At 41.4% G+C, this 144,179-nt stretch overlaps 4 protein-coding genes across 5 annotated transcripts; 3 read left to right on the forward strand and 1 right to left on the reverse strand.

Moving 5' to 3' along the window:
- The first annotated feature begins 5,458 nt into the window (after positions 1 to 5,458).
- Positions 5,459 to 10,307, forward strand: LOC142078278 (putative G-protein coupled receptor 141). 2 transcript variants are annotated; one of them, XM_075140735.1, is made up of 3 exons: positions 5,459 to 5,535; positions 5,985 to 6,080; positions 8,924 to 10,307. In XM_075140735.1, exons 2-3 carry the CDS (start codon positions 6,063 to 6,065, stop codon positions 9,797 to 9,799), a joined length of 894 nt encoding a protein of 297 aa, XP_074996836.1. In that variant the 5' UTR covers positions 5,459 to 5,535; positions 5,985 to 6,062; the 3' UTR covers positions 9,800 to 10,307. The 2 variants fall into 2 exon arrangements, with proteins under 2 accessions (XP_074996836.1, XP_074996837.1); XM_075140736.1 differs by lacking the exons at positions 5,459 to 5,535; positions 5,985 to 6,080 and adding an exon at positions 7,389 to 7,491 and having other exon boundaries at positions 8,909 to 10,307.
- A 35,229-nt stretch (positions 10,308 to 45,536) lies between these two features.
- Positions 45,537 to 63,422, forward strand: NME8 (NME/NM23 family member 8). The gene is made up of 15 exons (XM_075140737.1): positions 45,537 to 45,569; positions 45,662 to 45,719; positions 46,638 to 46,747; positions 47,806 to 47,877; positions 48,924 to 49,040; positions 49,650 to 49,716; positions 51,577 to 51,656; positions 53,320 to 53,412; positions 55,897 to 56,054; positions 57,399 to 57,574; positions 58,677 to 58,821; positions 60,195 to 60,302; positions 61,250 to 61,401; positions 62,416 to 62,560; positions 63,200 to 63,422. Exons 1-15 carry the CDS (start codon positions 45,537 to 45,539, stop codon positions 63,420 to 63,422), a joined length of 1,737 nt encoding a protein of 578 aa, XP_074996838.1.
- A 7,307-nt stretch (positions 63,423 to 70,729) lies between these two features.
- Positions 70,730 to 81,404, reverse strand: SFRP4 (secreted frizzled related protein 4). The gene is made up of 6 exons (XM_075143092.1): positions 80,828 to 81,404; positions 80,575 to 80,655; positions 80,419 to 80,484; positions 77,598 to 77,796; positions 74,427 to 74,490; positions 70,730 to 71,914 (listed from the first exon to the last, which is right to left on the reverse strand). Exons 1-6 carry the CDS (start codon positions 81,267 to 81,269, stop codon positions 71,726 to 71,728), a joined length of 1,041 nt encoding a protein of 346 aa, XP_074999193.1. The 5' UTR covers positions 81,270 to 81,404; the 3' UTR covers positions 70,730 to 71,725.
- Positions 81,405 to 83,083: 1,679 nt separating this feature from the next.
- Positions 83,084 to 114,286, forward strand: EPDR1 (ependymin related 1). The gene is made up of 3 exons (XM_075143094.1): positions 83,084 to 83,340; positions 108,761 to 108,969; positions 111,872 to 114,286. The coding sequence occupies exons 1-3, from the start codon at positions 83,084 to 83,086 to the stop codon at positions 112,060 to 112,062; spliced, it is 657 nt and encodes a 218-aa protein (XP_074999195.1). The 3' UTR covers positions 112,063 to 114,286.
- Positions 114,287 to 144,179: the final 29,893 nt, after the last annotated feature.

The following is a 144,179-nucleotide window of genomic DNA, read 5'->3' on the forward strand; positions in this document are numbered from 1 at the left end:
CCCTTTTCTAGGCCTTGTCCCTGGGGCTGAGCATTGCCCTTAATTGCTAAACATCTTGGGGGTCTGATTCCTCCTGTTGGGCTCAAGATCTACGGTGCTTTCGGCAGTCTGTCCTCTTCATCCACGAGCCTCAGTCTTTCCGTCTGCTCTTTGGGAAAGGAGTGCATCACTAGCAAGCGTTATATTTGTGCGGGATTGCATGGCTTTAAGGCGCTTCCTGGATCTGGGGATGTTCCCCTACTGAATTTTTGGATGAAGAGCAGCAGGTTCTTAATCCCTGCTCCACCATAGTTGCTCAGAGACTTTCAAGCCAGAAGCAGAGACAGGAGAGGCTTGTTGGAGCTCAGGAACACTGGCCGTGCAGTAACCCTTACACGCTCCCATGGGAAGTGGAGAAAAAGCACCAGAAGAAGAGCCGCCTCTACCCCCAAAGGGAGGTAACAGCTGAATCTTAAAGACCCCCTTCTGCTTTTAAAGGTAGCCCTCTCCTATCTCTCTGAAGCCAAGACTGATTGCCTACAGTGCGATAATAAATATTAGAAATGGAGGGATTTGGCCATTGCTCTTGACTCTCTCCATGCCTCTCTTCAGTTGGCAACTGATGCATTAAAACATTCAGGTTTCAAGCTTGTGACATTTTGTACTCATTTGAGTTTCAGTCATTCAAAAATGATTGGTAGTTGAGTACAAGATTTTATAAAATAACCTCGTGTTGCACATACAGAAATAATTTCCTCCCCGTGTTTTCTGTATTAACAAAGGCTTCTCCCATCTTCTTCTTCTAAGAATTGCTGGTGGTTGAAAGAAAACCAGTTAAGTTAATCACTTCATTTTAAATGTTCTCCTCCATCCCATTGTCTTGTTCCGCAATTTATTTTTGTTACAATGGAAAGATAAGTCCAACAGGACTCCGCTAAACAGTTCATTTGAAACCTATCACATATTTCATTTTCATAGAGTTAGCTTAAAGTATGTTAATTAGCTGCATGGCCCATCTATGCTTTAGGGTAGAAATGTTCTTACAATTACAGTAATTGCTCAAATTCTTGAACTGAGAAAACAAAGAAAGAGTGAAAGCTATTGAATGAATTGATGTAGACAGTTTCATGATCATTTTAGTACGAGAGCATTTTGATTGGTCGTACATATTCTTTTTGCCATGTGTTGAGAGTATGAGGTAGAAACAGACAAACGGCATGGCATTCATTTTATTTCATTCCTGCAAACAACATGTATAATGGAAGCACAGAGATATCTCAATTAGCAAAAAGGCAGCAGAAATGACATTATTTTTTCTTTCAATGCTGAATGTGGCTGAATTATTTAGTAATATGTGCAATATATATAACTTTAAAGATATTATCCGATATAGTGAGCAAAAAGCCTTTCTGAGTTGCTTTGGGACATGCTCTCAAGTAATGGTTCCTCACATTTCAGCAAATAGCAAACCTGGGTAAGATCTACATAAACACAGGGTCTCCTTTATTGATTTAATTGTCTTTCCTCTTAAAGGCCATTTTTTGTTTCCTGTAAAGAAATATCCTTCTGTAAGGAAGATGTGGTCACTACTTATCATTATCATAGCACTAGAAGGAGCAGAACTGCCAGCCTGGATGTAAGTCAGAGCAGCTGGGCTAATCACTGTTGTCATTTGAGAGGTCTGCAACCTCCTCCTGAAAAGAGGAAGAACTGGGTGCTTTGGACCCAAAAGAAACCCGAGGCCTAGAGAGAGACCCCAGTAGAGATGCTATTTTTTTGATAACTTCGGTAGTCTTTTATTAAACCATTGAGTTTCCAGATCTGATGATGCCAGTGATATTTGTGATTAGAATATAAAATGACAACTCTGCCCGGAGAAATGTACGGGTCTGCTGGAACTGCTGGTCTTACCATGGGTGATGGACTGGCCACCACGTAGGTTCATTCCTTGCTACTGGCGTCTCTGAAGAAGTCAACCTTTTCCAAGACAGGGCAGAGAGGAGGTATACTTTAAATACACGACAAGCATTTCTTTTTAAATCCCTTCGGATTATTCTTGTCTGCACAACACTTGGCTTCCTAAGCCACTTCTATCGCTGAGTGTTGCAGAACTGCTTTTTTATCTGTTGTATTTTCTTTTGCAAATGGTGGCCATGCTATGGACAAGGCACTCTGAGGGTGAGAGAGTCAGTTTTTGTAAATACAGGACTTAGTCCTGCACAAATGGTCTCAGCTTTGGAGTTTCCTCTGCCTGTGGATTTGCCCCACTGCAGGTTTTCCAAACCTTGGCCCTATCTTCTCTTCCAGGGACTCAAAGGAAGCAGATTTTGTGGTGGCATCCACTAGCAGAAATATTCAGATTTCAAACTCACTCTTGCTTCTCTAGGCGTCTTTGGAAACCTCACAGGAAATTAAACTGGAAAAGGCTGGTAGCCTGCAGCATAGAGTTTGTATTCAAATCTCTATTTAGTGATAGGAACTAAAAAATCTTCTAGTGTCAGAACCAGTCCAGTTTCCACCACTGAGAACAGCATGAAATATTACCACTATATATTGGAAATGCTGTAGGTCTTTTGTTTCATACTGATATTTAATTTCTTTTATATCTTAGAATTCACACTATTGATATTGACTCTCACCCCCGCACTTCCCAGTAAGGATAAATGCTAACCCATTTTTTTCTGATTTGGTCATGTGTTTGGGTTCTAGAGAGCTGATATCTGATATTTCAAGTTCTCAATAGTTCAAAATCCTCTTTTGTCATTGTTTTTCTAGTAGATGTGCTTTTGGGGATGTGTGTTTTCAAGAAACTGGGTGACAGGCCTCCAGACACCAGAATCATCAAATTATAAACTAATTTCCTGACAAATGCAAACATTTTTTATTTTCAGAGTCCTAGTCACTTGTCTTCTAGTGCTCTCTCTGCAACTCCATCCAGAACATGAGCACTTGCCTTTCTTTCAGAAAAATGGGAAACTTTCCTCAGTAAAGGTAAGGCTCATTTTTGTGGGAGATGGTCACAAACAGACAGTTGCAAGATCTCTGGGAGTTTGAGATCAATGGGAATTTGGAAAAACAACCCAAAACAAAAAAACACAACCCCAAAACCAATCTCTCCACCCCACTTTGAAAGCACCACCTCTGTGTTTTGGGCACCCTCCATGCTTCCTGTAACTCGTTGAAAACGGCTATCAGTGCAATGAGGAGCTTCTGCTTCGGTTTATGTGTTTTCTTTCTGATTGCTTTTTAGTTTAATGTTGTGGTTTAACCTGGCAGCAGCCAAATACCACGCAGCCGCTCACTCACTCCCCCCACCCCCAGCGGGACGGGGAGAGAATCGGAAGGGTAAGAGTGAGAAAAACTCGTGGGTTGAGATAAAGACAGTTTAATAGGGAAAGAAAAGCTGCGCACGCAAGCAAAGCAAAACAAGGAATTCATTCACCACTTCCCATCGGCAGGCAGGTGCTCAGCCATCGCCAGGAAAGCAGGGCTCCATCACGCGTAACGGTTACTTGGGAAGACAAACGCCATCATTCCGAACGCCCCCCCTCCTTCTTCTTCACCCAGCCTTATATGCTGAGCATGACGTCATATGGTATGGAATAGCCTATTGGCCAGCTGGGCCAGCCGCCCTGGCCACACTCCCTCCCAGCCCCCTGCACACCTGGCAGGGCATGGGAAGATGAAAAGTCCTTGACTAGCGTAAACACTACCTAGCAACAACCAAAACATCAGCGTGTCATCAACATTATTCTCACACTACATCCAAAACACAGCACTATACCAGTTAATAGGAAGAAAATCAACTCCATCCCAGCCAAAACCAGGACAGCATTTGGGACCAGGAAAAGGTTTTGCTGTCAGTGCCAGATTCTTGGCTCACGTGGTTCTCTGCAGCTGTTCTGAGTACAACGGCGCTTTAAAGCCAGCATTATCAATTTTCTGGAATAACCTAAAGCAGCAACAACTTTAATTGCCTCTACAGGTGTTGGAGGGCAACTAAACCAAATACTAGGACATAACTATTTCATAAATCTTCTAACTTACTACTAAACTGGTATGTACCAGTACAGGAGAATAATGACAAGTTCCTGAACTTGTAATAATAAATCTCATCTCCTTGCACCAAACCCAAGAAATAACAATTTTGTTTCAAAAGGTAAGTCATAGTCTGCCTGAGATATACTCTGCCAAATTCCTCCACAGAAATCCATAATATATGACTTCTACTTAAATAAAGCATAATGTCTATTTTTGAGTCATATAAAGTAGATATGACTGAGGCAAATACATATTTTTATTTCTAATAAACAGAGAAGCCAGATAGCCTCTTCCATCCTGACAAACAAAGCCTGAGAAACCTCTCAGCAAATCTGCAACCAAATAAGTAGAAGATTAGTCCAAGAATTTCAAATCTCCTGCTAACCTTGTTGACCATTTACTGGTTGAAGATATTAAATTCTTCATGCTGCATGGGTGGGTGGGATCGGCAAGTTAAAGGGATTATCCCGCAAGTTCACTAACCGTGGAGTGTGATTTGCTCACTTTCCAGTACGTGTGACTCATGTCTAGCAGAGTGGGAGTGAGACAGCAAGAACTGTGATTGCATCTGCAAACAGGAAAAAGCAGTACGTTAAAACATAACACAGGTATTCCCTATATTACTGTTATTATGACTCTGACCTATATGTACCTCAGTTCTTATAAGTAATTAGCAATAGAGGGTTTAATATTAATAAATAATTGAAAATTATCAGCAATTATCACCCTAGGTAGGAAGTAGCTAAAATTGAAAACCTATCCAGTAAGACAAAATAGCGCAGTTTTATGGTTATTCCTAGACAGAAAGGAGCTCTCAAGCTCGTATGTGAAACTTTGTACTGACCAGTAAACATAACATTTTCTTACAAAGTGACACAGAAAGCAGAGGAAATCATGCAGAAATGAAATGAAATCAAGAACTTAGAGTTCTACTGCGGATCTAGCCCCTGCTTAAAGGAACTCTGCTACACCCATGCATAGGCAGTCAGTGACACTTCCACAGAGACTCATCCCGCCTCTGAACATCCAACGGGCCTTGTTCCTCTTCTCTCAACTGTTGCTTCTTCTTCTGTTTCATTTTCTCTTCTTAATAATTAAAACCTTCACCTTTCTTCTTTGTCTTCTGTTTCCCCCAATGTTGAACGAGACACGCCCAGTTCTTTCCTTCCTTAAACTCTGTTTGTGATGCTAGTCTTGACTTGTATCTCTGATATATATATATGCATTTCTCTTTCAATCTTTAGTCTCATCACTGGTCAAGGCAAACTATGTGCGGATGAAGTAAGAAGCAAAAGCAAGATCTGAAATTTCATTTGAACAGGCTGACGTGACTCAATTTCCTTTTGTACTCAAATGAGAAACTAACCTAAAACTTAAGACCTAGATTACAGAGCTGAGTTGAGTGATTTCTTTTTTTTTTAACAGAAGAACGTGAAGATGAGAGGTTAACACACTGAACAGCTTCAACATACAACCTTCAAGGAACATTTTGAAGAAAGACAAAGCAACTCAGAGGTATGAAACATCAGTTGAGAAGTTGGTTTTGACCTCCAGTAGTTTTGCTGTCAGCCAATGGTGCTCTCCCCAAGGTGACAAGAGCATTATCTATGCAACACCTTTGCAGGGTTTTTGCATCACTTTATATCCAAAGAGCTCAGACTGGACTCAACAAGGTAATAGCGTGCACAAAGCTCTTGAACTTATAGCCTGATTCAGCTCTGTCTGGAGTGCTGGCTGTTACATAGCAGCCATTTTAGGAATGCAATTTCTTCATATCTCTTCTGCATTATTATTTGGTGGCTCAAGCTTTGTGGATCACTTCAGGTCCTGTGGAGAGAGCACAAGGCTGCAGGCATTTCCCTGCTTTACCCAGAGGCTGTGGGTGTAGTTTCATGATCACTCTAACCCATCAAAACCATCGGTGTCTGACACCCAGGCTGTTCCCTACCTGTGCGTTTCTGCAGAACCAGCTGATCATTTTGCCATCCAAACACCATTGCTACCGTGTCAGGCAGGAGCCTGTCCTTATGTGGGACTAAGTGATGCTGGAACCACACCTGGTGAGTACCATTATTTACGTAGCTGTTTTCCTTCAGTGCTCTGTCTGCTGGAGCAATTGCACGTTTCTCTTAACCCAAGCCCATGAGTCTATGCAGTCTCCAAAATGGGCATCCCTCCTGTTCTGAATCCCGCTCTAGATGAGATGGTAACTGCTCCCTCAAAGCTTTCAGAGTTTATCCTGAGAATGTCTCGCAGACTGCTGTCTCCACATTCTTGCTCACCCTCACAACCCTTTCTGTTTCTCTCCCTGACTTGTAGCGCCCTTGGTTTTTGAGTCTTTGTATTTATTTACTTCTAATAGTTCTCTTTCACATCTTGTTCTTCCTAATGACTGTACTTAATAACAGGAGAGAAGCCTCTCGGAGGGAACCACTCACATCCACAGCAGAGGATGACTGCATGATGGCCAGAGCAATGCTAGTTCAGCCCTGCTGGAATATTGTTTTTATGTTATTGCCCACAAAACCTGGTGTGTTGTCCTTTCGTGTTTGAGTACTGATGACTCTGACTGCGATCTAGAACTCTAATTGAAAAATAAACTGGGCTAACATTTTTCTGTTTAATTTTTAGTCAAGAAACTGCTTTTTAATGTCTCTGGAAGATCCCTGACTCAATGCTTTCCTCTTTCTAGTGAGCTACATTATACTAATGATATGGTTTGGGGTCAGCATTCATGAGTGCAGGTCAGGCATAATCTTCAAGCGCCACTGGCCTCTGCATGTCTTTTTTTAACAGCAGGAACTCTTAAGTCACTTTTCATATATGTCTGAAGCTTACTTTACTTATAATATTTAAACAGTGAGCAATCTCCTCTGAATCCTTGAAGATCTAATAGCATGTTAGAGTGAAATCTTTTGTTAACTCTGCTAAAGACTTTGTTATTCTGGCATATTTAGCTTAATTATTAAACATAAAACAAGTTCAAGGGAAAAGTGCATTTATAATGAAAAATCCTCTGCTCAGCTGCATATTTCTTCACTTGATCAGTGGCACTTTTTACTTGCTTAGTAGCAAAACCCAATAACTTTTAGTAGTTATACAGCTCAGGGAATCACTGTCCATCTGAGCTTTAAGGCTGACCAAATTGTGGGCAAAAGTATTCCTGACAGGTGGGTCTGTCCTACATGTCTGAGCACAATGATGGTCTCTGACAGCTCAGCAGCTTCTCAGCAGTTCTCTCTGCATGAACAAAATAGTATTAGATGTTGAACGTATGTGATTGCTATCGCAGTGAAGCAAGAAAAAAGGCTTGTGCCTTCCTGTATGTGGGCTGAGAAAACCCTCAACCGTTCTGGGTCAAACAGTAACACCAAAGGCTCTTTTTTTCACGCTAGCTATATATGCCATATGCTACGGATGAGTGAAGTTGTAAAGAAGATAGTGGAAGTCACAGAAATAAGAGATTATAAGGTACAATTTAAGTATTTTATTTCTATAAATAGTGAAAAAACATAATCTATTTCTGAGTAATATAAAATGTTGGCATCTAGCCTGTAAATATGCTATTTATAACAACAAAAAGATTGTACCTTCTTAAAGCCAGTTTGAAATATTAATAATATACACTGGAAAATGAATTTGTGTCAAGAGCAGAAAGACATCTTCTTAAAGCTCGTAAAACTTTTTGTATACCAAAGTTTCTGGGAAAGCAAATTTCTCATGCCGGCCTCAGGAATATTAGGCGGGTATATAATTTTAACCATTTAAATGCTTCTAAGATCATGCATTTTAAAAGGGAGTGAACAGAAAGTCTTGGACACAACACTGCAATGGCCTTCTAAAGATGCTTTACCTGATGCTTCATAAGTAAGGAGTTTCTCTGAAAATGTTTTGCAGTTGCAGTCTATCATTTTACAGATGAGTGCAACAGAATTAAGAATTGCCAATTAAAGCAAGTTTACTGATTTCAAACTTCAAAGGAATCAGAGAGAGAAGATGCTGCTTTTTTAAGAGACCATTTTTCAGCTCTTACTTTGTTCTTTTGAAGCTCTTTGTAAGGTAAGGACAGATTTCATTAGCAAAGTATGCATGTATCCTGCATGCTATCCCCATATACTTGTACAGAAATCTGTATGCAAGCCCAAACAACTGAACAGTCCACATCTTGCCTTAAGTCTAACAAGAATGCAGCTGTATGTGGCTATGTTCAACAAGTGCCAATAGGATTATATGGTTCAGAAGATTGTTCCTAAATTAATTCTTAGCTTTTCTTCACTTTTTGTAGTAGAGTAGCTCAGGTGAAATTCTGTAGCAAAAAGACTTGGAGCTGAAGCAAGAAGAAATTGAATTTTCATCTGCAGATCTTTATTTTCAGTGTACTCTATGCATCTAGAAACTGAACCTGTTGCTGCCTTATGGGTGTCCTGCACCCGTCCAGCAAGATGCTAAAAAGATGAGTCAAGTGTCTTCATAAAGTATTCAGAAATTATAGGTACAACCTCTTCACATTTCAGTATTTTTCCCACCTTCAATTTTAGCTTTATAACATGAGTGCAGATTAAACTTGTATAAATTATAGACAGTGTCTTGGCTATTTCAAATGGCTGAATCCAGAGGCAAATAATTGAAAAAAAATCCTAGAATGCAGGTTAGTAAATTAAAAACTCATTCATAATTACATAAAATGTGGTTTTAACACTGAGAGGCTTATTGCTGTCATATACAGCATGACCACAGTTATAAGGTTGTATACTACATGGGATAACACCATTTCAAACACAATTCAGTAAAATGTCCCTTCGTGAATCTGTGATATTCCGCAGTTAACAATAAAGGAAGCAACAAAGAAAATATGTCTATTTTAAAAATTCCCATTTTTCACTTTCAGTAACCTTCGAAAGAGGAGCTTAGGAAGATGCCTAACAGCAGCGTAACCCAGCAGAACCATTCCTCCAACGAGACGCTGCCAGAAACCTCAGAGAGGCTCCGCAACATTCTCATAGCCCTGTACATCATCGATCTGGCTGGTGGCACTCTCGGGGTCATCATGATGTCCCATCGGTTGTTTCAAAGGAGATCGCAATCTGTGATGACCATTATCATCATCAGCCTCCTGGTGCTGCACGCCTTTATGCTACTCAGCATCCCCTTCCGCCTCAGCTATTACATTTTACAGGAATGGAAATTTGGGAGGTTCGCCTGCAAGCTAGCAAGCGCCATCATCTACCTCCACATGTACACCACCTTTGCGTTTTACGTGGCTATCATCCTAATACGCCTCTTCCGACTCGAGTTTAGGACGTGCTACACGACAACCTGGGTGGCTGCTGTCTGGCTGGTGGGAGCGCTGGTGATCACACCCGTTCTTCTCTCGTACTATGGCACCTCTAAGACGTACCACTCCTCCGAATGCTTTCAGTTCCACAAGGAGATACAAGAGGAGCCCATGGTGATTATAAACTACTGTTTGGCTGGGATTTTGGTGGCAGTTTGTGCTGTGCTCACTGTAATCCAGTTGTCTGTGATCTGTAGGCTGGCTGTGAAATACTGGCCTGACATCAACTCCCATGTGGAATTCAGGGCTCAGGCAAAGAGTTTCTTCTTCATCTTGGTAACATTAGTGTGCTTTATGCCTCATCACGTATTCAGAGTATATTACATCCAAAACTGCCACCTGGATAAAGACCATAAACTACTCCCATACAACGAAATTTTTTTAGCTTTAACAACAATGTGCTGCTTGGATATGCTGTGCTTCATAGCAGGAATAGTCCACTGAACTGTGAACTACCAGGAAATCCAGCTGCAGTGTGTCAATACCGGCTTTTCGCAGAAATAAAACTGTGTTGGGATTTTGCTGAGCTAGTGAGACTGCTGAGTTTTTGGCATGGCTGTATAGGTCTGTAGCGTTGTTTGGCTTTGCAGACCAGTAAGATCCATCTTTCAGAAGCTACTGGTTTTTATCCTCTCTTTTGAAGACACGAGTCTTACACTAGTCTTTGACCTAAGAGTCATGCCCTGAAGCTTCATTAAGATTTTCCTTAGCTGTCCCTCTCTAACAATTACAGCACGAGTATCCATTCCTTTCTATTTTTTCCTCAGTGTCTCAGTAACAACAACCTAATGTGGCCAATAAGTTGTCCACTCTGAAGGTCTAACAACTTCTTCTGGCAACTGTGATACTGAAGGGAAGAGAGGGAAGAAAGAAATTCCTTTACAGGATTTTCGTACTAGTGATTTTAGATAGCAAAGACATAAACTCTATTCAAATAAAAGGAATTCAAGTCATGAAAAGGGTATGAATGAAACATTGTAGTAGCATATTTCAGCAGAATCCTTCTTTTCTTCACTTATACAAAGTGTATATGAAATTAAATTATATGAAAACACTTATCATTCTCACAACTTCGCCTTTACTTGCTTCATTCCAAAACCACAAGCAGCTCACTGAATCGTGGTAATTACATATTTAGAGTGAGTGAGAGCGGAACAGGCCACAGATTTCAAAACTTCTGCCTTATGGCACTCTCCCATCAAGACTGGATCTGTGGCTGTTATCCCTTAGGTCCATTGTAGCCAAAGAAATACAAGTTAGTGTGGTCCCATAACTGGATCTGGAATTCGAATCGAGGGGTCTGGTCCTTTATTGAAGGATCAGCCACTTTCTAGGAGAGGGAAATATTTTATCAGCCTTCAGAAAACCTTTGATGTCTGGTAACTTTCAGTTGCCTGTTGATTTATTATCAGATGCCATATTTTTTCCATTTACACATATAACAAAGCAGAACTAGAATAAACTAACTGAACTGTGTTTAATCAGTTCAACATATGCTTATGTATATGTATACAAACTTGTGCTGGAGTATATATTTTCTCCATTAGATGGATTATATTCTTTGGGAACCACATCCGTTCTGGGAATCTCTGTTTTATCTTCATTATGTAAAAGTTTTTTTCATGATTGCATTCTGCCTGTTCTGTTCAGTGCGGAAGGTCTCTAACCGTTCTGCTGAAGGCCCCACTGTCATTTGCTGCATCCCAACAGCTTGAGGCCAGATTTCTCCCACCCCAGACTCCCAGGAGTCACACAAGGGTAAGCTTCCTCCTTCATAGCCGCATAAGTTGCCATAATTTTTAGTCAGGCAATCTTTGCTACAGAAGTGCTATGATCCCTGAATTCAAACAGGTCAAAAGTTGATTTGGGAGGGTTAAAAAGTTACACCTATAAAGTAGTGCTAGTGATGCCTCAGATTGATGGCATTTCTTTGAAAGAAAGAGTTTACACCTACTTTGTCAATCCTGAATAAATGTTTTTGCCTTTACTTTTCCATAAAAAAACTTTGTTGAAAACTCCCGACAGTTCCAGGATCCTTTCTGCCTCTTTGAAAAAGTGGGAGGTGTCCAGGGGACCAGCAACAAATCCTGAAATCTTCTGAAAATCCTGCTCTTACGGCTTCCTCTAGTGTTACCAGGTCCACTCTGTTCATACAATACAGTCTGCCCAGCCCATGATTTTCAAAGACGGCAGCTAGAGATATAACACAATATAACAGAGATGAAATGCAAAGGGACAGATTCTAAAATAGGTGAATAGCTCCCAAACCAGCAGCTTTTCAAATCCTTCTCCAGACAGGACGTAGCATATGTAACTGATAAGAGAGCCAGGGCCCCTCAAGGTGAAAAAGCTTAAATCAAGCTCAGGTACTTCAGGAGAGTTTTGAGGAAAATAAGGCAAGAGACAGGGCCTGCAGAGAAGCCATTTGCACCTCTGCCACCAGAAAGAGTTGGGGTAAGTTGGATCTACCGAAATCTTTCAGAAAACTGGCAAAGCTCCAGGTGGGGCAAAAAGTACCTTGTTTTTCCCTTCCGGTTACTGGACTCCTGTGGTTAAATAAAAAATCTGTTACTTGAAGAAGTGTCCTGTGTCACTGCCTATTCTCACTGACCAGTGTTTCCAAGATGACTTACGTGGTAAAGATCAGAGTCATCTGGTGTTGCTTGTGAGTCTGTTGATAATCTAGCAGTCCAGCATAATGGTGTGCGAGTTTGGGAGAGGAGAAGGAAAATTACGTCCATGTCCTTAGCTATGGTAGAAAATCGTGCCTTGGTGGCTTTGCCCTTGGCTTTTGCCTGACTTTTTTTACCTGTGCCTGGCTGTGTGCCTTGCTGAAATAACCCTGACCCACTGAATTGACTTCTTGGAGTGATGCTGAAGCTGTGTTGCCCTTCACAGTTATCTGGTAACCACTGACTACTGGCTGTCACTGGACCTGCTCTGCTTGCCTTGCTTGGGTACCATGTGTGCTGATTTTGGCTGGGATAGAGTTAATTTTCTTCATAGTAGCTGGTATGGGGCTATGATTTGGATTTGTGCTGTAAACAGTGTTGATAACACAGGGATGTTTTAGTTCCTGCTGAGCAGTGCTTACACAGAGCCAAGGCCTTTGCTGCTTCTCACCCCACCCCACAAGCGGGTAGGCTGGGGGTGCACAAGAAGCTGGAAGGGGACACAGCCGGGAGAGTTGACCCCAACTGATCAAAGGGATATCCCATACCATATGATGTCATGCTCAGCTTATAAAGCTGGGGGAAGAAGGAAGAGGGGGACGTTTGGAGCGATGGCGTTTGTCTTCCCAAGTAACCGTTATGCGTGATGGAGCCCTGCTTTCCTGGGGATGGCTGAACACCTGCCTGCCGATGGGAAGTAGTGAATGAATTCCTTGTTTTGCTTTGCTTGTGCACACGGCTTTTGCTTTCCCTATTAAACTGTTTTTATCTCAACCCACGAGTTTTCTCACTTTTACTCTTCTGATTCTCTCCCCCTGGGGAGGAGTGAGCGAGCAGCTGTGTGGTGCTTAGTTGCCAGCTGGGGTTAAACCACCGCTCCATGGGATTGCACGCTACACTGGGTCTGATTGGGATGGAGTGAACTTTCTTCATAGCAGCCCATACAGTGCTGTGTTCTGGATTTGTGGCTAAAACAGTGCTAATAACACACAGTGTTTTGACTACTGCTTGATGCTTGCACAACATCAAGGCTTTCTCTCTTTCTCACTCTGCCCTGCAGTGAATCGGCTGGGGGTGGGCAAGACTTTGGGAGGGGACACAGGCGGCCAAAGGGATATTCCATACCATAAGATGTTGTGCTCAGCAATGCAAACTGAGGTAGAAGAAGAAGAAGGGAGGGCATTGACTTCTTTGGTGGCAGTTGCTCAGAGACTGGCTGGACATCGATCTACTTGTGGGAGATGATAAGTAATTTCCTGCTTGTTTTTTGCTTTTTTCTCTTTCCTTCACCTACTAAACTGTCTATGTCTCAACTTATGAATTTTGCTTTTGTTCTTCCTATTCTCTGCCCCGTTCAGCTGGGGGTGGAGGGACTGAGAGACCAGTTGTGTGAGTGCTTAGCTGCTGGCCGGGGTCAGCCCACCACACACCCCTTGTCAGTGAGACCCCTGCCCCCCGTTGCCAGAAAATTGCAGGTAGCTGAAATTTGCGTCTGTGGTGTTTCTTCCTTGCAACCACAGCCAAACAACCTGCAATGATGGAAAGTATGGAAAGTGAAGTGCAGCTTATGCTTCACCTTCTTCTCACAGTTATTAAAAACTACAACAGTTTTTGCACCAAGGCTTCAGGTAGAACTTCATTCTAGTGCTTGCTGTATCATTCAGGTCGTACCTCATCCCCATTCCTTCTTCCACCCAACAGTCACTTTCTTTAACCCTACCCATGAACCACACTCCTCTCTGCTTCTTGGCCTTCACCACTCATCTATCTTTCCTGCATTTTATTCTAAGCTTCTTTTTCTTATGCTTGACCATTTTCTCTGTACCTTCTCTCACTGACTAGGGCTCAGTCATGTGAGGTCAAACCATTCACTGGTCTCAGTATGGTCCTCTTAATTCAGAGGATAATGGATTGAGGGTTGATCCCAGTGGTGTTACATCTAAGACTCACATTAAAGTGATAGAGATAAGCTGTATTCAATACTGTTGTGGTTTAATCTGGCAGGCAGCCAAATACCACGCAGCCGCTCGCTCACTCCCCTCGCCCCCACAGTGGGACGGGGAGAGAATCGGAAGGGTAGGAGTGAGAAAAACTCGTGGGTTGAGATAAAGACAGTTTAATAGAACAGAAGAGGGAAAATAATAATAATAATAATGATAGAATATACAAAATGAGTGATACACAATGCAATTGCTCACCACCCACGCTGACCGATAACCGAGTAGCGATCGGTACTTCCTGGATCACGCCTACCGTTCATATACTGAGCATGACGTCACATGGTATGGAATACCCCATTAGCCAGCTGGGCTGGCTGTCCTGATTATGTTCCCTCCCATCTCGTGTACCTAGCTCAGTCAGTAGGCATGGGAGCTGTCCTTGGACTAGGAGGGCACTTAGCAACAACTGAAAACATCAGTGTGTTATCAACATTCTCCTCATACTAAATCCAAAACACAGCACTAGGAAGAGATTTAACCCTATCCCAGCCAAAACCAGGACAAATACCCAGTCCCCTGCTAAAATCTGGACGCACTCTAAAAACTGGTTAAAATAGAAAGTTATCACTCTCCAGGAGGATAATCTGAGAAGCAAATTCTGAAAGGGCAATGATATTGAGCTCAGATTGTAGGATACTATTCTTACTATGAATTATGTAATGACACATCCCCTGGAAAAGAGTTCAAAATGGTTGGTTTGAATGCCATCTGCATGATCCAAGTAATTCTGGAGATAATTATACACATTAGTAATTGCTTTCATGTTAACTGAATATATAAAATTGTAAACCATTTAGTTATCCCATTCATTTTTAATGCCATCAAGTGAACACTGGAAAAATCCCCAGACATTCTGAGGGAAAGAATATCACACTGCTAAATGTATCTTTCGTTGTTGTTCTCTGCATGAAGTTCTACATAAAAAGAGCAGGCAAACAAACCAAAACCAAAATCCCATTTGTACTCCTGACTTCCTAAGCTAGTTTGATAACAGAAAGCTATAGGTGGAGCAAGAGGATTCTTACCGTCAAAAACTGGAGTGCTCACTGCTGTCACAACTACGGTGCTGCTATAGATGGTCTGTTTCTACCTAACTCAGGCATATCCTTTTCAATAGTGCTGAGGGTGATGTGAGCCCACTCACAGGCAAACTGCACAAGGGGCATATCTTTTTTAATTCATATCGTCTAGTATCCAGAACGGCAATGCTTAAATGGAAAAAAGTCTGCATTTCCTTCTGATGCATCTGTTCCTTCCGCCTGCTTATAGAGAAAGGTCATATTGATGATGCTGTCAGATGGGCATGCCCCTCACTGTAAGCAAGCAGAAGGAACAGATGCGTTAGGAGGAAACAAAGGCACACTCCCCCTCCCTTTTTTTTTCTTCTCCATTCAAGCACTGGCATTCTGAGCACTAACAGGTTTTGGTGGGGAAAAAGAAAGGGTGATCAAGTAATGCTATTTGCCTCAGATGGCTAAGCTGCCCAACCCATACATAGCAGGAAGCTCATTACAATTTACAGTCCCCATTCTCCTGTATGCAATAGCTGAAGATAATTTCCTCTGCAGTTACAGAAGTATGAACTAAAGAAAGTGATCTGTAAGGGGAGAATGGTGTGGGGATGGCACACCTGCAGAGTGTGCATGGGATACAGACAGATCAACTTTGTCTCCATGAATAATGAAATTGTTCACTTCACATACTTTGCCCAGAATTCAGGGTTAAAGCTGTAATGTGTCTCGTATTTTCACTGTTTGAGCCTGAATCCCTTGTCCTGGCTATCCAGATACCCTAAGTTTCAGGGTGGCTCTTTGTTACGAAGGGGTCAGTCCCCAAGCCTAGGATACACATGCATCAGGGTGTCCTTGTTGTGAACAGCAGTTTTCACGACTCTCTATTTTTTCCATTGCAATCCTAAACATAAAAACACACTACAGTTCCTGCCTTTTATCACATACACTCCAGTTTGGGGTTTTGAGTGCCACCATGAGCCACGGAGCAGCTATTTGGCATACAGAGCAGAACCACATGTGGGTAAACTTACAAAAGGAGTTTTGTGTTGAAATTACTTTATCCGTAAGCGCAAGGATGAAAAAATTGCAGAAAAGCTACAGGAGGGCAGCGTTTATAGCAATGATTGTTACACAGAGAATAAATATCAGACAAAACTAAACCCACAGAAACATGAAAAAAGAATTTAAAAAAAACCAACAAAGATACAAATGGCCAGCAAAACCCACAATTTCTTCATGTCTTTTTTACTACATTGTTTTCAGCTGTTGGTGAGGAGCCGCATACTAAATCCATGGTAAGTCATGACCATCTGTTGTCACACAAACGGTGTGACATAAATTGTACAGAGATATTTTGTTCATCAGCTGACAACTTTGTGACCAGACTGACACTCAAAGGGCAGGAACCATAGCTCAGGAGGAAGATGCTGACGTTGTACAAGATGAAAGAGCTGCATCACAGAAACCATACAATGTAATGGCAAGTTAATAGCAAAAAATGTAATTTCTAAATGCTGTCACTGATGAGTGCAATTGCTCATGGTCATCTACTCCCTGTCATTATCTTAACAGAATGACAGGCAAGACAAGGAGCTGCCAATGAACTGCTTCATCTATTCCTCAGTTCTAAGAAGATTTCTTGTGTTGAACAGACAGAGAATACAAACTCTTGGGAGTTCTAGGGAAGAAAGAGAAAAAGCCTGACAGCACAAAATCAGGTGCACTGAGCAACCCCATTTCTGAATCCTTAGACTCCACAGCTTCTACCTGGACTCTTGAAAGGGTTCATATTTTCATCCATCCAGTATGCTTCCAACCAGTCTCAGGAACATCTCTCCAAAAGGATGTGAAGTCTTCAGCAAATACATTCATTGTGCACTCAGTGAAACCAGCTCCTTGGTAGCCTTGTTCTTCTTCTTTGTGCTTCTTAGCTGTCTCTCCCCACTTTAGACACTCAGGCGCACCCCTCAGGTCCCAGTTTCTGACCCACTTTGGACTGAGAGGGCATCCCTGCCTGCAGAGGCTCTCCTGCTTCAAGTAGATGTATCTGATCATTTATGGAAAACCACACAGGAGCACTGAGGTACATGTAGAATCCTACAAGCCTGTGAATGTCGCTTGTGAAGCACCAGACTTGCACAAAGCAGAAGAGGGGAAAGTTGGGCTCCAGACGAAGTAATTTTCTCTCTGCCAAGGAAAGATGTGATGGCGGTTCTCCGTGTTCTGCCTTAGTGCTAACAAGAAAGTAGCTGCCTGCTTTTAGGTCCTGGCAAGCGAGGAGGGAAGTGATGAATGTTTCAGAGGAAAAAAGGCTGCAGGAGACAGACTAGAAAACATTTGCCTTGCATGCCGGTTCTTTCATTCATGATTTCTCTTGAATACTTGGGAAGGCTGATCTGTGTAACCCAAGGCATGCTATCGTCACATAAAACACAGTGTAAGTTGTAAGACTCCATGGCAATAAATTGCATTAATCTATCAAACAAGAAAATAAAAAACCACTATGATAAGGTAAAGCCTTTATATGATATTAAACAACAGCATAAAAATACATGCTGCTTTCATTTCATGCTCTGCTTGGCAGAAGTATCATACGCTAAGTAAATCCAGTGACACATCTGTCAGTACGCCACTAATGTTTACTCAAAGATGTGATAAACAATCCTTCAGCCATATTTTTTAATAAAACCTCTTCCTATAGCAATTCTTCCTCTTTCATCTTCATATCCTCTCTCTGTGGAAACCCCCTCTAAAATTTTGCAATCTGAAAACCAGCAGATTCTTGTGAAAAGGCTACCCACTGGAAAAAAACTTCCTCCCCCCAAAATTATAAAAGCAAATGGAAATAAAGGGGAATCTTCACAAGCTCCATGCTTTATTTTCTCCCTGGCATTGTCATACCACCCTCTTTTCCCAAAGCTTAACCTAACCAGGTGACTGCCTGTGTATTGTGGAAGGAGCAAATGAAGAAACGAATTCAGGAAGAGACTTTTCCGCAATGAGGAACACCAAGATGACTCATCTGCTGCTCCTGGTGTCTCTCTCACTGTCCTCTGGCTCTGCTGTGGAAGCACAAAATGTCAGTGCACAGGCTGGTGGAGCCTGTCCCATAAACAGGCTGTGCAACATCAGTCACCAGGCACTCTCCTGCTTTAGCTCTGCTGCTACCCTCTACAGTTACCCTAAAACGTTTCTATCTGTAAAAAGGCACTTTTCCTGATTACTAACAATCTTTCTTCCTAACTCCTAGAACTCTTCAAAGGAGAAATACATTTTCTGGCTCTTGAAAACTGCCAGTCTTTTTTATCTCAAACTTCCCCTTTCCCTTGAAATTTTACCCTCTAACTCTCCCTGAGAAGAGTAACATCAGCTACTGGATTAGTTACAACTTTCTAAAATTTAGGCAACACATAAGCTGGTGAACAAAATATCTCTGTACAATTTATGTCACCTCTTTTGCATGACAGCAGGTGGTCACAACTTATGACTTACCACGGATTTAGTGCATGGCTCCTCAGCAATAGCTGAATGAAGAGCTCTTCGCCAGTAGCTCTTACTCCCCTTTAAGAAAGGAGCAGTTTGGTATTATATGGCACGCGGTTCATCTCCTCATTGTCTGTTTTCATCTGTTTAGTGAAATACCTTTTTTATGTTTGTGGATGGGAAAACTAACTCACTGAGCATCAGAAAGTTCAGTGTAATTTTTCCAGGTTTCTAGACTTGAGCTAGTCTGTTATTGATGACCCTAACGCTTGACTTATTTGACTTGTTGCCAGACAAGTTCTGGCACGATGAATCTAGAGAAGTAAGGTTTGAGAACCACTGACTTAAACCAAAGTTATGCTGTGATCACAGTCACTTTCCAGAAGATTTAAACAGCTTCAAACCTTATTTAGGTAACAAAAACTCATACAAAGCTGGTGTCTGCCCACAGATGGGGCATCTGCAGTTCAAGAAGGTTCCCACCATGCAATCACTTCACCTCGATAGCCTTGTTCTAAGACCCATATCATATACATGGCATGGACACAGCCTTCTGATTCACAAGACAGTCTTTGTGCCGAAGCAGGGACTTTTTGTTGAAATATCTGAGCAGTGTTGATGGCGGCTTCCTCTGACAGCACACTCTATATAAATATGAGAATCATTTACGAAATAATCTCACAACAGCAGTATCTGCGTGTGAAGCATTAGAGCAAGATTAGAACCATGTAAAGGAAATGAAGGAACTCTGAGAAGTCTGCAAAACTGAGACAGCAACAGCAAAATCTTAGGTTTTATAAAAGAAACAGCTCAATTGCAAAACTCAGGCCATTATAAGTCAAGACAAAACAATGCAAGGGAGAATGGGAGAGGAAGGAAATGTGTAACTCATAATGATTTGCTTATTTATTATTTAAAATGACAAAGAAGTTAAAGGAGTGTAAGAGAGAGAGATAAAATACAAAGAAACAAAAGAGGCAGCTCAAAAAGATGTCTCTGAAGTAAGCTAACAAAATTTGATGGGTCAAAGAAAAGCAACCATTGCTGGCTGATAAAGAGAGGTGGCTGAAATAAGCAGGAACACAGAGTAGTGGTGAGGATGAAATGCTAGGGAAAAATGAAAAGCATTTTTAGGAGAGTCTTAGTAGACCAAAATCATGGATTGCACTCGCAGAAGTTGAATTGCTCTCTGAATCAGAATATCTCTATTATTAAGTATAAGAATACCTAATTCCATTCATTTTCTTCTAGAATTATTCTTTTACTACTGCTTACAGAGCTTGAAAAGGAATTCAGTTAAAAAGAAGTGCTCTTTTGTTGTTATCAGATGGAATAAAATCTGTTTAATCAGATCCTGTCTGATCAGACAGAATAATAATCTAACAAGAAAGCAATACATCCTCTACACTTATTTCTGCGGTGGCTAGCTCCTCAGGAAATAGCTCCTGGGAAAAAGCTCTCAGCTCACCTCTGTTCCTCAGGAAATAGCTCCTGGGAAAAAGCTCTCAGCTCACCTCTGTTCCTGCACACCCACACTGCATGAGCCAGCGGGAGTCTGGTCAAAGCATCCTGGCTTTTCTGCCAGCAGGTAACAGGCTGTCAGCCGCTGGACTGTCTCCTCATGCCAAGGTTTCCTGGGCTGCTGCCATCAGAGAAGGCTACAGCTGAAGTGTCATGGAGGCAGTTCCACCCCAGCGGCGTCACTTTGTAATCCAGCTACAGAGCGCAGCGATGTGCCTGGGATACCTCTGCCTGGGGGTCATGGTACAGGACAACGCAAGGAGCCAGGGAGGGGTAAGGGCCTTGGATGTCGTCTGACCAAAACAAGAGTCATTTAATACATGCAGGTTCTGCCAGTCACCAGGCTGTAAAGCCACAATCTTTGGACTTTAGAAACACTCTTCTAGCACATAGCTAGGTAAGCTAGAGCTTGGTGTTTTCTGCTGTGTTTATAAGTTAGAAGAGAGTCCACAGGGTTTCCCACCTATAAAATCTGCACAAAACTGCAATCCAGCAATTTTGGATCATCAACTTTTCCTTCTCCTGCAAAACCAAAGAGATTATCCACCATTCCTTCCTGCTAAGGGTAAACCCCAGCTTTTGTTTTCTGGTGAGTAATGTCCTTGCGGTAGGAGCATTTCACGAAATGCTGCCAGCTGGCCCATGGAACATGGCTGGGCACTTGTTCCTGGGAAGGAGGACAGTGGGAATATGAGTTTATAAGCAGCTAGCAGAACCAACAAAACACACTTTCAGAGAGTTAAATGAGACGGATGTTAGCCAATCAGAAAAATAATTATGTAAATACATATAAAAAAAATATGATAAGATTTCAAGCAGACAAAATATGCCATTAATCCATCTGGTGACCTAAGAAACCCTTTCTACACAGATTTAGAAGAGGCACTGGTGGAATATCTCAAACAGACCTGACAATGACGCAAGGACCCAGTTTTGCAATCATTAAACAACCGTGTTAGTTGCTCTGGGGTATGCCTCTCAAAACCTGTGTAAGCTTTCAGAGAAAAGAACTCATAAACCTCTGAACTAAGGTGTAATTGTGCCACATCACAATACCATGAGAATGTCCTGTCACTCTGTGATTCATTACTCTTAAATGGAGTATGCTACTACATGTCCTCAGATAAACCAGTGGGCGTCATGGAAATGCACATAAAAAACAATCTTCAGGACACTCAATGGAATTAACAGTGTGGACTTCTTTACAGGATTAACACCACTTGTCCCCATCCATCAGAGCTGTAGAGAACTTCCCCTCTTCTCTTGCCAAACTCTCCTGTGTTGTGTATCAGCATTATGGTAGTAGTTTGATTCTAAATGATATTGAGGAAAACTGATATTATTAGGCATGAATATTACTGACACATGTGCAGTACTAGTATCACACTGTTCTGCCTTGCATAGCTCAGCACTGCCTCAGTATGAACCAAAGCCTGAGCAGTTCTAGCTGCATGATCATTCTGTTCCAGCAACGGGATGAAGGGACCAGTAATTATCCATGTCCTATTCTAATGCTCTTAAGTTTTCCTCTCTAATGCTTAGAGCTCCTCTTCCTGCCCATCAAAATGTCAGGACCCAGTAGAGATCCTCTACTTGCGAAGTAGGTGGGTCTCAGAAAGGAGACCTATGTCTTGAAAGAAGAAAGGCAGAATATGCCAGTAAGTTACTTTGCTAGTACCTGTTCTGAGGTGGAGAAGTTTTACCCATGGTGTTCCAATGCACATACCTCTCCCCATTGATTGTTCAGGGAAGGTAGACATTTTGCAAGACTGTTTCACTACGTCTAAAACACAGGCGCAAGCTGGGTGGACTGGATCTCATGCCCTTTACGTCAGGAAGGAAGCGATCAGCAGGTCTACCTGGTAAGTGTGCTGGTGTCAGCAAAGAGTAAATGGCACAAAGTATTAACAGCGCGTGTCTCACTGACTCCCAAGACACTGCTATAGTTATTGGCAAGAACAAAATCCCAATTTTCGTTGTGGAGAAAGAATGATTTCAGAACTTTCTAAGAGCTACAGAGAAAACAAATACCTACCAGCAAATTCTCACTGGGAATTGAAACCCCAGTTTCACACAGCAACCCTATCAGTCTTTGGCTTTAGTTTCTTTTTATGCTTTCATGTATAGCGGCCAGCAGACTTAGACCTACTTGTGGCAGTGACTGTTGTTTACTTACTTGTTACAGGGAAAGAAGTGATGCTGTTCAGGATGTGTGGAACTGCTGTGCATCCCAGGCAGCATTCTTGAACCTCCTGAACTGGTGTAGATTACATGAGCAGACCACCTCCAAAAGCACATAGAAAGTTTTTTTTTTAGCAGAGTTTTGGGGCCATCTGTAGGTGAACCTCTTGCTTTGGACTGATAGTGTTTCATATTGTAATCTCTTCATGTGCGAGTCAAAACAGGACTTACATCAGCGCCAGGTGACTGTGTATTGGAACAGTTGGCAGAGGTGAGTGCAAGGCATGTGGAGACTATCAAGGCTGTTGGTTAATATTGATCCACTGAGACTGAAAAAAGCAAGAGGTCCTCACAGTTCTGTCAGATGTGGCTGGTGACAGCAGCAGAGAGAACATCACAAGGCCTTCTGTGCTGTGGGGGTCTGTGCTGTGGAAGTGGTCTGGTCTGGTCTGTGCTCGACTGTACTACGAGCTTCTCAGATGTGTGCTCACTTTACACAACAAATGAAATGTGCTGTTGCAAGGGTCAAAATCAGAAACAGAAAGCTGCACTATGTCTCTAACAGGAACATAGCTTGTCGCTGGCTCTAAAACTACCAATATCATGATGGTATGTCAGAATCTGACTTTGCATGTCCTTTGAAGGAAGTTCAGACAACTAAATTAAAAAACGCATCCAACCAACTTTGGCTGAAGATTGGTCGAATCATCCAGATGCTGAAACAAATGAAATTTTTCTAAGGAAAATATGGGCAGTTTCGTAATATTGCTGGAAATTAGAAGCTCACAGATATGTTTTAAAACATTTAATTTCTGTCAATATGAACTCAGCTGGAAGTAATGCAGAAGTGGTGCAAGCACTACTTCGTTCACTGATGAGGAGGAAAGCTAGCAACAAACTCTCCCCCACCACAATAATTTCAGTAACGAAGAAATATCTGCTGCCCTGCAGCAAATCTCCAGCAGGTAGTGTGTGACATTTCTGGATTTAGCTGTAGTCCAGCATGCAGCTGTCTTTCTCTCAAGCACCTGATGACACCTGTTCTTTCATTAAAAAGGTAGTTAGGTTGAGCACAACCACTGTAGCAACTGGAAACCCAGCCACATAATCGCTTCTTTCTTTTGACTTGACTTCTGTTTTATCAAGTAGCTTTTCCTGTAATGTCACGAGAAAAAAAGTCTTCAGCGTTGTCACTCTAAGTGGAACATTAGTTTTATTGTGCTGAATGTTGTATGTGCATAGGCAATAGCTGTGACAGCATGAAGAGCACCACATTATGAAGCTTTCATAACAATGCAATTATTAACTCAAGTCATTCAGACATGTTTTCCAATAACCGCTCTGTATGTTTGATACTGTAATCATTTACGTTAAATGACTCAAAATGTGCCACCATTAGAAGCCTTTTTGACATAATTCTTTTCAAATCTGTTTAACAGAACTGTGGTACTTGGTAGTATCATGACATTTTTTGTTGGTTTAGTGCCATGAAAGACTCAAGTGGGATTCAAGTGGGATTACTCATCAGCACTGTCTTCCCTTCCTTCTTCACCATGCTCAGATGCGTCTGCCCACTTGTCAGCTTCTCAGAAAGCCTCTTACACACTGTCATATGTGTTTTCTCCTCAGCAGTAGCCTAGCCACCAAGCGACATTCTCGAACTTGTCTGGGTAGTTTTTGTGCTGCCTACATTTTAGTTCCTCTTCAAGAGCACCCAGGTCTGTCAAGTTCTTCACCATGAGCTGAGCTGGCCTCTGAACAGATTGCCTCTCGCTACCCCTCACAGATACCTGTCCGTTTCCTCAGACAAACGTGCCACTAAAAAACACCTGGAATTGAGAATATCCCTCATACCAGTGGAGCTACCGTAAACCAATTATGTCAGGTAATCTACTATTTGAAAAGCACACACTGAAAAAGAGTAGCAGTGCATAACATTTAACAGAGTGTTTTTAAAAATGATTAGAGAAGGTTACAAATTTTTTTTCCATTTGGCTGTAATGAATCACTCTGTGGTTGGTGTTACCTCTCCTTGTCTTTCCACTGCTTAAACTTCCCATTCTTCACCAAGTCACTCACTGCTGCTGTGGCCACCCAAAAGATATCTGTATAGTTTAAGCCAATCATCTTGAAGAGATGAGGGTACTTTCACCAGCAATCCATCCCTTTCAAAAATAGGTGTTTCAGATTAATAGGAGAATTAACAGATGAACTCACCAATCTGTCTTTATCACTACTCAGAGAGTCCAGATATCTGCCTTATTCTGTCTAGCTTCTGGAACCCAGTATGAGGAAAATACATGTACCTCTGGCAATACAAGGGAAATATTTTGCCCACCTAATCTCCATCCATACTTGGCTCTAACAACCAAACTGATAGGTCACCCCTCTGATGCTCCCAGATCAAACACCCAAGCTTTCTGCACTTCCCATTACACATGTTATTGTAAAGTGCCTAACTGATCTAATTTCCAGTGCTTTACAATTTAGTTTTCATGGCCTCATTAGACCTTCTTATATTATTTTGGAAATATTTACAGTAAGTGAGCCACACTGGGTAGTACAACGCTGATTAATTTGTGGGGAATGATCTGAGTTACCCGAGCTCTTTGAAAGGAGCTATGCAGAATTCATAACTGATATTAATCACATAACAGTGAAGCTGGTGGAGAGATGTAATTTAGTCTCAGGTTCCCCAATATTAATCACTAATGACAACACACAACAAGTTGCATAGCAGGTAGAGGCTGGGTATGCTTGAAACCATGCTAGTGACATCACTATATTTAAAAATAAAAGCAAACACCAAACCCAGGAAGATTAGAATCTGAGGTGGGTTGTAATTGAGCTGCTTCGTTGAGCTGCTTCAAGAACTTATTTCTTCCTTGCCCCATCTCTCCTTCAAAATGATAAGTTAATCATCTAGAAAAGTGCACAGCGAATTCTCATGTCTGCATCAGTCTTTCTGTCCTTCCTCATAGAAAGCTAGTCTCCCATTCATAATTTTAGATTAGTAAGCGATGTGTTTAGAATAGTAATCTTCACTTTACATAATCCTCTCTTTATATACTTTTGCTTTCAATTGGGAGCAAAAGCCAAGTTGATCATGCACAAGATACATACATAAATGTCAACTAACTCGGCTGTCTTCTTCCTCCACTTTTCAGTATTGCTGCAATAGACGATGTTTAAGTGCATCAGTGCTGACACTTATCCTATTAAAGCTCTGAGAATGCACATCAGTGGTACTGCAATATTATCGTTCTTTACATTTTTCCCTTCTGGCTGAACAGGCAATATGATTGATGACAGAAAGCCTGGTTATGCAGAAAGTAGTTACTAGTAAAAGAAGCATTTCAGTCACTCATGAATAAAAATTTAAATGAAAACCAGAACCTATAGTTAAAAACAGGCTATAGATCAATTTTCTTTAAAAAGCAAAACCTTCCTTTCAGTTATAACTTATCCTTTGACTTGAAACAAAACTTCAGAAGACAAGAAGTACGCATACATGAACTACAACTACCCAGCTTGAAATGCAGTGAGGCAGCATGGTTTCTAGAACCTGAAAGATATGAAAGGATGATAAAAATACAATCCAAACTCAAAAGAGAAAGAGAATCAAGAAGTGAGAAAAGCAAAATTTGACATACACACAGACTGAAAGAAAAAAAGACAGAAAGGGAGAAGAAATGTTTCCTCCACAAAAACAAAAGAGTGCCACTTTGTGGCATCTTTTTAAACAACATTTGAAAATAAGTTTCTTCTGTGACAGAAAAAGGAAGGGTGAGAAATGTATGGGTTTACACGGTAGCCACACTTTGTTATTTTATTTTGGTTTTATAGTTATTATTGAAATTACTGTGTTATCATTTGAAAGATTAATATATAGATTTCCCTAGCACACAGGAAAAAAAAAAAAAGATGATTATGAATTTCCTCAAGTCTTACTATTAAGACTATTTACTTTTTGACCTCAGCTGTCTTTTGTTTAAAGGGTAATTTCAATCTGGCCGTAGAAGGGAGTGACATCCACGAAGCAGGTATCAAACCGCTGTTGCATTGTCACGCACGACCTATAAATTTATGAGAGAGACCCGTTGCCAGTTCCTAGAGCTGCTGCCTGTGAGGTCTCCCGCTCCGACAGTCTCTCCCGATGCAGTCAATGCCACCTGCTGGCTCCCTGCTTCCAGTACAGGTTTCCATACTGCACTCGGCTCTGGGGAATAAGCTCAGGACATCCCACTCGGTTCAATAAATCCGGAAGTTAAGATTAGGATAAAACTGAAGCTCCAAAGAACCATTACTTTAAGGTAAAATTCGCCAATTCTGGCAATAGAGAGCCTGGCAGTAAAGATCAACACCACGGTGTAGTGGCAACTTGCAGGCGGGCTGGTTTTGCATTAAACCACTCTAACCAGTTGCACAAGCATTGTCTTAAACGTCCTAGTACAAAATTCATACTTTTGTAGGAAAATATGAGTACGACAGAAGGAAGCATCACAGAACACAAAAATCCAAGAGAAAGTCCCATTGCGGAGATTATTCCAAAGTATGTGTTAATTATATACCAAGTAATAAAGATTTTTAACAAAATGCCTGAGATGTATCTGAAGAATCCACCTAGATGGTGCAAACTGAAAAGAAAAAACCAGTTTATTCCTCCCTTTTTCCAGCTGGTTCTTATTTTAAGGACAAAACATCTCTAAAGAAAGAATCTGAGTGACTGCAAGAAAGGAGAAGCAGTGATAACTGCACCACTGCTCGGCTGTTTATATGATATCACGTCTGTCACTTCAGAACAGTAGGAGAAAGTAAGTGTGAAGTTTTAGTACAAACTCGTTACTGTTCTGTCAGCTGTCACCATTTCCTCTCTCCACTCCTCCACCATTCATATTTCTCTTCAGGATCCAGTTCTGCTGAGGTACTAAGATAATTTACAAGCAGCTCAGGATAGACTGTATCAATTTTTTAAAACTTCTGGAATGATTCATAACCACAAGACTTTGTTATTAACCACATCACGTAACTCCCTGGTCTTACTGTTTCCTACTTTTACGATAACAAAAAAAAGAGTACAAACACTGGGCAGGATGAACTGGGGCAGCAATAGGCCAAATATTTCATTTTATCCTATGATTTTTAAAAAATTTATTATATTTTTGTTTAGAAATTTTCATTATTCTGGATGGCATACATAGAAAAAATCTCCTCACCTTCCTTCCCACGGAAGAAGAACTCACAAAGCCAGGGTGTCCGATGCTGGGGAAGGACTCACTAGACTGTAAGTCACCATTTTGGTGAGATAGCGGTGGAAAGTTCACAGGTGCTGTTCCTGTCAGGGAATTGTGTTGAGATGTTTATGGGAGCCCTACATTAATTCATTTTCACAAATCAGTTTTTTCCAAAGGAAAAATAAAATCAGGAAAGAAGCTTCATACAATGGTCATCATACAAGTAGGTTTTGAACAGCAGGGGGAGAGGCAGATAAGAGGAGCAGCAACTATTTTATTTCTTCTTGTCAGACCCAGGCTTGTGTCTCCACTATCACGTAATTTTGAGGTGCACCATCCATATTCCACTCATGAGTGCTCATTTAAAGGACCTGGAACTGCCCCAAGACCACTGGGTTACCACGCAGAAGTGGCTCGGGATCAACAGAGCCTATCTGACTACACCCCCTTGCGTGGTCAAAATCAATTTTGGCACAAGAGGAACTTTTTTATATAATATGGTATTTAAAAACTCACCACATTGAGTTTTATGGAACATCAGGTAAACTTTCCTGCTTGTATAGTGGGACCTTTTGGGTGTACAATTTATTGTTAAATCTGAGAGCTTAACGCATGAGAACATGTGTACAGTATGAGTGTAAACATGAAGCCTCCCAGCATGATACAAGGATAATCACACAGAACTAAGAGAAGTAATTAGTAGTTGAAAACACAAAGATATTGAAATTTCTGAAAACAGTCAAGTATCAGTCCATGTAAAACAAACTTGGTAAAGCACTCTCATTCTTGCTATGCGGTAAATGAAGGCAGTGGAACTGATGAAAGGACTTTTTAACTGGAAAATCAACAGGAGTAAATTTGTCTTTCTGCCCTTCTATAATTTTCTGCTTTATTTCTTTACTGAGAATATATTCTTGTCTTCCTATTTATTCTCCATACTGGAAAAGTCTTACCTCCCATGCTAATGCCACAGGGAGGCCAACATTGGGCACATGTGAAGAGCATGGAAGCTGATCATCCTTGGCAGGATCTTCAAGAGATCCCTAACTCAAAGGGAATTATTGTCTTACCCCAGATTCTGGATGACAAATCAGTCTTACTACTTTTGAGCTGGTGCAGTGTCCCTACGAAAATCACGGTGAGAAGCATATTATGGCACAGTAATGGAGTCTGCTTCAGTGCTGTACTCCATTGCAGCTGAGAACTAATTCCCAGAGTTGCAAAAGCATCTTGAAACAGTGTTCAAACAGTGAATAAAATCTCAGATTGGCTTGAAACTATTTTGAGGAGCTCAGGCAGGTCTGAATATATACCAGAGACAAAAATTTACCATTTAAAGGATAAGAATATTGGGCAACATATCTCTAGGTGCAAAAGCTTTCTTGCTGTGATTGACACAACTCTCTTTGCTTAGCCCATCCACTGCTTAATCAATCTGATGCTTGTGAAACACTTCTAGGATATCTGCGTGACATTTCAGCACCAAGAAAAAGAGATGTTTTCCAAGCATGCCTTTAAGGGGTTTTAATGGTGATACGGCAGAACTTTGTGATGAACTTGCAGTGCTAATAAGCGCCATACCCATAAAGCTGCTCTCAAAAGACACCTTTACACCTTTGAAATGGACCTATGATTCACACATTGTGCAGCTGAATTGCTGCACGATGCTCCAGGCATCTCTAGCAATTCCGGCAACTATTGTGGCAGCAGATAATCAAAACATATCCACCTTCATTCTAAGACATAACAGGCTCATTTAATTGGTTTAGTTGCTTCATCTGTTAAAAATGACATTGATGAAAATCTCAATTACCCAAAAATGATTGATGGATAAAAATACAGAGAAAGCTTGCAAGTGGCACTAATCATAATGAATGTAATGGAATGCAAATGATTCTATTTCATTTATATAATAGGGTGTTCAAGATAATTACTTTTGACATATGATATGCATATACTTTGAAACGTGAACACATGTTTTCCGGGATGTTTGTTCTTAAAAGTATATGTATATTGACCCTACATTATGAAATTACAAATTATGCCTTTTCGGGATTTGTTAGCATTTGTTAGCAAGTTTATCCATTTTGTTTGCAAGAGACAATGTTGTGGCAGCTATTTTAAACTGTATACATTTGACTTCTCTAACCATTTCAAAGAACACACTTGTGAAACCTGCAGGATAAATGATTTCACTAAAGCAGTAATTTGTATTTCAACTCCAGCAAAGGACAAGGTGGAGGGAATGAAACAGATTCCTGCTTCCAAAATAAATTAAGTACAGATAACTTTCTTAATTCACCAATCTGGGAGTTTCAATGTTTGTGATATTCAATTCTATGTATTTTTAGAAGAGAACCCATTATTCATAAGTAACTTTAAAACCAAAAGCACACAGCAAGTTTACCTCGGGAATGTCTCAAAAGACCATTTAACAATTGCAACAACTGGTTATGCATCATTTTTTCCACAGCTTGCTGCCCAAAGTGTCAGCTTTTACCTTAATTTCTGAATTTGCAAACTCAACAAAAATGTCTCCATTTGGAAAAAAAAATTCCACAATGGCATTTTTTAAAAAAAGAAAATTAATGAAACAAAAGCATACTTTTATGTGATTTTGAAAAACAAATACCTAAGCCAAGACATGTAGTAAATCACAAACTAAAAATATAATGTACCCTTGAGTTACATGAGTTTATAACCATGTACATTTTTAAAATTCATCAAAAACAAACGAACAAACAAACAAACCATTTGTAAAAAATTATCCTGATCAATTTAATATGATGGAAAGCAGACCTCAAGACAAGAAATGAGTACTTCTGTTGTAATCTGTCCTCTGTCTACTCAAGAGATACAAATGACGTCCTTTGGATTGTTTTGAACAGTCAGATGAATCATCAGATTCTTTTTCAAGACATGTAGTTGATGCAATAAGTAAGCCTCCACCGGGCATGAAGAAAGTTAGTCCCTAAAGCAAACTGGAACCCATCAGTGACTTCTACAGATGGTGCACCCTGACTGTGACTGTCAGATTTTTATACAATACTGCAAAAAACTGCTCAAACCCCTTATTTTTTGCAAGGAAGATTACACAATTAACACACATGAATTAATAATAAATTGCTAATTAACAACTAAGAATTACAAAACCGATCAACAACAGGTTTGAAAGAATTAGTAGTATGTGCAGAGGAAGTCAAATTTCCAAAATACTGTTCCAAATTTCTACAGAAATGGTGGGGATTTTTGTGCCAGCTGATTAGATAAGCTGCTCTGCTGCAGTTGCTAAGGTCTCTATTGAATGACAGCACTGTTAAGATATGTTTCTTGCACACTGGTGAATCAGACAGTGAATGACTGATTTGGAGTTACCTCCTGTTTCTGGTCATGGATGGAAGTAAAAGATTGGCATTACCCCAAGCTCTACATTTAGTTTGTACATCCTATCTACCTTTCAGAAGCCAAGATTTTTCCCTGAAAAAGATTCAGGGAATACACAAACCTTTTTGATATCATGTCAAAATCCAGCTGACTGACAGAAAAAAAGGTGAAATTGTTGGTTACCAGATGAATAAGAAACCCAGAAAAGTGGGGGGAGAGGGGAGAAGAGGCAAAGGCTTCAAGATAAGCAATGGTGTTCCAGGAATGGTTTTTCTTTCAGTCACTGAAATTATTTCATGCCTAAATCTAGCTGCTTAACAGACTTCCTGGCTTTCTGAAACTGAGTGCAGATGAAGATGACTTATGCAGTGAGTTCTGTGTTTGTTCCACCAGCTAGAAGGGAAGAAAACAATCTGATTGATGGTAGGTGGTTTATTTTTCTCATGGCAGATGCCGTTTCCAGTATCTTGCAGATCATTCTCTTAGGTGCTTTTGTGCCATGTGGTAATGCATTTGTTGAGTAAATTTTCAATTTAGTGGGACTTTTTTTTCACTGGTAAAATAAATAATTTTGCTTTTGGATTGACAAAAGTGAGCTCTATGTAAAATGCAAACTTAGCTGTTCCTGCCAGTAATTCCACACTGACCTCCACATGTGGGGTCAGCTTTGGGGCCCCATGCAAAGATTTGGCACCGATCACTGCATGCCAAAGAACCACCTTCTGGGACCTCATCCTGGTGGAAAACAGCGCTGTGATAACTTGATGGCCCCTTGCTACCCCTGGTTCTTATTGGTCAGTGTGCAACTTGTTAGCGGACAATTCCAATAGACCACGCTGTCAAGGCTGACCAGTCTTTTGCTCATTGTAGCCTCTCCAACTGTGCAGTGTAATTCCTGTTTCCTTTTGGTGGTCTCTGCAAGGAGTCTGTCAAACTTTAACTGCAAGCCTCAGGGGCCATCAGGGAAGATTCATGGACACTGTCAGCAGCTATACGAACCATTCTGCTGCTGCCAGAGTAAAACACTCTCCAAAGGCATCCTCCTCTCACCCACAAACGTCTGTTTGTATGAGGTCTGAGTGCCACTTTATAGCAGATGCTGCTTACCCACTGTGATCCTGTGCCACATGGTCATTTGGCAGAAAGCAGAGACGACATGCTACTTCAGCTCATAGTATGCAGATATCCAGTGTCTCAGAGGAATACACATTTGGGCAAATAACTGGTACGACTGAACATAGGTATATCATTTAGGGAATTAGAGAATTCTGTGGTACGAATCCTTAGAATATTGATAAATGGGACCAGTTTTAAACTTTTTTCTTATTCCAAGCTTAGACTGTACATCATAACATGGGACATTTGGTACCTAACTCTGGTTCACACCACAAATTTTCATAACTTTGATAGCAAATCTAACAGACCAGGACTGGAGCCTTGTATGGTTAGCATAAGGCATACTAACACCTCTTTCTAGTGATTGCAGTAGAATTTTTTATGGGCCACTGGGTACAGAAATGCTTATATGTTATTACCAATTATGTTATATTAGTTTGCCTATATTTGAGTTCAAAACAAGCTATTGTTAATTAAATCCAGCTTCATGTGATTCCACTTTCATGGGTGCAGAAAGCCACTGCTTTGGCTACGTAACTGTGAAGGGATAAGCTCTGAGGCACAGGTTGGACAACAGTGTGGTGAACACCGTGTGTACTATCACAACCCTTCTAGCAAAATGACGTGGAGAACCTGGGACCTCCAACACCTGGATAGCCCTCCCAGGCCTACTGGCCTCCCAAGACCTAATGACAGAAAAGGAAATGAGGCCATCTGGTGCACTTAGTTCAGGCCTAGGTCTAGTTCACCACAGCACTCAAATAAATCACTGCACCAAACCATCAAAGCCTTATAGCCATCCTGCTCACATTTTTTAAAATTATTAGATTTGTCTTTCACCCTTGGCAGACCTTGTACATATAGCCTTTCTCAATGTGTAGACCTTTACCTGCACCTTCACTACCTGTGAACTGTTCTTAAGCGCTGCATGTGACAGATGGGCATTCCCTACGCAACCAGGCTTGTCTCTACAAATGAAGCCAGGCTGTTTTCCTTATTTTGTTATGTCTTGGTCTGTTTATGCCTTTTCCTCTGTGTCACTGAGGATGTGGTCTATTGTGGGTGCCAGAGTGTGGCAGAGCTTTGGAAGCCCCCTATGCAAAGGAAGGAGGAACAGGCTATGAAAGTTGTTGCCTCTGGGGTAGCATGGACCCACGCACAGTCTATGTGCCTGCCAAAGTCAATCATCTCAGCTGGCAGCTGTAACCACTTTATCATGCTTGCCACCCTGGTGCCAAGCATGATAGGGAGCCGAGGTCCCAGAGGGGACCACGTCTGGCTGCCAGCAGGCAAGCTCTGGCTGATGCTTTTTCATCTGCTGCCGTTGCCATAGGAGACTCTCAGTTGAGGAGGAGCTGTTGACTTTCCTCCCTTCCACCCTCCTGTCTGCTACAGCACATTCCCTGCCTCTGCATGTATTGGCTGACATCTACAGGCATCTGTCTCTAAACCTCCTCAGTATTAAGCCCTGCTCTCTCCCATGAGAAAAATTAAGGCATAAACCTCATTTTTCCTATTTCAGAGAAAACCTCAGGCCAGATCCTATTGTTGAGCAGGATGGTCTAGCAGGATGTCAGCATGTAAGAGAAGATCCCCTCACCTGGGTTGTTCTTGGAGGTTGGCACGATGCTTCTGGAGAATGGCACACAGCTGAAAGGGGAGCTGGAGACTGTGTACTAGGGATCCCCTCCTCCTGACCCAGGCCTCGGACCTGAAGACCTGCTGCAGACCAACACAGTGACTTTATATATGCCAAGCTGCAGTTGACGGAGATTTCAGCCCTGTGCTTTCCTGAACATCACGATTGTTTTCTTCAGTGTCTTGAGAAAACAGGACATGATACTCAGAACCCCTACTCCTGTGGTCCCCGAGGGGTCCCAGCTGGAGCTGAACTCCTCTCACTCTTCCCTCAGACCCTCTTTTGCTAGGAGAAAGGCAGCCATGCTCCCAGCCCCGCACCCTTCTTCAACTCAAGTTAAAAAAAGAAAGGAAAGGGTATTATATAGCATGTCATTGGGTATTATATAGCATGTCATTAGTACATCCAGTAGAACCTAGAGCATGGACTGAGGCTTGTTGAGACATTGCCAGAGTACCACGTCAAAGCGAGCACAGCCATGTCCATAATAGTAAACAGTAGTGGTCCCTAGCACCCCCTCACTCTCACACCGTGTGCAGGAGATGTTTAGGGAAAGTGCTGGCTGTCAGGGATAAATGGTTTCCTGAGACCATTCATCAAATTTACACATGATTCTAAGAGTTTAGAGGTTTATTAAGAAAGCCCGATGCCAGGGAATAATCATGCACGTGGTTCAATTTAGTAGTAAAAATGCAACAAAAGTATGATGATATAGAACTGATGCTGAACAGACATTACAAGGAAAACAAGAAAATCTGAGAGCTTTCCCTTGGCTTGAACTGACGTCTGTGTGTGTTTTCGTTCAGTGTGACTGTAACTTGCTGCCATGGCTGTGTTTTACTGCCAGGTTTCCTCCACACATACAGACAAAACATTTTAAAACTTGTATGGAACATTTCAGTTTAGCTACATGGCCAAGTCACTGGGAAGCCTTCAACAAAGAGAAATTTCTGCAATTCAGATTCTTCTTCAGGCAGCTGTTTTTAATATCAAATATTCTCTTTTGAGCAACCTTCCAAGATTAAGGTGTTGAACTCATCTGGTCACTGCCACCACTCCCATCTGATGTGGATCATACAAGTGAAGCAAAACAAGTGAAGCTGAGTGATGTGATAGGACAGTAGGCCTGGAGATGAAGTTATACATGATTACTATTTTGTAATTTATATTTAAACCTGGAACCATTTATATTTAAACCTGGAAATTGTAAATGAGTTTGAGACACAGAGGAAAAAATGTTCTGGATCCAGAAAGCGTGTTCCTTAAAATTCTAGGTATGTTGATGGCTCTGTTGTGCTATATACACCACTTGACTTGCATTAAAAAGGAAAAGCTATCAGAATTCTTATACAAGAGACAAATGTACTTCTGCCATCTGTAACCGAAGTACCTCTCTGCTTCTCTGTGTGTTTCAGATGTTGAAGCTTTGGGCAAAGTGGTAGATTCATATGGAAAAGTTTTGAAGTTTTGAGCTTGAGTTAATGAAAACTTATAAAGTAGTTATGAGATATATTAACCGAATAGTTGGAGGTAATTGAGAACATTTAACAAATTTAGGTGAAAAATGTGTGCAATGAGATTTTAAAACTTGTGTGTGCTCAAAATTGAACGTAAAACTAGATTTATAGCTGCTTGTATAAAATAAATAGGCCTGTTCTGTTTAACATGTAGTTATAAAATACTGAATTTAGATACACATGTACAGTATAACACTACTGTACTCTTTTACAGACAAAAAGCTGAAACTAATATATCATCTTGGGAACACCTGGAAGGTCATTTACTTATTCTTAATAGGATTACCATTTTTATAGACTGTTTCATCATTTAAATAAAGCTAGAACCTCTCTCATTTAAGGATCAAATAACTGCCTGCAGCATGATAGAGATTTTATAAGCATAGAAGAGGAGAGGGAATAATTTAAAAGAAATTATCAGCAAAACTCTCGCAGATAGGTATGATGACCATATAATTGCATTTATATCAATGTATACTGATATATAAATATATCAGTATATATATATACTGTGTTATCAGTAACACAGGGAACTCTAGAACTAAAATGTGTGTTAAAAGAGAAAAGGTTATAAACTTTCAATTGGGCTTCAGATTGAAGTTCATCAACCTTAGTCATCGAACTTGAGTAGTAAGGATAACTCATTGGGATCAGCAGCTGACTTTGTTAAAAAAAAAGAAAAAAAGAGGACTGGTAAGTAGAAACTACAATGCTAAAAAAAACCAGGAAGCACTTTAAATAAGCTTTCCTCAATATATCTGAAATATAAATCCCTGGTTCCCTAATGGATCTCCAATTACTTTATTTCACTGTTGGACCATCTTCCACCAGGAAATCTTTTTTCAGGAAAAAATTGTTAGGCCATGTTACCATTTGTACTAGGAACAGAGTATGGGATGGCATAGCTGCTAGCAATCTGCGAACAAGGAATTTTCACGTACTGAATTTGCAGCATATATATGAATGCATACATACATGTTTCCTATCTGTCTTTATGTTCAAGACCAGTGCTGGGGAAACAAGTTTGTTACCTCTCCAACCTCTGTGCTGAGTCCATGGGGCTGGCAGGGTGTTTGACGCTCGGGCTGTGTGCAATAGCGATCTTTATGACTGGGAGCACATCCTATGCACATGAAGTATACGCATGCACTGTGTACAGCTGGAGCACAGGAAGGAAACCATGACAGCAGAGGCAAATCTGGTTTTGAGATGACTCAGATGTGATTTCTTATCCTCTAGCACATGCTATATGGAAACCCTGGGAGAAACCCAAGCTGCAGCTCACAAATAAGATGAGTCATCCAGCCATGGGCTTGCACCGTGTCACCCTTTTCCAGCAGGACCTTTCATCTATAGATAAAAATACATTGCCAGCCACATAAGAACTTCCTGTTTCTGCTAACAAGTGACTATTACTCTCTCTTCCAATGACCACCCTGTTTGATGATCACTCACTACATGATCAAATCCCAGATTTCCTTTTCCCATCCACAGGAACATATGACAGAAATGATCAATTGTGGTTTTTCACATGCCTCTGTCATATACTGGGGAGGCATATGGCATTTATCCCTCAAAGTCCTTAGTGAAAAAAGTGTGGCCTATGCTAGGTGAAAGCTTGGCTACTGCTGGCCTCGGCTGTACTTCTATATGCAGATACATGCTGCATACAAGCCAGGACTTGACATCCATTAAACAAGTTGAACCAGCTTAACGCCTTGAATGTTAAAGTGACATCTGAAACAGGATCTACCATTTAAAATGTTTCTGAATGTGACACCGGCATTCACCATTTCTAACCAGCAGTCTTCTAAGGACTGGGTATGTTTTTGAAAGCTACGGTTGGCTAAACATCGTGATGACTGCAGACATTGTATCAAGACCTGTTTTCTGTTCCTAATAATTTTATTACCTTATAACAGATATACAGCAAATTGTTTAGAAATATATAGTCTTTTTTACTTGCATGAATTGGATCAGAGTCTGAAAGAGTCAATCATCAAGAGAATAACTCAGCGTAATTTGTTTCCTACATAAGCTCGAATGAGTACAGCTTGAAAAAGTTTCAACTCCTTTGGCATATTCTTTAGAGTCAGAACAAGTTAATAAAATTTTGTTTAGATTTAGCCTTCTCAATGTGATCTGTTCAACTGCCTCTGCCTTGTGTGCTCTTCCTGTTTATAAACTACCCATTATCTTACTTTTTCTTTTAAATGACCACATAGTGCCAATTAGTAGGGAATTTAAATACAAAACGAAACCAAACTCTTACAGCAGCCAAATTGTGCTCCAACTGCTTGACTATTTTATTCATTATGCCCATAAAAACATACCTCAATTAGTCTCTGGCAAAGTTTTTAGTGGCTATTTTACTGTGCTGTTTAATTTCCGCTCCTATCTTAGCAAGGAACAGTACTTCATACACTACAAAATTTTCTACCCAATACAGCTGTGCAGATACTAGCCTGTTCCACAACTGGAATGTAACAGCATATTCTGCTTGGACTATATCACAATTCAAGTATTCATGTAATTTTCCATCATATTTTCAGGTCTGGTATTCTCTAAAATCCTAAACCTTTCCTCAAGCATATTTTGGTGCTCACCTTAATGTATCAAGATGATGCGATTGTCTGATCCCCTATTTTTAGTGCCCTGCTGGGATTTACTATCATGAATATGCTAAAGCTTTTCACATATACCTGTTCAGATTGCCTCTGCAGGTGAAGATCTCCCAGTCAAAACAGGAATACGCAACAAAGTTTTACTAGTTGGAGTTCCATAAAGTATGGAGTCTGAGTTCAGTCTGAGTTCAGTCCAACCATGTTAACTATTCTGGATGTCCTTAAACTAAGGCTCTGAAGATCTTTAGATTTGATAAACTAGAAACCACCTCTGTATCTTTACCAGTTAACTTTTTGATTTAAAATACTTATGTGAACTTCAGTTACAATCTATCTTTGTTATCTGATACCACAGGTTTTGTTCTTCAATATACAGGAAGCTGCTTCAAGTCAATGTATCTTCACTTGCCTACCCTTTCCAGATCCTGTTGCAAAGACCTGTCTTCTCTATCTCTCTTTTAGTAAGGGGCCTAACCAGGGCACATGAGTAATGGAAAACTGTACATGGATCTGGTGAATCAGTGTATTTGAGACTGCCAGAGAGCAAACTATTAGTCTGTTTTCAGCTGGCCTAGATATGATCCAGGTCAGAGTTACCAGTTTCTTTGATGAGGACTACGTGAGCTGTTGAGGTAGTGGCACTCTTGTGTTCATGGGTGGGCACATATTATTACTACAAAGGATGAACCCAACGTTACACTCCAGTATTCTATAATAATCAGTATGTAAGATGTTGGATATGTTTCACACACCCAAAAGACAAACTGATATATGGACAAGGAATGACAAATACATATAAATATTTGTACACAAATTACCAAACAAAAATAAAACTTTAACAAAGGCAGAAATTTAAAAATATATTGTCATGTGTACTACATCCACAACTGTTAACCTTGCTGTCATTCACATCATTTTGAGATTCTAGGGTAAGGTAGAATAAAACATCCCTGATTTTTCTTGCTCTAGGGCACCAAGTCCCAGAGGTGATAGCCACGTTATTTGAAAGGATTAATGCCCATATTTATCAAGACTTCTAAAACATTACATTCTCTCAGTTCCTTTTCATCTGCACATTTTCTATATATTCCATGCTAGCATTCATGAACCTCTCTCTTGTGGTACAAAGTGTGCAAAATTTTATATATTAGTAACATCCTTTAGGGTTATCATTCATGTTGTCTTCAGGGCAAATTAGGGGGATGTACTGACAGAGTCAGTACATTCTCTGAAAGCAAGCTGTCAATTCCATTATGTTAGTTACCATTTATGGGCAAAATTAATACTAATTACCCCTCAAACCTCCACAACTGTAACCTCTACTAGTCTTGGACTGCCACCTAGAAGCTAACTGCCTGTTTTTGGAGTCTTACGGTCTTTCACCTTGAAAGCACACATGCTGGTGTGTCACAGTAAGTCCTTACGGAAAATTTCTTAGCTTGCTAATTTATTTTATGATGTTTCTTTGTTTATCAATATAGTTCTACCACACAGAACTATTGCACCAGCAACTGTCTGTGCCATGGAGACCTGCACTTGCAGCAGCAAGCATCACATTCTTCAGTTTTGCAACTTTCTGAATCATAACAGCTATTTTTGTTTTCAAGAAATGAAAATGTCCACCATTTCACTTTCTTTCTGTTTTCCACAAAAATACAAGAAAGCAGAAATGGTCTACTCATGGCTAATGCAGAGAAAGCCAGTACATACATACAGAGCTTTCAAGTTACGCAGACTGCTACACTGCCAGGCTAAGAACAGGTCTGCAGAAGAGCTGGGAAGGTCAGACGTTCTCTCATCCTGAGCAATCCTAGAATGAATCCAGGCAGAGAGGCAGGAGGAACACCAGGACACATCCAGGAAATCTAGCAAGCAAAAGGCACAGATTGAATAAGCTACAGCACCGGCATGGACTATACAGCTACAGAAGAGATCACAAGAGATTATAAATTAAGGTGATTAAGGTCTCCAGTGTGTTTACTAACAGGCAGTCATCGCAGCTACATAGGCACTGGTATCTGAGCATGTACTAGGGCACATAGAAAGACTGACTTGCAGGGAAAACCCATCTCTAGTTCTGTCTCAAGGGTTACAAGTCTCAGCAATGTCTACAACTGGTTTTCATTACTTTGTAAAAGAATGTTGGTCATTTGAAACTAAGTCACTCTGAGTATTAACAACTCATGACAAAGAGCAGACCTGAAATCAAGTGGTATGTACAAAATGGAGTGAAATAGTTTTAAAGTTACTCAGAAAAATTACGTAGTCATTCATCATGAACCCATTTTGGTTTATCCATTGCATATTTTCAGTATACTTACAGAATCGTTTTGATTCAGAAAAAAAAAGACAGTAAACTCCTAACCCCTTTTCTCTGATGCCTTTTATAATGACCATTGAATGTTCTGGCCTGGATAAACTAAGTATGTCATCATTAAATTCATTAAGAATTTTACAGAACTATATGCTCTTACCTAAAGAAACATCTTTTTATTATACTTGTTCCACTGAAAGTGCAGACTTGCAGAGCTTTTTGATAGGGTTTATTATTGAAGAGCATCATATAAAATCAACAAGCTGCACTGAAACTGCCTAAATTGGCAGCTAAACCACTCTGACAGAAGAAAGTCCTTTGTTTGGGGGAAAAAAAAGTGTCATGGAAATCAGGTACAACCTCCAATCAAGGTCTTGCTTTCATGTCTCTGTAGATATGATGTTTCAAACATCATCCCAGGGACCAAGAGAAGAAACAGTAATTGACTTTTATTCCCCAAATAAATTCACACTAGTACACTGTGATCAAGTATATAGAAAGGAAGAGGTTAAAGATAAAAAGCCGGAGAAAATATTTTTCCTTATTCAAGGCCCTTGCTATTTAATCTCCCTCCCTTCCTACCACCCCCTATCAGGTATATACCTTTATCCAACAATTACAGTAACATGTAGACCTAATTCTTCACTGAAATGTTGTCGATTAGAAAAAAAAATGAGGGAGGCACAGCATGAGACCCAAGAAAAAGAGGTTCAGCTGCTGATTAGGAAACAGATGACACAACTCTCATCATAGAATCATTAAAGTTGGAAAAGACCTCTAATATCATCGACTTCAACCATCAACTCAACACCACCATGCCTACTAAACCATGTCCCTAAGCACCACATCTACACGTCTTTTAAATACTTCCAGGGATGGTGACTCAACCACTTCCCTGGGCAGCCTGTTCCAAGGCTTGACCACTCTTTCAGTAAAGAAATTTTTCCTAATGTCCAATCTAAACCTCCCTTGGCTGCCAACTGGATTTAGCTCTGTTCACCACAACTCTCTGGGCTTGACCGTCCAGCCAGTTTTTGACACAGCGAAGAGTGTACCTGTCTAAGCCATGAGCCACCAGCTTCTCTAGGAGAATGCCGTGGAAGACAGTGTCAAAGGCTTTACTGAAGTCCAGGTAGACCACATCCATAGCGTTTCCCTCATCCACTAGGTGGGTCACCTGGTCATAGAAGGAGATCAGGTTGGTCAAGCAGGACCTGCCTTTCATGAACCCGTTCTGGCTGGGCCTGATCCCCTGGTTGTCCCACACATGCTTTGTGAGCGCCCTCAAAACGAACTGCTCCATAATCTTCCCCGGCACCGAGGTCAGGATGACCAGCCTGTAGTTCCCCGGATCCTCCTTCCGGCCCTTCTTGTAGATGGGCATCACATTGGCGAGCCTCCAGTCGTCTGGGACCTCCCCAGTTAACCAGGACTGCTGGTAAAAGATGGAGAGTGGCTCGGCAAGCTCCTCCGCCAGCTCCCTCAGTACCCTCGGGTGGATCCCATCTGGCCCCATAAGCTTGTGAGCTTCCAGGTGGTGTAGCAGGTCGTTAACTGCTTCCTCTTGGATTATGGGGGGTTTATCCTGCTCCCCGTCCCTGTCTTCCAGCTCAGGGGGCTGAGTACCCTGAGGATAACTGCTCTGACTATTAAAGACTGAGGCAAAGAAGGCGTTAAGTACCTCAGCCTTATCCTCGTCCTCGGTGGCAATGTTCCCCCACGCATCCAATAAAGGGTGGAGATTCTCCTTGGCTCTCTTTTTGTCATTAATATACTTGTAAAAACATTTTGTGTTGTCTCTCACGACAGTGGCCAGGTTGAGTTCTAGCTGGGCTTTTGCCTTTCTAATTTCCACTCTGCACGACATAACGAGATCCCTGTACTCTTCTTGAGTTGCCTGCCCCTTCTTCCACAAGTGATAAACTCTCCTTTTTTTCCTGAGTCCCAGCAAGAGCTCCCCATTCAGCCAGGCCGGTCATCTTCCCCACTTGTTCTTCTTGGAGCACATGGGGACAGCCTGCTTCTGCGCCTTTAAGACTTCCTTCTTGAAGAACGTCCAGCCTTCCTGGACCCCTTTGCCCTTCAGGACTGTCTCCCAAGGGACCCTCTCGACCAGTGTCCTGAGCAGGCCAAAGTCCACTCTCCGGAAGTCCATGGTAGCGGTTTTGCTGCCCCCCCTCCTGCAATCTTCATTTGCTTCTAAATTTTGCAGATGTGTTGATGGGGATGGGTGCAGTGAAAATCAACCTCTTCTTTAAAGTCAAATATTTTAAAATACCAAATTTATGAATGAGATCCCTTTACATTAAATATTTTGTGATATCCAAAGCATACATATAATTCATTCTAGCAGAGCGGTTAAAGAACAGGCTGCGTCAGCCTTTTAACATTTGGCGCATGAGCATTACCTCATTCTAGTGTTTCTCTTCAAAACTTTTTTTTCCTAATATATAAAAAAGTGGGTGTTCATGAAGAAAGTGGTCTGGATAAAGAAGTTACCAGTTTGCAAAGGAAACCTCAAAAGCATAACCTATATTTTGGGGCTTTAACTTCCACATGGTGGGTGGGTTAAATATCTCATCTTTTGTAGTTCTTTCTAATTTTGTAAGCCTATTAAGGTTTTGAAAGTTGTTTTCCTATTTCATGTGGGAAAAGAAAGATTATTCCTCTACTTCCAAACAGGCCAATGCAGAGTTTATACTAGTTCCAAAGCTAGAGTCTTCCAGTAAAAATTTGTAAGAAGTGATTTAGCGTTGGCTATATAAATGCATTATTTCTTATCTGAATGCGAAGTTTGTCTTGCCACCTAATAGATCTAATCCAAGCTGTTGGGGCATAACACAATCTCAACATTGAAAACTTCTGTAGCTCTGTGGAAATGTTGCATCATTCACGCTGCTGCAGAACGAACATCCGTCAACTTGGGATGATTTAACAGTGAGAAAGAACATCTATTCTATCTCCTTTAAGTGCTGTTACCCTACTTTTTTCTTCATATTAGTTTCAGGAAATAAAATTAACTCTTCAGTAGGGGCTTTGCAAGTCATGTTTTGGTGAGCAGTCTCAGAAAGCTTAAGAAAAGTGACAAGAAAGTCACTGAAACTATATTTTCTTAAGATGCAGTAGATACACATAACAGCACTTATTGTGCCTGGGCAGGGCTTCAGAAGTAAATTTGAAGTACGGGCGATTTATAGATCAGGAACAACACGCGTATGTGAATTGTGAACAGTTTAGAGACATCTACATTTGATTTGCAATCGTTCTTAAACCTATACCTCCACAAAGAAATTCTCACCAGCTGGGATGCCTTTAAGAGTTTATGTATATATGAAAATAGCCACACCGTATGCTGGACCAGTTGTGCTTTCTACCTGTATAAATGAACTTCACCTTTATCTCCTGTGAATTTTTGGGGCTGCTGAGATGCAAGCTTACATCTGAAAAATGATACTCTGTTCTGAACCGGTGCGGTCACAGACCTGCATTAGTAGCGGGTGAGCATGAGCAGTCACCGTTATTTGGCTCTCAAGACCCTCCTTTGGTCACTGTGACTTCCACAAAAAATTTCCTCTTTTCGTCCCCATCATCTCACAGTTTGCAAGTAACACAGAGTGAAGGTGGATTGCTGATTAGGTTCCAAGGCTAATTTTCTCACATTTTAAAGGCTAAGATTCGATTCTGCTTAGGGGGAGAGAAACAGAGGAGAAACACTGCAGGAAATGGCGCCGCTTCCTCTGACCCCTGCTCCCCCCAGCTCCCTCCCCATTCCCCTCTCTGCATGCCCGCAGCTCGGCTCCCCGTGCCCTGTCAGCCCCAGACTGGCAAAAGAGGGGAATGGGGGAAAAATGACCTTTGGAGACTGAGCAGCGAGGGGGCCTGGGGCGGGGTAACGGCCCGGGGAGGCGGTTAGAGCCGTTGGGGGGTGACAGGTGGGTGGCCGCAGGGCGTCCCCAGGCGAGTGGCTGGTCCAGGACAGGGGCCAGGTGTGTTCGCGGGCGTGGGGTTGGGGGTGCCCGTCTGCTCCCGGGGGGGCCCCTGTCTCAGCGGTGAGCAGGCACCCAAGCCGTTGCGCGACAGAGTGCTTGTCGTGGAGGATGTGTGTCGAAACACGGGGTGCACGAGCGTCCTGGTTATGGGAACCTGCGTAGCCTGCTGCCCCTGAGCTGCCGTGTGCCCACGCATTCGTTCACTCATCCACGTTTCTGTGCGTACGTGTGTGTGCATGCCAAAGGGGCACTTAGGCACAAGCGTGCGTGCGCGTCTGCACACCCAGGCGTCTTCATGGAGAGGGTCTGCGCAGATGGGTGCGCACCTGTGTAACGGAGGTGTGTGCTTGCACGCTTGGGTGCCTGCAGGAGGATGCGAGTCTTTGCATGTACTTGTGGAAGCATGCAGGCGTGCATGTGTCTGCAAGCTGAAGTGCGGTGTACCTCAATGAGCGTTTTCCAGCCGTGATTTTTTGTATTTTATCCAGTTTCATAGAATCCAAGGGTAGGGAGCAGATGGTCCATCAGAGTGCTACCTAGGAGCATGCAGCTGTCATACACAAGTGCTTATGCACAGGGAACTATGTGTCTGTCTGTATGTATGTATACACAGGTGCATGTCAATACCTCACAAGCGCTGGGAGATTTTCATGTATATAGGTGTATGAAGATTTGTGCCGAGATATTGAATGTCTATCTGCAAAGAATGTGCATATTTGAACGTCAGTTTGACAGTGTATCTGAGTGTGCACCCAGGTCTATTTTTATATGTGAATAGTCTGAGGAAGCAGTTTTGGTTGTAAAGAGTGTGGTAAGAGGTGTAGTGTGTGGATAGCAAAATGCCTTGTATCAAGATTAGAGAAGCATGTTGCCTGTATCATAGATAACGGAGAAAATGTGCTTCTCTGTTCATGTTTTGTCAGTGTAATACTGACTGTATTACTGAGAGAATGTGTTATGCGAAAATTTTATTTAAAAGTGTAGATGTCACATGTATCTTCACATCTGTCTCGTACAGCCACTATGCCAGACTAATATGTATGCTTGTGTACATATAAGTCATCGCTTTTCATGTATCCTACAAGATAAGAACCCTGATTTGAGGTCATTAGAGTTGAAGCTCTTTAATCAATATTTTTTTGAAATGGTCCACTGTTACATCAGCTCTTCTGAACAGAGTAATTTTAAGCTTGAAAAATTGTTGAGGCCAGACCCTAACAAATTAAGAAACTAAATTTTATTCTGTTTCCTGTGCTATGTGGGTGTTGCAAATAAATTGTATATTGCTCCACAGAATTCTGACACAGGGTGTTAACTGCCATTGTTGTAGGGGCTTCAGTTGAGTTAATTTTTAAGGGAATCAGAAGGCAGCGCTGTGTTGAAAACCATATAAATCAGTTCTGCATGTCACATGTTCTTTTAAAAAACTGCTAAATGTGCTTTGTGTTTTGAATATTCGTGTTTTGAATATATGTTTCCTATAATCACAGGGAAATGGCAGGCAAGAAGAAAGAAACCCAGCTCCAGGTATAAATCCTAATAACTTGAACAATTCTAGAGATGAATAGATTTTTTTCTGCTTTTTTAAGATGTTAAAATGTCAATTCATTTTATTTCAGGCCATAATAACCAATCAAAATGAGTGGGATGAAATGTTGCTGACAAAAGGTGTAGTAGGTACTAACAGTTACTATTTTCTCTTTAATCTCTCATGAAAACATTTACAGTTTTTCATACTTGTATATCATATCATCTTTAATGGATACTTGTCATAACTCTAGAAGAGTAGTACCATATTATATTTTAAATAAAGGTTATATTAATATATTTATAAATGTATATATTGTGTTTACAAATATATACTGTCTTCTCTGATAAATAAATATTGTCACAATTCATATTATCCATTATTTTATGCACTGCTATAGACGGTTGTTTAAAAAATACCTTTCCAATATGGTATCCTGTATGGTAGGAGGTAGGACACTTCTGTGGAAGTTTTTCCCTAAAATCTTGTAAAGACTAAATTAATAATGTAGAGTTGTACTTAGCAGTCAGTCGGTCAGCATTCTTGAGAGTGCATGTTCTATGATGTGTATTATCCCCAGTTTTCCGTTCGTTCAGTCCAATAACAATGTCTCCTAGACCTACTAGGAATTCTATTTGGGTAGAAGGAACAAATCTGTAATGGGATGATATCTACAGAGGAGTAGTAGTGGGAAAAAAACTATCTGCTTATGAAGGTAAAAACCCTGTATAATAAAGATCTAGATAAGAATGAAAGCCAACAGTGGGAAAAGAAATAGAACAATTAAAAGGAAAAGGAATATGAGAGAAATGTAGCTGTTTGGATTAATCATCTCAAATAGTATTGTGAAGTAGGTTGTTGATGTCAAAAGTAATTGAAATAAAAGAAGAAACCATGATGTGTCCACTGAATACATTGATGTATTCATGACACATTCATTGACTAGGAGAGGACTGAAAGATGCATATGAACGCCTTCCCAGTACTGTTCCAATACACTCATAAATATGTCTCATTTTATAAGTTCCACAAGTCAGCTGTTTGTAATTCCAAACTATTACATTTTAGTAATAGATGTGTATCAAGCTTGGTGCGGTCCTTGCAAAGCTGTGACGAATTTATTCAGAAAACTGAAGAATGAGTTTAGTGAAGATGATGATGTGTTGCATTTTGCAGTGGTAAGGATGTAAATTCTGCATGGAATTTTATTTACATTTTATTTTCAATATACATTTTTATCTGTCTGCATATACAGAGCTTTCATTTTACTGTCCTTATACCAAGTGGTCATAATTTTGGCCTGGTTGCCTCTTCTTCTGCATATCTCCTTGTAAGGCTTTGTTTAAAGGTAGATCAGAAATCGTAATAAATATGAAAGAAACTACAATAGAAAGCGAGCTGATATCCCACAACTTTTGTTTTCCTTTATGAGATTGCAGAAACATTCAAAAGCCAGGCTATATGATTTTTAGTTTTAAGGCTGTACATTATCGATTATCATATTTAAAATTCTTACATCCCTGAAAAATGCTGTTACACCTTTCCCCCAAATATTCCTTTGTATTTCATTTTTAAGAGAACAAAAAGGGAGAATTGAAAAATAATTTATCACAAAACTATAGTAGTAAAAATATTCCTCTACACTAGCACTATAAAAGATGAGGTATATATCATATTTGAAGTAGATAAATTTGTTTCACAGATTCAGTTCCTCCCAGATGTTGACCAAGCTCATCCTTTTTCATGTTACTGAAAACTTCCAATTGCCTGATCAAAGCATTTTTGCAGAAAATACATGCATTGTTCATACACAAAAAAAAGTAGTGTTTATACACAGAGATTATCTCAAGTGCTTTCACAGAATTGACCACTTGTCACAAAGAACTTAATGTAGTGAATGGTCTCTTCTGTCAAGACTGCATGGACTACTTCCTCATTAATGTATGTCATTATAACCTACTTGGGAAAACAGTATTAGGATAAGGTATTTTTCCATGATCAGCTGCTGTAATAGGAAGGGAGGCCAATCCCATGTTACCAAACCAGTTCTTTCTTCATCACCAGCCAGTGCCGTAAGGGCTGTTAGTTGTATTTAAGACTGCAGTTTGAGTGTGTAACACCAAAGTTTAGAATACTTCTATATTTCTTGCAGGCAAAAAGAGATAGATATATATATACACACATGCATGCATATACACACTTACATAAATAAATAATCTTTTTCATCTGACTTCAGGCAGAGGCTGACAGCATTCCGACTCTGCAACCATTTAGGAATACATGTGAACCTGTGTTTCTTTTTTGTGTTGTAAGTACATCACATCAGTTTCTTTTAATGCGCTGCCTACTTTTGCATTAATTTTTCAGTAGATTAAGAAGAAATGTGAAGCTGTGTAAATCATATCTTTACATTTTACAGTATGTAGGATCATATCATCAGACGTTGTTTACTTGAGGCTGTTTCCCATGCCTAAATCTGTGGTTCTCGAGCACATTTTTATGGTGGCTGTTGCACATACAGCCACAGAAGATTTGTGGTAGCCACAGTTTTGGTAGTTACTTAGTGAGAAATCAGTATAAGTTTTCCAGGGTTCCCTCACATAAAGTGTCTACATGTGGTTACGGTGAGATGATTATTTTACGCACACCTTCCCTTAGTGAAAAAGAGTTTACATTTCCTGCCACTTCAAATTTTTTAAGATAAACAACTAAAACCGCATTTTTCACACCTGAGCAATTGTAACAATGAATCATATATTTATTATCTCTCCTTGATGGATACAGAAAGACTGTTCTCCTAGGACTCCACTGTAGAACACTGCTCACTTATGAGACAGTTGGTTTTTTCGACTTGAGGGTGCTAGGATTTGAATTCCCACAACTAAGGGCCAAGAACAATGACACTTTCAGGACACTTTCAGGTTTGAATTTGAATGCTGCCAAGTGCAGTTGGCAGTATCTTCGATCACCAGCAGTTGGCTTCACTATGGTGCTCCTGAGTATGGTAGAGCACACACTAAAACATAACGCAAATGAAAAGATAGAAAACTCCATGTTACAGAAATTAGGAGCTAGTCAATTCCATATTTGCATTTACTTCTGACTGTACTATTTATGGTGAGCCTAGAAATAAACACAGAAAATGAGGCAGAAAAGGAAGGGAGGAAGTAAAAGTAAGAAAAGTTAATTCTGAACTAGTAGAGGCAGTAGTAGATTTGGTATTCACTTCAGTGGGCATAGGAAGTGGTCCTGTTGCTGGAACAAATAGCAAGATAGAGCATGTTCCAAAACTCAAGTTAAATGTGTAAACTAACCGACAAAAACTCACTAAGGGTGTTATTTTCTCTTTTACAGAATGGCAAAATTATTGCAATAGTGAGAGGTGCAAATGCTCCTCTTATAAGTAAGAAAGTAACAGAGCTAGTGCAAGAAGAGAGGGAAATTGCAGCTGGACAGAAGGAACGTGCTGAGGTACTCACAAAACAGATACTTAAATATAAATGAGTAATTTTATTACACTTACATGGTTTCTTTCAATGCCTATGATAGTGTTTTCCATAACGTAATGTTTAATTTTTTGTATTTTTTTCTTGACAGTATAGTGACATGTGTGAGGGTTTTTTTTTTTTAGAAATTTCCATTAAATGGTACTTGATAAAAACTTAAGAAATTTACAGATTAGCCTATTAATGCAAGAACTGGAGAGATGGACGAAATGTCACTACCACATAAAGGTTTTAGTCATCTATTTTCTTTCAGGACTGAGTATTTTTCATACATAACTTAGTAAGAATGCATCATACGAAACAAAGACAGACATGGGAAATAGCCATGTCTCATTGCTTGTTTGGAGTGAAAATGGAGATCAAAGAACTCCGCTTACAGCAAAAGGAAACTTTTAACAAACTGTAGCTCAGTTTAGGAAAATCAGGCTAGCCCAAGGTCTTTCCTAGAACTGCTCACTTTCCTGGGTAGCAAATATGTTATTACATTAAGATGAAAGTGTTGTAAAGATCTGACAGCTGTGTTTGGTGACTTTAGCTTCACACTGGTGATGTACTGTATTTACAATTACCTTAGGTAGATGAACTTGTTTTCCTAGAAGAGAAATCATCAGAAGAGACTGTTGAGGAGAATGTACCCAAGGGTAAATATATTTGGTTTATTTTAGAAATGTTAACAGAAAGAAAAAGAACAAATATCTTTTTAGTTATTTGATTAAGAATTGTGTATGTCCAGCATCAATAGACTTTCCTTTGAGTCAATAACATGAGAGGTTATGACTGAGGATATCAAACTAAGCGGAAGCTTTATTTTGTAAGGAGTTAAGATATTAGACTGTCGTTAGTGTTTTCACCCCCCTTTAGGAACCTTCAGAATTCAGGTCCCTGGCACATAGCATCAGTGCTATGTGCCAGGAATTTTCCTGTGTAAAACTAATGCCTGAAAGTCACTTCTACACAGTCCCTGTGTTAGCTATGTACTTTTGTTGAGATGGTGCTTGTTAACCCTTGGATGTTCTACAGAAACACCAAGATGGGGGCAACCTGTGAAGATTGGAAGAGTTAATCTCTGAAGGAATGGCATGCCTTGTATTTTGATTATTTTTAATTAACTCTTTCACCAGAGTAGATTTAAACACTAAAGAACAGACTTACATAAGAGCAAAAATCCACAATAGTAGGATAAGGTTCAAAAAAGGTTGAAAAATATGCACCATCTGGCTTGTCAGTCTCAAATCTATGATTTATTTCAAGCTTGTCATGAGCTGGGACCTACATCTTTCCTATTCTTATTGTTATCTGTGGCTATTGAAGCTTCCTACTACTTCATATATGCAGAGAATGTCATTTGGCAATGTTCAGATGGAATAAACTCCTCTGACCTCTCTCCTCCTCTTCTTTATCTTGGCCTTTTTTTCCTGTGATAAGGCATTTGACCACTGTCACAGATTAAGCTGCGTCCATTCTCCTTCCTCTTCATGTCCTCTTTATTGTATGGTTCAAGTGACATGTTCCTGACCTCAGCTTTAAACCCTCTGAGACCTAGTAGTCCAGTGTTATAAATCCTTTAGCAATTATATACAGACTTCGCACTAATCCGCAGAACCTAAATGTGCAACAAAATCAGGCAACAATTTTCAGCTTGGATTCAGCTTCAGGTTAGGGAATCCTTCAGAAGCCATAATACACTAACACTTTGTGGTAATAATTTCCTTACCGCATGCAGGTGCCTATGAGTGTTTTCTAGTATTGGAAACAAGAAATAGTCTGGTGTTTCCATTAGAGCTATCAAGTTCTTCTACAGTTTTGGGAACTGATTGAATTACATGCTAACGCTTGACTGTAAACCTCAGATTCTGCAAAGAAAAATGTAGTTTATGTTCTCTTCTGACCACTGTCTGTCATTTTGCAAGGATCCGTATGTTATGGATGTTGTAACTGTATGTCTACAACCAGGAACACCTCTTGTTTTAAACATTAGATTGTGTTAGCAGGTATGTGTTACTTCAACAGTTATTTATTGCAAATGACTTCAGCATCCACAGTGCTAAGGAAACAAACATCTACTGTGACAAGAAATGTATATTTTACTGGAAATCTCCAATATTCATACAGATTTTCACTTAGTGATTTTTCCTTAGTAATATCCATTCCTTTCACATTTCTAGTCTTGTACATACAGAGCTCCCTAGACAAAGCACTCATCTTAAATAGTAGTTTTTCCACCACACCTAGCTGCGTTTGAACCATTTCTCCACCATATGACCCAAAACACTAGTGCTTCATCAGGAATGTGGATTCCAGGGATGGCCAAAGACAGTCCCACACTCCCAAGACACTCTTTAAGTGTTGGAGTCGCTTATTTTTTTGAACCACTGTTTGGCCATCTCAATATTAAAATGGAGAATTATTTAGAAAAACCCACTTGTAAGTAATGGAAAATTCAGTTGTGTATTTATTTTGATAAATGTATTCACTGACACATGCTTTTTTCCCTTTCCCAGAAGAAGTAGTCAGATATTCTGTTGGAATTATAAAACCTGATGATGTCTTAGAGGGACGCATAGAGGAAATTAAACAAAAGGTAGACAAAATTTGAAGATTCATTCATCCTATTTAGCGTAGGCATAGTAGCAAGATGTAAGATTAAGTAGATCCTAATTTATGCCCAGGCTTTAGTACAAGACCTGTTAATGCTTCTCTGATAAGGATCATAAAAGCAAGATAATTTTGACCTGAAATAATATGGTGTTCAGATTGACACAATTGCTTTAGTATTTTATGTCACCAGGTGAGGTATGACATTGTTTCATACTGTGTTGATCAGCGACACATGAAATCTACAAACAGAAAAGTGTCTTTTTTTCCTCATTTTGCAATAGAAACAAGAACTAGAAATTGTGGTGGTGAAGATAATTCTTCGGACAGCATCTTTAAGAATCGTAGGCACACATAAATCAACTAACTAGTTCCTTATGGAAGAGAGTGTGTGCGCAGACACGTATGACAATGTATGCGTGTAGATGGCGAGGCTAATTCATGTGCACTAATAATTGTACACTAACACTTGTCAGTAGTGCAGTATTTGTTCCGGCAGTGAAGAATGTGATGCACCCTGCAAGTATGCAAGGGTGCATCCAAGGATTCAGTATTTGTTTAAGCCATCACGCAGTGAAAGAAAAATTCTTTTGCCTTTCAGAATATGATACTATAGTAATGCTCATTTCAGTTACAGGAATTTCTCACCGTTTCTGTTGCAGAAAATGCCTTGTAACAGTATACCTCAAGATAAAATTATGCTAATTTTAAAAAGTGTTATGACAGGGCCAGTGACCTTTGCAGGAAAGAAAATCAGAGTGCTGTATAGGTTGTTTCTGCAATTACTCTACCTTGGCCTGAAAGGAAGGAAGCTCAGTAAAGGCAAAAAAAGCAGGCAGTGCTTGAAAGCAATTTAGCTGGAGCTGAGCAGCTGCTAGTTGGCTCTGCCTTTGCACTGCCTTATGAAGTGTGTACCCACACTTTTTCCGCACTCAGCCTTGTCAAGGCAGTCTGGAAACACTCAGCAGCATCATAGGGGCTTTTAAAGAGCAGAGTACTGGTAAGCAGATTAATATAGGCATAGGATTAGTATTGCGGCTGGGTAGTGCCTTTGTTGTTTAGATATCAGTGTATGGTATAAACCTCATACCAGTGGGCTATGAATTTTGATATAGGTCATGTAAGTCTGCATCTCTTACACATACTTAAATTTAGTGCAGTAATGTAACTTAAAATAGATAATAATGAAATAGATTTTATTTTTGTTTATTTGCTGTTTCTAAAGCCAAGTAGTTTAGCCAAATACAATTGTTGACAAGTACACATTTATATGACTGCTATGATTATAATATAGTTTATAACAACATTTTTAGAAGTGGTTGCATGTTAATCACTCACAAAGGTTAAAACGAGTTTATTCCATGTTACATAAAAGGGATTATTAGCTACTGAATGAATACATACATTGAACTGCACTATATTTTTCACAAACATTAACTTAGTGAACATTGTAATCCTGAATTTAGTGAAGTGCTTTGAAAAGCTGGAACTTTAGTTTAGGTAAACATAGTAGTTATATTTGGAATATTTCAGAGAATTTTAAACTTAAGATAGCTTCCAAAATCAATCAATCTTTAGATTTACAATAACATATGATTTTGTATATATTCATTTTCAAATGCCACTTAATAATAACTGAATAATTACAGATTAGAGATGCAGGATTTGGCATTGAAACAGCAGAGGAGAAAATGCTAACTGAAGAGCAAATCAGAGTATTCTATGCCCGGAATAAAGAACAGGTAAAAACAAACTGAAAACCTGAACAAAAGGAACAGGTAAAACATATCATTGTAGCTATATCTGTTTGCAAATCTCTGTCTTGTAAATTTTTAATATGTTGAAGAACTGAACTAATGTAGATTTAGTACATAGAAAAAAGGAGACATTATCTGTCTTTTTTTCTTACCAACTCATACAAATATGGCTTGGTAACACTGTAACATTCCAACTAAATTAAACTGAACTCCAATTAAAAACCAAAAGATTTTGTAGTTCTTTCTGTTATCAGAATGTGTATGACCCTTAGTCATAGCCCTAAACATAGGCTGTTAGGTGCTGAAATGTAGCACAAAACCAAAATCCAGTGTCATCTATATGACAGTACGTATCTATTTGACACATACTCTTCCAGCCAGAAAATAAGTGATAGTATCTATTACGTTTTTTCTTCTTTACAGCTTTTATCACGAGATAGTACTGGGAATAAGCATGTGCACAGGCAGAAAGAGAAAGCATCTCCATTGAAGTTTATTTTTCTGGCCTTATCCTATATTAGGGGACAACAAACAGCTAAGGACAGACAGAAAGTTCAAGAAAACAATGAAATTATGCTGGTCACCATTAAATGGCAGTAGTCTAGCAAAAAAAAAATTGTCAAAAGCTTTGGCAGTATGATAGATAAAGATAACTCTGTAGAAGGATCTGAATCACAAAAATGAAGCTGCTTAGCAAGTATTTATACCTTCTCCTATTTAAGATCTTCATAAGATAAACAGAGGCTGGAATTATATGCAGACAACTAGTTTGTTTGATATTATTAGAGGGCCCAATGGAAGGGATCAATGAAAGGGTTGGCATAATCAAAAGAAGAAGCTGGGAAAGTATTCCTGTGGTATTCCAAATGAATGAGAGTGAGACAAGATGGTTCCTACTGAAGCCAGAAGGAAAAAAGAAATCTGATAGTAACTACCAGATGGCTGCACCATGGTTTAGAAGGGAAGTAACAGGGAGAGCTTCTAAGGAATTGTGAAGAGCTTGGTTTTGGCAAAGCTGGGATTCTTATTTAGACAGAAACAGTTTTGAAATAAAGGTAAAAATAAGTTATCTTCATGGGAACAGCAGCCAAATTTGAGATTAGTTAGGTGTAGAGGGAGACATGTGAGGAGTAAAGACAGGGGAAAAGTATGCAGTGTTTGATATATGGCAGCACTACTACACCGCAGCAGACCCTAGTCAACGTTAGGACAGGGAGAATAACAAAACTACTATGAACTATTAGAAGCAGTTCAGAGGCCCCTATGCAGATTGAGAAGCCAATTATTTGCCATTCTTTAAGTGTAATTCTAAGCTGAAAAATATTTATGTTAAAGTAACGATATGGGATATAGATTCCTTTGTACTCAGTGGGCAAAATTATTCCTGATTTAATACTCTGCAAGCTTGCTGAAGCTCCAGAGGCTACCTGTTATAAAAGAATGGAGACTCAAGGTAATAGACCTTCAGATATAACCGGAAGCAGAAATTGTTTCTTTTTAATGATGAAACTGGGTGAACCAGGAGACCCAAATCTAATAGCCACATCTATTTCTTTTAATGTGAACAAGTGTACTTTTGAAGCCACAACAGTATAGATACTCCCTTTATGCATTGTACTCAATGTTTTTGTATTTGCATTCATTCTGTCTCTTTTGAGTTAGTTCGTCTTGTGAAACGGGTTAAGTTTATGCATAGATATGAAGATAATTGAAAGAGAAAAGCAATTAATTGAAAGCACATGTGAATATTTCACCCTCATATTATTAAAGGAAAAATGTATCATACACAATCTGATGAGGGTGACTGGTAAAGAAAAGATTTAGTCAAATATTTAAAAGGAGAGAAGATATTTGAGGAAATTCACAATATTGAAGAAAAAGGTGACATACAAGCAAAAAAAGATTAAAAACTCACAACAGCTTCAAAAGTTATTTTCTGATGAAAATGTACATTTATAGGTTTGAAGGTTGAAACTGAAGGCATGAAAAGAACATAGCAAAGAGAATGAAAGAAAAGCCTGCAAATATCTCAGTGTTCTATATTTGCAGCCAGCTACACGATTTTTAGTTTCAAAAATTATGCCTGGAACTGAATTGCAGTTTGTTGTGTCACACTATATGTGTTACTGCAAGCATAGCATTTGATCACATTGAGTTTCTAGATCATTTTCTTCACTCATTTGCATTTTAACCTGGAAGAACATGTGCTTAATGTAATTTTACGACTTCACTTGCCTCAATTAATTGTATTTTAGACATTTTATAGTGTTGTTGTCTCAAATGATTGATCAAAAAACTTCCCAAACAATTTGACAGGGTTTTGAGTAATGTATATGAATGCCATTTTAAAGCAGGAATTATGAGTTACTTTGGAAAGGATGGATTTGTTACTTTGGAAAGGATTATCTAATTTCTGATGATAAACTCTGAGTTCCTGCAATTCATAGGGGAAAAATTTTGGTTTTTTAGCCTGATTTTGAGGATTTCGTTCAATTCATGATGAGTGGACCATGCCACGTTTTGGTAATCACTAAAAAAGAAGCAACTGATGCTATTCCTCACTGGAAAGAACTACATAAATCAAGTGAGAGTATGCCTGATGAGCCTGAGGCTGAGAAGCCAGACAGGTAACTAACAGCAAAAATGTGTCTGTGATGTGATTCAGTTACCGTATTTGGAGCACACCATAAACCAAGGCACATTCTTGCAGACACTCACGTGCCCGTGTGCACAGGGTCCAGGGGATAGGCAGAGTTCTTCATCTGTTTTTTCACAAGCTCATCACTAGAGATGCAACCACAGTTCCTGTGGGAATACAGAAACTCCTTGCTTCCTAGGTAAAGACAGCAAGCAAAGGGCACTGATCTCTTGCCATTTCTGAACTAGCCTTGAATGGGTTGTCAGACCGATGGGACCAGTGCTATGCTTCAGAGCTGATGTACTCCATGCAATTCCACTTCATACTAGTTCACCCAGACAAAGTGACTGCCAGCTTTGCTTACTGAGGGTTGCAGCCTTGACCATGTTTACTCCTATGGATGCTGGGAAGCTGTAGATGTGGCCCAAGGCAGACTAGGGGACACCTGAAGCATGCTGTGCTCCCTGGGACCACTCTGTGAAAGCCAGCAAACAAGTGGGAGGGTTTTGGGTTTTTCCCCCCCTGCCTCCAAGATGCATAAAAACATTGGAAGGATTAGCTGTTCACAACCGTGGTATCTTGAAATATCTGGTTTTCTCCTATGCCAAATATTGGTAGAGAATTTTAAAGAGGATGATAGTTGTATACACAACATCAGACAATAAAGAGAGTGTTCACAAAAATTCAAATATTGGATCAGGTTTTATATTTAGACATGAGATTTACTTGAAGCAACATGAATTTAAATACTTTGTTCCAAAAAAGAACTTGTCATAATAATTGATATTTTTGTTGATGCCTGCTGTATCCCTTTCTGCATTAATTTAGTACAACTGAGGAATATTGCATTTTCTGTAAGTGACCCAGAGTGACTGTATTTACATAGCTAAATAAACCTTAGAAATACAGGCAACTAACAATGAGAAGTATCTCTGTTAAAGACAATTCTGTAGTGCTATCATTTTTTTTTTCATGCTGTACATGAATTAAGCACAATCCTTTTATTGATCATTCATTATATACTGTACACTTGTCAGTGGTAATTCTGTCTAGTGAAATAGAAAGACTATTTTGAATAAGCTAGAGGGGAATTAGAGAAGCTGCATGGCTGCGATTTCTCTTTCGTAGCACATGACAAGGCACTTTTTGAGAAGATTAGTAATTCTCTTCTCAGAAACATTACTTCAGTCATGAATCTGAATTTAATAGAAATTTAGTTTGGCATGCTATTCTTATGTTTCACTAACCTTTAAGAAAGTACATTTGCAAGAAGTCAACTGTTAACACAATGCATGCAGTGACTTAAATACTGTATTACTTTGTATCTCATTAGGTTGGAAGGAACCGTGGAAACTGAGAGTATATTAAACATATGTGATGTGCAAGACAGTGTAGAAGATGCCAGCAGGCAACTTGCCTTTTTTTTCCCAAATTTTGATAAAAAGACAGACCAAAAAATTGAAAAGACTTTGGCCTTAATTAGACCTTCTCTCTTAAAGGAAAGACGACGTAAGTGTTAATAACTACATTTTCCATTTAGGGTATATAAAAAGTCTCATATTTTGAACTTTAAAAATTCTAACTCTACTAATGAAATGTTCTTACATTATATTGTCTCCCCAGCATTAAGCTGACAGTAATCTTTGTCAGGAAAAAAGTTACATGGTTAATGTTTTTGATATGTTGAGAATGTAAATGTCCATGCTATTTTGTTCCTTTGCCTGCTTTGTCAAGAATGTATTTAGATTGTATGTTTGGATGAAATGTTTCTAGAAGACCTCTCAGAGAAGCTAGCAATTTCAAAGTATAGTGTAGGGGATCGTACTTTCTGTTGTAATAAAGCGTTATCCTTGAATGACAAGTCAAAGGTAGATCAATGGCAAGGTGAAAAAGATCTGACCCCGGATGTTCTATGCTGCATAAGGTAGTGCTGCACAAAGACAGGTCTATACAGACGATGTTTTTACATATTAAATCAGAAAATCTACCCCATTAGAATGAAGCTCCATCCAAAAAATTTTACTTTTCTTCTCAAGCATATATTTTCATTTTTTCCTAGATTCTAGATAGCACCTTTATTTCTAACTTGGAATCTCTGTATTGGAAATAACCTATACACAGAGATCTGAAAGACTACAATTTTGACCTCTCTTTGTGTATTTATTGTCTTGATCGTTATCTAGTATTTGCTTAGAGCAGCAGTTTTGCAGTCCATATATAGGCAATTATAGAGTCATTTTGACTTGTACCAAACACTGTTTACTTATGTTTGTGGTCTTGTAAAACTTAGTCAAATGAATATTCACTTATTCAAAATCCTTAGACCTTCTTTGGGTGATAGTAGCACATATCATATTTCTCAGTCAGGAATTCCTACTGAGGTTTCTGAAGTGAGAGAAAGCCTTAAGAAGATGAGCATCGGCTTTCGGAGTGTCCAGGCAACTACTGAAGCCCTCTAGCAGTTGCTTTAAATTAGTCTTCTCTTCTTCAGTTAAGAAATTAATTTACCTGTAAAATTTAAGATTATGATTGGAAAATCCATGACATTTTTTGCAAGTGTGCAAATTAATGAATGGATGGCAATTTAGCATTATTTCAATATTTTAAACAGATTCTATCATGCAAAGAATAAAGGATGATGGCTTCAAAATAGCAATGCAAAAAGAAATAATCCTATCTGAGGAACAAATACGTGAATTTTACAAAGAACATGAAAATCAAGACTACTTCCCAGCCCTTCTAGAGCAAATGACCAGGTACGTTGAATGAAAAATCAACATGTGGATCTATAAATAAGATTGAAATTTTTACAATTAATAATTATCCTGAGTAATACACGACTACAAAATACCCGTGTATCTGAGAGTTTAGTAAAACTCAAAAACAGGACCAGACAACTGCAGAAAATGAGATCATCCCCAAGTATAGTAGATAGGCTGGGAAACTGCCCGGTAGAAAAGGACCTGGGGGTGCTGGTTGAGAGCTGGCTGAACATGAGCCAGCAGTGTGCCCCAGTGGCCAAGAAGGCCAAGAGCCTCCTGACCTGTATCAGAAATAGTGTGGCCAGCAGGAGTAGGGAAGTGATCGTGCCCCTGCAGTCAGCACTGGTGGGGCCGCACCTCGAATACTGTGTTCAGTTTTGGGCCCCTCACTACAAGAGGGTCATGGAGGTGCTGGAGCGTGTCCAGAGAAGGGCCAGGAAGCTGGGGAAAGGGCCTGGAGCACAAGTCTTATGAGGAGCGACTGAGGGAACTGGGACTGTTTAGTGTGGAGAAGAGGAGGCTGAGGGGAGACCTTATTGTGCTCTACAGCTACCTGGAAGGAAGTTCAGTGAGGTGGGTGTTGGTCTCTTCTCCCAAGTAACTAGCGATGGGCCGAGAGGAAATGGCCTTAAGTTGCGCCAAGGGAGGTTTAGGCTGGACATTAGGAAAAATTTCTTTACTGAGAGAGTGGTCAAGCCTTGGAACAGGCTGCCCAGGGAAGTGCTTGAGTCACCATCCCTGGAATTATTTAAAAGACGTGTAGATGTGGTGCTTAGGGACATGGTTTAGTGGGCATGGTGGTGTTGGGTTGACGGTTGGACTCGATGATCTTAGAGGTCTTTTCCAACCTTAATGATTCTATGATTCTATTCTATGATTCTAGATAAATAAATCAGGTTTTTAAAAATTACTAGCTACTCCATATCTCTGCATGTAGGATGTTGAAGTCAGTGGCCAGTTCCAATGATTTGGGTGAAAACAGTTGAGCTCTGCTCTGGAAGGCTGCCGAGGAAAGGAGGAAAAATAAATAGTGTTTTGATATTGCCTTTATATGAAGTTGGGACATGGCTGGGATAAATACAAAAACTTAGGAGCTGATGAGCATTTTTATGTCTAATAATAAAGACATAGCCCAATTCTACAACATTCTTGCTGTCATGTTAACATTCAGTAACTTTGAAATTTAAATTTGTGTTTAAGCCCCATAAGGTTTTATCAGACTGTAGCTGTTTAAATGGAGATGGGTTTTTAAATCCTCCAGTAGTAGGGCTTATTTTCCTGGCCTGGACTGTGTATAATCAAATTCCTTTTACAAATTACAGAGTTTAATATTTGATGTTTTTAATGCCAGTTTTCCTGTTTTACAGTGGTCCAACTCTTGTACTTGCTCTAACACGAGAAAATGCTATAGCACACTGGAGATATTTATTAGGCCCGAAGACTGTTGAAGAGGCTAAGAGGGAAAATCCAAACAGGTAACACTTACAATAGTAAACGATGATTCACAGCTTCCAATTTCCTTTCACATTCCTCATCTCAATGAATACTACATTCCAACTGGTGTAACTATAGTGCCATCATCTGGAAACTGATATATATTTCTGCAGTTTGTTAAGCTTTTCTTGGAAGAAGTGTTGTATTACACATAGTGACTTTAGCATTTTTTAAGAAATAATGGCTACTAAACATGATGAAAATCTGAATTTAAAAACAGGTATTGAAGCAAAAGAAAATCTCTTGAGTCAGAGAAAAATCCCTGACTGCTAGAAGCACATACCACAGGAAGAATCCACCTGTAATAATCTTTTTATAATCCTGCTCTGGCGGTCGTATGAACAGGTTACTTGGCTATTAAGTTGAATCTTTGTGACCTTGGACGGCAATTTTTAGACTTTGTGGTCTACAGAAGTATTGTTATTAATTTTCTACATGCAAAAAACAGTGGTAATATCTCATGCTTATTGATTTTTTTGCTTGAAATAGCACCATTATTTTTTAGAACAGATGCTTATTTTCTTACCTTAATGAAAACTTTCTATCAGTAGCGTATTTTATTTGTGACTAAGTTTCTTCTACACATTTTATAAATTAACATCTTAGTTTTACCTGCTTATTTTATTGTGCTAAGAAACTGCTGTGGTATCACCTTACCTGTTGTGTTTCATTAAGCAAGGACTATTATTATCTTGGAAATATAACAAGATGACAGTTAGGATGGAAGGTGTTCATATTTCAGGTGGTTAATTAAAAAGCTGATTGTTCTTTCTGTAGACAATGAAGGTTTCTTACTCCTACAGAGAGATCATCAAACACTTAAGTCGCCAGATCAACATTAATTTATATTCACTGGGTTAAGGCTAGTCATAGTTGAAGCTCAAAATGGCTATACCTTTAAGTAACTTACTCTTTTAATGACTCTTAGTTTACGTGCACAGTATGCAATCAACAACATACCTATTGGTCAGCTGCATGGTAGTTCTACACCCGATGATGCTGAGAAGGAATTACAGTTCTTCTTCCCCCAGGAGCACACACTGGCATTAATCAAACCTGCTGCTGCTAAGGAGCATAAAGGTAAGCGATCTAGAAAGTATGGGCTATGTCTACAGATGTAATTTCTACAAAATATTAGCAATGTACACTGCAGTAAATCATGTCAGGTGCATTATTTTATTCTCTGAAATGCTTTTTCCGTGCAGAGAAATGCTTTTACAGGGCTTGCATAATTCATATTGAGGTCTCAAGTGTCACATTTCCTTTGCCTATAGCTCTTTCTTCACAAGAATGATAGTGAATTGAAGTGAGAGAGTTCTTAGCTAAGTTAAACAGTTTAAAAGCCAGGCACTTGTGCAAACTAGCCATCCAGCATCCTTTTAAGTCAAAGGAGAGGGACACTTTCCAAATTCATGTTACTTACTTCAGACAGATATCTCTACTGACTCAAAAGGGGTCATCGCTCAATTAGATGCATTCCCATCCTTGGTTTAGCTCGCTATTAGACAAAGGGAATGAGGAGGAAAGTTAAAGTAAAAAGAACACTATTTACAATTTGGAATCTTACCTTAAAGATTTTTGCTGCCACTTTTTTTTAACCCCTCTATCCAGAGCCTCTGGCATTCGTCTTTTCTGTCCTAACAAATTTCAGTAGTCTTTCTAATGTTAATTCATCATTGGCTTTTGTGAGTCTTTCTTCCCCTCTTGTAACAATCCAGATTGATTTTAGCAGGCCAACTGGTGTGTGATAGAACATTATAACTACAGTCCACATTCTGTCCAATGTGAGAAGCAACAGTGAATGCTACTGGTACAGTTTATGAGTCTGGGTTTGTCACCTGCATAGAGATGGATTAGCGCAATGACAATGGTTTCTGTATATTTTAGAGGACTGTTGAAGTGTTTGTCATATTGTCCATGATTTTTTGATAGTGTAAGTAGAATTTTAATAGATATTGGAGATTTTTTTTAAAAAGCATCTAGTATTTTCTCAAATTTTCAAAGTATGGGTAGTTTTTTTGCATCTAAACTTTTTAAATTTTTTTGCATCTAAACTATTTCAATCAAGAACGAGTTTGCTTCTTATTCTCCTAGATGACATTATGCAAAAAGTTAAAGATGCTGGATTTGCCATCTCAAAGATTAAAGAAGAATCTTTAACTCATGAAATGGCTACACAGTTTTATAAGGATCACGAAGGAAAACCCTTTTTTGAAGACTTAGTGTCTTGTATGACTGAGTAAGTGTCTCATTATATACAATATACATATATATACAATACATATTTATACACAATACTGAGGTATGTAAGTATACATCAAACTTCGAATTTACAGTACCAACAAAACATGCTACATCCAAAATGGGCTAAGGATTTTACACTCTGTCACTCTTTTGGGCAAGTTTAGTGGCTTCTAGCATGGAGTGCTCTTCCTTTAAAGGGAAGATTTAAAATTCTTTCCAAATTTATGGATAGTGACTGTTATTTTGGATTTTTTTTCCAAAAAAAGAAATAATTTCTGATGGAATCCTTGTTCTTCTCACGCAGGACAAATATCTTCCTCAAAATATTGTTAGTACAGCTGTTGATAAAACAGTATGTATTGTCTTGCTTCAGAAATTATTGAGTGAGAAATTTTTTAGGACAAAAAGTCCAAATCCAAATAGCTGATCCTCATAATCTTTTTGGCTTTCAAATACAGGATATTGTCTTCAACAAATCACTCAGAAACAAATTTTAAAATTTAACCGGTTTAACAAAATTCAGATAGCGTAATGCTTACCATAACCCTTCATGGTACCTCTGAAGCTAAGTCTGCATCAAAGCTAAGTCTGCATCTCAGAATAGTGTAAGAGCTTTCTTATATTGATTTTACAGGGGCCCATCAGTGGTAATGATCTTAACAAAGGAAAATGCTGTGGAAGAGTGGAGGCAACTAATGGGTCCATGCGATCCAGAATTGGCAAAAGAAACCTCTCCTGAATCAATTCGAGCTCAGTTTGCACAAGATATTTTGTCTAATGCTGTTCATGGATCATCTACTAGAGAACATGCACTGAAAAGCATTGAGTGCGTATTTGGAGAGCTTGATATAGATTGAAGAATTAAGATGCAATCTCTGAAAATTTATATTCATGTCATTAGATGCATTTGTCTACCCAACCACCTATATTTAAGACTATATATACACACATATTTTCCTTCATAGTCCATCCATTTTTTTATCAGCCAGTTTTTTGTTATCAGCTTTGCCATATTGCAAAGTATATCAATGTAACAAGTAATACCTGCTAGGAGTTTGATGTTAGTAATTATTTCTTTATGTATGTTTAGTAGATGGTTTTTCTGTTTTTAACAGATTCATGCCTTTCTAGTAGTTGCAGGAGTCTAAGGTGTTTTGTATGTAACTACCTTAAAAAAACAGGGTCAAGGAAAGTCATTAAACCACTGTTAATGACATGTCCACTGTGATGTGGATTGACTCCTCCAGTTCAGGCAGCCTACAAAGGAGAAATGCTGAAAGGTAGTGGAGGCACTGCTACAACTTTGGCAAGGAGCAGCAGAAAGTGTGGGAACGCTCCACGAGGGAGAAGGAGCCAGGAGCCAAGCATGACCGCAGCACAGGCTATGCCCTCACTGGTGGGACACAGCATCCAAGCATAACTGGGCAGCCACATCCATCAACAATACCAGACAAAGCAAGTAATGAACCAGGTTCAGGACCCATTCAAGGGTCCAGTCAGGAACAACAGGTGAGAGGGCCAGAGACAGGTACTCCTGCAACACAGCTCAGGCAAGGATTAAGCCCAAGTGTAAGCTTAAATGGGGCTCCTGGGCCTGTTGGCCAACGATATGGCTGTGCATCCCAGGTGAGACTGCTCAGGCCTATTAAGGCCTATTGGTTCCCTCAGGGCCCTGAAAAGCATTTGCATTGTTTATTTATCCTTTCCCTAAACATCTTCTAACGATTACTGTTACAGGTAGGATAATAAACTAGAAGGTCCTTTCCAGTCCATTTACTCAATTCAAATATATCAGATGAAGTAAAATATAAAGTCAGCTCTTGCATAACAGCTATTCTTGACATATGCCTCCTTGCCAAACTAGAGAATTGGTATCCTGTCTCAGTCTAACTTGGCTGGCCTTCATGAAGAACACAAATACTCTTCCGTAGCTCATATATTCTCACTTTTGCTGTCCGAGTCTGTTGAAGGTTGAGATACTAAAGAATGGCATTCAGTTAAAGCAATTTACTTACGGCATTGATTATAAGTGCAAAGTCCAGAAAGAATGAAGTCTTTCTCACTCTTTCTTTATTGTTCCTATTGTATTTAATACAACTAGCTGTTTTAAAGAGCTTCCTGACAAATATTTCTGTTGTGATGGAGCATTTGTTATTATAGACATTCCTCCAGCAGAAGTTGGACTGAACATTCTCCTGGTGGCCCATTTTCACCTACAGCTGCTTTACTTCCATAAACTCGACTTAAGGCTAGCTAGCCTGTAAGAAGCTGTGATTAGTGCAGATTCATGCCTTTCTAGTATGTCGCCTCACGAGGTGAGTTCTGAGAAACATACTTCAGAACTGCTGTATGTTTTTTGGCTTGTTTTTTTCCTTCAAAAACCCATTAAAACTGTTCTTCCTGGCACTATTTCAGCACTCTGTCTTTTGGGTGCTGGCATGTTGTACTTTAAACCAATAAGCAGTCTCAGAAAAGGCCTGAGTAGGGCAATTTCAGATACATCAACTCAGTTCATTTCCCAAGATCCTTGCTAGAGTTAATGGCTTCTCTACCAATGGGGCAAATAAAATGTTGAAGGTTTAGATGGGATTTTTTTTTTGCAGGAGCAGAAATGCTGAAACAGCAAAATATGTTTATGACTTAAGAGTTCATTAATCTTCTGATGGAAGTTCACAATCAAATAGTAAATGTTTGATAGGTATCACACGCGGGTGATACCTGTGTTGAATACTGTGGATTATTTATTGCATTGATCTTAGAAATTTCACTTAGCTGTAGGGGTACAAGAGCTCTTCCTGGTTAATTTTATATACTGAGTTATTGCTTGTTTAACCATCATTCTTCCATTACATCACTCTCAAGCAATATAGCATTTTCTTCTGTTTGGTTTAACTGTTAGCTGTTGAAGGACTACATTTATTTGGGTTAATATATTCATATGTGTCACTTATGACCCCTGCTTGGGGGATCATAAGTGCTTGGTTAAAATGATTCGGTAGATTACATTGAAATATTATGCATAGATCTATGACAGTTTTTCTTCCCATTGCATAAGTATGCAAACCCAAATTGAAATGTGGGAACATTTAATTTATTAATGCTTATTTGCTTCTCCTAAATATGTTCTTGATCTTAATGTCTTTTAGCAGCTTTGGAAAGGAGGAATTTAAGAGAGACTTTTCAAAACAATAAAAATAACTGTTTCAGTCAGCTGATGGAGAGATTCAGATTCACAAAGGTTGTGTATCTTTGAGTTACAGCCTGTTGTGGAATTATCAAAATATCATGTATTCAAAAACATGACAATTGAAATACTGTCAGTATTTTAACAGATTACTTTCTCTCTTTAAAGGTTTAACTCAAGACTTAGGTATTGTACACATAATTTAGACTGCCATCCACTCTTCTTCGAATTTTATATTACTGTGACATAGACATGGATGTAATGTTTAAGAGTTTGAGCACTTGTGATGGGATCAGCAAACATTTGCATTTATAGAGTCAGGAGGAATGTGTTCCAACATAAACTCCATTGAGTCTCACAGATTAAAATTTTCTTGCAATTAAATTTATACAGCTCCTCTGCCTACAAATCTTATAGAAAGTCTGACTCTGTCCTTTTATCTCATATCTAAATGCCAGACCAAAAGAGAATGTGACCTTCACGACCATTTATTTAGAAAATATCTCGTGGTTCAGCATAGAATTAGGTGGTGCAGAGATGTGATGAAAATTATTCCAACACTAACAGAAGATAACATAATTATTCTTCTGATTTTTCTCCCAGCAGGAGAGAAATGGAACCACAGGACATGTTTATTTATACAACAGACCACATATTTCCTTGTTTAGGAACTTTAATGAAATCATAATTTGACACTAAGCCTATATTAAAGATCTGTTTCAGTTTAGCATGATAAACAAGCTGGTTCTAAATATCAAAATACTGTTTAAGAAGAATTAGTATGTCTGATTTTAGTGAGTATTTGTACTGAATTACTGCGTAATAAAATAAGAGAAGTGGGGAAAAAGCTTTTTTCCCTGCCAAGAAGATGGAGTCAATCAGCTTGTGGTTGTGTACCGCTGCACTGTTTTTCTTTTGCTCTGACTGCTGAATGAGCTACACTGGCAGGTCAGACCTCGCAAGTATCTATTCACTTTATCCACAGTTCTTTGGGAGCAAATGATTAGCTTTCTGATTACCTTGTTCAGAGGATAAATGCGGATGTGCTCTGAGTATCTGCAAACTAAAGTTTTCATCATACTGTAACCAGAAGGAATCAAAATACTTAGGGTGTTGGTCTGTTCGGGGCATCTCTTGAACACTTTGATGCATCTATTAACCTTCTATCTCTAACATAGGCCGTCTGACATATTTAAGGTACTTTGGGGTTTTGATCTTAGTATTCTCCTCTAGAGAAAAGGAGTGTGTCCTCCCTTCCAGATGCTTTCCTTTATGCTTATTGCCATACTGGTTTATCCACAAGCCTTTTGGCAGCCACAACAGGAGCCAGTCTGATATTAATAGATTACCTGGAACCACCTGAATTTACTGCATCTCTGAGAAGCAAGCTTGGAATCCTGTTTCGCCTTGCAGTAAGGCTGGTGTTCAGTTTCGGACATGTTACAAGAAATATAGTGTCAGCAGTTGAAATTAAATGTAGAGCCTTGATTAGGTCTAATTAGAAGTAATAGTAATATACCTCTATAGAAATTAAATACTTATTTGTAGGTCCTTGCAAGTTACTGTTTTTTACCATAAATAGAAACACAATTTTGAATCTTTGTTGACCCATATTGATGGATTTATATTTATTTACAAAATTAATTGGGGCTGATGTGGTTTACCAAAAAAATCTGGTTGAGGAAACGTTTTCAGATGTGCATTTATATTCAACTACTAAGCGCAACCAAAAAGTGTGTGTCGGTTGTGCGTAATTGGAGTAAATATTTTTTCAGGTTTCATTAATTTGGAATCTAGGTTACAATGCTGGATAAAATAATTTTAGAGCTGTTTGAGTATTTTGGACTGGAAAATCTTCTTGTTATTTGTACAGGAAGTATTTCTCAGTTATATGCAATGACTGGATGAAAGTAACGGAGCTGCAACACTGAGTTGAATTAAAGTGATCGGGACATTCAGGTCCTGTTGAAGGGGGGTTTATGGCAGTTTTTTAAATGTGGTTCATAAAAGAGTTCTGATTTTTATTTACAGTGAGCTTCTAAAATGGTGCCGATTATTCACAATTAGAGTAAATATTTTTTCAGGTTTCATTCTTTTGGAATTGAGGTTAGAACATTCAGTGAAAATATTCAATGGCACTTCTTACTAAACTGGGTACATCTGTGTGGGAGGTAGTAAGAAACGCACTAGAAACATCTGTTTGGAGTTCCAGGCAATTTTTATTTTATGTGAAAAAAATGCCAAGTCCCTCAGCTGTAACACTGAGAAATAACATTTGACACTTCAAGTTTTGGCCTGTTAATTTTTTCAGCAATGACTACACCTGGCCATGAATGTGCACGAGGAGAGGTGAGGTGAGTCTTATGAGGAGCGGCTGAGGGAACTGGGGTTGTTTAGCCTGAAGAAGAGGAGGCTGAGGGGAGACCTCATCGCGCTCTACAACTACCTGAAAGGAGGTTGTAGTGAGGTGGGTGTTGGTCTCTTCTCCCAAGTAACTAGCGATAGGACAAGAGGAAATGGCCTCAAGTTGCACTAAGGGAGGTTTAGATTGGACATTAGGAGAAATTTCTTTACTGAGAGAGTGGTCAAGCATTGGAACAGGCTGCCCAGGGAAGTGGTGGAGTCACCATCCCTGGAAGTATTTAAAAGACGTGTAGATGAGGCACTTAGGGACATGGTTTAGTGGACATGGTGTGTTGGGTTGACGGTTGGACACGATGATCTTAGAGGTCTTTTCCAACCTGTATGATTCTATGATTCTATGATTCTATGAGTCTGACTTTTTGCCACATGCCGGGGAGCAGAAGTGGTGAGTGGCCCACGTGGGGAGGAAACATTTGCCTGCTCGAACAGCCCTCACTGCTCCAACAGCTGTTTCGCGCCTTCGCAAGGGAAGGGCAGTGGGCGGGAGGGCGGGGGTGTTCTGGGTCTGCATTCAGCTGGCATTTGATGTCGCAGTGAGTTAACAATTGTAACGGATTTTCAAAATGGAGTGAATTATATTAGTGTTGAATTGGGTTGACCGATGGCTTCTTAGAAAGTAGAAAAAAATGGATTTGGGAAAACAAAATGGAACAGTAAGGGAAACCTTACTAATTCATTCCCCCTGGCTGCACATCTGTTCTTTGTATTATGACATCCCCTGCTTTTTGTTGTATTGCCTTTCCTTCTTCCGTATTGTTACCATAACAGAATGAAAGTTAGCCAGTATAAAGCATACATAAAAATATCAAGGATTTTGGAAACACCGGGCTTGGTGCATAAAAGTTTATTCCAACATACTGGAATACTCAGTCCAAAGACAGTAACTTACAGAAGGAATGGTGGCAATTCTCTGTAGAAAATAATTTTTACATTTTTCTCTCTGATATCAAAAAATGAAAAAAGTTTTATTTTAACAGTTGTAAAATAATATGTAATGTTGCTATGAAGTCTAGCTAGCTGTTCCAAAGGTTTCATTCAACAAACAACACACTTGATGGTATTCACAATAAAACTTGTTAAAGTGAAATATCACAACTTTGGTATTTGTTATTTCAACATCACATTGATAGGACTGTTGTTCATTTTTAGTAGCTAACCTTTTACATATTTATTGGGGTACTTTAGAATCATAGAATTATAGAATCGTTAAGGTTGGAAAAGACCTTTAAGATCATCAAGTCCAACCGTTAACCTTACACTGCCAAGTCCACCGCTAAACCATGTCTCTAAGCACCACAGCTACAGGTCTTTTAAATACCTCCAGGGATGGTGACTCAATTAAATTGGGATCAACAGGTAATCAAAGCTTAAGTACTCCTGCTACATAGTAGATGATAGAACTATTCTACAAGTGTTCCAATCATACTTATCTTTTAGATCATTCTTACTTAAGTCAGCATTTTCAAACTCACTTAACTTAGTCACCTGCAGTGAAATTCTGTCTCCTTTGATTTCGATTTCAGTTTTTCTATTTCATTGTACAGGATTAAGATTCCACCTATCATCTGTATTTAGGCACCTAAGTTTGTGGTCTGTTTTTTTTAGACATGTCAAATACACATAATTTCCACTGAAGTCAATAGATGCAATATATGCTCAGCATTCCTGGCACCAGGATTGAATTTTGGATCTAATTCTGCAGATGTTCCATGGAGATAAAGTCCTGCATCTGCCCAGAATTATCAGGAAGGGCTACATTCAAATGCTGACCTTTGCATATTTTAACCAACTGCTCGATACTCAACCAATGATCATGTAGGGTTGTTTTTTTTCCCCCTGAACTACCCTACACACTGTTATTCGATTTTTCTCTAACACCTCTGTCCCTTTGTTTTAAGCATTCTAACTTGGCATCTATGTCTTCAGCTTGTGTTAGCATATTACCAAGTATATTACTGCTGCTACCAAAATCACTCCAGCATATTCTGCCTTAAATTTCATGCATGCAAATTCCACTGTAATTCTTGTAATAATCAATATACTGATATGACCCGTTGTAACTCTTTATGTTAACCTACACAGAACTCTTTTTTTTCTGATGTAGATTCTCTCTATTTCAGAAATGCTCATTTTGTTTTATGGATACCAGAATTGCCAAATCTAGTCATTAGTTTTGCTGCAGGAATTCTTGAAGGTCTTTAACATGTCTATCATGAGCTCTTATGTTAATGCAGGTGATCCTTTTATGTGTTAACAGAAATCAGACTGTGCTAGCCATACTGCCTTATCTAGGTAGAGCTTGAGCAGGAATAGCATAAATGCCATCTTGGAGTCACGTTAATTACATTTATATCATCTTTGCTATTTTAATACCTCACACGGCATATGTTGTCAGTAAAACTTAGTACATAAGTAAAAGCATCTGCTTTGTCTATGACCCTTCGCAGGGTAAACGTTACCTTCTGATCAGCAAAATTGCAGATAGCCAGTTGTTTTGAGAAGTTCAGGAATAGGGACAAGACATATTTATTTATTTGTTTGTTTATTTATTTATTTGGTATCAGAGAAAGATTTAGAAATATGGTGTCAAATGATAAAAAATTATCCAAATGAACACCGAGCCACACGAAGCCCTATCTTCTCTTTAACACTGTACAGTAGCTGTCAGTTATGTTTAAAATAATGCTATTCCAGTTTTCATAACAAAGCTATATTACAGCAAACATAAGTGTTACTTTTAAGAATTCCACAGATCTGCTTCACTTTAATCTGTCCTTTTAAAAAATACTGATTTTTCAATTAGATGCTTAAATATATTTGAAATTATAACAACAGAAGCCAGCCTGAAGTACAATAAAAAAAAATTAAATGTCTGCTTCCAATGCATTTTTGCTACACAAACCCACAAGATCAAATACTAACACTGTAAGCATATTTCTGGCACGCACATAAAATAATCACATAATGCATACCCAGATGCTGATTGGCAAACTATGTTTCTGAATGGTCTGAACAAGGGCTGTGATTCCAAGTAGCAGATAGATTCAGCTCCAGCAGCTGCAGTGGTTGCTGCCCCAGATGTCTGCCAGAGGTTACCATCCTCTGCTGCTCCTCAGCTGCCACGGTTCTCAGCTCACCAGACTGACTCAAAGACTAACTCGCCAACTACTAAAGCAGTGCACTTTCTGAGGAGAAAAGAGATGCCCCATGCAGCTCTCCAATCTCTGGCAGGGAAGCAGGGCAGGCAACCGGCATAAGGAGTTAAAACCTCTGGCAGCCAAGGCTAGATCTATCTAGAATTGCAAATCAGAGCCCAAGATTCAGTCAGCTTGAATATGCCTACCACGTATTAGTGCAAACCTACGCTCTATGGCTTGCAGTGGCTTGAAAGGAAAAGCAAACCTTTTAAAAGTAAAGTGCAGCAAAAACGTCTACGTAGAAACTGCCGTGAGTTTTTAAGTCAATGAGTTCTGGATTAATAAAACATGCCAACCAAGCCAGATTGTGACCCTCATCGTGCAGGAGAAGTCTTTCCTTTTGGAAATTTCACACTCATACTTTTTTAGGGTTGACTTCTTTCTGGCCATTTCTTATTTTAATAGCCTTTTTGGGGCCACTGACCAGCGGATTGGTGTTCTTGGTTGATGGTTTTGGGGCTCCACTCCGACTACTGCGTCCTGCATTCTGGTTCTTACTGCGGGCCGTTCGCAGCTTTTGTTCTTGCAGTCTCTGTTCCCATCTCTGTGGAAATGCAGAAGACAAAGAGGCTGAGTTAGGGAAGGACATAACCATAAATAATTATGTCTTAATCAAAGAACCTGATATCTGCTATCCTGAACCACTGATACTAGTGCTGCTTTTAACAGTTTTGTGCTCTATCCTGCAGGGCCACTGATGTCAGTATGTTATGGCTGTCTGCAGGGGGAACCTGCCACGTGTTCTTGGGTGGGAGAATTTGCACAATACCAGTTGATGAAAATGACAACTGCATATCTCATGTGCATGCTGCATGTGAGTGCACATCTCATCCTTTTCAGAAATCCGGGGGAGCTGCCATCAAAAAGACAGGATCTGCACTCTGGGACTCCTTTGCAAACTCCTTCTTTGCTGTCTTACTGAACGTGCTACTTGACTTTTCCTCAGAAAAGTCTGCAGGAAGCAGACTATCCTTTCACAATATATATTTAAACACACAGCTACAAGGGAAGGTGGTATTTACTTTCTTCTTTTCCTTGGGGTGGAGAGGACTGGGCATGAAAGAGCTTATGTTACAGATAGGCAACGGAGGTGACCACTGAAATCAGTGTTCAGAGTTGCAACGGGATGGTTGTGAATAATGCACCTGCAGCTTTATTCAGCAGCATCCCTGAGAAATTTTGAAAAGCAGTTAGATCAAAGAGCCCACCAAAGAGATTAGCTGTCAGATTTCCAAACCCGAAAGTGCAGTGGTTAGAAAACAGGTTTTTACAGTGAGGTTCAGTGGTTAGGTGGTCCAAAATACAGAGAGATCCTCAACACTGCAGCAGAGACTGCAGTCTTTCACCTCCAGGAAGAGAAATACTTATTTTAAGGAAAGCGAGGTAGATAGTAGAAAGGGTCTCGCCTCTCCCCTCTATTAAGGATCTTTCTCTTCTGAAACTCCCAAAGGCAGGGGCTTTGCCTAGTGATCAGAGCAAGATAAATGCTCTCCAGCTTTCCTATTTAGTATCTCTGCACTGACCCTGTTGCAACTCAGACTCTCATCCTGGCTAGAGAAGAGACCAGCCATGTTGTGGTTATGTTAACAGCTGTCTTCTGTGGTCCACAGACAGCTCAAAACCTTCATTTTAAGTGGTAACTCAAGATAAAAGTTGGATGCAAGTCTTCAGAGATTAATGATGGGCATTAAAATGAAGCCACTGTGACACCTATCTCCATACTGTCTATCTTTGCCTAGTCAGGTCTAGTCAGGTGTGTCCCACCCAAACATGTTTAAATGAGGATTTAATTTATGAAACTATTAACATCAGAGGGAATGACACATGCTTTGAGAAGCATTTTGTTTGGCAGTCATGCATTGGTTTGACAGTCTGGAAATGAATGTTGAAACAAGTTTCAAGACACAATTAGAAATGACAAAACAGTGTGAGGAGGCCACTAAAACACACTGTGTGCCAGTAACAGGCCATTAAGTTGACAGCTAAGGGATTTCAAGAGTCCGAGTCATATGTCAGTATTCTCCTAAACCCCACATGGTATCATCTTCAATTGCAATGTAATATTTTTCGAAGATTTAAAGCATGTTTTCTTTTTCACACATAGGTTTTACATGAGTGAGTAAGTGAGGAGAAAAGGGAATGATAAAAGCATCAAATACAATTTCCTGCGAGAAGTTGGTTTGTAATCTAAAAGCTTCTGCTGACGGATACATGCATCTTTTTTCCTCATCTCTATCAGTTGCCTATCAGCTCATAATTAAAATAAATATGCATGTACCTTTTATGTACCTTTTATGTACCTTTTATACCTGAAACCTTTTATTATTTCCAGAAATAACGTTCTTCTATCTCTAAAAAGTGTGAGGAAGACTCAAACATTGTCTTGATACACCCTTTCTTTCCATTATAAAGAGGATTTTACAAGCAGGGAGTGATAGCAAGTGTCACCCTGAAGCCCCAAAAAGCAGGGGCATCTGCTGCCCCTGCCTCTCAGGTCCCTATACTATAGACTTTTCCTTCCAATGTTCCCTGAAACCAGTGAGGGGATGCCAAATACTTTCAGTGGGTCTTTAGTGGGAAGTAACTGGTGAGCAGTCTGTGTCTCCAGCCTGCGATCTTTAATGCAGCAAAGCCCATTTATCCAGTGCAGTGGATTTTAACTTCCTTTCTTACCTAATGCGGACTATATACTCATCTGCGTATCACCTATCTGACAGTTACTTGCCTTAGCAGTGATATGAAAGAAATTCCTAGAGTCATTATTGTAATAAGCCAGAGTTCACACAAAGATCATCCAACCATCCTATTTAGGGACAGTTTGCAGATAAAATAGAAATAAAATTTTAGAGACCCTAAAATGCAAGACCAAAATTTTCAATTTTTCACTTACACTTACATGTAATTATGAGGTACGAAAATTATAATACCCGAAATAATAATACCCAGAGGTGTTATGGATATCTGAAAGTCAAGCAAGTTATTCAGTGCAGAAGTAGAACAAAGGTGTTTAACTTTTTATCAAGAACATCAGCATTCTTTTCTTTGGTGGTATTTACCTTAAATCTTTTGTTTAGTTGATCCTTCCATTTTTCAACTAGGCATCCATCAAGAAGCATCAACCTGAAAATTAAGAAATAAATACAAGTTATAGGTCTTTCTGATTTTGATTCCTGAGATGTCATTCCAGATAATTTAACACAGACTGAGGTTGAAATGAACCAGCAGGTACTGGTACTGACAGTTTGTGTGTGTGGGACGATAGGCAGAAAAATATTTTTCTCCATTTCTAAATGCTTTCTAATGGATTTCTAAATGCTTGTACAGATTCTTCTGAAATTCTATTCTAAACTCTGTAAAAACAGAAAGTAGTTTTCAAAAGAAATCAGATTTTACAGCCAAAACTGTAGCGCATGGCTAGTAATGAGAGAACATTTAGAGTCCTTTGTCCTCACCTGCAGCTATTCTGCAGGGGAAAACTGTCCTGTCTCAATTACTGTTAACAAAAAGTGATGGGTTGTGTAACATCCCATGAAACTGTTTAAATGTATATGTACATATATTTTTACTTATGCCTACTATATGTTTGTGTGTGTGTTTGTGTGCAGAAGAGTAGTTTAAACTAACGTATTTTACTTCTGATTTAAAAAAAACCCACCAGTTAATACAGCTCAGCTGATGAATGGTAACACATTATCTGACCACTTACCACCGTCTCCATTTCTACTTATAAATACATGAGGACATATTATGTATTTCCTACATGTAACTACTTAATGAGTGCTTTAAAGTGAATTTGGAAGATGTATGGGCAGTGATACTTGCCTAGCAATGAAATCTGGCTCGCTCCTGTATGAAAATACTGAGCCTAGGTGTTATGAAATGAACAAAACAAAAACGTAACTATTAAATGTATATGCCTTAAACAGCTTCTAAAATAGTTTATTCTAAAGCAGTCTGATGTCACACCTTCAAAGTCCCAATCTAGAAACAAGTATTTTATAGCATAGGGGTGCTGGAATTTCTGTATCTCCTCTACTGCTAACTATTTAACTATTTTAACTTTTTTTTTCTTCTTTTCTTTTCATACCTTTCTTTTTTTTGAGACACTGGGCCTTAATATGCCCTAATATAATTTCCCTAATTCTGGAAGGTTTTACTTAGACATCAGTGTTGGCTGGAGACATCAAAACGTCATTATAAATGCACACAATTTCATACAGCACTTTGCTGGAGGGTGAGGTTTATATACCGTAGCAGGGCGCGACCTCCAGTTTCCATGAACAGCGTTGCTGCTCATACCAGTTCAAAAAGAGTACAAAATGCTGCCACTCATAGCCGTTAGCCACTGTGCATCCACTTTGCCCAAACATAAAAGGACTACAGTGAGTGCAAGCCCTGGAGAATCAAGACCAACATGATACAGATCTCCTTTTCTTTCTGAGGAAAAATTAGAGAATTAACATATAGGATTAAAGCTAAGGCCACATCGTGATGAATGAAACCACAACACAGTGTACATCTGATGCAGCTTCCGTTCAGGCCAAATTATTGAGTGAGACCCTAACCTTATTGACAGGCAATGGGTGTTTTGCCATTGACTTCAGTGGAGATACAGCTTCCACCCATTTTGCTTCTGGCATTTCAAAAAGCTGCTGTAACTCAAAACCTTCTGTTTGCATGCCACTGAGTTCAACAGGAAACACATATAATAGTTTATGTTTCTTTTTCAAATCCATTTTAGTACACTATATCAAATTAAAAACCTCAGTGACCTTTAAAAACCATCACAAAATATTTAGTGAATGGTGTGTTTTTCCGTAGTAATGGAGAAGCAAATTGCAATCTTTCACTTTTGAAATCTCCCCTCCCTGACAGCCTCCTGAAGGTCCTCTCCAACAAAGCTCTGCAGCTCAGAGCTCCTTGATAGCAACCTTGGTCGTGGTCCTTCTGCGTGATTCAGAGCATGTATCCCTAAAATGGCTAACACAAGCAGAGGGCTCTAATCTTTGTGAAATACTTCCAGACCTGGAGGGATGAGGTGCTGTGTAATAATAAAATACTGTGCCTGTTAGCACACAAAAAAAAACGTTAAGGTAATAAGGTATCAGATGGCAACTTTTAGAAACACCTATAAAATGTTTTTAAAATATCAACCTAAAACTCATTGAAAATATGGATATGGCCCATCAAGTTCTGCACGTAGATGTTCTATGGTTCTTACAAGTGCACATGTCCAATTAACAGTCATATCACTGTATGCAAAACCAGCCTGTACATTTTACGAACAGCCTTATCTCTGACCCACAGCACAGAGCCACATGTACCTACCATGCCACAACCTCTCCTGTTGGCGTCTGTTGCTACTGGTACACTTGGGGTGCTAACAGGGGTGGGATGTCCCCTTCTGCCTCAAGAACCCAGAGAGAAAAGGGAGCTGTGATTCATCACTGCCTCCCGTCCAGACCAGCATGCTGGATTTCCTTCCATGCCTGGGGCTAGGCTGCCTGCCAGATGAAAGGTCTGGTAAAGTTAGTTTTGTTTTATCTTTTAATCATACAGCAGGACTGGCAAGCTGCTCTGAGAGTATTTACTTTTCATCTGCCATCCGGGAGCCGGAGCTCCAATGGCTGCAGCTTTGGCTGGTCCCAGTACAGCTGTGGGATCAGAAACATCTCGCTGATGGCACCGGTCCGAAGCATGGATAGGCCGGCAGAGAGGGCCTGGCTCTGTCTCCAGCAGCTCTGCAGACAGGAGATGCGCATCATGTCCTGTCCCCTCCCCTGGGGTCGGTGAGGCAGAGCTATACCTTCCCCATGGACCTGCCAACGTGGACCACCATCTACAGCCACCATCGGGCTTGTAGCATACGAAGCAGCTCATACCTATGGAAAGCAGTCCTGGAAAAACACTCCCAAACAGCTGGAGATGCCTGAACTGCTGCACGATGCATTAAGCAATACGCTGTCAGCACCTAATGCCACCAGGGTTTATGCTCCATGTGTGAGCCGGGTTTTGTGAACACCGCAATGTGGCTCAGAGCTGAGGCTGATTAAGTGGAAAAAGTTAATTGCAAAGGTAATTGAAACATGTAGGTGTACATGTGAGTTATCCTAAGAAAAACCATCAGCAAAACATGCTCATGATGAGGAAGGGAGCTTTGCTGGTCCTCCTTCCCGTCTATCACAGCTAGTTATAACACTTTTCTCCACCACATCACCAGTGCTCACCTTGAGCGCCATTCATAGCACATGATGAGAACGTCCTGCTTCGGTTGAAGAGGTGGACACTGGCAGGAGGAGTTTGTAAGAAGAGGCACTTGAGACAGAGGAATTGGCGTCGAAGACTTGAGTATGTCTTTGACTTCAACCATAGTAGTTATCTCATTGCAGTTCCCTCTTTCTACGCTTTTTACTTTAGCATGAATGACTGCAATTAGAAAAATAGAGGCGTGGGAACAACAAACAGTCTTAGAAATTTATACACATCTCAACATTAAATAAAATGTATTAAATTGAAAGCTGTTGTTTCGGCTGTGAAAATAGAACTACTTCTTCATGTGTGGGCATGTACAGTGGCTTAGAATAACAGAGGCCTGATCCCGATTTGGTTTTCAGTAGGACTGTTGACAACTGTGAAATTAAACATGTGCTTAAATCTTTGCCAGATCAGGCCAAGCGATCTCGCCTGGAATCACACACACAAACAGCTCCTTTGACTCAGACTTGAACAACCCCTCGCATAAATCGGACTCTTTCTATAGCCACATCTGGCTATTTCCAATTAAGTAATGAATTGGAACAGTTAGCGTGAATTCAGTCTTTTCAATAATAAAATCATTTCCCTGTAGGTTGCATCCAGGAACTAAAGTATTTTCTTAAATACAAGAAAGAAGGGAAAGTTTGAAATAAGTAGTCAAAAACTAAGAGGCTTAGGATTGTCGTGATTTACTCGGTCTATACTTTTTTTCATCTTTTGCCTTTAACTATCCGTCAATAGTAAGATCCTCATATAAAACAGACTTAGAAATGGGTTCTTCTGACTCTGAATGCACAAACATCCATATTTTACCTTTTATTGAGGAAAACTGCATGGATGCAAGAAGGTGAAACTGTGTAGATTGCTCTGAGGATGATCCCTGGCTAACTTTGTACCTGCGAACCCTGGCAGTACCTACCACTGCAGCATTTCACCCCTTCTCGCTTGTGAGAAGTACCAAATCAGAGAAAGGAAGCATGATTTTTACATCATGGACTTTGTCTCTAGGAAATGTCAAAATAGGAAGGGTCCTATTATCACAAAATTCTTCAGTGAAAGAAGCATGAGAAGTGTATGTTCCACAGGGTGATCAGCCTGCATCGACGCTGCCCCTGGCAGCCACCAGGTCAAAAGCAATAACGTTTGGAATAAACTTCACATGTAGAAAACAGCAATTTTAATGCAGTCTGGGTTTTATGTGCTAACTTTATCAAGACATATGTAACAGCCACAAAACACATGAGGGGTTTCAGTTTTGGTGACTTGCAATCCATTTTCAAGTCTGACTGAAACCAAGTTCTGACCAGCTAGAAATACAATTTGTCTGTATATATTCTTTTAACGGATTTCAGAAAAAAATGGATTTTATTTGTAACTTTTTCTGCCTTGTCTTGTCTCTCAATTCATTTTCCAGATAAGGATGTCTATTTATTTCAGAGGAGGCTGAATAAAAATCTACCTCTCAAAAACAAAATCTTGATTTCACCAATTCAATGGAATTAAATTTTGGACGCCAACCTACAGTTTTTATTTAAGCAACACACCCACTGAAGTCACTGGAATCAGAATTTGTATGACTAACACCTGTATTTCATTTTGGAATAGTCATTTTATATCACTGCTTTTTCATATATTTCAGACAAGTGTGGAAGTTCATTGTCCCACCTGAACATATCACTATGTTATACTGAGATAGATTAATAGATTATATAAAAAGAATGTATGATATAAATGCATCAAAATGCCATAACAAAAAAAGTGTACAATTACTTAAGTCAGATGCTCAGCTTGATTATTCCCACCAAACTGGGGTTTGGATTTTTTTTTCCTATACTAACAAAGAAGCAAATAACTTCAAACTTACTTTCATTTTATATCAGACAAACAGGAATTGAATGGATAGAATAATCCTATTGCATAAGAACGGAATAAACTCCTTCAAGAAACAACTGTCATCTAAGAAAAAGCCCATAAAGTGCAAAAGCCCATGATACCGCATGTTAAATTCATAGTTAATAGGGGTTTTCTATTGACACTACAGATGTTTAATCTGGTATTTATCTAATCTTAATTAGAGTTCTTCCTGACTCCCAGCATCAGAAAACCTGGGGGGTGGGCGCACAGGGAACCAAGGGGGAAGCAGGCAAATACTTGTATCGCCAATATGTCATGCAACATATGTAAAACTATTGGCCAACTCCTTGGCTGGATGCTGCAAATTGTCACTGAATTCCATTAATCTCTGACAATTCCGCACCAGATGAAATTCTGGCTAGTAAGTAAAAGAATATATGAATTTCTAATAACTTTTTACCTTGCTTCAGTTTCGTTCACATTTACAAGTTTTATTTAGGTGATAAACATCTGTTTATTCCACCTCCTGGATGAAAACAGGAGCTGGCCAAGCAGCACATGGTCATGCTCACATTAGACCTAATTGCACTTACTAGAGTGACCTTTACAGCAGCAAGCACCCTTTCTGCAGAGCGACCCGTTGATACCAGTGCACTTTACCGATACTTCACTGCGTTTATCAGAAACACACCATGATCTGCACAATGACTACTACTGCCTGCACGACGTGTGCGCAAGTGGTGGGTTTTGGAAGAGGATGGCTAGGTGTCCTCGGGCGAAAACCCACTTGGAAAGGCTGTGGTGGAGCAGTGTCCTCACGCCGCACTTGCTGGATGGGGCCTGGTGTGGGTGCAGCACGCAGACGGAGCTGCCTAACTCGCGGGGGGCGCAGAGGGGAGCGGTACAGGCAACGCGAAGCGTTTTTCCCCGTGCACTTACTGTAGCTGTAGTTCTTGGCCAGGTAGGTCGACAGCGTAGGCTTTGTCTTTTTGCATCTGCATCGCTCTTCAAAGGAAGAGAAGGGGAAACGGTTGAGGGGTGTCAGAGGGGACCTGGCTCCAGGGATGGGGAGGTTGGGGGGCTCCTGAGGCTCACCCTGGCCGCGGTTCTTGCAGTCGGGCTCCGGGGGTCTCTCCGGCACCAGCACGCCCTGTGTGAAGTCCGTCCACTTCACATCTGCGAACAGAGGCGCGGCGGGGAAGGAAAGCTGTCGGGGAGAGGCTCTCGGGGCAGGGGCGTGGGGGTCCCGCAGTCTCCCGCCCGGGCCGCCCCGCGGGGGTAGCGGGGGTCCGCCCTACCGCCCGCCCCGGCCGGCCGGCCGGCCGCCCGCCGCCCCCGAGGCGCTCACCCTCCGGCAGGTCGGTGACGATGGCCTCGGGGGAGATGCAGACGCCGCGGTCGTAGACGGGGAGGTCGTCGCAGGCGAGGCTCTCGGGCCAGCTGTGGTTGTAGCGGCGCATGATGGGCTCGCAGCCGTCACGGGCGCGCTGGCAGACGGAGCGGCACGGCTTGATGGGGTCGTAGAGGAACTCCAGGGTGCAGATGGGGGCATACATGGCGCAGAGGAAGAAGGGGAGGACCGGGCTGCAGCCGGTGCCCACCAGCTCCTCGTACTGCTCGATGGCGAGGACGGCGTTTTCCTGGGTGCTGTGGTGGAGGTGGTTGGGCATGCGGGTGATGTTCCAGGGCATGGGTCGGCACATGGGGATGCGCACCGCCTCGCACGGCGCGCCCTGCGCCCGCGGGCTCACCCGCAGCCACAGGGACACCGCCACCAAGGCGCGCAGCATCCTCCTCCTCCTCCTCCTCCTCCTTTTCCGCCGCCGCCCGCCGCCGCCCCGCGGGTCGCGGCGGCCGAAGGGCGCGGAGCGGCGGTGCCTCCCGGCGCCCGGCTGCAGTCAACTCTCGGGAGCCGCCGCGCCGACAGCCATGGACATCGCGGGACCGCATTTATACCGGTGGCACGAGTGACGTGAGGCCGATCGCGCTCCCTTGGCAGCACCGCTCCTCCGGGGGGGTGGGGGGGGTGTGTGCGCGTGTGTGTGTTTTGCTGTGCAGGCACGGTGACATCACCTCCACCCCGTTTAATCCCTCGGCGACATCACTGCGTGTCCCGTCCGCGGCTCCAGCTCCCTTTCAGTTTTCATCTGTGTCATAAATTCCTTCAGGTGGAAGCGGGGGGCGGGGGGAGCAAACCCAAACCACACGCATCAGCCGCGGGGCTGCGCGCTCCGACGCGGGGCGAGGGGAGGAGGAGGCGGGAGGAACGCGGGAGCCGCGGCCGGAGCCCCCCTCCTGCGGGGCTGAACTTCACGCTGCATTTCCACAAGGGACACGGAGCAGAAACTTTTTGCGGGCTTGGGGGAGCTCCGGCGGCTGTTCCCGTCGCCTCCGGGGGGTTGCGGAGTTACCTCCGTGAGCTCGGCACGGACGGGGAAACGCGTGAGGCGGCCGGGCAGACGGGCGGAGAAGTCGGTCTTTGCCCGGTTTGCACGGGACGAGGGAAGCGGCGGGGCCCGACCCGTGGCGGGAGCGGGCGGTTGGAGCGGGCAGCGCGGGGCCGGTGCGGGGCTGCTCTGCGGGCAGTCAGTCCGCCGCTGCGCTCCCCCCACCTCTGTTCCCCCACAGTCGCATCTGCAAATGGGTGGGAGAAGAGATTTCAGGTTTTCTCCACGATGTTTTTTATTTTTCTTTCCGTGATGCTCCATGGCCACGCGCCCTTGACACAGCGGAGCAGCATGCCCACGCGGGAGCAAGGGGCTCCCTCCCACCCCAGTCCCTGTGCACGGAAAAGACCCATGGGCCCTTCCTCCACTGGAGGTAAATGCTGAACCCCAGTCTGTGAGGCACTCGCTGAGAAAACAAGATTAACTCGATGCCAGGTTATTGCAGTGGCCTGGGAAAGCCCCAGCGTGGCTCAGAGTTAGCAGCTCCTGGGCCTGCCTTCGCCAGTTACCGTGGTGCCACCCGTGTTTCCCCTTGCGGATCCGGCAGGGCTCAGGCTTGGGTGCTGCAGAGCATCTGCGGGGCAGAGGCTTCCCCCTCCCCTTGTGTCAGAGGAAAACTCTTCCAGAGCGGGCAGTAAACAACGGTTGAGAAACCTGAGAGGGCAGTGGCAGATGAAGGTATGCATGTGCTTGGTGACATTGTCTGCGGGGAGCCACTGGCAAGGAAAAAGTAAATTCCTCCCTCGACAACAACATTAAAGCAGCTTCACCCAGGAGAGGAGGTCCCCCTCCTGTTCGCGTATCCCCTCCCTCCCAAAGCCCACACAGAGTGCCCAGAAGTACCCCAAGGCTGGGGCCTTGCAGGTGCCCCTCTGGCATCTCCCCCCGCGGGCACAGCCAGGGCAAGCAAACCCTCCCGGCCAACCCGGGTGCAAGGAGGGGGGCACGGGGGGGCGAGGGTCCCCGTCGCCTGTCGCCCCGCTGCCTCCTGCTTTCCCACCCGGCTCGTATACAGCAGCTCGAGCAGAAACCGCCTCTCCCCTCTGAGGCGATGCGGGTTTGGAGGCGGGCCGCCCCCGCCCCCCCCGGCGCAGGCCTGCCTGCCCGCCCGCCTGCGCGCCGTGCGGGGCGGCCGTGCGCGGAGCGGGGCGCGGAGCATGGCGCGGGAGGCGGGCGGGCTGCGGCGGCCGGGGCCGGGGCTGCTGCTGCTGCTGCTGCTGGGCGGCCTCCTCCTGCGCGGCGGCGGGGCGGCGGCGGGGGCCGAGCCGTGCCAGGCGCCGCGGCAGTGGGAAGGGCGCACGGTGTCCTACGAGCACGGCTCGGGCCGCAACACGCGGGCCGCCGTATCCTACGACGGCCCCAACCAGCGCCTCCGCATCCTGGAGGAGAGGAAGGCCCTCATCCCCTGCAAGAAGTAGGTGTCCGCGGCGGGACCCCCGCGGCGGGGCCGGGCCGGACGGGGCGGTGATGGTCGGAGCCTCCCGGGGATGTGTGGGACGATGCGGAGGCGGCGGGGCGGGCGGGGGGTCTCCCTCGGCCCCCGGCGTTGCGGCGCGGCAGCTCCCCTGCGTGAGTCGGGGGACCGCGGGGGTGGCAGCGGCGGAGCGCCTTCGGAGGGGCCGGCTGGGCACGGCTGCGGGGAGGCAGATGCTGGGAATAACCGGCGGTGGAAAACCTGTCACCGACATGGCTTATATCCATGCTCCGTATAGATATATATAGCAAGAGATTTATGTCAACAGTGTCAGCCTTTTATCTTCGGAGATATTCTCTCCCAGCTGTTTTGATTTTTAAATGGAATGGGAATCGAGTCCAAAAATACAACCCAAAATGTGAGGTATAACACATATAATGAGGTACAATGAAGAGATTACACTCAAAAATGGGAATAATGTCGCAGGGGGGATTCTAGCCCAATAATTTGCTAACAAGTTTGAGTCACGTTTTACAAGTTCTCTGCTCATTCTCAGTTCCTGCAAGTGCTAAGTCAGTGCAGGATATCAGGATGCATTTATTACCTGTGGTACAGTGTACTTACTCACATTGCCCATGCTGCCCAGCCCTGGAGGACTCCCCTATTCTTAATCTATGCAGTATGTGTCTGCTGAGCCCATAGCTAACTCAGCAAAATCCCTGCGTCATTGTGCATTTCTTGATTTGCTGAAAAATAAGCATAGAAAAAAGCTGACTGAAGAAGGGCCTCTTTTTTTCTCCTCAACCTGTCAAGTGCAGGCCCTGACAGGCTGGGTGGAAGAAATGTTCAACCCAGAGAAGCCTTCCTGAGTGAGACAGTTCTGGGTATCGAGCATCAGTAACTCTCAGACACCGTGTCAAGACATATCTGCCAGTGTGAGGGGTAGCCAGTCTGCCTGTACCTCCGCCTCTCCCACCTAAAAATTGTTCAAATAATAGTGTGTCAGTCCTGAGGATGTATAAGCCAAGGTGAAGACCAACCTAAAATGCTGTATCATCCAAACTAAATGGTCTCTGCTATTGAAAGATCAATATTCCTTTTTGCTCCTGGCTTTTTTCCCTGACAATGATAAATTTCTTACCAACATCACATAGTCATTGTTTTAATCTTTCCAAAGTGTATGCTCTTCCTCCGTCCTTTCTCTGACAGTCCCAAAACACTCTTAAAGCTGTTTTATGAGTTTCATTTTCAAACTTAGCTTTCCCTCATTGTGACCTTTTTCTTTATTACTATTTTCATATAGGAGCCGTATGAGGAATGTTAAAGGCAACACAGTTAGCTGTTTGTTGGTGGCCTGCTACCATACAACCTAATCTGACACTGGCTGGGCTCATACTGTCCTTCTTTTAGAAGTCCTAGATTGACCTTCATGTTTGACAAGCATAAAACTACGCTACAAAGTCTGATGCAAGCCTTTTCTAGCTCCTAAGTTGTACTGAGCTCATTTCTTGAAGCTTATTTTGAAAACTTTATTTTAAGATTGAATAATTATTCTACATTTTCCACTCTGGGCCAGATTTTGGCTTTTGCCAAGATCTCTCTTTTTACATTTTTGATAAATATTTGCCCTGGACACAGTTTCGTCTGGGTTGATAATGCTAGAAAGAGTCAGAGTGCAGACAGGTGCACTTGAAGCATCTCTCTGTTGGTTTTTCCTGTATTAGTTTTTTGTTGTAGACAACCTCTGACCTCAGGGATCCCTGCTGTTTCCAGGCTGACCGTATTTTCTGCCATCCAAAACTGGCGGGTGGTTTTGTTATGTGCGCAGCTAATGTCTGCTAAGGGCGTGACCCAGCTTCCATTGAAGTCAACGGAAAGACTCCCATTGATTTCAATGTGTGTTGGATCGGGTCTGGAGCTGTGATCACAACTTCATTTCACTGTGGACACAGTGAGTCATAAACTGAAGTCTTCAGAAGTTAGAGGCGAGGGGATTTATCCTGCCTTTTGAAAAATAACCTCTCCCCCACTCCCCTTTGACGTTGGCAAGAAAAGGGTAATTACGCCGAGGCAGTACTACAAAAGCAACAAGAAAAATAGTGCTGTCCTGGTCTCTAAGGAAATTTCAGTCTAAATTCTCATGAACGGACACATTTTGCTCCTATCAGATGTAACTTACATGCAGCAATCAGGGTTGGCCAACAACCAAATTTTTATACAAAGCGTTTTCTGAAGCTTGCGAATGTGGACCTTAATCAGACACAGCCCTGTTTAAGTTCGTTGACTGAGGTTAATCAGGGACACAAAGATCTGCCTGTGTGGAATGGCTTGCAGGCTCATAACCACAGGAAAACCTGAAACTTTCAGTTTTTCTTGTAGATATATGTTTCAAATTCAAGTAATTTGCCTTGTGGCATTTTCATACCTACATCAACCCAATGTTTTAAGTAAACTCCTGAAAAGTAACCGTAAGGTAAATATCCCATTGCTGCTTCGTTAACATCACTTCTTTGCTCGCCAGTCATTGCAAGAGCACCTGAGATGCAGTGACTGTGTTGGTCAAGGCTGCCTGCTCCCCCAGCATTGTCACCAGCCACCTGAGCTGTCATCTTGCTCGCTGGACGACCAAGTGGAGTTGGTTCATTAAAGCAGTCATTGATAGTTGTTTCAGCCAGCTTGTTGGGTGTGTGTTTCTCTGGGTCATACTGTTGACTGCCTGCACTCCGGCTTAGAGTGTAAAAACTACCAATGGTGATCCTAGGTTGAGGTTTTTAGAGGAGAACCTATTCCAGTTGGATTCATTACTAAACTTTCTTTTTTGGCTTCTTGTACAGCCCCAGCCTTAGCTACACTCTGCATCTTATGTTTTCTCCAGTATGCCTTGCCCCGTTGCTTCTTTCCCCTTCAGGATCAAAATTTTGGGGATAGACAAGGAGGGCAGGGACAGTCTTCTCCTTTGGTTTCGTGTAGCGCTCAGCTGATACCAGCAGAAGAGAAAAGAAAACAAACAGAGGTTTTTATTGAGTAGATTGTGCCATTTCCCTTTTGGAAGAGGTCATGCCAGTAGGGTGATTATATGATGTGAAAGGAGAGCACTTGAAACGGTTCCCTAGAGCTCTTGAGGCAGAGCCGTGTCACATTACCTGTTAAACACAGGATGTGTTTTTTAATCCTTTATTGCCTACTACATGGAGTTACTTCCTTTTGTGCTCTCTGTATATTAATCCTTCCTCACTCTTGTCCAATCTTCTGTTGGCCACCATCTCTGGACACTTCACAAACCAGGTAACAGTCATCAGCATGGTTTTGCTGCTGGGGCGAAAGTGTTTCATTTTAAGGTAATATCTACCGGTTCAGATTTGAATATGACATCACTGCAAACCAGTGAGAAATCCTGGCACTGTAAAAGTCTAAACCAAAAAGCCTGTTGACTGCATTGTGGCCAGAACTTCACGTGCTCTGCATCACCTTTCATTTTCTTGGAGAAACAGAGCAAGAAGTGTACAGCCTGGCATTGCTGAAGCCAGTCAATAGGCATTAGTGCTCAGTTATGAAGGAAGAAAAGCATGAAGTGGGGAGCAGAGCAGAAATCATGCAGGTGGTGTTTGAGGGCTGGAGTGTTACTTACCACATGCTGTATTCATAGAGTTTCACCCTTATCTTCCATACTGTTTTTCACAGAGTGATTTTCAGGGGAGGCCCAGTAGCAGTTTGTCCTATGAGAAATGCGATGGTGGGGAGAAAAAAATTTCCATGTGGTCAGGAAAATCAGTTGGAGGAAGAAAATTAATTTCTCACTTCTATGAGTGTATTTTAACAGTAACCTCCATGGACCATTGTACAGTGTGCAGCACATTGGGATGCCTACATATTTGAGACTGCTAGGGTTATTGTTTTAATGACCATAACTGCAGAGCAGAAAAACAACCTGGAGATGTCATATCAGTGTTTATTTAAAAACAGAATTGCATGTCGGTAATTTCTTCAGCTTCAATTTTATTGGCAAAAGACAGGCACAGTTACGGGCAGGATTAACTCCTTCACTTAGCAACAAAAACTGCTAGTACAATAGAGGAGCAACAAAGCTGCGTTTAGAGAAGTAAGTCTGTTATGCCGGCAGGCTGTTTGCATGCATGTGTCAATCCCTGTCCTTGACTGAAGAGAAGCAGTGTATGGTAAGGTGCAAATATAACAGCATTCATCTGGAGAAGAGGTGATGACTTTTCAAAATAAACAGCGTGTGGGCACGCGTGTCTGACTTATCTCAACTACTTCTTAGTTGTTTTAGGATGTGTGATTGTAAAGGAAAAAACAGTGGTGTCTGACCTATTAAAATCATATAATCCATCCGTTCTGTGGTCATTATGGTGACTCAACAGGCTAAGTATTGAGCTACCCTGAGCAACTGCAAATTTGTTTCCCAGACTTGGTTTTGGGAGTGGTTTCTGCAGCTTAATGTTTAGGGGAATGAACGATGGTCATGGGTAAAATTTTCAGAATTGGCCAAGTTACTCGGGAACCCAAGCCCCATTTTTTAAGATTATGTAGAGTGTGCAGACTTCTGAGACCCTTAATTTGCAGTGAAACATAGAATTGAATTTTCAGCAGTTTCTCTAAATCTAACGCGAGTTCTTGGGATCTAAAATGCTTCATAAGCTGCTGTGTATATAAGTCACTTTTGAGAATAAGAACTAAGGGAAGGTACTCAAACCTCCTGCATTTACTTTCTGTTCTTTCAGGTGTCTGCTGCTGGTAGTGACTGTGAGTTTGGAAAGGTGGCACTGGAAAGCTGCTGTGATGGATGCGGGCTGACGGACAGATGCTAGGCAATAGCCTGAAGTACGCAGCAGTTGTTCCAGTGAGAATTGTGTGCCATTGGGGTACGGAGGGTTGGCTGTACAAGCCTCAACTTTTGCATTTCCATCATAAGCCGATTTACGAGTCGGTTTACTGAGTCCCTCACTGATGCTCCTGCCAAGGCGGGTGGTTCCTTGGAGAAGAGCACTGTACAGGGAGGGAGCTGTGGTCCATGAGGGCTGTGTGGAGCAACATCTCGTCTTGCTCAGACTGTTCATTCTCTTTGTTTCTGCCTACGAGAGGCAACAGCCATTTCCCTTTCCAAGTTCTTGATCTTGTTGGAGGTCGGCCAGGCTATACAGTTCAGGGAGGCAGTGAAGCTAATTGCCTTCATTGTTACAGGTGGGCTGGGTGGGAAGAGATGAAAACGCCGCTCAGGGGAAGCGGTTGAAAGTCTTTAGCCATCGATCTGTAGCACTAACAAGCAAGTGGAGTTTATCAGAGGAAGCTGGGAACTGTTGGCTTAGCAATGCTTTTGCATCTTGTGTTTTATGCTTTTGATAACTTGCTTGGACAGCAGCATCTTTGTCAGAGTTGGGGGAGGGGGAGGGGGGAAAGATAACTGAGTATGAATAAAGCAGATCCATTGCTTTTAGATGCCATATTCTTTTTAGTGTAGTGTTCTCAAAACCCTTGTTTATGCTAAGTATGCTGGAGCCGTTTCATACGCGACCAAAACACAGCATCCACACAAACTGCAAAAAATAAACTGTCTCTTAAGTTTGAAAGAGCGGGATCCACAAAACCCTTTAAAGCTGGAGAGAAAATGTAGATAAGCAGTGTCCAGTGACCCCAAATTGATAATTTGCTGGAGTGCTTGTTGGTGTGCTTAGAAACCGCTGTCAGAGATTCAATGGGGTCATTACTATCACATCAGTTATAGATACTGTTGACTGGATGTTCTTGAAAAAATAGAGGTTCTTATCAAGAAGTTTTGTTTTTCTAAAAAACATCATTAAATGATAGCCACTGGCACCATATTGCTGTTGATACTAGTGGATATTGGCTTAAGCCTTTTATCCATCTGAACCCTTTAAAGTTAGGGGAATACTTCCTCCCTCTTATCATCTCTTCTTTGTCTATTTGAACTCTTTGGAATAACGTGTGTTTGCATAGAAACTTATGGCTCGTTTTGTACTATTGGACATTACGGTAAAAACTTAAAGTAAAACCAGGACTGCACTGAAGATATAATATGCCTACATTTCTGTAACTCAGACCAGAGGACCAGTGTTTTCACAAGATAAATCGCTGTCATTTGTACTCAGGGATTTTTTTACTCTTTTTTTTTTTTTTTGGTAGAGACTTAGAGTGGAGATGAATAAAGAGAGAAATTCAAGTTCATAATCTGTTCTGTGTTCGCAGACAGCATGCAGACAGTCGATGGTGAGGTGACTGCACAGCTAAACAAACACGATGAAAGAAATCTTTATATTCATGATCTTAATTTGGGCTCCATTCAGCTTGAGGCCTGATGTAATTCAGATGGCACAACTGGTAACATCACACCTATTCTCACAGGACCAGATGCCATTTGTCTGAAAAAGTATCTCCTCTGAAGGATAAACCGTAATCTTCTAATTTAGGGCTGATCTTGCACTGCTGTGAGCTGAGAAAAAAACTGACTGTACATTGCTTTCAGAGAAATCTGAGGGATAAAAGCACCCAAAAGTCACTTTACCGGTTGACGCATTAGTCCTTCAATTGTAATCTGTTTAAGTTAAGGATCCAGGTCTCCTTAATGTAAAAAAAAAAAATTAAAACAGTTTTAAGTGTGCAAGCGAGCATTTACTGAAATGCCTCCAGAAATACCTCCAGAAATTTGTCCGTTTGTGCGGTTAGTATATGCACTATAACCGCCTAGAATCTTTCCTATCTGTAGGCTCTCCATATCTTCCCATCCCAGTTTGGTTCACTACAGTTACAGTGCGTGACACGATAGGGTGGTTTAGGGCACAGTCTCTTCCCGATGACATGTGTCCATCAGTTTTCTGTTGTGGCTGTAGCTGTCCCTGGGCTGAGCGGTGGGTGTGTGCCAGGGCTCCCTTCATTGCAGGGTGAGGGAATATGCTCCAGTATTGTCCCAGCAGCTGGGGTGCAGCTGTGGCATGTTCCCAGGAGCAGGATTTAGGAGGTACTACTGCATCCTGGAATTTGGAGAGAGCTAAGACCAGGGGACACACTGAATTGTTCAGTCCCATGGTTTATCTTCCATGTGCAGTTGAACTGCCAGAAAGAGAAGGGTTTTACATATGATGGCTGCATATGTTACAGTTGAGAGCGTACTGAAAAGCTGAAGAGTTTGGGTTAACAGGCAGAAGATTTTTCCCTTACTTTTTGCCTACTTTTGTAACTCAGGGCTGCAAACTTAGTGAAGTCGATGAGAATTTTGCCTTTGGCACAAGGATCTCATCCCAGGACTTTATGTTAGATGCACATTTGTAACATATGTGGAAGGTATGTACAAGAAATACATTTCTCCGTTTCCAATTCAAACTCGGCCTCAATTCCTGAGGTTGGTCCACACTGCCAAAACTGAAACCGTCGTTCAGCCTCTAGCCTTATTGATGACAGCAATGGTATAACTGTGGTGGACAGCTTTCAGTATTGTGTCATCTGAGTGGAATTGGAAGATGTAGTGATAAAACCTGTGCCTCTGAATCCGGTCCACACCCTGCCTCTGCCAGCGCTTCCAAGGATGAATTTTGGAAGGCAATTGCCAGTTAGAGGAGAGGAAGTGTTCAGGGAAGGAGGCAGAATGTTTTAATTATAAGAACAGAAGACTTTTTTTTTTTAACCTTCCCTGCATTTCATTTTGCAGTCCGATTGTTCACTAATGTCCTTAATTTTCGTGCTGCTGCTGTTCATTGGTTAGTATTGCTATTGATTTGTTCATGTGACAAAAGAATTTATCTATGTTATAAGTTTATTATTTTGTGGTTCAGAGGATGCTCTTCTTGTGCTTTTTCCTGTCAGAAGCTCTGAAAGGTTTCTTGTCTCGCTAGAGAACTGATTTGTTTTGCATATCAACAGGCTTGTCCATTTATTAACTGCATGGGACAGGTTTTCAACTGGATGAAATTTTTATAGACAAGTGAAGTCAGTGAAATGGTACTAATTTATGCCTTTATCTGTATGCCAGGTCATTAGCTGATGCAAAATTGAAAGGTAGGGTTCAAATATCCTTCCGTCCTCTCCATTTTGCTATGAACTGATGGCAAAACTTGACATGATTAGATGTTTCAATCCAGGAAAGGACAGTGGCATAGCAAATAATACTGAGTTATTCAGAAAAAGCATAAATACACTTCTCTGTCACATAACATGGGAGAAGGTTACATTTAAAGGAGCTTTGGGAAAGAAGAATGCTTGCCACAGTGGCCAGGTGTTATGAAGAGATAAGAGTAGGAATAAGAGGCATGTAAATAAATGTGTAAGATTAGAAACTGATGCAGTCTTAAAAACGACAAGTCAAGGGTGAACATAGTAGAAATAGGACAGGGTTTCCTTCTCAAGCCAGGATTTAGGCATCGTATCTGTGCAAAGACTGGAGGAAAGAGTCTTCCCATGCCTGTCACGCTAGGGCTGCCTTCTGAAGAAATGGACTTGTGGCCATCTGGCCAGTGACTTCTGGGCTGTGGATCTGTGTAGCTGCAGCAGCAGCAGTCCAACTCCTGACCTTCACGTTGGCCAGCTTCATCCCTATCTTCAGACGATCTTCAGCTTGGCCTTCCCTGTAGATATGCAAGGAATCGCATGCTCAGCAACTTGCTGAGTTCTCTCTCTCAAAGTATTTTTATCTGTTGCTCTTCTTAACTCAAAGGGGAAATTATTTTCTCCTCCAAAGTGTTTTTAAGGCATGGTATAGTGTCTGGCGTGCTGGGGAGGGGATGATGTCTGGGTGGAACAGGGCCACCTTGTGCAATCTTTTGGCTCTCCTAGAATAAGGAGCATTATGCCCAGCACGGCATTGCATAACCTGAAGGTACCACTGGCCAGTGAAACTTCTCCTCATCTCTGCCAAGCAGACCTGTTTCTTTCAGCTGTTTTTGTTTACTGCCTCACTTTTATGGCCCTGGGGGAGATGCATGTATGTTGACAAGAGATCTTAGATTCCACAGGGAAACTGTGTGTCCTCCCAAGGTTCCAGAGGATGGCTTTTTGCCTATATCATGGTCAATCTCTGATACCTGAGAGCCACAGGTCAAGGACAGGATTTTCTGCCAAGAGTTCGTCCCCATGCGTGAAAGTACGAAGGCTTAACATGTGAGACAGTCCTTGTTTTCAGTAGTGTATTACTTTCTGGAGTTGGTACCTTTTATGCTTTCATACTCAGGAGTAAATTAGGGATTTCCAACAGCAGCATAACTGTCCTTGTCCAAAACCTAATTTATGACAGGTAGTAGTAAGAAAGAAAGAATCACTTGTTTTCATCTGAACTTGTACTTTTTAAAAAATCTTTTGTAAGAATAGATCCGTGACAAACATTTATTTGAAATCAGTTTAATCATTCTTTTGAAGGTTATGTGCACACATTTGGCTTTATGTCCCACTTGATTATTAAAAGATGCTTCCCTAGTACCACAAAAAGTGAATAAGGTAAGAGTAATTTTCGCAGTTTTTGCTTTTGATCGGAGAATTTTGTTAGCAACATTCCTACAGTCAGTAGGGCTGTTCCCATAACTTAGTAATGACCTATTTTTGCTTTTTCAGATTTTGTTTTCAGATTTTCATGATTTTCAGAATTTCTGGCATCAGAACATGAAGTTGGCATGCACTTTCTTCTTGTACAGTGCTCACATGGTAGTTATCACAATTTTTCAGTCTTTGGCTACTAAGATTTCATATGTCTCGGGAGCTACTTAGCTATTCATTCCATGAAAGCCTATTTTATCCCTTTCATTCCTTATGAAATTTACCCTTTCATTCTGGCATCATCCAGACTATATTTTGTGGGCCAAATCTAGCCCAGAGAGAACTTCCATCCAGCCTTCTGCCTTTCCCCGCTGAATAGCTCCTTGTTGCTTTGATAATTGTCTGGCACTTGGATCCCCCTGTGTTGCTGCCCCTGTGTCCATATTGGAGGAGCAGAAGGGACTGGATGTATAGGTTGGAAATTACCACAATCAATCACCCCTGTGGATGAGGGTCAGTGGTATGCACTGCAATATTGGAAGAGTAATGGAAAAGTCAACGGTAATATGTGCGGATGCCACACTGCATGTGTATAGCTTATTTCTTTTGCATATAAAACAATGCAGGGTTGAGTGATCTTGGGACATTATTAATTTGTTGTCTGACAAAAAAAAACTGTAAGATTTTGGCAGTTAAGAAGATTTGGATTATCAGATTATTCTAAATCTGGAGCTCTGTCTGCATTTTTTTGTAAATAAAAAAAGAACATGTTTCAAAACTTAATAGAAGTACATGTAGAACCGCATAACTGTCTGATTCAAGCCAAACGTTCCCAAAGAGCCATCTAAAAGTGACAGGTACAAAAACACATAAGGTTTCTAGAATTCTGGAAGAGTAGTAAAAATCTCGATTGCTGCCTTTTTTTGGATCTTAGAAGGCTGAAACTCTTTTGCTCGAGCTTCTCCCTAAATTATAAACAAAAGCAATCTCTTCATTGAGCTGAAATTGTCTTTCAAGATGAAATATCCAAGAAGTGGCTTATCCTTGAGCTCATTAAACTCATTTGCCCTTCTCAAATGGAAGGTAATATTGCATACTTACTGGATAACTTATTTTCTACATGTCTTATTTATCCTGAGGACAGTTCATAATGAAATGTGATATTGTGGCTGATAGCAAAACAATGCAGAAGACCAAAATTACCACTTGTATTGCAACATCCCATATTAAGGTTACTTATGATGAACCTTGTTTCTTTACTCCATTTAAAAAATAACATTGTAATAACGCTCTGCATATTTACCTTTTGGTCAGTTGAATAGTTCACAAGTAATTCATTCCAAAAATGGCTTCACTGATCCTTGTTGATTGACTTCTTGTGCAGTAACGTGCTCTTCAGAATCTGCTCCTTTATAGCTATTGCCAAATATTATTTCATATTTTTGAGTGTATGTTCAAAACGCACTGTCAATTGCTTTACTGGAGTTAGCAGTAAAGCAGGAAAAGTTTTATAACATCTGTAACTAATATCCCAGGTTGTCTATCAGGAACAAACTGTTTTCTAAAGATTTTTTTTTTTTTAAGAACTAACTTACTTTTTCTTAAAACTTTAATGGGGTGAGAAAAAAAGCCCCCAAAACACCTCCACAGAATGGTACCACTTACCAGCAGGATAAAGAACAAAAACCTCTGCCTTTGTTCTGCTCTGTTCTTATTCTGAGCTTGGGACCAGTTGCAGAGGAAAAATGGTGTAAGATAGCAATGAAGACAACCACTTACAAGACTTTTCACCGAGGTTTCAGTCTCTGATGCTGCCCATCTGTTTCTCTGTCAGTTCTGGTACTTTCACACTTCGCAAGCCTTATCTGCTGTCCTCCTGTCAGTTCTTTGTCGGAGTTCATGGTGAGGTTGCTGCTTCATCTGAAAATCAGATGGCTCAGTAGATGACAGGGTTCCAAAAAACGTGGTATGCTTGGCATTTGCCATTTATTTTGGTGAAACCCTACACAGGAAGGATGGTGTGAGACCTGTATGGTGTCCTGAACAGCTGGGAATTTCTCAAGTAGTCTGTCTGCATGGAAACCTGCTGTTTGTATGGATACCTGTTGTTTCAGAAATTAATGTTTCTGAGGGGGAATGGCCAGATTTTCCCCGAAGTTTTCCAATGGCAGTTTTGTGCATGGCAGTGCTAAAGGCTTTTAAACACTCATATGGGGCACAGTCAATGCAGCGAATGTGGCAAAGATCTCATTTTTCATTCTTTCAGTATCTCCTAATACCATTTGCAACTGTGGTTTTATCATATTCAGATACTTTTCTTGCCAGGAAACTTACGATTCTGCCATACTTTTAGGCAGCCAGCACTGGAAAGTTTACTCATGCTATGTAGTTATGGTAATTCTCAGAGGATGTTTATTATTTGGAAAGCAAAGTTCCATACAGGATAGGAATTCTTACTACAATTAGTTCCCAAATTAATGTATCGCTATTTAATTAGATCCAGATTTTTTGGCCTACGTCTTCTGTAGAAGAAACACATTTCTTTTTTCTTTTCTGTGGTGGCGTCTGGGGACTGGGACACCTCCTTGTGTCATTTTAAATACCTGTGCATAAAAACACACTTGGATTTGCAAAGTCAGAGTAATTTGTTACCTTCCCTGTCCCAGAAGAGAATGAAAGGGACAAATTTGGATGATGTGCGTGATAAAGTGTGAAGGTGTGGCGTCTCCTGTACTTTTTTATAGAGGGGAAAAAGAATTAGGGAGAGTAAAGGAGATAAGGATGTGAGGGTGGAGACACCTCTTGCATTTTGTTTATCCCCTTGTTATTGAGGAGTGAAAATGTTAGCGACCATCTAACTGCCTCAACTTAGCAAAAGATGAAAGACTTGCTATTTTTTCAACTGATCTTCTGGGCTGCCTGTCTCCAAAACCAAATGTAAGCATGTAGATATTGATTCTCAATACATTTATATGTATTCTTTGTTTATTGACATATTCATCTTAATTTTTGGTTAGTTACATTGCGTGTAAGAGTAGGTGATCTCACAACATACCTCATAGGCAAGTAAAATAAGTTCCTAAATCCTTAATGTAAGTAATCTAGTCTTCTGAAGTAGAAAACAACTGGCCGTCAGAGATGGAGGCAGAATTGGGTATGATTCAGATACGTTCCGGGTACCCAGTCTGTCACATTGGTTGTGCTAATACAGTCAAGCCAGGTCAAAGTGATGTACAGGCTGGCATGGAGGCACGAGCTGCTCTTTGAGGCACTGCCAAATGTAGGTACCACAACTGCTTAGTTGGAGCCCAGTAAAGGGATCCATGGTGGGTCAAGTGGGATCTCCTCTCTTACTGTGTTTTAGAAGTCCAGCACATGTCTGAAACACAATTTGGTGCTCTGGATTTCCTTCCTCTGAAAGAATGGAAAAATTCACTTACAAAGTTTGTGTAATGTCTCTGCAGGATATGTATTGTAACTGAGATGCTTATATACTGTAGCAATAGTAACTATGAACATTGTTCAATGTGTTCAATGTCCTTTGGATTACTTTTTTTAACCACAGAAGTGTTCTTTAAATATCCAGTATTTTCCTTCATGTTGGCCTAATGAATTATCTGCTGTTTGCAATTGCTATACACCCGTTTATAATCAGTCTGGTCTTCATAATTCACCCCCCCCAAAATATTTGAATGCAGTTTCAGGCTGTAAAAATCCATAGATCATTTTTGTATTTTTGAAAATGTCACTTAAAATATTATGAAAAGAGGGAGAACATCTCATCATTACAATATGCGTATGACGTTTGCTAGGAAATTGGTATAGTGTATGAACAAGCATCAAGTATAAAGACAAAAATCTGCTTAAATCATTAGCCCAAACTGTTTATACTGAAGCAGCATATGTATAAGTTAAGCTTTGTGACAGCTAATCATAGCAGCCCTCGGCTACTATTCCCACTGATCCTGATGGAGGGTGGCTGCTCTGCTGGGAAGGGCTGACCCCTGCCGCTGGGGACACCGTCCGGAAGGGGACCCACAGGAGCACAGCAGTGCGTCTCTGGCCAGAGCACCTCCTGCCCAAAGCGTGGCCGTGTTAATAAGCAGTTTGCTGGTGGAGGTGGACCGTATTGTCGTAACCAGAGTGATATAAAATAGCCTTTGCTTGCTGCCCTGTAAAGCTTTAAGGATAGGGAGGATTTCCAGGGTGAGAAAAGTGATGTATCACACAGGTCTCCTCTTAGGACTTGCTCACGGCTTTGGGCATACCTCCACCCAGATGCTTTTTGTAAGAAGAGGTGAGCAGCCACCAAATCACCATCTTGGCCAGAGTGAGTTTCCTCTACAATTTTTGCTCGTTACCAGCTCCATCCCCCAGAAATCGCTTTCCTGTTCCCTGAATGAGTCCAACTACAGGGTTAACGTGACGCAGAGAACCTGGGGGAGCAAATACCCCAAGAGATACAGCAGACCAGAAAACAAGTGGATAAATGAAAGTGCTGCAAAGAAGATTTCCCATAAGTGAATTCATTTTTCTGAGTTTCCATACTCTCAGAGTTGTAGGATTTTTGTGAAGTTAACTGTAGCAAATGACTACATAAAAAAGGCCCCAAAGAGGGTTTTTTATGACAAAAAGATGTTTCAGATAATTTAAGTGTCTGTAGTTAAGGATATAAAGATGTTAATTACTTTGCCTAAAACCAAAGTCCAGAACACTATAAAGAAGAGAACAAGAAATATCACCAAAGCCAGAATATTCAAAGCCGGCTTAAACTTGTGGAAACACATTTTGGGGAGTTGAGAGTGCATAAAACACGTTATGTTTGCCTTCCAGCATCTCCTCAGATGGCCCATTTGAGATAAGTTGATAACTGTGTTAGTTTTTAAACATTTTTCAGCTCCTTTTTTCTTCTGAATGGAATGGCTAATCGACACCTGATCTAACATCTGTAAAAATCAGTGAAATTTTTCTGGCTGCTTTCACAGGGCTTTGGGTCAGGTTAATGTATAATTTTGGAGAAGGAGTTATACAGCCAGATTTATCTCTAATTACATAGCTGGTAGATGGAAATTGTAAACAGCGGCAGTTACATGAGGATCTGCTGTTACGATGTGGAAAGAACAATTGTCTCTTGACAGCCAGGGGAAACATGAGAGATGGGAGGGAAAATCTGATGGGCAGAAAAGTGATTTCTACTGATACACTTCTCTGGGGAGAGAATGCAGGGGTTTCTTATGCAGTCTTTGAATAGAAAAAGAAGTTTCTAATAATGTTGGGCACCTCAATTTTCCAATGGTTACACTGTCACACTGAATTTTAGAAAGTACTGAATACTGTCCCTCTGAAAATTTGCCCTTTTCAAGTGTCTTCATGTTGAACATCCAAAATAGGAACCTGTTCAAAATCACTGGTCAGTTTTGAAAATCATGCCCATTAAATGTATAAAATAACGCAATTAGAAACAGCAAAAACCTACAATATGCAAATATGAGACACTGTGTAAATTTTAAATAATTATAAAGTCATCTGTACTTTAAAACTGAGTTATTTTCATATTTGTTGTGATTATAGGAATGGTAAAGTAAAATAATTGTACAAAATAAATGTACAAAAGTTCTGAATTCATATTAATTAAGAAAAGCTCAAAGAAAACTGTGGCTCCCTGGCAGTGTATGTATGACACTGGGCTCTGTGTCAGGAAAACACCCCAAAATTAGGTAGGCATACCTGTTTTCTAAAGACTTCAGTTTGTATTTGTGTCAGATGCTAAATGGTAAAGCTATTTCTGTCATGTTTTAAGCAGCATGGGTAGTCTAAACATGTTCAATAGGTCTAGTGACCTTTTCCTGAGTAATGGAAAACTTTCAGCTATGCCAATGCAGTATATTTATACCAATATTATTTACAGGTCTTGCCCTCCTTCCTACTGCTTCTTAGAACTGTCCTTGAACGAAAAATAAATGTGTCGGGTTTTTAATACAATAAAAATGGCTATAAACATTCTTAAAAATAGAAATGTATTCTTAGCCGTGCTTACTTTAGCTGATTGCTGTATCTTCAACAACTGTTGTTTCTGTGATGGACTAACAGATAATCTGTGAAATGGTTCTGCATCAAATACACTGATGTGTGCCCTAAAGCAAGTACTCAATAATTTGAAGAGAAAGCTTTTGAAATTCATATTCATCTATTAATTATTTATGTATTTGCAGCCCAGCTGATTTTTAAGAACATATTGAGGTCTGCCACTTTCTTGTGATGCATCATGGATATTGCTTACGGAGGATTCCTACGAGTAGTAGATGTGTGGTGACTGCTGAAAGTCCCCCACAAAAGGCAGAGAAATTGTGGGTTACTGGACAGTTGTAACCACAGTAACTCAATAGAGGACCAAAAAAAAACAGTTTTGTGAAGAGCAATTTTTACAGATAGTTCGACCTTTTAATTATTTCCTTTGAATGCTGAGCATGTATCCTTTGAATCCTATCTCCCCAGTCCTGATTTTAGACAGTATTTGTCTTTAACTTATTCAGGCACTGAAAACAATGTGATGGTGCAATTAGGGTGAACTGTAAAAGCGAACAGAGCTGAGGATCAGCAGTGTGCAGGAGATGGTACCATCCCTCAAATCCCCAGGCTCCCCATGTGAAATAAGATGGAGGTTCAGCCCTCTGCTGAGACTCCTCAGAAAGGATGCACAGTTGCCACCATTGCTTTTGAGAGGTCTCAGAAAGCGATCCCCGAAGGTTGTTCAGCACCTTTGGGCAGGTAGCAGTGTCAACGATCCAAGTCATAGAACTGATAATGTCAGAACTAATTGATTAAGCTCGTCTGTTGCCAGAAGAGATGAGCAGCCATTGATATTCTCTAATCACCTACGTGTAAGGCTGGGAAGTCTCCGAGCTGCCATATAACCCATTCCTCCATCCCGGAGAAGCAAAGCTGTATTTGGGATTCCTGTGACCCTTGGTTTTCTTAACAGTTCTTGTAAAAGCTGGAGCTTAAGAAGATTCCATGGAAACCTGCAGCACTTACACATACAGACGCTTTCAGAGGATCTCACTTAAACCCTTCTTGCTGGTTTTTTCCAATACTACCTTCAGGTAACATAGAGAACAATTGGTATTCTTTTTTAGCTTTTTATATACTGGACAGCTTATCATGTGTCCTACCTCAGTCTTCCTTTTGTAGACTAAACATGCCCAGTTTCTTCATAGGTCGTGTTTCTTAAACATCAAACCATTCGTGCTGTTCTCTGGACTATATCCAGTCTATTTATCTGTTCCCTTAAGTGTGACATCGAAAACCAGAAACAGCTTTACTGCTCTGACCTCATCAGGGCTAAGCAGAACAGAATAAATGACCTCCCTAATTGACCCAGAACTGTAAACTTGCCTTTCTAAATCATTACTGTGTACTGTACCACATCTCAATGGATATGTGTTCAAAATGCCATTTGCTTTATAACCGTGGAGCAATTAACGTTTGTCCCTAATGATACATTTTCTCTCACACAGACATTCCCTTCTTTCCTGTAACTCTTTCATTTTGCACACTTCCAGACAGGTCCACCTGGACTTTTAACTCACCAACTCTTTGCATTTGAATCCAGTCACTAATTTATGCACTCAGCAAACAATATTTTGATTGATAGCTGCTGAAGGAAGAAGAAAAAGACCTGCACAAAGACTTCTGGATGAAATGAAGAAGTTATTTTTACACTGGAGGTGGGGAGGGAGAATGATGTGCAGTGCCAGGACTTCAGGTTGCATTTATTTCCAGTGAAGTGAATCTCCATCTTTCACAAAGTTTATTTAAAAATAAGCTATACTCAGGTCTTTGGATAAAGATGTTAGAAAGTTAAAGTGTACTTAGCTTTCAAACTGTGTTGTCTGATTATCCTAGCTGGCCTGACTTCCAAACTCCCTTGAAAATAGACCTAGTGTTTTTTATTTTTTACATTGGATAGATATCTGAAAGACCTGAATCATCCCTCTTAAGGAAATCGTTGCAGATGGAAGGTGGAAATCATTACATCTTGGGGCAGTAATCTGGTACAAGTGCATATCCTCACAAATTTTTCCAGGGAATATTCCACCCTGAAAGAAGTTTGCTCTATCAGAACAGGGACCTACTCCCCATCTGTTCCAAAGGGCAATCTGTTCCTCAGACTTCTTCATGATTACTTTTTATACAGGAATGCATACTGAAAAGCAACTAACTGGCCAAGTATGCGCATGATGGGATTTACAGTCTTAATGAAGAGCAAAATAGGTCTCTTGAATTTCATGTAGTCCCTGTTCATGGTATCTGAAGGTCCTGCTCTGTTTATACACAGAAGTTAAGATGTGTAAGAAGCTGTAGTGCCCAGTCCTAGTTGAAAAATTGGTGTTTATTTTTTATTATTCTTTTATTCCAAAGTAAGTGTCTGGAAAAGGGAGATTGTTTAAGTTTAGTTATTTGTGATTAGGGACCTCATCCTGCTGTGCCTTTCTGATGTGTAAAGTAGATATTATCATATTGGGGCAGAGCTAAGATCCAATTTAATATCCTGTCTCTGAGCCTGATTCAAAGAAAGATCTGAAAACTCTAGATAAATCTGACGATTAGAGATAAAATTAAAAACAGGAATACAGGTATGTCTTTTATTTTGTTTTGGTTTGGGTTTGTTTTTTTTTTCTGGAGATACTCTCAATCATTGTAACCATGATCTTTCTAGCTATCTCTACATGTTAAATTTCTGCTTCCTTTTTCTTACATTTTTCCAAGCTCATAGAGTGTCTTAATATAATTGCAAGCTCAGAAGAGCATTTCCATATCTCAGTTTTGAGCATCAACTCTTTCAATTGAGTTATTTACTTCCCTTCTGTATATAACACAAAGAGGATGAGAAATGTAATAAATGAATGATAATGTACCTCTGTCATTTCCCTCCTTATTGTTCTGTCCTTCCTAAGGTCTTCAGTATATATTGAGAGGCAAATCCTGGCCTTCCTCATTCTTTTTGGTCTCCTCTAAGCCCTGCTGTGATTTTCCAGTAAACTTTATTATTATCAACCTACTCAGGGCAGCACGACCTCACTGTACTAGACTTTTTTACAAACCTAGAACAGCAAAATAATCTCTGACCTCAAGTATATTTTGATATCATGTGGCTCTACTAGTATATACCATATTCCCTAGGAGGTGATTCCATTGATTCATTGGAAAGCATTATGGCATTCTGGCCACACCTTCCATTCCTTTCCTTTTGAGCTATGCTGTTGTCGACCGAGAGCTCCGATTCACAAATATACCGTTACTTAGGGAAACACACAGATGCTCTCTATTAAGGACAGTGCATCTTTTAGCCCCTTGCGAAACACAACTCCCTTAAACACAATGCTTTATTGTTTTCCTGAATTTCAACTTCAATTAGAATGTGTTGTCCTCAGGGATACAACTCGGTGGATAGGGCCGTTTATTATGGAGTGTCACATAGCCAAAAAGGGACAGCAAGGGAAGCAGCGTTCTTGCTGAAGAACTTAATTTCCCTTAGTATTTGCCAAACTAGCTAATCTATTTGTGGGGAAACAATTAAAAGAATAAGACATTGCTTCATTTTTTTATTGAGTTTTGTAAATAAAGTCACAAAATATGTTATCCTTTAGTTGATGTAGCTTTGACTTCCCAGCTTTCGATTCCTATATTTAAGGTTTTCTTTCTACATGAACTTCATAATTAACAGTATTTAAACTGCCTAATTCTCTCTGCTTTGGAAACTGGTAGTGCTGTCAAAGTTCCTCATATACTTTGCTAATTAGATACCTGATCCAGAGGGCTTGGTCGCCTTGAAAATAAAAAAAGGCCTTTACAATCTGTGAGTGATTTAAGTCAGACTAAAAAATACTGCTTTTACACAATATCAGATTACACTTGCTGTCACATGTATTTGCACAATACTGTATTTGTACAATATACCATCGTCCAGCACCACTGCCAAACATGTGAGATCAAATATGGTAAATTACTGTTGTTGTTGAGGTCTGATACACCAGAAGAAAAACACAAGTCTGAAATTACCGAAAACTTCATGGGAAAGAGGAAAGGAGTTCCCAGAAATATACTGAAAAACGAATGCTTCTCAGTTTTGAAATGAGCTCGCCAGAGCTTTCCAAAAGCAGATGAATGTTCTTGACCTGACGAGTGTTTATCAACTGTCTGCGTGTCTGCTCAGCAGCTTTGCTCCCTTAAAAATATTCTTAATCTGAAGAGCTGAGAAGATGAGGTTTTGTAGTCATCCATCTAGTAAAGGTTCCCATTCTCCCAGTACATCTTTCTTCAGTAAGAAATGTGTCAAAAATAGTGATATTGTTACGAAAGTTTTGTGGGATATGTTATCAAGAGGACACAAGTTAACTCAAGAATTACATATTTGGAAGTACTGTCAGTGTACAGAGAACAGAGAATTTGTTTGGGATATTTTTAGTGAAATTTCTTCTAGTTAGAAGTGTTTCTAACTTCTTTCACAGAGTTTAAAAATGCCTTTTTACAAACAGAGACAGCAAAGAATTAAATAATACCACGAAGGCAGACAGATGCTTCAAGCTTTCAGTTAATCTCAAAAGAGAAAGCAAAGTTAGCTTTAGAATAATTGCAGCGACCTCAACTTGGTATCTTAAATATCAAATACTGTTCCCTGCTGAGCAACACAATATCTCTGATACAAATCATACACAAAATTTGCTTTCATTTTTCAATTGCTTTATAATAATTACTAGGTAATAGAAGTTCTGGCTAGCACGAACGGGAGTTTTAAGGATACAATAGCTGCAGCTGGGAAAACTGAATCAACAGGTTAAAGTCCTGGATGCATGAAACCCCATATGTCTTTGCAGGAAAGGAAAGTCTGTTTTACAAGAACCATTGTTCCATTGTTTTTTGGGGCAGGAATTGTGGTTTTGTTCTTTGTTAATACAATGCCCCACACAACTGGTTCTTGATTCCTGATTAGTGTCTTTTTAGTGCTACAGCAATCAAAAAATAAATAACAAGAATGGTGTTCTAAGGCTCCGGTACTGTAAGTTACTTGTCCAAAGCCACAGAGCAAAATGATGCAGAGCCAGATTTAGCACACAAGGAATTTCTTTTACCCAGTCTCAGCCTCAGACCATTATTTTGCTTCACTCTGGCAAATGACCTTGTCTGATGTGCTTCGACACATCATATGGGTCTTGGCATGCTACTGCCAGCACCTCTGCTCCTCTGAGTCACTACGAAGGCAATTGGATAGCAAGCAGCTCCTTCCTTCTAGGTTTGACGCTCACGAGGAAGCCTTCGGAAATGCAGAAGTAAACCCTGGGAGTCACACGGATGCATTATGTTAGGTGACGGGCAGGCTAGCATGCTTCGGGACCGACAGCTGGGAAGGACCTCAGCGTAGGGCACTTTTCGGCAGGACTCGGTGCAGACTCAGTACCCGAAACTGAGCTGGTGGCATGGTCTTGAGTCTAATGACTTTTTTCCCTGACAAATATTAAAAAATAATTCATTGTTTTGAATTGCATTAATAACATGCAGAACAATAATCCATTCAAAAGACAAGTCATTAGGTAAGTTTATTGGTTTCAGATATTTATGAGGGTCCAAGAGTGTGTCTCTATGTGGCTGTCTCCTGGCAGGCACCTCTAACTATCTCCCCAAATTTCAGGAGTAGTCTCAGACAGTATTTGGATGCACACCCACTCCTTGCAGCGTGTCCTCAATGCAAGTGCTTCACCTCGTGATTGTGTGGGCATGGTATTCTGCCCTGGCATTGAATTCAGTCGGTCTCTTATTCAGAAAAATACTTTCCTTAGGTCGGGAGAAGAGAGTACTGAACTCCGCGTATATCCCACCTGTCTGACATGATTACTTCCAGCAAAGTCAATGGAATTATTTGCGCAGGATATGGTCCAGTGTTAAGAAATTCTTTAAAGCATGGGAGCAAAAACCATGTGTGTGTCTTTATATGCTGGAATTTATCCATTTTCAGGCACAGACAAAGGGAGTATTAAGGACCATGAGAGAGTCCTGTTAAGGGCGTAGTGTACAAAGAGTGTGAGGCATAGGACAGGGTAGGATGGAATAGGATAGGAAAGGAAGGGAAGTAATCTCGGTCAGGCAAATAGGGTAACTTGTCCAAGTAGCTTCTCCAAATCTGTTTGAAGGTGCCCAGTGAACAGGTTGGGGCTTTCTTGAAGTTACAGTTTAAGGAATGAAATTATTATAAAAATAATATTAGAGGTGGGCACAGGCTGCAAATATGTTACTTTTTCTGAAAAAAAACAAACTAATTAAAAATCGTTTCCTCTTCTGTTTCTTTGCCAAGACCTATTTTCAGGACTCTGTGCTTCCCCTCAAGCAGCCAATGAAATCTCAAGCACCTAAAACAAATATAGGCAGTATGCTTAGGACTTGGCTGGTAAAAAAAAAAAAAAAAAGAGGAAATTATTTTTAAATATTTTGCTTTAAAATATGCTAGATTGTCATTTTTATATTCATGCACTTTTTGTTATTAACTTTGGCTGGTAAATAGTTCTTTTTATAAAACAACAACTTAACCATCCACCTTTCGTATGTAGTTAAACTCAGATCCTGTGTAATCTTAGGTTTCTGTGCTTGCTATTTCCAGGACACACACAGGAGCAATTCTTTTTAAAACTTGGATGCGAGGTACATCCCGGTTGAATAATGACAGTGTAAATCATGTTCACTGCTTACCCGGGGCTGCCGGGCACAGTGAGCAGAGCCACGCTCTCTGCAGTTCTCATCTTGTGTGCGTGCCACCGTAGCTGCTGAGTTCATCCCAGCAGTGCACCAAATCGTATGACTGGTGTCTGTTCCACATATGTTCGCTCTGCCTCTCCCAGAACCAAAAGTGTAGGTGGTGGGGCCTCTTGCTCTGCAGAGTGGGTGCTAGGGAGTTTGATCACGCTGGGTGATGAGTTTGATTTGTTTGGATTTTTCTAATTCTTCTTTTCATTGTTGTTTCATAATGCACATCTTGCTGTCTGCATGGAAGATGACAAAGTCAAGAAAGTAGACTTTTTTGGGTTGTGGCCCTCCTTCTGCAAGTATTCAGGCCATCTGTTGAAGTCACAGTGGCTATCCATGTGCTGGAAGTTAAATACATGCATTTGTCAGACTGAAGTTTGAACTACTGTTTCATTTGAGTAAAGGTGGCACATGTCCCTCATGCAATGATATCAATTCACAGGTTACAAAATTTAGAACAAAAGATATTTATTCCATGAAATAATTTATAACTGAAAGGATAAGGAAAAAGAAAATGTGAAAAAAATACTGTTAAAAATGCGAATAAAATTTCTGTGCAAAATAAGTTTTGAGTAAGGATTTAAAATAAAAAAGAAATGTAATTGTTTAAATTTTATTCCCAGGAGTTTGGAATGCTTTGCTAATATATTGCTTTTTTGTTCTTTCACAAAATGACTGTATTATCACTCAAATATCTCAAACACATTGATAGACTCATCTGTAAGGCATTCCCCATCTGACTTTTATGGGAGCTGCTGGGCAGCCAGCTGCACAGTAGTTGAGTCATTAGAGCCTGGTTGCAAACACATCAGTAAATGTATTTTAGTGTTCTCGTGAGTACATTCCCTGGACTGAACGTGATATAAAAGTTACGTATGTCCTTACGTGGTCACAGGCTTGGGTTTACGTAAGGAACCAGTTTATATATACTGAATTCTTCAGTAGCGTGTCACAACTGTGGAGACATTGCTTTTGACTAAGAAAATGGCAGGCGAGTTTAGGTTGGTACGAGTCACCAGAGAAGCAGGAATATTTTAAGATATAGGCAGGAGAACGGTTTACCATGGGGAAGCTAATATATAGTCTTGCAGCTTGTCAGCCTCTCTGTGTGAGTCTTGTTAATGTGTGGGAAGTTCCTGGTGACTGATTCCCTCACGGAAAGCGGGACACACTACCTCCTGTGTTGTGCAAGGTTGTGCGTGAGAGGTATGCCCCAGCTTGCCTCGTGTCAGCCTCCTTGTCCCCTTTTACATTCTTCGTCACCGTTCGGTTTGGCTGATGCCATTTAGCCTGCCTATGTTTCCACATGTGCTGGATAAATTATCCTCTCAGGAAGTGATGGGAATGTTGCTCAGATGCTTTTAACCATGCTTAGATGCTTCTCATACTGCAACCTTTAAATGCCTCTGTGTCAATGGTGGGTGAAGTGATTCCTGTCTGATGCAATTGTATAGTGCAACAATTAAAACTGTAAATTGTTTTGTTGTCAGCCCTGTTTTATGTAAACTTTACACCCTCCCCAAAAGAATGTGAAGACTGCAAAGAAAAACATGCAGGAATTGGGAAATACCACAGAGAAGGCCCCCTCTTGCTTTTGTGCATCATGTCTTCAATCACATGGATTATGCACTGTTTTCCACCAGCGTCCCATCTTGCTGATGCACAGGATGAGTACTGTTAGGGGCTAGCGTCAGCTTTGTGAAGTGGAAGACGCCACTCTCCAAAGGACACCCAAGCCATATTTTTTTGCAGGAAATGGAGGCAGCATCATGAATGAAGCAAGGAATTACAGATGGAAAGAGGCAGCGTTACAGATAGGCAAGATGAAGCTGTTCAAGGGAATTAATACCATCCCTTCCTTTTCTCTAGAGTCACTGCATAACAGTAGGCTGTAGCCAAATACTTGAGCAGAGATGTTCACAGGAAGCCGCTAACAATGAGTGCACAGTTTTGGGGGATTTAGAGAGTGACTCCTGACTCTCCTTTGCAAAAGGAGCAGAGGACACACAGGGATGCTTTGAGTTGTGCTTTGGACAAGTCATCATCTGATTGATAATGCTAAGTACCCTGGAGAAGTTAGGTTCTAGAAACACCACACCTGGTTGTGTATTCAAAATTAGCTGATACTTCCGATAATTTTGATTTCAGTTTCTCTCTGTTTCTGTCCCCAGTTATAAGGTAAGGATCATACCACCTCCTTTTTATAGGTATGGAAGCAAAGTCACACTGTTTGTGGTAGACCCAACTACTATAACTAGTAACTAGATGAAAATGTCCGTGAAGAGGTTTTATCATCTCTGTTCAGAGCAGGGCTTGGTCACTTCATACTCTATAGAAGATTGTTTTTAAATTCTTATTAACTATCCATTTTGTTGACCTCACCCTCTGACCTCTCAAGCTCATTGATCTCCACACCTCTCCTTATCTCTGCCTTACTATTTTGCTCCTCTGCTTTCTCCTTTCACTACTTCTTGAGTGTGGTGGCTTCCACAGAGAAACTTTGCCATTAGGAAGGAGAGCCTCTCATTTCTGCACTGGGGACCATGTACTTCCTCCTCACCGGCATGTCCCACCTAGCTACATGGTTTGCCATGGAGGAGCATCTGTGAGGATGGCAGATACCACATCTAACCAGCACAGAGAAAGGCTCTACACATTCATGGGGAATTGAATCTACCCAGCCTGTGCAAGCAGATTTTTTCGAAGGCTTATAACTTAGCCAAATCTGAGCATCTTTTAATAAAAACTTTCCCCCTGCCAAATTTCAAGTCCTTTCTCCAAAACATGGAGGCACTACAGCTTTTTAATGAAACAGTTATTAAAAACCAAAACAAAACTAGGAATAATAACATGTTTTTCTCTCAGTTGTTCTCAGAAAAGTTGTTCTGTTGTTCTCAGAAATGGATGAACCAGTTCAGCCTGATTTATTTATTTTGGAAAGAGTCAGCTGAGACAAACTTTCAGCACGGGAAATTTCAGCCCAACTGGTTAGCTTTCTCAAAGTTTGGCAAAGTTTAATGCAAGTGAAAATGGTCTTATACTGAGAATCAAAGGCAAGCTTACTTATCAGCAGTGCTCCTTGCTTAGTATAGAAATTACTATCTATATTAACTGCTTTTTTTCAATGTTTCAGATTCTTTGAGTATATATTGCTCTACAAAGATGCAGTGATGTTTCAGATTGAACAAGTTACAAAGCTTTGCTCGAAGATTGCTCTGACAGAGCCATGGGATCCATATGATATTCCTGCCAATTCAACTTATGAAGATCAGTATTACATCGGGGGACCTGGAGATGAAATTATGGTACAGGAATGGTCTGACAGAAAACCAGCCAGGAAATGTATGTGCATGCTTTTGTTTCATCTTAATAATAATCATTGTCTCTGCTACCCAGGGGAGAATAAAATTATTCATGTTTCACCCCAGCTTTCCAGATTTCTATAAAGTTTGCTGGAAGAAATAATAAATATACCCTGTGCACAGCATATCAATTTATTATCAATGCATTTTATTAAGAAAATGTTTCATATCTCAACAGGATCAAATATGTCCAAGGGACTTGATTGTATTTTAGTTCATATCATACAGATTTTGGCATGGAAGAGCACCATTTTGCATCTGAATCCAGCAGCCTGTACCCAAAATTTATCTAGAAAAGAATTGGTAATATAATTAGGGGCACACTCAAACTAGAGTGTGCATAATAGAAACAAAGCAGGTGTCAGTGTGTGTCTACACACTAGTATCGAATGTTATCATAGAATTCATCCAATACATTGTTCTGCAGCAATAGACATCATGAATATGCACTTAAGTTTTGTTATCGACTACGCTACTAGGAAACATCTGCTCTCGAGGCTTAGTTCTGCATTTGGCAGCTGAACACCTGCATCATAAAAGAAAGTAGGCTGAATTTTCCAAGGTACAGTATGTTATGTTTTGGATGCATAGCAATTTATTAGCATGTTGGCTTCAATTTCGTCTATGGTTTACTCATAACCCAGACAACTATAAAAAAAATTTTAAAACCCCCATGAAATTTATGGCTTTATTCACTAATGCAATACTTAGGGTTATAGACACCTAATATATACACTGGTTATGAACCTGAGCATTTAGCCAGGGGAAAATATTTCTTTCTTGAATAAAAGTAGAAAGCATGAAGTAGAAAATGAAGGATAAGATCCTTAGACCTCTGTAACTAGGTTGATATATCCTCTGGTATTCTACAAGAGGCAAATTATCACTCACTCCAAGAATTTTGATTTTTCAGGTCCAATATTTTTAGAACGTATGGAACTTAATATCCAGATACCTTCAGTTAATGATGGGTGATTTTTATCCTGTAGTATTTTGTATCTCCAGTGCTTTTCTGTATGATCATTCAGAAAAATAGTATCTTAAAGTTGTCTACCCATCCACCTTTCAGCTAATATTGGCTTGGATTCTAGAAATTATATTTCTGTTAAAATTATGAAGGTTTCAGTAGACATACAGGCTACCCTGGTAGCATTATATTTTACCTTATTTTTTAATTCAAAATTCTGATAAAAGACTTGTTGAAGAAAAGAATCCTCCATTTCTGGATACTCAAAACCAAAATCATTGAGGTCAGAATGTTTTTGGTATATTAGGATGCCCTGGAGAGGTATGTTCAAATATTGCTCCGCTTGCCACCCTTTCTTTAGATACTGTATGTGCGTTTCATGTCACAGCTTATCTATTTCCAATAATGTGATAGTGATGCAGCGTATCACACAACACTGGAAGGACAGAAAGGAAGTATGTTTGATAGCTGCCGAGTAAGGGAAAATAAGCTTCCTTGTGACTGGTAAAAATTCATACAGGCATCACTCAGAGGAACTGATTTATGATCACAGTAGGTAATTTTGTATTTTAACCTCATGAGTTTCTACTATCAAGAGATCTGAAATACATGAACCAACTGGATGAAGTGGTGTATGGTGGAAGGGGTAAAGAAAGATCACAGAAGAGGTGCATGGGATAAATAAAAGAGATTTAAAAGGGAGGTTTTAAAAGTGAAGGGTGTTCAAAGGAAACCACCTCGATGCTGTTGACTGCAGAAATAGATTAGTGGTGAAAGAAGAGGTGATGGCAGAGGATGAGGGGGGAAGAGAGTGACAGAACACCTCTGAGATAAGCACGTTGTGGAATTAAACTGAAGTTAAAAAAAGGGACAGACTTGCTACATCACATATGTGGAGGAGATCAGCATTGAGTGTAGTCTTGAAGTAATGAACCAGTAGAAATGTTTGAGAGGAATAGGAATTAAAAAAAAGAACATGGTAATGATCATATGAATCGATAGTGGTAAACAGAAGGAACGATTTAAAAGAAGAGATGGAGGCACTGGAGTCGTATTTGGGAATGTTCCTCTTTAAACAAGACAAACCCTCTGTGCTTGAGACAGTAAGATGGAAAAAGATGAAGCAAGGTCATGTTTATTTGGATTAAAGATGCGGTGAGTATCATCAGTGTAAGAATGACAGTTAAGATTATAGAGGACCAAAAGTTGTGGAAGCAAGATGCTATGGCCGTCAGTTCTGGTGCAGAGGAGTCCCCAGCACAGCAGAGGACAAGTGCTTCCTTGGGTAGGTGAGCACAGAACTTCCTGTGCACAGGAAGGAATCGGATGTCTCACATAGATGGGGGGGGGGACTAAGTGTTTTAGAGCCTCAAAGGCTGTGTTGAGGGCCAACATTGTGAAATGGACCGCAGGTTTTCAGTAATCACACCTTTCAACTTGTCAAGAACAGGGTGTAAGGTGAATGTGCCCGGGCTACCCAAGCTGATGGCACCAAAATTTGCCTTCTGGGAAAACAGAGCATTTATTGCTTTACTAGTGAAGTGAGTAAGTGCTGACATGAAAGTGGCATGAGAGATGAGAGAAATCAGACTTGTGCAGAACACAACTACATTTGGGACTAAGCAGACATGACGGTCCTTCCGTAGAGGTATACTTGAAAGGTGACATACCGATGCCATGATGGTATCATGATTTGAAATGTGCTTGACAGCAACATATTCAGGTTTAAGATCATTGCAGTGTCCAAATTATACCAGTTTTGTGGCCTTTCTTGGTATTGCCATGCATATGGGCAGAACTATGGGCCGTTCCAGCCTATAGTCTTTGCTTATGGAATGAACACTATTTTGACATCACCGTGACATGTTCATTCATGCTTGTCGTCTAAAGTAATCACAATTCTGCTTGGTTATAGTGGAGTCCTGGGTCGGCGTTTACACAGTCAAAGACTGTTACCCAGTGCAGGAAACCTACACGAAGAACTACAGCGTGACAACCTCCACTCGCTTTTTTGACCTACGGCTGGGCATTGCCGACCCCTCGGTGTTTACCCCACCCAGCACCTGCCAGACAGCCCAGCTGAGGAAGATGAAAGACGAATGCTGATTATGGACACTGGCTGCCCCGGGCAAACAAATATTAGCCAAGAGGATGGTTATTAATAGTCAGCTGCTGACGTCTAACCTGATTTTTCAAGCTTATTGTTGCTCTTTTGGGAATTGTAAGTTTTCACTTGAAAAAGAACATAAACATTTAACTGAGTACAATATGTAACACAAAAGATCTCTTTCATTACATTAATCTGTTCGGTGATGCACTTGCAATGTTATATAGTTACCACTAAGATAATACTTATAGATACTATTTATTTAAGCTGTGGCTGATTTTCCTTTTGCAAAGGTTTAATTATTTATTTTTTCAAGAGGACACTGCAATAATGGCAACATCAGGAAGGAAAAGCTAGATTTTGTTGTTGTTGTTACTTCTGGGGACTTGAGGGAAGGGGAAATATGTCCTAGGTAAGACCTCATCCCTAACCGAAAAATACCCCGTCTTAAACAATGTACATCGAAAGTATGGAAACTCATTCTCTTGGTTTTGTTTTTCTTTGTGTTTTTTTTCTTTCTGCCTTTCAGGAAGCTGGTAGTCTAATGTTTGAGCTGATTTTTTTCCTTCTGAAAAGAAACTGGAGTAACTCTATTCATGTAATGCTAGCTGACATGCAAAAAATCCTTTTCCATTTCTTGGGAGAATGATGTGAAAGGAAGGGAAGGTGGGAGAGGGACATGGCCAAAAAAGTAAGCCAAAGTTTTCTTGCATTTACTACACTTTGAAGTGTTCCAGTAGGGTGCGATGAGGCATTTCTCAATCATATTTTACTTTAGCACCGACTTTTCAAGGCAATACTAGTTTTTAACCTATGCAAAGAGAGTAAGAGGTACTGCACTCTAAATGGCTTTAATATTTTGTAACTGTTTTCAAAAGTCTTTCCTTACTGAAAGAGTATGAAAACACCCTTATAATTCCAGGTAGAAGTGAAAAAAAGCTGTTCTTAGTGCTTAATTAGTAAAGGGTAAATCAGCGTTTATGCATTGCCTGGCGACCTGGACAGAGTGAAAGACCGAGCTGTGTGAGCGGTGTGGGGAGGTGGGAGGAGGAATCAGAGGGAGAGGTTTTAGATGTCTTCTGTCTGGTGTGACTGCAAGGCACTGCAATCTAAGCAGAAATGACAATTTTGCTTTCTTTTGCACCCACTCCATTAATGCCTGCCATATTTGCTATTCAGCCAGTGTTTCAAACCTTACCATCTCCACATCCTTTTCTGGTGGGCAGAGTGAAAGTTTCCTTAAGGGAAATAAATAACTAACCAAAACAAGCACGGGAAGTGCACATATTTTGCTTTAGAAAATTTAAACCAAATCTTTGTGCACCTTCAGGCCCTCAGAAGTGTGGAATGGTGACAGGTTTTGTGCTTTTACCAAATGAAATTAATTGGTTATTCTGTAAGCCTAGGCATGCATTTTATTCATTATTTGCAAATATGTTTAAAGCCAGATTCTTGTCGTCTTACACATGTTGGGTAGTTGTTTGCTCCAGAAGTTGTCTGGCTGAAAACAGTGCAACACTGGGAAGTTTGGTGTCTCTGGAGGAGAGATGCTGGGCTTTTAGTGCTTTATACGCTCATAGCTTTTTGTACGAAAGCAAGTGGTACAGTGGTTATTTTGCTTTCACAGTTGTGGTCAGAATGGCATTTTACTTTGCCTTGTGCCTAATGGAAGCATATATACATACCTGCTAAAATTTGGGTAGTTCATTAAAAAATTGGTCTGGGACATGACCATTTCACTGAAACGTGCTAGTGGAAAGAAGAATTGGGTTTCCTTGAGTTTAGAGTGCATTAGTCTGTACTCGCCTTCTGTATTTTTTGTGACAACCTAAATGCTAACTGCAGATTGTTCTCATTAGGGCAACGATTAACATGCATTTCTTAATATCTGTGTCTTGTTAGAATCTGGAAAATATAATACATCTGTCTAACAAACATGAAGCTGTGGTACTGTATCATTTGGGATGACTTTGTTGTGGTAGAGCAGATAGCTGACTAATCAGGGTGTTTGTATTATGTTTTGCTGACAGTGATATCATTTCTAGCAATAACATTAAATGTTCCTTTAAATATGAATTTGCAGAAGTCTAGTACACAGAAATGCTTTAAAAATGTTGCCGTGACATACAGGGCAATTTTATGTGGCAAAATATGTACCTCTAAACCAATGCTGTTGTCTTCGTATTTATGCTCTGCAAATTCAATAAAGTAAGTTGTCCAAGAGATGTCAAACATTTTTGGATTATGTGTTTTAAATTAGCCATGAACCAAATATGAAGCACAAAATGGCATATGCCTGGTTTGTTTTCTTTGTTATCATTTGCTGCGGTTTGTTATCATGTACCACAAGAGACATTTTGTCTTTATGTGACTGTGCCAATGACTCAATAAGAGTGAGCATAAAAGGACTTTAAAGTAGCCATATAGTGTGCTACTATAAAGTAAAGTAAAAATAGGGCTTTTTGTATGTCCAATAGTCTGGGGAATTTGTTTATCACAATTATCTGGGTGGAAAATTAATAATAAATTGGTATGTACATGAGTTACATATTGTATTCCTCTGAGTGACAGAACCTGGGAGCTGGATATCCTGTGAGACAAAGCTGGTTTTGTGAGATTTCCAGTGCTTCCTGGTTTAAGCTGGGCCAGAAATAGTGCAAACATTGATCTGCCTGCCATATTTTTGTATTTCTGCTTGCAGGCTTCGCTGAAAGCAGGATGTGTAGAAACACAACATTGTTTTATTTAAAGTTAACCAAACATTCCTGAACCTCAAAACAGGTTTAGTTTGAGTTTGGGGAGGAGAACTGGGCTTTTGGTTCAGTTCCTATTTTAACAGTTTGCTTAACTCTAGTATTAGGGCCAGATTTTGCTGCCTCAAGCCATGCTGCACACCATGAAAGTGCTGCCATTTGCGAGGGCATGCCAACTTTCATGAAGAATGTAGGAGAAATACAATAATCCATAGTCAAAGTAAACTTTAGTCAAGAAATCTCTAAACAATACAATATTTTTATTTTGGGACACTAACGAAATTAGTGTTTTCCACCTTGAAGTTTGTTTCATTCTAGTGCTCACACTTACTCCTTGCAACCTTGCATCTCTTTTCCCAAGACCCTTTACTTCCTGATGTCAGTGGAGTCCACTTCCAAAACAGCGTTTACAACCTTCACTTGCATTTATTTCAGTAGGAGTTCAGCACCTAAATACCTGATGGATCTGATCTAGACCTGACCTCTTTAATTTTGCCAGCAGTCTTATCTCAAGTGCAAGAGCGGTGCCAGCCATAACCAAATGTGAACAACATACACTGAACTACGTGTAGGTGACCAGTGGTGAGAGCAGCGTTGGCTCAGGTGCAATTGCCGGTGCCCCGAAATCCCGATTGATGAGAGGTCTTGGCGCAGCTCCTGCATCACATCCTGCATCTCCTGCATCACATACCGCATCTCCTGCATCCTCAGCCAGAAACTGGTGCTGGAGGCAAGCTGCAGGACGTTCCCACATGACAGAAAGGCACGTCACGAAATCCTCAGCTAGTTGCCTGCTCCTTAGCCATGAGGAATAAAGATTTCAAAAGAACAAAAAGTCAGAGGTTCCTGACTGTAAAGATCCCAAGGTCTCCCTCAGCTTACCTTTCCAGGAGGCTGCATGTACGACATAGGCTCGGGCACATACAGATTTAGTCTTCACATCTGCACTTAGGCATAGGAACAAGTGAAGCAAGCTTGGAAGGCTCTTTGAACACTTCTGAGCATTTACTGCTTTGTAAGGGGAGAGGGAGAAAAGCTTATGATCCAATGAGTGGTCTTAGAAAACAGTGACAGATATATAGGGTAAGAATGATGAGATGCTGCTATGAAGCTGTGAGGCTAAATTTCCAAACATTACTTTGAGTGCATACTGGTTTAACATGCTCCAGGGTAAAGATCCGTGCGGTTTGATATGGCTGTTTCAGCATAGAGCCTGAAACTGCATACCGAATGAAATGATGCACATAGTTGCAGTATGATATTTTGTTTGAAGTAAGGACAAATAGCCCAGCAGTGCACATTTTGCAGGCATGAGTGAGTGACCAGTGACCTGCCTGTTTAGCTACAGGAATATATGTGCCTTTCAGGAGTGGTGCTGCCTGCTGCCTCTGAGTGGAGGCTGAGCACATCGGAGGACAGAAGAAGTACTCTTCTCACCACGCCGTCCATGGGAACCCGCTTCAGGCTTCTTCCTTTCTCACTCTGCAAAGCAGGAACAATAATTCTGCTTTCCACCTGCTTTTGTCTTCGACTGTTATAGCTCTGGGCCAACATCAATGTCTCAGCCAGTGGGGCCCGTGGAGGCCTGGAGGCATTGCTGCAGTAGCACGAATGTCATGGAGGGTTCCCAGCCTCTGCCTTACAACGTGTAATAAAATTATGCGTGTGTGTTATACGTGTGGGCTTACCCTTTGCACCCCTGCATGCTCCCTCAGTGCATGGGGTTGTTGCTCATGCGCTCAGCACCCGGCCGTCACCATTAATTGGTCTTAGCTCAGGCTTCGTTGACGCCAGGCAAAGGGGCTCGCAAGCAAAAGGAAAGAAGAGGAAAGGAAAGAAAAGCCTGCTGGGCTCGCCCCGCTCCCTGCCAGGGTTTTTCCCACGCTTGCCCAGCACTGATAAACAGCTTTGACGTTCCTGAAACAGCAGCAGCTGAGTTGCCAGCTCTGCATTACAGCCCGTGTCACGCTGAAGGAGAGAGTTGGGTTTCACCCTCTGCACTAAAATTATCCTTCAGGCCAGGCCAGGGACTCAGTTTTGTTTTCGGTGGAGAAAGCATGCCCGCTCCCATCACCCCCGCCGCTGCTGTCCCAGACTGGCTGGTAGGGGTTTGTGCCTGTGCCACCTACCCCCATCCGGCAGCCTGTGACAGCCCCTCAGGCAGCCAGACAGTGGTCCTTAGCCTGTCCCCACGGTTCCTTCTCCATCCCCTACTCCCCAGAACAAGCAGGGGTCTAGCAGGGACCTAGCTGTCCACACAGACGGCTGGCAGGACTTCTCCACTTTCCTAAGGGGCCTGCAAAGTGTGGGAAAAGCCCTTCCTGTCTTCCCATTGCCGTGCAGCTCTGCATTACAGCCCGTGTCACGCTGAAGGAGAGAGTTGGGTTTCACCCTCTGCACTAAAATTATCCTTCAGGCCAGGCCAGGGACTCAGTTTTGTTTTCGGTGGAGAAAGCATGCCCGCTCCCATCACCCCCGCCGCTGCTGTCCCAGACTGGCTGGTAGGGGTTTGTGCCTGTGCCACCTACCCCCATCCGGCAGCCTGTGACAGCCCCTCAGGCAGCCAGACAGTGGTCCTTAGCCTGTCCCCACGGTTCCTTCTCCATCCCCTACTCCCCAGAACAAGCAGGGGTCTAGCAGGGACCTAGCTGTCCACACAGACGGCTGGCAGGACTTCTCCACTTTCCTAAGGGGCCTGCAAAGTGTGGGAAAAGCCCTTCCTGTCTTCCCATTGCCGTGCCATTTTGAAATTCATTTTTGATGTGGTTGCTTCAGCTGGTTCCTTTCTTCTTTGTATGAGAGCTGCTTCTGTTAATTTGATGGGACAATTTGTCATAGGGATGCTGAGCTTGGGTTTTTTTATCACCCTCTTGGTGCCAGGTAGTGGCCCTTGTTTATTGCTGCAATATCTCATACTCAACAACTTGCATAGCAATAGATATTCTTCATGCTGGCAGCAGCTTGCACTGGTAAGAGCACAGGGGGTGGAAATACTGAAAGTAATGAGGAGTGGCAGCAGAGGTCCTGTTACTGGTGGCCCAAGTGACTACCAAGTACCACGACAGTGTTAAACTTCTGGGGAGGGGGCTCTGGAGACGCTGTAGACACTTCACCCCAAGAAATACGCCACACCTCTCCAAAGGAAAATCAGGAGCTATGCTGGGCAGCCCACGTTGCATTTACTTTATTGAAGTAATATCTTGTACTAAATCCTGCATGCATGATCATAGCTCACTTGTGAGCAGTTGCTTCATAGAGGGAGAGAAAAACAGATGTTTTCTCCCAGCATGCTTCTACAGAAATGATGTAAAACTTAGTTATCAGCAGAAAATGTTGACTTTTGAATTAAAGAAATGGTATGTAGAAAGGTCCAAAGACTTGTAGTGAAACAAAAGCTAAATCTATAAAGCAATCTGTAGCTTTAAGCTAAAGTTTTTCAGCCTTAGAACTCTTACTTTAAAGTAAATAAATAATGCAACTTGTCAGAAGGACTGAACTCTGAATAACTACTCTCAACCGGGATTCAGCTTTGAAAGAAGCTGCTTCTGTTGTGGGCTTGAAGAGGGGCTCTTGCCTAGAGTTCGATACTTTTTCCAACCATAGCAATTGAGCTAATGAAAGAGATTCTCTCTTCCTACAAACCTTGTCCTGCCAAAGGGATGGGATTTCTTTACTTGTGTGTACGCTCGGTACTCTGCAGATTTCCAAAGAAAGATGACGCTTTATGCCAGCACAGGATCTGTCTTGGATTTTTTTTAATCAAATGTGCTTGCTTAAACATAGAGCAGGCTATGAGCAACAGGCAGTGTCCCTTATCGTGGGAGAAAACTCACCCAAACTGATGACATTTTTCCCTGTTTCCAGCCTGCTGGCACATCCCAGACTGGAAATCCCATTCAAGGAATCTATAAGGTTCATGTTCTATGTAGGTGAGAAAAACAGCAATGAAAGAGCAAGGTGGAAAAAGAAGTGAGACAAGGCAAAATTAAGGTATGCCAACAGAGTGGTAGCCCAGAGACCAGTCAACCACACCTCAAATAAAAGAAGGAACAAAAAAAAAAAGAAAAAGGAAGATGACAGAGAACCATCTTTGCCTGCCCCTTCTCAGCCTGTATTATGGATTTATAGAAAAGACATGGGGGACCAAATCCAAATTTAAAGGTTCCTAAACATCAGCATTTCTTCTCAGGCAATACAAACCTCTGAAAGACCTGACCAGCCTGACAGAGTACCCGTGGGGTTTGCTCACGCGGACGCTGCTCACTCAGCACCCAACGGCCCCGCGGGGACCAGCGCAGGGCTTCCGGGTGCCCCGCGGAGGGAAGGAGGCGTTGGGTGGGCCTCCACCTCCTCCTTGGGAAGGAGGCTTTGGGTGGATTTGACCTTTCAGACTCACTTCAAGGGAGCACCAAACATTTGCACCTCCCGCTGAAGTGGATAGACTGAGCGCAAAATCATCTCTAGCCAGTGGAAATCAACAGTCAGCACTTATGACCCTGTTCTTTCCTTTCCAGGAAAAGTGTTTTTTAACTGAGCTGCTGAATTTGGACATTGAAAGCGCCTAACTCCCTTCCCTTTAATTTCCACCTTGTGCTAGCTCACACTGCCAGAGCGATATTACCCTTAGGATTATTTGTTCCAACAGCCTCACTCTTACACATGTGGATGAAGAGGACAGATGGTCCCCATGGGAAGCAGTAGGAGAAATAATCCGAGGGAGAAGCCCAGAACGAAGCAAGGCAGGACACGTTCCCGTGCACCTGCTGCCTCCCCCATCACACGAGCTGGACTTGCAAAACGGGCAATCGCGAAAAGTAAGCCACAGGAAGCAAAGCGCTATTGCGCTTCAAAGGTTGGTGCTAATATTGTCTATATTAGCGCCGCGTTAGCATGACGTCAGACACGTTGCTCGCTAATGAAATCTCCCTGTCTGGAGGATCTTTTTTAAGAGCAGAAGGAAACGTTGGATATCGCCTCGTGTCGCAGCCAGCCAAAAGCACCAGGCAAGGGCGGCCAAGCACAATACATCTTTAAAGCTTCCTCCTTTATTTCTACAGCAGCTGCCCGAAACATGGCTGTCAAAGGGCTTTAGAGGAGGAAGACATATGCGGCATGTGTTTGGTCAGGTGTCTCAAGCGCCACAATGAACTTTGGGCCACCTGAACCCCAGGGTGTGAGCAGAATCGCTGCACTCGAGGGCTGTAAACAGCACTTGCTTTGTACTGAAAACCCTCGCACTGAAGTGCCCTGCTGTGTAACAGGCATTCATAGGAAAACATTTGGGATGAGATATAAACCCCAGATCAGGCCATCAATGGCCATAGTTATAAAAGGAAAGAAAAGCCAAGAAATTGCTAAAGAAAGAAAAAAGCCAAGTAACACCTGCACTTCCAAAAAACTTTGGCTAAAAGACATGACCTTTTTTTTTTGATGTGGCAGTCAGTGCAATTGTCGAGGGATTTGTTACTTCCAGTCTGGATTGTCGCTAGATACAGCACAGTACGGGAATGCAATTAGTACAGCTAGCGCGAATTATTTCAGGATGTGCTAGTTCAGCATTCATTTGCCTTGTGGGGCCCTTTGCAAGACGAAAGCATGGTCTTAAAATGCACTGGCCACCGGTTCGTTTTTAAGCGTAACGCAAAACATAGGTTTTAGCTGATAAATTCCATAGAGTCTGAAATCCTTGCTACTGACAGACTGTCTTTTGCCTCAGAGCCCTCTGGACAGGGGGCACTCGCGGCAAGGGAATTTGTCTCTAGCCTCGCTCTGCCTGCTGATCCATCAGATCCACATTTGGACACATGCAAGGGCCTGTCTCATCACACTGAGCTTGCATCAAAATGTTGAGATTCTCCAACTGAATAGACATAGTCTGGCAGCTGTCTGCACTCATTGCACCAGTTTTGCAAACTGATTAATCACAAAGTCTGTGCTAGAAGATTGTTTTCCATAGTTTCTTTCATTAATTAAAAAAAAATAAAAGAAGTTCCTTTGTATCTGAATAACATAATCAGTAATTTCATCACACCAACATTCTCAGGTGGTTTCAGGTGGGCATATAAAAAGCAAAATCTTCAGTCCTTCTTTGCAGCTATCTTACAAGTGCATAGGGACTCGTAAAGAGAGGCAGTTGCCAGCCAACTCCTTACCATCTCAGCATTACCAGCAACAACCTTCCTCTTCACTAAATGCCTCCAGAATTCATTTAAAAAATCATCAGCAACCTTTATTCACACTCCCGGAGAGTAAAGCATATCCCCACAGAGAGCAGTGCCACAAACCGCATTAGACTGACCCACCAGTGTTTCGTCTCTTGTAGCTTTTCCAGTGTCTGGGCTGATTTGGCACTTTCTCCAATGAAACTTCCCAAATGGAAGCCCAGTTAAAGGAGGCTGTGGTTACTTTCTTCCCTAGGAGGCAGACATCCATTTTGAAAGTGACTGGACTGACACCACCAGCTTCACGTTCAGAGCCCACCCACACAGCCCGTCCATTGCTCAGCCGGCCACTGGAGGGCTGGATCTGCTTGGTCATGACTGTGTGGAGCTGGACTCAAGGAGGCTACTGATGGGTGAAAGCCCCCTTAACACATCTCTCAGGCTCACCCTTCATGCTTTGATGTCATCAAATGTATGAAACAGTGAGGTTCATGGTCAGGTCTTCTGAATTTAGATTGCAGAAAACCATCGTTGAAGAAATGTAGGCTTCCTGCCTTCTCCAAAAGAGACATTCATTGGGCACATCTTATGGATTTCATGGCACCCATGAACCAGAAAAAGCTCTATCTCACAGTATAGTTCTGTTGTGGTTTAACCTGACAGGCAGCCAAATACCACGCTCGCTCACTCACTCCCCTCCTCCCCAGGGCGAGACGGGGAGAGAATCGGAAGGGTAAGAGTGAGAAAAACTCGTGGGTTGAGATAAAGACAGTTTAATAGAACAGAAAAGGGAAAATAATAATAATAATGATAGAATATACAAAATGAGTGATGCACAATGCAATTGCTCACCACTCGCGCTGACCGATAACCAAGTAGCGATCGCAACTTCCTGGAACACGCCTACCATTCATATACTGACCATGACGTCACATGGTATGGAATACCCCATTGGCCAGCTGGGCCAGCTGTCCTGGCTGTGCGTTTGGTAGAGCATGAAGCTGTCCTTGACAGGGCACTTAGCAACAACTGAAAACATCAGTGTGTTATCAACATTCTCCTCATGCTAAATCCAAAACACAGCACTAGGAAAAAATTTAGCTCTACCCCAGCTGAAACCAGGACAAGTTCTACGGCCCCCATCCTCTCTACCAGCTGAAGCTCTGACAGAAGAGATATCCCTGACTTCAATAAACCATGCATGAAGAACTGCGGGGTAGAAATAGGTAACACAACGTCAGATGGAGCGCCATGAGTTTCTGCTACGGTTCGGAAACATTGGAGTAGGCAAATGTTCCTGGAGGCATGAGCAGGTCACAGGGTGACTATGAGCCCCAGAGGTGATACAGGCAAATGCATTCTTGTGGGTCAGGCAAGGTATTTCCATAGGAAAGGCAAGCATTGTGCAAAGCCCTGGTCAGCACTCACCTGTACCACTAGGGACATTGCTCATTACTCAGGTTCTAGAAAGACAAATTCCATCTGGGATGAAGGCAGACAAAGACTAAACAGCTGATTAGGGGCATGGAGGGCCTACAGAAGATGACAACAACTAGAAGGAGCAAGACAAAGGCTGAGAGGCCTGCCATCACTTTCAAGAAAGATATCAAGCGTGAAAGCGAAGGGAGGAAAAGAGCTATTGAAGTGCAAGGAAAAATATGACAGAGAACAAAAAAACATTCAGGGCTTCTTTCCAAGAAGATGACCTCACCATAAACAGTGTAGGAGCAAACGTCCCTTGGAATGGTGAGGAATCATGGTCTCTACCGTCTCTGCAAAGTTCATGCAGAGGGAACTAAAACCCTTTCTTCCACCTCTGGCATCACCACACTCAAATAAATGTATATGGTATAAATGCCCTTTTCTACCTGAATGTACATGTGAGTTTTGGCACAAACGTACAAAATGACAAGAACACTACCTTCCTTACTCACTCAGTACTCAAAATTCTAAATCCTAAAGGAAAATGAGATTTGCCAAGGTTTTAGATGAGATCTGGACATTTCCCCACAAAGTGAGGTAGAGAAATAACTCTCAGAAAGGTGAAAGTCACAAATGAGCTGTGGACTCAGGGGGAGGTGGGCGGGGCTGTGCATGGAGGGCCCCGTCACCCCCATGTCACAGTGCCACCCCCTGGCAACGCAGCAGTCACAATGCCCCGAGACAGGATAAAAGGGAGCAGACTCTCATGTCCCCTTGCCAGAGCTGACCCGGGGCAGCCAGAAGACATCTGAGAGGAAGTCCTTGAAGAGCCAGTGGAATTACCTGGAGGGGGCTGAGGGAGGAAGACCAGGGGCTGGACGAGGCTGATGGAGGTTCTCCGCTGCAAGGCCAGCTCCCAGTGGGGCCACCTTCAAAGCTCATCTGATGGACGGAAATCCTTTTCATCGGGATAGCAGCAGCAAGACCAAGGGAATGCTCCTCCTTGAGGAGCACTGCAGACCTCACCGTCCTCATCCCCTGTAGAGCCAGGGGCAGCAGCTGTAAGAAGTGGGATGCAGAGATATTGCAAGGGGTCCCAGTGCTTTGGAGCACCCTGTGGTGTCCTACCAGGTGCAGGAAGGATTCTTGTCCCCAGGATCCCTCAGGCCAGGGGCATTTGGCCATTCCCAGAAGCCCTGAGATGGCTCCAGGTTGAGGGAGAATAGGGCTTGGGCATCTCCTGGGAGGCGTGACCAGCCTGCGGGACGAGGAGGCGGGTCTTGCTCACATGCTCAGGGAGTAGCCGATCGCCAGCGCTGGGGTCAGGAAGGAATTTTCCCCCGGGGCAGATTGGCACTGGTCCCCGGGGGTTTTTTGCCTTCCTCTGCAGCATTGAGCATGACCACTTGTCAGGGCTCCTCCCGTCCCTTTTGGCTAGGTTACTGCCTGCTGCTCATGCACCACGAAGATGGCCTCTCGTGCCCTGCAGCTGGGGGGAGGAAGGCTTTTTTTTCCCCCACGGTGGGCTAGCAAGTGTCCCCGGGGGGTTTTTGCCTGCCTCTGCAGCACTGAGCACAGCCCCCTGCCAGGGCTCCTTTGGGCCATTTTGGCTAGGTGCCTGCTGCTCGTGCTCCACGAAGGTGGCCCTCGTGCCCCGCATCCGGGGGGAGGAAGCTTTCCAGACTCCCGGGGTGGGCCCCAAGGGTGGCCCCCGCGGGTTGCTTCTTGTCCTCCGTAGCATTGAGCACAGCCCCTTGCCAGGGCTCCTCTGGGCCCTGTCGGCTCGCTTCTTGCCCACTGCTCTTGCACCTCCAAGGTGCCACTCGTGCCCTGGCTCTCTCTGGATCTCTTGCCCGTTGCAAGCTGTAGCGGGAGTGAGCTCTGCTCCTCCCTTGGCTCCGTTTCCCCGGGGGTTCTTGCTTGTGCAAAACAGCCTGGGCTGGGAAGGGCTGCAGGCTTGCTGCACCACCAGGAGCTGCCACTTTTCAGCTCTCCCTGCCTGCAGTACAAGCGCCGGGCAGGCACGCGAGCGCTTTTCATGCATCACTGGCCAGAAGCACAGCGGAACAAGTTTTGGAAGGCAAAGAGTATGCTTGTCATCGCTACGTGTCATGCTTTTGAAAATACCACGCACCCCTTCCTCTTTCGTGTGTGATTGGTATTGATTCTCATTCTCGCTCTTCAGGAAACAGGGACTACTTGGTCTGTATTCATGCTGCTGTATTCTTTGAGGTTTTGCATCCTAAGTGATATATGACGTTGGTTATAGTCCTTTCTCCTCAAAAAGAGGAAAAATAATTATAAACTAGGTGTGGGAATGTTTGGGTTTGGTTTTTTTTCAATGCCAAAATACAAATTCATGTGAAAAGAGAGAAAAGAGAGAAAATCACATTCTTAAAACTTTTGAGTTTTTTCTAGAAAGAGCCTTCTTTGTGCCTCAGTCAGTTATCTGCTTTCCTGCTTCTGGCAAAGGTTAACATTTTTGTTTTTTTCAATATCAGTTTCATATTTTCAGGATTGTTGTATCATCTGTGGGTCGACCCAGTGTCTGCCTCTGATTTGAAGGAGGCTGGGTTCAGCTTCTTTCGGCTCCAGGCAGTCCCATTGTTTGGGTTATTCCATATGGCAGGTTTCAGGAGGGACGTGTGGTCAAAATAAAGCATGTCCTATGAAGGAATGATGTTCACAGACCGCCATGTTCATTCCCTGCAGCGCCTGGGTGAAGGACATTCACCAGGAAGATAAACAGCCTGTAATTCATGATATTGCAAGAAACTCTGTGGGCAAACTGGCCTGGAGAGGCGGAGTTCATGGCAACCGTGCTGGATACTAACTGTGCCATTAACTCCTTGTCACAAGAGACATGTGAGTGAGCCAGAAATCGGTATTCCCCGTGCAGTCTCAATAGCATACGGCTCTCCACAAGATGTAGGGGATTTGCAACTTTCTGTAGCACTCTGACTTTCCTTTGCCAGACTTCTAGTGATGTTTTTTCGAGCTAAACTGAGGATTGCATCAGCCTGCTCCTGGCTACACTTGCCCATTGTGTTAATACTTGTGAGCATCTGCCCTGAAACAGAGTCAGAAAAAGAAAATAAAATCCTGTTTCCACTTGTATCCTTTGTGTTATGTATCCTTGAAAGTGTCTTTGGAGCTGAAAAACCCCTGCCATTTCAGGCAAATAACAATCTCATCGTTATTCGACTCATCATGAGTGCAGGAGAATAGAATAGAATAGTTCAGCTGGAAGGGACCTACGATGATCATCTAGTCCCACTGCCTGACCACTTCAGGGCTGACCAGAAGTTAAAGCATGGTATTAAGGGCATTGTCCAAATGCCTCTTAAACACTGACAGGCATGGGGCATCTACCACCTCTCCAAGAAGCCCATTCCACCCTCTCGGTAAAGAAATGTTTCCTCATGTCAAGTCCAAACCTCCTCTGACGGACGCAGCTTTGAGCCACTCCCACGTGCCCTGGCACCGGGTACCAGGGAGAAGAGATCAGCACCTCCGTCTCCCCTTCCCCTCCTCGGGAAGCTGTAGAGAGCAATGAGGTTGTCCTTCAGCCTCCTTCTCTCCAAACTAAACAAACTCCGTGTCCTCAGCCGATCCTCAGAGGACATGCCTTCCAGCCCCTTCACCAGCTTTGGTGCCCTCCTCAGGACACATTCAAGGACCTTCACATCCTTTTTAAATGGTGGCACCCAGAACTGCACACAATACTCAAGGTGAGGCCTCACCAACACTAAATACAGCGGGATAATCACCCCTTTTGACCAGCTGGCTATGCTGTGTTTGATGCACCCCAGGATGCGGTTTGCCCTCTTGGCTGCCAGGGCACACTGCTGACTCCTGTTGAGCCTCCTGTCAACCAGCACCCCCAGGCCCCTTTCTGCAGGGCTGCTCTCCAGCCACGCCTCTCCCGATTTACACTTGTGCCCTGCGTTACTCCACCCCAGGTGCAGAATCCAGCATTTGTTCTTGTTGAATGTCATTGCCCAGTGCTCCAATCTATCCAGATCCCTCTGCAAGGCCTCTGGTTCCTTGAGAGAGTCAACAGCACCTCCCAGTTTATTATCATCAGCAAACTTGTGCACAGTTGAACTGTGCATTCAACTCCTGCATCCAGATCATTGATAAAAATATTGAACAGAACTGGCCTTAGAATTGAGCCCTGAGGAACACCGCTGGTGACTGCTCTCCAGCCAGATGTAGCCCCGTTCACTACAACCCTTTCAGCCCTGCCCTTCAGCCAGTTCTTCTCCCAGCGCACTGTCTACCTGCTCACAGTCGGACAACTTGTCCAGAAGGATGCTGTGAGGGGCAGTATCAAAAGCCTTACTAAAATCCAAAAAAACTACATCCACCGCCTTCCCTTCATCCACTAGGCAGGTGACCTCATCATAGAAGGGTATCAAATTAGTTAAACAGGGCTTTCCCTTTGTGCATCCATGTTGACTGTGCCTGATGATTGCATTGCCCTTTCAATCCCTTTCAATAGCACCTAGTAAGATGCTCTCCATAATTTTTCCAGGTACTGAGGTTAGAGTAACAGGTCTGTAGTTTTCTGGGTCTTCCCTCATCCCTTGTAAATTGGAATAACGTTGGATAGCTTCCAGTCAGCAGGGACCTCTATTGCATAAAAACACCTGGTTCCATCACCATGCTTGCTGGAGTAGCATAATTGGCTAACTGGGCTACAAAAAGGGAGTTTGAGAATGCCTTCAAGAATATAGCTCTTGTTCATTGCTTGTAATGGTAATATACTTGTAATACTTCTGTGAAGAGCACCTGGACCACTGCATTATCTAATTTTTTTAGAAAACTAAAAGCCTAAACTTTCTGTGAGTTTATGCAAGTATGGAGCCAAGGACAATTTAGTGGGACTTTCAAATCTTCCTCATACCGGTCAGATCTTGGAAGATTAATCCATGGGGAGTCTATTTTTTTATTTTGTTGGAAGATGAATCCAGGGAGTCAATTTTTTTTATTTCGTTGACAGACAGTGAGAAGTTAGTGTCACCCATTGCATAGCATCAGATAACAGAAATAAAGTATTCAGCTTGAGATCAGACTTTCAGCCACATGTTTTCCTGGCAAGTATGACAGGAAAGCAGGCATCCCAGCAGACAATTCAAGCTTGAACATGCAACGCTCAGTAGCAGGAGCCTCAAGGGTTCTGTAATCTGCAGATGGGCATGAAGGAGCACCATGAGAGAGTCTATCAAATATCTTTGGTTCTAGGTCCAATATGGCAATGATCTGGGCTCCTTATTTGTTCATTGTTCATTGCGGTTTTTTATTTTCCCTTGTGAAATATCTTTTTGGAAGACTGGAAAACTCTAAGAAGAAAAACTGGTGTCCTAAATTTAGGCAGTTCTCGGAAGACCACAGGCGTGTTGGCTCTACAGTTCCTAGTATTTCATTTCAAGTTATCTGCAGTAGCTGCAGAGCTCAACTTCCACCCGTTGAAGTTTAAGTTTATATTTTCTATCAAAAGTCCTTCCTTCTCTACCCACCCTACAGCTGGCCCCTGCTCCAAGCTCTCTCATAACACTTTGTTTTTCCAGTTACTCCATCCCACTGCTTCCATTTTTTGAGTATTGTAAAACACTCACAAGTTTATTGTAAACATTTGTTTTATGGTACTAAAACGCTTGATCCCTTTTCAGATGGCAGTTGAGAACACCTCATCCCTCATTCTTAACAGCATATTATATTACAGATGCACGTTATGTATGCATATTACATATAACATATGTAATTGCCAAGTATGAAAGCTCTAATCATTATTACTGCGGTTATTTACATAGGAACTATTGTTAAGAAGACTGTTCATCTTACATGCAACAGTTATAACACCACGTTTGGAAGTTCCCACCACTGCTATGATCATTTTATTAAGTTTTTCCAATCTGATTCCTCTATTTTCCTTTTCCTATAAAGCTTTGTTTCAGTCTAACATTAAAAAAGGTTGACATCTGCTCATGAAACTCATTTCTATTTTGATGTTCCTTTGTAGCAAATCCTGGCAAGGATATGAGCGCGTGTGATGCTCTGTATCACTGTATACGCCCTTAAAATACATTTATTAGAGAAAGCTTTTCATTTGAACTCCTTCTGCCCTGGTAGGGGTCTTCCTAAGTTAAACATGGCATCTCCAGGAGAGAAGTCTTTGCAGATGGTGTGAGCTCATTCTCATTCTGTGTTTAGCTTTAGTGTTGTTTCCACAGGATCTAAAGATGGACTGAAGTTAAAAAGCAAGTGGAAGGCTAAATCACCAGGGAAATGGAAAAGAGTGTTTTCATGAGATCTATAAATCTTCTCAAGACGTTCTAAAATTACAGATAGCTGCCTTGGCCGGGTTTGATGCTAGCAGTCAAGAAACTAAGCACTAATTTTACATTTTTAAACTGTCTTAAAATGGGTTTATTTTTCAGTTGGAATGTGGATGACTCACAGCAATCAGGAGGCCCAAAAGACCGTGCGCCAGATCCTCGCACAGCGCAAACGGGTGTCAGTCCGCAGCATCCCATGGAGCTACGCTGGCTGGCGCCGAGGGAGCCGCTGACTCTTACCTAACATTTGCTACCTGTGAAATGCCGGCAAACAACCCTTTCGGGGCTGGGGACGCTGGGGAGCTCCGAGGGCCATATTAGAGAGCTCCCACTTACACAGCCTGGCTCAGTTTTATCTCCATTTTCACTGACCTCAACTGTGGCGTGTTGGTCAACTGCCTCTGAAACAAAATATGAATCCCCTCAGCTTTACTGGTCTGTCCATGCAACTGCCCCAGGGGACATGTGACATGACACTGGTGAAGTGACCTCATAACGTAGAGTGCTGACATTGGCCCCTCTCTGGCATGATGAAAGCAGGATGTTTTCGCGTAAGCGGTGGACGAGCGCACCCTTGAATTTACTGTCATTTCCTTGTCACCCTGCAAGGCACAGCAGACGCCAGTGCTATCCGCAGTTGCATAAACACACGCCATCAAAGACCTGGAAGCCACACACTGGCACAGCGCACAGGCAGCGCTTCTGTTCTTGTAATTAATGAACTCCTGGCAGGAGGCTGCTGAGAGCTCAGCATCCCCTAACGAGCACATGCCGGTCAGCGCAGGGGTGGCACTCACTGCAATTAAAGACACGGCTCCAGCAAAAAAGAAAGCGGAAGCAAACAGCAGCCTTCTGCCAGTAAGTGCATTTCATGAGGTCAAGGCTGAGAAGCCGTGCAAGCTGGTGCTCTGCACAAATTGGATTTTCTTTAGTCATGCTCAGCTCAGTGCTCATCAGCATCACTCACGGGCTCTGTGATGTTGCCTTGGTGTCCTGTTTGGTGCACAGACTCCACAGGTCTAACCTCCGTGCACCTGACGCAAAAGGTAGTCCCGACCCAACAAACAGAAAAGGTAATGTTTCGCCTCCCAAGTTGTAGTGCATATACAGGCATGCGTGCAAATCCAAGAGGTCCCTGTTGCTTGAGGTTTCCATACAATGTAGTTTGTGGCATCCTCTGTTAATAATCTGGATAACCAGTTCAACTTGGATGAAATGCCTTGAGAGGACCCAAGCTTAGGCCACAGGGATGTTTGTAAGGATGCCAAGAGAAAACCTGAACCAGAACAGCAAAACTGAGATAACCTACTGTCGTGGTTTAACCCCAGCCGGCCACTGAGCACCACGCAGCCGCTCACTCACCCTCCCGCCGGGTGGGATGGGGGAGAGAATCAGAAGGGTAAAAGTGAGAAAAACTCGCGGGTTGCGATAAAGACAGTTTAATAGGGAAAGCAAAAGCTGCGCACGCAAGCAAAGCAAAACAAGGAATTCATTCACCACTTCCCATGGGCAGGCAGGTGTTCAGCCATCGCCAGGAAAGCAGGGCTCCATCACACGTAACGGTTACTTGGGAAGACAAACGCCATCACTCCGAACGCCCCCCCTCCTTCTTCTTCACCCAGCCTTATATGCTGAGCATGACATCATATGGTATGGAATAACCCATTGGCCAGCTGGGCCAGCTGTCCCAGCCACGCTCCCTCCCAGCCCCCTGCACACCTGGCAGGGCATGGGAAGATGAAAAGTCCTTGACTAGCATAAACAATACCTAGCAACAACCAAAACATCAGTGTGTTATCAACATTATTCTCACACTACATCCAAAACACAGCACTATACCAGTTAATAGGAAGAAAATCAACTCCATCCCAGCCAAAACCAGGACACCTACTGAAAAATCCAGTGTGTGACACTGTACTAACACCAGGACATCATGATACTGAGCTACGCGTCTGTTCAAGGTGAATGAACTCAAACCAAGACCCAAACCCTATCCGGAGGACTGCAAACGGGCACCTTCAAAGTCAAGCCCAAAGGTTAACGCAACGCCATCAAGGTAACTCCAGAGTAAGGTTTACCTTCCTGGGCAAAGACTGTCCATTTTTTTTGCCATTGTGGCATCCAGCATGCAATGTCTCCATCTGAACTGGAGGTCTGAAATGCGGCATGTTTGCTCTTACTCGGTGCTCAGCACCAGACTGCACGGGGCGAGCAGGAAATGTCCTACTGCGATGCCTTGCCTTTGTGAAAGCTGCTGGCACACAGACAAGGTACAGTGGATTTCGTGGAATGATTTGTTCAAACGAGAATTTCTCTGGCATAAACTCAACGAGTCTTGCTCCTAACCCTTACTTCTTCAGAGCCAGTACAGCTTTGGCCTGTTTTATACCCCCATTTCTAACATCTAAGTTCTTGTTGATATTCATCACCTTTAATAATCTTCAACTTTCCAGCATTGGAGACTCCTTACCACTAGTTTTAAAGTCATGGTAAGCATTAAGAAACCAAATCACCTTGCTATTTATGCCTTGAATGCATTTGTGGTGTTAGAAATTATGCTTAATCTCCTCTTTTCTGACCTTCTTTGCCTATATTTTCAATTTAGGAAGAAACTTTGGATAGGAGTTATTTCTATTTTGATGAGAGAAATACGCAGCATAGATGTGCCTATGAAAGAGAGGGCAAAGCAGCCACAGTAGCAGACACACATAACCGATTAGAAATTCTTTATACATTTAATTTGGAAAGTAACACATACTTTGAATGATAACCTAAAGCACAATTATATTTAGTTCTCTCTTCTGCAGAAAACCTATGGAAGCAATTAGGCATTTAGGTCAAAGACTTCCTGACTCATTTCATATAACTAATGAAAATAAAATATTTCAGTTCAGCAGGAATTTTTAAGCTTAGTATCTGAAAAAAGAAAAAGGTCGTAGATTTAGGTTTCTCAACTAAAAATCACTCTGATATTTTCAAAACTACCTGTGCAATCTAGGCAGTTTTGGTAGGATTCATTGTACCCAACCTTAGATACCAGCATGGGAAGCTCTACATGTAGCTGAGCAATCTCGGTTCCCTTTAGAGGTAATGAATAAAAAGAGGTACTTTATGGAGTGAGCTATGTGACCTGAGTGAGAAGTCTGCTTTAGGAGGAGACAAATCAGTCTCTCAAAATGCTCATTTATAACCTGCATTGACCAAAAAACTAATCTCTTCAATCCAGCTGCAGCACAGGTAACTTTGTTGACATCTGCCTTGGACCACAAGAAGTTTGTCTCTGTTTTCCACTGTTGTTAAAGAAAATTGCCCAGAGTTCCCAGGTTTAGGCACCCAAACTTTAATATTTTTTTTGTGTAAGTATTATTGCCTTGTATGGCATATTTTAACAAGAGTTGCTATGATTTTCCCTTTGCGTAGTGATACAAATCTTACATTGTGAAATGATTAATTTCCTAGATCTTTTTTCATCCTCCTTTATCATATAACTAATTTCTCAGGGTATTATTATCATTGTTATCTGAACTGAAATTAAAACTTTTTAGTCTGTAGCCAGGCTTTTCATTTATTTAAATATGGAGCAAATATTCCTACAACTGAAGATAAAATGGGACTTTTTTTACTTCAACGAGAAAACAACTGTTTTCTTTTCTACCAAAACCTGAGGAAGCAAATACCATGTATTTGCTAATCTCTGCAGTGTATTGTCTTTAAATGAGAGGGGAAAATACCTCTGTTTGTTCAAATCACACTATGAAATTAAACCTTGTCGGTGTACAGATATGGATCTTAAGGTTAGATTACAGACAACAATCTTTTTAAAAATTGTTAAATGAAGCCAAAGAGATATCACCCAACTTTCAAAATTCAATTTCTTAAATTCATACTTAAGCACTTACAAGATAATATCAAAGACTGTGGTTTCTTAAATCTTCACCTCTGAAAAAAACCCAAAACATTAATATTTCAAATGCCAGCAAATTCACTTGAAACCTAACTTCTGACATTGACTTTCAAAAATTAGAGTCAAGACTTTGATAACATTAAAAGTAGGAAATATAGTCCTTTCTACAGAGGGTCCTGGGACATTCAGCTTCAATGCTATAATATTCTCTATCTAAAAGTTATTTTAGAATATATTTTAGACCCTTTAAATTACATTTTTGTTATTCTTCAGAAATGTATACAGATCGTATTGAGAAAAAATAGTTCTGTACATTCTACTTACAGACATAGACAATTACAATTTCTTATCAAATTATACAATTCCTTAAGTTAATGAATAGGTGGTTCTGTCTACTAAAATATATGTTGAGAATGGAACTTGCACTTCTTTGTTTGTGTCTTATAAACCTTTATTTCACACTACAATACTATATATTTTAACTTACAAGACACTGAAAAGAGCTGCAATGCTAAAAAATGGAGAAAGATCAAATTTGAGTTGCCTTAAAACCAAAAAATTCACCTTGGAGTCCATATTCTACACACTGAGCATTGGCTCACTGAAATAAAAACCTTAGGATAAAAGAAAAAAAAGGAGAGGTTGGGCAGGCTAAGGAAATGAGGAACAAGAAAAGAAAGAAGAGAAGAAAAAGAAGGGGCTCTTGGAAGCAACACCTTACACACAGCAGATGCCAGTTTACATTTCTCCTCTCTTTGGGATGTTCAGATCTACGGAGTCATCCAAAATCACATACCTCCCAGCGTTGCCAGGGAGTTATTAAACAATATATCAACTCCCAAATATGATTTATGTCTCCCTCGCACTGAAACTTACTGCTAATTAAAGGTGATGGAAGATTTCTCTGCCTATATAATAATGCCAGTTTGTTCTACTGCAATCAGGATATCTGCTGAAACCTAATGAAAGCACTGGAAAGATGCCTAATGACTTTAAAGACATTTGGATCTGGTCCTGAAGTGGTAAAGAAAAAAAGCTATTCCTCCGCTCCTTGCCCCCTTCTAAAATAAATTGTGAATGTGGTTGCACCATCATGCTGGAAGACAGATATTGTGGTAACAGAATAACAGATAACAAACAGGCATCTTTATGTCTCAGTGCTCACCCTATGTCTCAGTGCTCTTAGCGTGTATCACAACCTAACAAACACACACACAGAGCAGTATTCTTGCTCACTTAAAAGATTTAATTACTCCTGTGTCTCTCGTGGTTGGTTCACTGTCCCCTTGCGTTACTTGGCATCAGCATCCTGCCACATCTCTACCTGACAGTCCTACGGTTTGATCTGCTCTTTGCACTGTGCTGCTGCATTTCTCTGCCGATTTTTTCAGCTCTTCTTTGTCACACTCTCAGCTCAAACACTGACAGCTCTTTTGCAGCACTTGCTTTGTCATGCAGGCAGGTGTGATGCTACTGCAGGGTTTTGCCCACTGCTGGTACACCAGGGACTGGCCTGGAGCTTGCCCAGCCCTGAGCTGAGGGTGGCCTGGCGGGGGCAAAGGCGGTCTGCGGCAGCCCTCTTTAGCCACATCCCGCTGGCAACATGGCAGAAATAGACTTCACCACAGCACGGGTATATGCTGCTGTTTGTAATTTGTCCAAAACAGGTGAGTTCACAGAGGTATAACTGAAAAAGGACCATGAATCTCTTTTCCATCCCCCTGGTCAGTGCAGGTCACAGACTGGGTTACACACACACTGCACAGAGTCGAAGGAAAATTTTGCCTGGGTGCTTGAAACCTTTTTTATCTCACCCACACTACAATAACTTGTCCCTGTCCGAGGGGAATGCAGGGGCTGGACAGGCTTCCTGCATTGTGCTCCCAATGTCTCCTGGCTCAGGAAGTGACAACATCTTGAACTAATTTTTTTTAAATGAGGGTTGATTTTAAGCAACATATTTTCCAAACTGCTTTTTTAAATGTAAGCCTAATCCTTTTTATTTTCTTTTTCTTTTTCTTTTTTTCTTTTTTTTTTAATCTCTTGGCAGAGGAGAGGATTCTGTGCAGAGCCTTGAATGAGGGACACTCGGGGCAGCCAAAGACATCAGCAACATCAGCCAGCCACCTCTGGAAGACGGGAGCATCGCCGAGGGCTGGACGTAGGCTCCTCCATCAGCAGAGCCCTCAGCCACAGACAGGGTCAGTAACCACAGCCCAATCCACTGCTTTTTCTGCAGCAGACAGTTGTCCTTTTCCACACAGTCAGGTACACTGCTTCTAGGACAAATTTGGGGGTTTTCATCACCGGCGGTGAGGGGGTGGGAGAGAAGCTGCATCCAAATAAAGGACCATCACGTGTTGAGCTGGAGTAGAAAGGTCTCCTGTTAGTCAGGCTGCTGTTGCAGGGAGAAGTTTCCTCTGTAGTTTCTCCTCCTAGATGTTAGGAGACATTTGAAGAGCGGTGAAATGGGCAGCCAAGCTTTCCTTTCCCCCCGCTGCCTTCCCACCTTCGTTCAGCCACTCGTGGGGCTTCCTTGGCACATCATGAGTCTGCACAACAGGGAGGAGGACTTGGCCAGCCCCAGCCGCCTCAGGCTTGTTGGCTCACCTTGCATGGAAAATATATGAAGCGCCAAATATCATTCACTGAGGCTGTTTTGCCAGCCCCAAGCATTCAAACGTCAAGAAAAATGCTCCCAGATATAATAAGAGTGGCTTAAACCCCCTAAAATTAAAGTTTGTGGGCTTGCCAGCAGATGTGCAATTGTTTCTTTGCAACTCATGGTTGGACACTCCTGCATGCCAACAGGGACAAAGTTACCGAAAGGGAGTTTGCTTTCCCTAAGCTTGCCTGGTGTGGTGGGGTGGTGAAGATGCTGCAAGACACCCCATGGTCCCCACCAGTAGGATAAGACGAGGTCCCATGCCATGGGCAGCACTATTGCCTATTGTGGTGCTCAGGAGGGCGAACGCATATTCTTCGCATAGATTCAAGCTTTTCTCACTTTGTGAAATTTTCCACCTCCTTCACAGACAGGCTTCTCCAGCTCTAGGCTGGTTTCCATGAGGCTGGATACTTTGCAGGAGCAGGATGTTTTACTGCTGCCTTTTGTATTTTGCCCAGACAGCATTCCTCTGTCCATGTACCCAGCGTCAATGATTGTAGATTTTTCTTTGGTGCGTAGAGCACTTTTATCTTCCTGGAAAGCCAGCTCCAAAGACTATGACTGACAGGTAGCTGATATTGAAGCAAGGAAGCGCTGTTGAGGACTGGTCTCTGCACAGTGAGATCTGGATCCTGCCCTGCAGCAGAAGGGCATTTGCCATGTGGCTCCCTTAAGCAGCATGAGCAGCTGGGAGTAGGTCCTGTCACCCAGCCTAACCTCCATGGGCAAACAAGCAGGATTCCTGAAGCAAGGAGGAGCCTTTTATCTAGATTTGGTGTTTTACCCAAGGACAGGAAATTCATAAGAGGTATTTGCCCAGAGAGCATCTTGTTTATGGACAGCTTTCCAGTCCCAGTAAAGTTACAGCCCCACTTTTCCACATTAGTCTCCTGTCTGTCCCACGCCTTAACCCCTTATATTAAGCAAAACTAGGCTGTAGCTAGTTTTAGCACCTCCACCTCTCCAGCAGCTAAGACAGAAAAGAGTTATTTGAAACAACATAATTATAGATTCACCCTGTAAACTACATATTTTTCATTGTATATGTTGCTTTACACTCACAGACAGTTTTTGTCCAGGTCTGCCCACAAGAATTAGTCTGTAAAGGTCTGGGCTTTTTAGGGAGTGGGTAAGTTTGGGGAAGGGAAGTTTACCATAAACATTCATTTAATTTCAACTGAGGTACTAGGCTCAGGCTTCCTGCAATAAAATGTTAACTACGGTAACAAAACAAAAGACCTCAGAATGAGCTAGGACTCACATTTAATATTTAGAGATTATGCACAAAAATCAGATGGTACTATACCAAAATCTTGTTCAGAGTAAGTGTGCATGCTGGATTGAAAGGACTGCACCCAGCCCTTGGTTTAAACTTAAGAACAAAGTGGGGAAAAGGAGCCAAATCAGCAGTTTTACATTGAGCAAGAGGGGAGAATTTTGTCATGTGAGGCAAGCAGCAATTAGCACCAGGCAGCAGGGAGGGCTCAGGCTTTGGCTGTGCAAATGTTTCTAATGAAAGAAGCACGATCAGGAGGTGTATTTCGGTGCCTAGCTAATCATTTCATAGCGGACGTTTTCATCAATTATTCAACTACGTCAGAGCATCTATCGCCAAGACTGCCACTGAACTTCATCTCAATCCCCAGAAATCTGCTGGGAAACACTCTCATTGTTACAGATCTGTGCATCATTACTTGGAGCTAGAGCAGACAGGAGCGCAGTTTTAAACTTGCATTTTTGCCATTATAGGATGCAGATGTCCAGCATTTCAGAACATTATTTCTTTTTTTTTTCTGAAATGCTTGGTATCTGGTAGCCTCTAGCCCTGCAAAAACATTTAAAAACGTAATGCATTTTTAAACACTATGGGACTGTAGTGATTAGCAGACGCAGCAGTTTTGGCAGGAGACAATGCAAATTCCTCACTTCACCAAGTTCAGCCCCTGCCATCTAAAGCACACACAACCCTGCTCCATGCACATGTAAAATGCTGTGTAAATACAAAGGGCTGAACAGGAGGCGAGGGTTGCAGTGACTGGGCTGTGGATGGGGGTGATGCCTCCCAATAGCGACAGACCTCTTTTCTACCTCTCCTCCCTGCTCCCAGCAGTGGCAGGATGAATAAGCCAGCTTCTCCAGAGGTTCTGTCCTGCTTCCTTTTACGCTTTGGAATGTTACTTGTGCAAAATTGATTTGTGTTGATGCAAAAAGAAAAGAATTGCAAAACTGGCTGATTGCCATATGATACTAGTACCTATGAGACAGCTGAGCATCAAAACTATCTTTTAGTTTCAGGCAACCTTTTGCCTTCAAAGCACGTTGCAGGTGGCTGAATGAGATGGACCTAAGAATCTGATGCTCCATGGTAAGAGATAAGACTATATTTTATGCACTTGGAAATATTGAGATCAGGCTTAGCAATGGGATCATGCCAAGCAAAGAGCTCAGACTCAGTGCATGGACACCTAGAGCTACCACTAAGAGAAGCTAAACCCTGGGCACATGATAGGTGTCTCCTGCAGGTATGTCAATCAGGGGGGTGAAGGGGTTGGAGGAGCCTTGGGACAGATCCAATGAAGGACTTTGCTCTTGTGGAGGGTCACCCAATGCTCCTGTAAGATCTACGGCACGAAATGATAGACCCTATATCCAGTAACAGAGATGGCTGTCAATACTTGTCTGCGGGTTGTGTGGACTATTTGCCACAGCACTGAAATGGGATACTTAGCACATGTCCCTACTGGAACTCTGGCCTGACACTCAGAAACTTGTATCCACTCATTGGTTTCCCCTTTTTTTACATATCCTGCATGGGAGAAGAAGGAGATTAAAAAGACATAAGCACTTACATATTTTTTATCTTCCAAAGTCCAAAGTGAATTCACTGGAAAGATTCCAGTTAGCTTCAACTGGCTTTGGACCAGTCTCTCAAGAAAAAGATGCAAACTTTGGTTTGCAATCTACTGTACCATCTACTTGAATTAGTTTGGGAAGCTAACTTGTAATTTAGCACTTAAAACATTTTAACCACTGTTACTAAGGAATTTTAAACCTAAGCAGTATAAAAAGTCATTACTCATGGACTCCTTCATAAAGTCAGGTTTTTAATTTTCATTTAAATTGTCATTTTACCAAGCACGATCTTCCTTTCTAGGTGGGACTTCAAATTCAGAAAACTGATAATTTATGTTTGTGTACCTAGCAGAGGACTAGAAAGCCTCAACTGATGTTCATAAAGCCTTATGTTAACATGAGATTTAAAGACTGTGGTAGTTTTGTTTATACGACAGTTTAGGAAGGGTTTTACCTGTTTTCTTTTCAGAGTATTTTCAGCTTTAAGAAGTTCATCACTTGACTTATGAATGGCTTCATTTCCTCCTGGCTCACTACAATTACTTTTTTCTCAGGGTGAGAACATGCAAAGGCAGTAAAGGCAGAGCTACTTTTGGAAAAAGTTTGCAGAGAAAAAATACGGTAGAACATTTTTGAGGATTTTAGAAAATTGCACTCATTTAAACTTATAATATCATCGTTACAGACACGGTGAATGTTTTCTAGCAAGAACTTCCTCTTAAATGAAAATGAAACCTGCAATACCATAAGCAATTGGAAAAGTGGTTAGCTTCCAGAATCTGTATTTCCCAGATAGCAACAGCTTTCAGCTGCTTAACACTGACTATTGTCAAGCTTGCTGCTGACTTAAGGATTTAAACTAAATCCTTTCAGAAGATAACTGATTACTCACAGTATGTTGCAAAAAGTGCATCCATGAGAGAACTTTACAGAGTATTTTCTATAACCTGAGAATCTGAACAAAAATTTCTGTTCTAAACCTTTCTTCTGGAGCCATTTCTCTTCTTTCACCTTACCCCTCTGAAGGATGTGAGAATGTTTTATTCGGTCTTTACACCTTTACCCTATCTGGATATCTTACATGAGAGTCACTGAACCATGGGATAGCTGAGGCTGGAAGTGACTGCTGGTGGCCCCCAAGTCTAACGCTGCTCAATGCAGGGCTATCTCCAAAGAGAAATCAGGTTGCTCAGGACTATGCCCAGCTGTGTCTTGAGCTTCTCCAAAGGATGCATCTCCAAGGATGCAGCTTACCCTCTCCCACGGCCGCATCACTCCCCCAGTGGATTTTTTTTCCCCTTGAGTCAAACCAACATTTCCCCTGCTGCAAATCTCAGCCATTGCCTCCTGGCCTTTCCCTGGGCACCTCAGAGAGCCTGGCTCCATCCACTCTCTAGCCAGACCTCAGGGGGTGAAGGGCAGCATCTATCCTCCCCCTTTGCCTGCTCTGTGTGCCCAGCTCAGACATGATATCACCACTTTGGTCAGTCTGTGGTACCAATTGCCTCCCCAGGTTGCTCTCCGTCTCAGGCACCCCAAGGAGCCCTCTAGTTCTGATATGCAACAAAAGCTCCCAAGGCTCAAGATCCCGGGAAGCACCTTCCTCTTCCTGACTCCAAGGGTATTTGGGTACCCAAATGTGGGTCTCTGCCACCCTTGCTGTGTGATCTGCAGAGGTTTACAAAGTCTGGGCTTTTGAATCCTGCGCCTCAGTCCCCTTCACTGTTTCCCCTAAGTGTGCGTAAACAGGTAATAGGAAGAATGGAGGAGATGGCAAATTAATTCCAGAAAAGGGAAGGGTTGAAGACTTTTTTTATATTTTCATCAGTATTTTACAACATTTGCCATTTTCTCTTTGAAACCAAGCTTCCTAATTTTCAAGTTAATTTGGGAATGAAATACCGATCTATTACCAAAGGGAACCCATAAAATAATGAAGAGGCATCTGCAATAGGTGAAGTGCCCAGACAGGGCAAGGTAAGCCACATACACAGACAGACTTATTTTGTAAAATGAAGAGTAATTTATGGTCTCCTATTAGAGTATCTTTATTAATAATATAATCCTGGAAACAACTTTCAATAGCACCAGCTACATTTTTAGAAACATTGCTAAAAAGCCAGGTCTTCTAAATTCAAATGACATTTTCAAAATATCACAAAACACAAATGCGGTCATAAGGGTTGATCACCTTCAGGTCGCAGAGGAAAATAACTTCAATTTACTTGACTTGTTTTCACTGCCATTTAGACTGAGCAACATCCTCTAGAACTGAAACTTCAATTTTCTGCGGCAGATACTCCAATTTCTGATGCAGTGAGGCAGAAAAGTTTGTGGCTTAGACTGGAGAAAGCAATTTACTTCTTTAACGACAATAGCAGTTACAGAAAAAATAATACCGAGGTTGATACACAGGCATGAACTGCTCTATTTCTCAGTGCCTCTATAGATTTTCCTCAGTCAGCTGAGAGCATTGTCTAAATCAAAGCTGTAAAAGCTGCTATTAGCTTATTCAAACATTCAAAATTGATGGATAACTTTAAAAAAAAAAAAAAAAAGAGCAAGGTATAAATCCCAGGAGTACAGAGAACAAAGACTTGGAAAAGTCAGGCAAATTTTAGTTTTAAACCTAAGTGCTTTCTCCAAACATAACCTCAGTGGCTGATGTAAATTCACATTCTGAATTCATAACCAATAATTTAATATGGAAGTATTTTGCTCTAGCTGAAGTGGAGCGTTCACCCACCTCTGAACTAAGTAAAGCACCTTGGTATATAATTAGGGAGACCAAGCATTCTCCTCAAATTTATTTTTCACTTCCTTCAACGACCTAAGAAGGTCGTTCCAGACACAAATTGCCATACTGTACAATACAAGGCAACAAACTCTAGCCCTAACCTTCCAGGCCAGGGTAGCTCAGCCATCCCCAGGCAGGCAAGAAACCAAGAGTTACTCATCAGCACCTTAAGGCTCATGCTTAGGCTTCCTCTGAATCTTTGTCCTTGTGTTTAAAATCAATAGTGGTATTTTCTAACAAGCACTTAAACCCTTCAGTACAACAGCAGTGTTTATGCAACTTTGTGCTATGGCTGCAGGTAGTTATTTACAGATTTGCAATAAAACTTTTTGGTATTTAGCATCCTTTTAAAAGACCTAGATGGAGAAAGTCCATACCGGATGGGAAGAATCATACTGGTCCTTGCAGAAAGTGTCCACCCTGCCAGTACCACTGCTATTTCATTAACATACCATTTTGAAAGAAAGGGAAGTGCTAAGCAGCCCTGACGACATGCACTTTCTAATGACCCTGTGAAGGATTGCTTTTTCCTCTTCTCTGCTGGCCTGTACCCTGGCCACAAAGGGCTGGCAGTGACGTGCGTACCCTCAGCCCTCTGGAGATGCCTTCAAGGACTGTACCTGTTCAAGAGAATTAAAAGGAGATTTACTGACTGATAAAATACAAGTCCTTTTGCTGGCCCACTCTGGAGGGAAAAATAGTTGCAGGTCACCTGACAGCAAAAGTTAGGTGTAGCTGAATGTCCTTTCTTAAAATCCTTTTCTTTCTTCTGCACTGAAGATAGAGCACTTACTGTAATATTATCATTGCCCCAGAAGGAACCCTAGACAGATATTAGACTGCATCTGAAGGAATAATTGGATGAGAACTAAAAAAACCTATTATTTACCAAAAGGCCTCCAACCCAAACCACGACAGAGAAAAAGCCACTACATTTCACAAGACCAGTCTGGAGGGAAATTCTTGTGCGTCATCTAAAAGGCCATTTATTTTTAAAATACAGGACCCTCTAATGGAATAAATGTTTCACCTCCTGCTCACTTATATCATTTTTGGCATATTAAGATTTTGCCTTCCTTCACGAAGACTTATGACCATTCTTCAGAGTTATGAGGGAGAAAATCCAGCAGGGCTGTCCGAGTGGATGGCTAATGATAGGGTATCTTTGTTTGTACTGAAAAGACTTTAAGATAGTTAAAGAATAAAAACTTCAAATATTGACCTTACCATCAGCTTCCAAAAGTATTTTTCTTGGCAGAAGTATTTTTAAATTCCTCCCAAATAGCCCTTTGATAATATTTTAACTTTATTTTTACATACTCTTTGAAAACAAACCAGTTTGCTGAATCTTTTTTTTTTCCTGCAAATTTAACAATCATATGAGGTCTTTTGTTGTAACAAAAACAATATTTTAACATGGAGACATCCAAAGCTTCCTGCAAATAAATTATCACATAGTGCAACCTTGAAGAACAGTAATTACAGCCCTGGCAAAGTTATCTTAAAGGTTAAAAGACTTTATCCCAAGGTGTGCTCCAATCTTTTTCTCTCGAAGCTCTAGAGGAGTAGAGAGATGGGTGACCAGGCTTGAAGAAGTCTGAAAATCCCAGACTGCAGCACAGGAACTGCTTTTCTGAATTTTACCTCAGTTTTTCTTGTAAGACCGTGCTTTGGTAAAGATACAACGTTTTACAGTTAGAATTCTGGGGACTTGTAAAGAGAATTTAAGCTGAGTGTTACATCTACGCTTGGTGAGCAGATAAGATGGGAATCATTCCTGTACATATTTTTAAAATAACAATACATTTGTCATTTTTAAAAAAATTTTTGTTTGAATTGTTGAACGAAAGAGAGCATGACTGTAGGAACCAATGTACCTTTCCCTCATTTTTGAAGACGTGATGGAAGTTCAAGGGCAGTGTAAGCTCAGGCATGATGTGCTCAACGTCAGTCTTTGAGATTGCAAATTTTGAAGCCAAATAAAAGCAACAAAGACAAGTATAAAGCTTTTAAATAAGCATTTCAAAACCACACCTTTTTTCTGCTGAAATTTTTTTTAAAAATAAATAATCCATTCTAGAAACTCTGTTTTTGTCCAGTCAATAATAAATCAAAGAAATAGCAGCTAAAAACTTAGTGCATAGTCTGAAGTCAGATGCAACAGAATTACTCTCTACCTTCAGGAAAGCCAGAAAGCCCAATGCCAGTGGATTTTTTCCATGTCTCCAAAAGAAAACTGTATCATCTATCAGTGAACAGGAATCCAGCTCTGACCATGACTGTAAACCACATGGCACAGGAAGAGACAGAGAGCAAGATAAATAATTACAACCCCGTTAAAGGCTTTTATGAACAAAACCCAGTACGACAAAACTCTACTCAGCATTCAACAGACGAGTATTTCGGTTCCTAGCACATGGGCATGATGTACCGTGGAAAGACGTAGCCTTCGGTACCAAGCTGCGACCTGACTCCTATGCTGCCTTCTACTTCGGGAAAAGCATCAGGTGTAAGTCAAGTCCATCTCAGTAATTCAGTCCCAAGCTAACAGATGAGAAAACCATTCCTCTACATCAGAAAACTGTGATCACCAACAGCAATGATGACTTTAAATGATTGACATGGATGTTGACTAACCCCTTAATCATTGCTTTTCCAGGTGATATCACTGCGGAGATTGCTTACTCAGGCTGGCTGACATGGAAAACTACTCATCACCTTATGCAAAATGAAAAATTTAGCAGATAATCTTCCCTCTGAAGAGCTTTGCAGAGTCGTTTAAGCATCTGCCAAATGCCTCCCAAACACCTTATTCTGTATTCCCAAAGCTGGTCTTAGTTTAGGTGTCAATTTGTTGCAATCAATATGTGCAGAGCAAGCATTACAGACATGGGCATTTATTTGAAAACTTGTTGGTTTTCTTATCTGGATTACCCATTAACACCATTCACATTGCAATGAATACTTTGAAGTGAAATCTGGAAGATGCATCCACACTTGCTTTCACATAAAAAATCTGTCTTCTGTTCCAGACCTGTTGCTGACTTGCTGTGACTATTGGCAAATACCTTAAACTGATCTTTCTTCCACATTTATTGAATTATTTGTTAATATTGTTTACTAATGTTTATCTTTTAAGAAGGAGCCTATGTGCTGTGTATGTAAAATATTTTTGATGGGAGGTGGTGGCTTCAATCTAAAGAAAAATGGCTCTTTA

This window comes from Calonectris borealis, chromosome 2, assembly GCF_964195595.1.
Source record: "Calonectris borealis chromosome 2, bCalBor7.hap1.2, whole genome shotgun sequence".
Lineage (NCBI taxonomy): Eukaryota > Metazoa > Chordata > Aves > Procellariiformes > Procellariidae > Calonectris > Calonectris borealis.

Excerpts from the sequence above, each read along its gene's own strand:
- NME8 (XM_075140737.1), top strand. The coding sequence starts at position 45,537 with ATGGCAGGCAAGAAGAAAGAAACCCAGCTCCAG. Across the intron at positions 53,413-55,896 it reads ATGCCCGGAATAAAGAACAG|CCTGATTTTGAGGATTTCGT; the intron begins GTAAAAACAAAC and ends TTGGTTTTTTAG. Across the intron at positions 56,055-57,398 it reads GAGGCTGAGAAGCCAGACAG|GTTGGAAGGAACCGTGGAAA; the intron begins GTAACTAACAGC and ends GTATCTCATTAG.
- SFRP4 (XM_075143092.1), bottom strand. The coding sequence starts at position 81,269 with ATGCTGCGCGCCTTGGTGGCGGTGTCCCTGTGGCTGCGGGTGAGCCCG. Across the intron at positions 80,656-80,827 it reads CGTCACCGACCTGCCGGAGG|ATGTGAAGTGGACGGACTTC; the intron begins GTGAGCGCCTCG and ends CTCTGTTCGCAG. Across the intron at positions 77,797-80,418 it reads GGCCAAGAACTACAGCTACA|TCATTCATGCTAAAGTAAAA; the intron begins GTAAGTGCACGG and ends TTCTAATTGCAG.
- EPDR1 (XM_075143094.1), top strand. The coding sequence starts at position 83,084 with ATGGCGCGGGAGGCGGGCGGGCTGCGGCGGCCGGGGCCGGGGCTGCTG. Across the intron at positions 83,341-108,760 it reads GCCCTCATCCCCTGCAAGAA|ATTCTTTGAGTATATATTGC; the intron begins GTAGGTGTCCGC and ends TCAATGTTTCAG. Across the intron at positions 108,970-111,871 it reads CAGAAAACCAGCCAGGAAAT|TGGAGTCCTGGGTCGGCGTT; the intron begins GTATGTGCATGC and ends GCTTGGTTATAG.